Below are 122,185 nucleotides of genomic sequence, written 5' to 3'. Positions count from 1 at the left end.
GGGTGCAGAACAAAGCAGCACAGCATCAGAGAAGAGTACAAAAGAGATAAATAAGACAGGGAACATCTAGGGCACCTTAACTATCTGACTTCCAAACTATTGTCCCTGTAGACTGTTTTGGTTTTTATATAAGGCATTGTTGCATTATTCTCTATTTCCTAAATGTTTTTGGCCCTATAATTTAGGCAGGTTCTAGATTAGATTATATATGACCAATGATACTTTTCCTCCAGGCTATTCCAAAATGATTTCAGTCACATGAACGGTATCTACATATCTTTGCTCTCCAGTTATAGCAATTCTGCAGTTCATTTGAATGCTCTAGCAGAGAATTGTAAGTACCTGATCAAACTACAGGTCCCAGGATTCCTTGGATAGAATCATAACAAAGTTCATTATCTGTGGTTTGAGGGTATACCTTTTCTGTGCTATATAATAGGACTTAAGAACCAAACCCCAGTGGATACCAAGGACTCGCTGTACTGCCAGTCTGATAAGGACGTGCCTTCTAGATTAGTGGTGCTTAAGCTAGCTGATGTGGGAGACCAGAAGGGATTTTTCCCACCTAACATGTCAGAAACCCTGTTGTAGTGTTCATCAGTGGGTACCCTATTTCTAGTAGTTGTCAATGGGCAACACTTTAAGGAGAAGTGATCCAGACAGTGTGATACTTTCATCTGAGCTGTGGCACCAGAAATATGTATGGAATAGACAGCATAAGGGGAGAAAAATAGAAAAAGTACAATTGTACCAAATATCAAAGACAAAACTGCAACTTACAGAGGAAATCCTTCTTGACTGAGCAATGGCTATCTGCCACCATCCTTTGCAACATGGACCAGTCGTAGGGCAGAGCCAGGACTTGTGGACAAGGCAATGGGAACACGGCACAGCATTTTTCACGTCAGTCCAGGAGCTGGCCAGCAACAAACGGATCAGCACTTCAATTAAGAATGCTAGGAAGGGAAAGGCAGTCTTGGCCTGAATTCACCCACTGATTTCCCAACTGTATGAGGGGAATTAGAGCAAGGAAATGCTGCATATAACTTGTAGGACAGCTGGCCACTTTGCAAGCTTTTCTGGCTCCCAAACTGAAGATTTGGCACTGTAAAATAGCAGGAGTGTCAAGTGAACTCAGCTGTGCCCACTTGAAACAGCTAGAGATTTCTTTCATAGTGACCTTCTCTTTCAGTTTTCCAGGATAATTTCTAGTTAGGATTTAGCTCAGGAATATATGGCCCTTCAGAATTTGTTAGACTGTGGCTTTCATCAGCCCCATAACCCCTGGCAAAGTATATAGTTGGAATTGCAGTCCAACAGCAGGAGAGACCATGTGTTTCTTATCATTCTGTTAGGCAATCTTTTTATTCCTTTCAGTGTGAAAGTGATTGATTGCAGATTTATTGTCAGCTTATTGCAACAAGAGCTACTATAAGCTTTTTGGGGCACCCTAAAGCAAGGATTTGAAACACATGCTTCTTCAGCTGTGTGGGAATACAGCTCTGTGATGACCCTTTTTCAGGGATAGGATTCTACCCCAAGTTAAAATCTACTAACATGTCAACTTCCTAGGTCCAGAAAGCTTTTGAAAGGAGAGATTATTCAGAAATACAGTATGAGCCCATTTTCCATGGACTCAGTATTGATGGTTTCACTAATCCATACTCTTAAAATCCTCCCTGGAAGTTTCCTTGGGCTTCTTTAAGTGCTTCAGTGCACTTCTGAGGTATACTTCTAGCCCAAGTATAGTTGAAATATAGTGTTCACTGCTGTCAATGGGGTGTCCTGGAACATATTCCCATGGATATGTTTGTATGTTGCCTTATTTTTCAGATAAAAAATAGGAATTTGCCTGTATTATTGAACAAATGCATTTTGAAAGAAAAAAGAAACATTGTCCTTAACCCTATTCAACAGACTTCCTTTTCAATAAGAATGCAAAGTAGTGTTTCACATAAAAAGACCTAAGCTGAAAAGATTGCACCAGGAGTCACACTGCATTTGTTCAACTTTAAAAAAACTTCAATGAGTTGTCACTTAGGAAGTGGGACAGAGGGTTGGGCAGGATATGAGGAGCTGCCATTTGGCCTGAATCTCTGTCAAAAGAGAGAGAAAGGACTTGGCAAAAATAACTCAAGGTCTTCCTCATTGAGACTACTGTTTTATGGGGTCATTATGAAGATCTTTTCACAATTGAACCCCAGAATAGTTAACACTGTAGGTATTTCATTGGGGAGCTATTTGAAAGACACATTCTTAGGAAAACGCTAGAATACAAAAATAGTGGTAAAGTCAACTATTACAACCATCATCTTCCCAAATGAACTCAATAAATATTCCTGTAGTACAGTGCATTGTCGAATGTTTTCATGGCTGGAATCACTGGGTTGCTGTGAGTTTTCTAAGATGTATGGCCAGGAGAAAATGTTTCTGGAACACGACCATACAGCCTGGAAAACTCACAGCAACCCATTCTTGTAGTACCTTTTAAAAATAAATCCAATTATTCATCCCAATCAGGAAAAAGACATTGAATCAGCAAGTAGAACTTACATATATGTTAGTGTGCCAAGTTCTCACTGAGCCAACAGTTCTTATCTAGTTGGGATTAATAATTGTATTTATCCCTAACAACGGGATTTTGTGTATTATTGTTTATTGATACATGGGCTACAGTCTATGAAGACTCATGGCTGGCATGCTATTAATGACTTGCATGAATGTAAATCCAAGTTACAGTGGCATAAGTAATTTTTTGGTCATTGTGGAAGTCAGAAGTCGCTATTAATATTGTACAATAACCAAACTCTCCCCAATCCCCCTTTTAAGTCCTGCGACTTCCCTCCCATATACTGGTGGTAGGGATCAGGGGAATAGTAGAAACATGTCCATCTATAACTAGATGTGCCGCACTAGCCTTTGAGGACTCCTAGGAGGCCTAAGAGAAAGGTATATAGCTATCCAAGGGGGCAAAATAAGGATATTGTCTATAAAATTTCATCTTCCAATGAAATTTCCCTCCTATTCCCAAATTTCTAGCATTGCAGAGAGTTAAGACATTGCAGATCATTTATACCTTGAACTTGCATATTTATTTTACTTGCCCCTTCTCTTTGAATGCCAAAATTCTTCTTTTATTTATTAGTTATTATACATCAGGTATATCAATATATGTTGTAACTCTAGTGCTGAAAGCTGCAGGTACCCCCATGGCTCTGGGATGCAACAGAAGTTTGAAAGACATGAAGGAGGATGCCTGCTAACAGGACTAGTGCTTCAAACAGAAATGTTTGTTTCTTTTTCAAACTTCTTTTTCCACCAAATGGTTCTCAGAGAGTCATTATTCTCAATGAAATTTGAACAGACTTGCTATTCTGTACATTTCCAATATATCAGTGGCCCTGCATAGAAAAAAAGAGTCCCTGCTCTTTGTGTATAACTCTTCAAGGATGGTATAGGTTAAGAAGAGCCACTTGAGTTAAGCATCTGATTGCTACAGAAAGTTAATCCAGATCTGCCATATTTATGTTTCTTGCAACATTTGAGTAACAAAATGCTGGTATAGGAAAATAGGCATTGCCTTTATTTGGAGCATCTACAGTTGCCTCAATTCCAATGGCAATATTTCACAATGATTTTGCCACTGCTGTTTTGTAGAAAACACAAATGTGCCTGAAATCAGAAGGGACAGAGCGTATGTAGCATCACATCTAAGATTTAAAAGATACCATTATTTCTTGACTGTTGCATCTTCTCATTTTTAAGATGCATGGCCCCTTTCTTGTCTCAGAAATGTTTTATGGACCATGTTTCCCTGTTTCTCTTTTTGCTGTTTCCAGGTACTTCATTTCTCATAAACCAAACAAGACCTGGCAACAAGTTTTCTGGTTTGCCATCAGCATTGCCATCAACAATGCCTACATCTTGTACAAAATGTCCGATGCCTACCATGTGAGAAAATACAGCCGAGTGCAGTTCGGCGAGAGACTTGTAAAAGAGCTGCTAGGCTTGGAGGATACTTCACCTTGTCATTGATGGATCGTTCCTGATGGCTTAGGTTAGGATGGGAGAGTGGAAGAGAAGGAGACTGAGGAGAAGAAGATTCTGAAATGCCAAAATAAGGAGCATCACAAAATGACCAGGGAAGCCATTCGAGTGTTTGGGGTTTTTGACAAAAGCCCACTTGATATTCAGAGGGCTCTGGTGCGAGCACCATCTGAAAGCTGCACATATGAACGCACCGTGGGCACTTGTGCATTAGAAGTGAATTTATGTTCGTAGCTATTTCTTAATACTATTTGTCAAACAGGGTGTTAGTTGTTGTGTGAGCCCCCTTTCCTCCCCCATTCCCCCCTACACTAACACAGCTTGACAGTTGAGACTGGGCAGTGCATATTCGAATTTGGATAGTGTGATCAACACACATTATCAAGTGAGATGTGCTGTCTTGTGGCTGTGAATGTTCAGCACCTGGGGAGGGGGGTCACCAAGTCGTCTTTGGCAGAAAAAATATTGAAAAATGTATAAATCTATTTTGCAAGCCTATTGTTAGGCAACGGCAACAAAGTCTTAGTGGGTTGATGAAGATTTTATTTTCTTGCAGTGCTTTTGGATCATAGTGGTAAATGAAAGCAATTTTTTTATATAAATGAGTGGTCAGAAGCTGGAGGAGCTTACCAATCCAAACTAAAGTCATGTTGCCACCTCTGAAGTCAATGCAAGCTTTGGGGTTGACTTCAGTGATGTCATATTAGGAACATGAGATTATAATTTAATTGTAACAACATGCCCCATTACTTTCTCAAATATGAATCCTATGACATAGTGTGAGAACTACAAAAGTTAATCTGAGTTTCGATTATTTTTTTAATGTCAGCTGAATGTTCGTTTCTCCTGAGGGTTGTATAAACACAGATGCCCCAATCCAATGATCCCCCTATAGCTTGTGTGCTGTATTCTCTGTGCAAACCTAATCAGGAGTTTCACAACACAAGCAAGCAGATTCAGAGTCCTATTTGCCTTATTGCAGAATATTGTTGTATGTAAGCAAGCAAGCAAGCAAAGTCACCATAGAATGTGGGTATACTAGACAGTAAAGTGGTTTTCCTACTGCTTTTTCTCAGCACCAATAAGAATATACTGCCCATTTATTTATTTTCCATTCATGTAGTACTTGTAGGACATTATGTCATTATCATGTGACAGCATCTGTGGGTTGCGTTCATAATAACAATGTGCAATTTCTCCCATTTTCTCTTTCTTCCTCAACCCTGACACTTTCTAAAGTTAGGACCAATTTGCTGGGCATTTTTAATTTAATGCTTTAATTTACAGGAAATAATAGTCCACCAATAGAAACATGTTTTGTATCTGCACACCTGGGATATTCTATAGGACTGGTTAGAAGGTATGTCTACTCATAATACTAAAATGTGTTATCATAGGTTAGGTTGGTTTTGTTTTTAAGGCTAAGTTGGCAATATGAAAGAAGCAATATTAAAAGTGTTCTTCTTCTAAGTAAACACTGTAATAGGGCATGTTCATAGGTCATGAGAACCACCGCCCAATGGCAGACTATTTTCAGGGAGAAGACAGGCAAAGGAAAAAAGGAAACCTGCACATTGAATGAAGTGTTCTTCTATCACTACGTCATAAATGACAGCTTAGATTCACAACTCAATCAAAGAGCTTAATGTGAGGATATCCATTTATGTGCTCCCCTCACTTTTCTGTGGCATTCAGTTGAACGTGTAAAGCAGCTATCATGAATGTTGCTTGTTAGTGAGAAATGCTGTTCCTTCTCTAACTGTACATTTGGGCTGATCTTTAGAACATTAAACTAAAACAGAAAGGGCTACATCATGGAACTTTATTGATAACCGAGTAGTATTCTATTAAAAACATCCCTGTAATGTTTTTGACTACAACTCACAGAATCTTGCTGCTGACTTTCCCAGTTAAGGTTGGTGGAAGGTGTATGTCAGAAGCATGTGGAGGGCTACTACTGAGAGCTGAGCCAAGGACCAAAACTAGATGCATACTCAGGCCCACTCCTTGAATTTAGCAACCAGCATTATAGCCACTTTCTGGACTGTTGTGATACCAACATTTGTTTTCTAATGTATAGTTTGTTTTTTCATTGTTCAAGCACCCCCCCCCCCCCAGTAAACACACCCTTCAGAGGTCCAGACCTTGAGAATTTCATTCCTCCTGTCCCATTTCCTCAACCATGATCGCAGCCTCTGACACTAGAGAGAAATCAAAGACTTGTCTAGTTAAATCTGAGCCATATTAACATATTGACAAACACAGTTTTCTATTGGAACAGAACACATATAGAAGCTGAAAAGGTGTTATGGCAGGTTCTTTTTTTTTTGGTTCTTTTTTTAATGTCAACACTTTCTGAAGGAAATTTAGCATTTCTAGAGCTGCTTAAGAACACATTTTCAGTGTGTCTTACATTGTTATCATTTAGTCATACTGTATGTGAACAATGGATTTGATCTTGCTGGTGAATACAGGAACATAGTGACAGATGGAAGAAATGAAGGCATTGCTCCCCATACAGATTCTGTCCCACCAGTGAAGTGTTCCTCTAATCATCCAATTTCTAGCATTGCAGTAATTTAAAGCCTCAATGAAACATTTAGAAATAGGGTGTAGACATCTGAAAGAATTTAATTTATATATAATTTAATTAAGAAAGGGGCTAGGAAAGTTATCAAGGGAAAGTAAACACAGCAAATGTAAGAATTTTAGGTATGAATGAATTGCAGTGTTCATTTTCTGCAGTGATGGATACCTTGAGTCTGATGGCTATCTTAAAATTGTGCTGCAGCCTCCGCATTGATGCTACTTTTCCAAATGGCTCTTTTGCCCCATTCTGGCCTATTGTTTTGGAAATCCTGCTAATTTTTTTGCAGCAAACATTTTGTAGCCACAGCATGTGTGGCAAACATTTTACCACAGCATGGACCAAAAAGCAAACAAAATATAACCAATACAATTAAATCATTATCTATTGATATACTGATGCTTGATGAACCGTCTCTGAAGTTTTCCTCAGAGATCACACATCACATTCAAAATATTGTAACATCCATATCACCACACAGCCTGGAACCATATTCTTGTATGAAGTATTTGTGCACAATGAAAATTATGCAACTTGGCAGGAACTTTTAATGGGAGATGATGCTTACTTATATATAAGGTTGTTGTACGTAGGAAGCCTTATTAGCTGATCTCAGTACAAACATGTCATTGACTCTAGACAAAGGAAATACAGGCTGGCATCCTTTTTGGAATGTAGAACATTGTAAGCCCACTTAGGTTTGCATACTTTAGAACTGTGGTATTGCACAAGGGTTGCATTCCCAGGAGGGGAGCATCTTCCAGACCATTGTGAAGTGGAGCAGGCAGCATGGTTGCTGTACAGTGGTCATGAAGAGCAACAGTACAACACTTTGCAGAACATTTTACTCATGTTGATGACAGCATAAGGAGAGGGGAATTGAATGGGTTCAACAAAGCTCATGAGGCAGTGGTAGTCCAGAACAGTATGCAGTAGAAACCTGGGGATGCTCTGTGTCTGGCCAAAAAAATATCCCCAGCTTTTGCACTGCCCCCATTGCATTGCAAGCATATTGCATGGTGTTCTGTTGACTATCATTGCAAACTGTTGTGTCAGCAAGATAGCTACGTCATCTTATTCCTGGCTTTTGGATTGGCACCCAAGTCTTCATATACCCGCAAAACATAGTGCCAGGAATAATAGCATGTGGCACATAAACCTGATGTCCCTTTAGTTATTTGCCAATTCCCCTGCTCCCAATTAGCCATTGGTGCTATCGCTGTGTTGTTGAAGGCTTTCATGGCCGGGATCACAGGGTTGTTGTGTGTTTTCCGGGCTGTATGGCCATGTTCCAGAAGTATTCTCTCCTGATGTTTCGCCCACATCTATGCCAGGCAGCCCGGTGCTATTGCTGTTGCCAGATCTGTACTATCAAAATTTGACAATGCCCTCCCACCCTGAATCTTAATTCAGGCTCTACTGATGTGGTTTGAAGTATCTTGAGATGCAGCTTGGCAACATCTTTCCCCACCAATCACTCCGTGCAACCTGATGCCCATGACTAGTGCTGGACCCAGGCCTTTGTGTATTATAATCTGCCACACTGCCTGCAAGACCTTTAAGGACCATGTTCTATAAGCGTCACACCCAGTGTCAGCCTTCATCAACGTGGCACCTTCCAATGTGATGGACTACAATTTCATTTCAGATACAATAATATCATGAGCGTGTTGGTCCAATAAAATCCAGGTTAAGAGAGCGGTCCATGCTGTCCATGCAGTGTACCTTATTTTCCCAAATGTTGTGCTGCAGTATATTGTTAAGCAGGCCATAAAGTGGCTTATTTTAGAGTATAACATTAGGCACTACTCACTAGAGCTAAGCATCTGTGAAAAATATTTATACTGTTGTTCTTTTAATTTTAGGAAATAACTACAAATATTCACTGGGGACTCCTATACCTTTTTATGTCTCCCTGTTTACTTGCTTGACAATTCTGTTAACATAGAACTCTCTTATTTTCTTTTCCTGGGATCATCTCTGTAGCTATACTCCCTAGTTACTGTTCTTTTCTTTTGTTAATATGTGCCATTTTAGAAGCCCCAGTTCCTTTGTGCAGTTTTCCTGCACTGTTTAATTTTTTTGGGGAGATCATTATTTCACTTTCATATATGACTGATCTATGCAGTTAGATATTTCAAAAGTTCTGTTGAAAGACAGTGACTTAAAAGTGTGCATTTTATAGGGCCTTTAACTGATGTTCCCATGTTGGCCTCTGATCGCCATTGACCTGTCAACTACTGAGAAGCTATTCTATATTCTATATATGCTTCCCTAGGTACAAGTTTCAGTAGGTTTCAGTTGCAAATCAAGATCAAAGGCACCACCATTTCTGCATTTTGAGCTTCTATAATGCCTGCCAGTCAGAGCTTGAACAAATTCCTTTTTTTTTCCACTTTAGGAGCCAAGCTGGCTGAGGAGTTCGGGAAGTTGTAGTCCCATGACATAACTTCTCCTGGCACTAAATTATTGTAAAAGCTATACTTTTAAGATTATTTAATTCATTACCCATAAAGTACAATACCTCTTCCTCAGATAACTTCCAAAATCAGGGATGAATCAGAAGGATGGGATCACCATTAAGGAAAGAGAGGGCAAAGCCAGCAGCAGATACTGAGCTTCACAGTCTATTCTGAGGGATATAGCATGCCATCTTGATGAACCCAGAATACAGAAAGGCTAACCTAAAACATTGATCAATCAGCTGGAGAGCATGCCCAGCAATGAAGCATTTCTGAAATGTCAACTACCTTCAGCAAGAGAGCAATTCACTGCATTGAGGGAAATGGATGGGAACTGGGCTGTAATATATGCACTTACTGAGGCATACAGGCCACGTGTCTTGCATATTAAAGGCCACCTTACACCTGCGGAGCCTCCAACTACCGAGAAGCAAAGATCAGCTCTCTAAAATATGGGGCGCCCAGTGGATCTGTTGTTGGGGGCTGATGGACAGCGAATCCAAACTCAGTTTTACATCTACTCACAACATTTATCCAAAATTGTACAATAGATCTGTGCTGCCAAAGCTTAATTAGGATATAGTCCAGCCCTTATACAACTTGGAGCAACTATAAGAGGATCAGCTGTAAAATCAAAAAGAGATAAACTAGCCTTGCAGCCATAGATGAAGCAGCTGTTCTGCTAGAAGCATAAGGACAGGAGGTGGCTGCCCTAATACCAACATCAGGCAGGAAAACATGCAAAAACTATTGCAGAAACACTCTGAAAAATGTGCACATCTTTATCTCTGTGTGCTACCCTGGTATCATTCTGGCTTTAAAGGGAATTGACTTAATTTAAATGGTCTAGCAGATTGACAGTTCCTATGCAGAGCTGAACAAAATATAGTGATTTCAAAGAGTTTAGCATCAAAAGGCTACATAACCAGCAAACACATAGTATTTTCATTAATAGTTAAGAGTTCCATGCTATTTTTGTTTATTTAGAATTGGGTTTTATGGAGCTTCTAAGCAAGAGTGTTAAATGTTCCCAACTCCACTCTCAATGTAGTTTTCATAATTCAACGGCTAATTCCGTTTAGACCCAGGGCTGGAGGGGGCTTCCAGGGAATGCACTGCATCTTCTCTCCTGCCTTGTGTTCTCATTCCTTGCCATGCCATGCCTTTTCAGATTACAACAAAAACAAAAAGCTAAAACAAAAGTTGTGAGACATTCCCACTCAGGTTTTTTTTTAAAGGACTGACAATATGCAATTTTGCCTATCAAACTAACTTACATCTTGTTTGTAGGAATGGAACACAGTTTTCTTCAGTTACCCTGGTGCAAAATGCATTTTCCTGGGGAATCAGTGCCATTTTGTTGTACAAAGGGATATTTCCTTTCCAAATAATGGCACAAATTCTGTTGGAGCAGTGCACATTTGTAAGCAAGATTGATCCTGCAAGAATAGAAATGAGAGGGTGTGCAACATACATATCCAGTAAAAGTTACAGTTACGTAACTCCATAGCAGAAGCAGAAAAAGGACTGGGGTGAATTGGAACTAATATACCATGGTGCACATTAGAGTGACAGTGTGAGTTTATAGTCCACCTTGAGTAGTCATGTATAGGTTGACCTTATATATAAGTTAAAAGCAGGTTTTGAGGCCAAAATAATGAATTTTGCAAAAGCTTAATGGCATATGATACACAGTTTCCCACCGAACCTTTTAAAATGTATAGAGGGAACATTCTTAGGAAGTGCTGAAGAGAAAGAGAGGATTTGTTTATTTGAGGGGTTGCATTGTGTAAATTGTACCACTGATCTTAAAATGCAGACAGAAAGACAAATGCAGAAAAGGAAAGAAATACATATGGGAAAAAAGAATGAGACGGTGAAGAAGAGGAAAGAAAACAACATGCCTCTATTAGAGACCCAGCATGAAGGCAATGATAAGCGGCAGAGGGAGGAATATTTTTTCCTTGCTTGCCCAAACCAGTGAAAGAAATGCAGCCATTCCTCCTTCTCTGTTTCATCGCCTCCTTTTTTTGGCCCAAGCAGCATTTAGCAGTAACCCGTTTGGGGCACCTGAAGCAGAGCTGAATGGCAAAGGACATTTTTAATATAAGATTCTGGTAGTCTCTGCAAATCTCATGGGATTTATACACGAAGTCCCTATTCAAAATGACCACCACCATTCTGCCCTGCTTCAGACACCCACAGTGGCTGAGAACATCAATTTCTAGCACTGACCCATGAATATGTCATCTACATTTTTGGGGTTTATTAGTTGTCAAAAATATTTGACGTATACATTAGTATATATGGTGCTTAATCCTGACTGCTTGTGTCCTTCCATAAATATGGATAGGGGACCTTTTGACCCACAGCTTTCCTAGGGCATGCACGGCATGGCCTATGGCAAGGGGGCATGGGAACTGTAGTTCATAAAAGCTAGAAGGCCAAAGGCCCTCAAGTCAGCCTCGTTGTTTAGCATGCCTCTTTCTCTCTACTTATGACCAGTCCAAGTGTTCAAAAATACCAGGCATTTTAAAACATTGGACTTGGAGCATTATGGCTACCCAGGCAGGTATGAAGAATGAGCAGCTTTATGGCAGGTGCTGTGGCAGCAAACCCTCAGTGAGACTCCTCAGTGGCATGTAGCCCCACAGTAAAGATACCAGACTCAGTAGACACTGGCATAGTTCTATGGCAATCTGCATTTTTCAGAGCATCTGTTGTTGCTCAAGGGGGTTTGGTATGCTCTTTTTAGAGGCATGTGGCATCAGCCATTCTGCTGAACTAGATGAAAAATCAGTTATCCCAGCACTGAGTATGTTTGCATATCACTCTTCATGAAGTAGAACTTCAATTACTATTGAAGTAGCTGGTGCAACTTTTATGTATAAAGAAACATCACTCTCCTCAGTCTGTTACTGCAAACATTTGCAGTCATGTCTATTTAGGCTAGAGTGGATTAACCTCATCTAAGTGAATGATGCAGTGCTTTCGCATCATGTTGACTAGGCTGGGCTGTTTCAAGTATTTAGCAAACCAGCATTATTCAGAATAGATACAGAGCTACCACACTCGTTTCCTTCAAGAAAATGACAGCAGAAAGTTGCAAGAACTACAAAGCAGTTTTTGATCTTCCAGTAGTAGTCTCTCCAAGATTTTCATGCTAGGAAAGGGGAGATGTTACAGGTGGGATGCAGAACCGAAGACAACACTCGCAAATATCTAATAGCAGCTCAGGGAATGGCTGCGGAGAGAGCCAGTCTTTCATGCCTCTGGGTACTGAGTGCCATTTCCCTAGAATGCCAAGGAGAGGCATCCTGAAGACACCAGTCATTCAGAGAATGATCAAACTCAACTACTATGCACTTGTTCTCAGAATGATCTTTCAGGGACATTTCCAAATGAGTCTTTGTTAAGGCATTAAGTTAACAAAGACCTCACCCTTCATGATAGAATTACACAGTTTATATGATTGATGTAGTGGTGAAGCTACTAGCAATTGGATGACTTGTCAACCACTCTAGATGTTGGTAACCTACAAATCTGCAATATTTGGAGGACCACATGATTCCCACACCTGGTCTACTATGACCACTTATATGTGATGTTTCCCAGACGCATAGGATTGCAACTCTACCACCCTTGATCATTGGCTGGGGCTAATGGGAGGTGTTGTGCAACAAGCTACTCTGATCTACAGCTTAGTGTGTTTATTGCTTTTGTGGTGCCCATTTTTAATCTGAAACAGCTAGAACATTTGAAAAAAATCAGTTTGTAAACTTGGTAGCAAAAATTGAATTTACCATACCAAGAAGAATTAATTGGCATATTTTGCACAACTCTATATATGACATATTAATAAAAATGGAGTCTTAAAATGAACAAATGCAGAAATTTGAATAGTGGCTTCCTTTAAATCTGAAAAAAATATGAAATCCTATCTTGTTATGGTTTTGAAACTGCTCCATTTTCCTGGTTGTTGAAGCTTCAGATTGGGGAGAAAGTCCCCAGTGTTTAGTAAAATGAGTCGTATCTAAACAAATCTTAGAAAAATTACTTGGTTTGACTATAGCCCCCAGTCCCTACCCAAACTGTCCATAGGAGATCCTGGGCAACAGAGTCTCAAAAAGTAGTTTTTCCAAAGCAAATGACACAGGCCCATCTCAATCCATCCCATCTCTGTATTCCAGAAAGTCAAGGCTGCTACACCATCAGTTGATGCATTGCAGCAAGAACTCAGGAGTCAACCTTACATGAACAGGCAACACCACCATAGAGGGGAGAAACCCTGCATACTCTGAAAGGAAGGTCTGCCAAGTCCAATTATATATTACCTGCTACAAACCTGTTGGACCTTCCATTTTCTGCAACTGACATTCCATCAAATGAAATGACTGTACAGAACACTATTGTAGTGGTGGTGGTGTTAAAAATGTGTATTCAACTACCTGTGTGTTTTCCAGCTATGCTCACAACAGACACACACAAATGATTGCTGTTCGGTTGCAAGCTTCCATTTCCTTGCCCAGAGTGTATTAAAAACAAAGACATTCTGTTCAGCAATGTCAATGTAGGTTAAACGTGCAGTGCTGTTTTACCATTTGGTTTTTAAGATCAATTTTATACATATGTACTCATTCAGGAAATGCATGTGTGGACTTCGACACGCGAATGAAGTTCCCACCTGTATTTCTGACTCCTTGGTTCAAGTGAAGACCTATCTTTGTGACTACGATTTTTGTTCTACACAAAGGCACGCTTGCAATAAATTTTTACAAGTTTTTCTACACCATGAGCTAAATTCTGAGTTCCAAAATGTGAAATGTGGTAACCAAACAACTAAATGGATTTATAATATCACTCTGATTTCTTGTCATGTGATTCTTTTCTTTCCCCTTCAACAAAGTTTGTTTACAATCGGCAACTTTGAAATACAATCAAATATAGATTACTTGCTTCTTTGGGTATTATTTTTATGGGAATTATAAGGAAGATGTTGTGGTGATGGTGGTGTTTGGGTGTGTGTGTGTGTGTGTGTGCATTAGAGGGAGGGATGGTCTGATGCTACCCTGTAGAATCAATTCAATTTGATACCACTTTAACGGATATGGCTCAATGCTATGAGGCTCCAACTTTCTCTTTTGGCAGAGAAAGTTAAAGACCTTGTAAAACTGCAGCTCGCATGAGTATGGCAGTGGTTCTCAACCTGGGGTCCCCAGATGTTTTTGGCCTACAACTCCCAGAAATCCCAACCAGTTTACCAGCTGTTAGGATTTCTGGGAATTGAAGGCCAAAACATCTGGGGACTCACAGGTTGAGAACCACCGGTCTATGGTATTCAGCCAGGGAAGTTCAAACATTACTTCTGCTTGGTAAACATACCCAGAGGGAGAGAGACATGGGAGATGGAATAAAAATGTTCAAAATTATCTGTAAAATACATGGAATCAAGGCCCATAGGATCTGGAGGCCTGAGCTACTCAGGTCATGCTCAACTTAGTCCAAAGGCATGGATAAATCTCGGGGAGTACAATGTACAACTGTATCACTGACAAATCTTCTTTCTCCCACCCTGGACCTTCCACAGTGATATAAACCTCCCTTGCTTAGTTTCCAATTTACCTCACAACCTTTGAGGATGCCTGCCTTAGATGTGGGTGAAACGTCTGGAGAGAATGCTTCTGGAACATAGCCATACAGCCCAGAAAACTCACAACAACCCAGTGTTCCGGCCATGAAAGCCTTTGACAACATAATGAAAAATGCTGGGTATGAAATCAGTTTTAAAATTCTGGCCTATGCTCAGCAAAAAAATTCATTTTATACTCAGCAATATTTATACCTGATATCGAATGCATTCCCTGATGGTGAAGAGTATTTGATTGCTCACTGGCAATGATTTACCATGTCATTTAACATTTTGATGATATTTGACAGTTGACGTACTGTGGAATTTGCTCACTTGCTGATTTGGCACTATTAGAAAGCTTTAATGAGAGGAAGAAAAACAACCCATGCTCCAAAACTTCAAGTTTTGAATTCAAAGATTTGACATTTCATCATATTATAAAAATACCTAGAATTTTACATAACCTTTTAAATGTTAGGTGAATACATGAAGTCTGGAATAAATGTCCATCCTCGGTACGCTATTAAAATAATAAATATATACATTATACAAATGGTGAATGAAGATTTAAAATCTGAAACATATGGAAAGATGCCGTGAATAGCTGTGCTAAAATGTGGAACTTGAAATGAGGAATTGGTGGCTTCTCCTGCTTGCCAGGAAGGCCATGACATGTTATGATTTATGCCATTATGCTGCAGATATGGCTGAAAATCAACATTCACACTGTGTTCTCACGTCATTGGCAACGGCAAAAGAAGTATGCATTAGGTCTGAGAGTTCAGTATTCATTTAAATGGAGAAAAAGCAGATAATTTTCCAGGCATCTCCAACAGTCCTCCAATTAAGCATTATTTATGGCAACTGTGAAACACGGGGTTGCATCCAAATGGTGTGAGTGGAAAGCAATATAGCTTATGCAATTGTGGGTCACCAGAGAGCCTACTGAGAGCTTCAGCATTCCCTAGACCAGGGATCCCCAAACTTTTTTTAACAAGGGGCCTGTTCAATGTCCCTCAGACCATTGGAGGTCCAGACTATAGTTTTTAAAAAAACTATGAACAAATTCCTATGCACTCTGCACATATCTTATTTTGAAGTTAATAAAAAAACAGGAACAAATATAGCCTCAATGTTAATAATCATAATCATAAAGAGGGTTGGAGGGGACCCATTGGGCCATCTAGTCCAACCCCCTTCTGCCTTTGTGCACCAAAAGCACAAGAAAAGCACCCCTCAATAAATAATAATTAAAATACAGTAATAAACACAAGCAAAGCTTTGGAAGGAGCACACTGGGTGAGGGAGGAGGCAGGAAAGATGCACGCTATTCCCTCTCCCTCGTGCCGCATGCACCCTCCTCGATGGTGGCGGTGGCGAGAAAAGTCCCTCCTTCTCCTTGGCACCGCACGCGCCTTCCTTGGCAGAGGAGGAGGGAGCCGCCACCGCGGGGACAAACCCACAGGACAGGTAGCAATGGCAAATACACTGGGGGGCGGATAAATATTTTCGGGGTGGGGGGGCACATGTGGCCCACGGGCCGTAGTTTGATCTAGACACTGCTGCCAATGGAGCTGAAGTATACTCACTGTGGAATTTGCTTCAGTATAGTTGGGGGACCTATGAAAACCAAATATAGGCAGTTCCCAAGTTACAAACAAGATAGGTTCTGTAGGTTTGTTCTTAAGTTGAATTTGTGTGTAAGTTGGGACAGGTACATTTTTTTCAGTGTAACTCCAGCCATATATATATGTACTTTGGATAGCATAGGGGAGGGTTAACACCCCTGTGGTGTTTGTTTGGCTGCCTGTGCCCCTGTTCAGAAGATTTCACCTCACTTTCTGTCCCTGTGATCATTGCATTTTGAAAAAAAAGCTCATTGTAGTAACAAGGATTGGTGATAAAGCTTCAGTTCAGACCACTTTTCTCCATGAAAAGTGAATTTCCCTTCTGAGGGATAGATTTCTCTCACTTCCTGTTGTCTCACCCCTATTCTTAACTATGAGTTGTTGCAAATTGTAGATGAAAGATGGAAGCTGTTACGTGTGCCCGTGAGCCCAGAGTCAACCTGCAGAATGATGCACCACTCAGCTTTTGCAGTACAAATAACAAGAGGACTTTTTACTGATTCCAAGTGATCAACAGAACAATGGTATTTACAATAGTCCCTCTGATTGCTTACAGAAATCAGCAGTCATAAGCAGTTCTTTCTTAGTCCAAAAATCTGCTCCAGTGAAGATCAGCAGCAAACAAGGCCTCAGAAATAGTCAGGCCTCTCTGAGTACAGAGCCATCTTCCTTCCAGCCAGTACTCCGTAGACTCTCACACACACCCTGAACATAAACCTATTCAAACTGGTTCTCCAGCAGCAGGATAGCAACAGTTACAAATCAGTTCCCCAGGTCTCTGCAAGCTTAGCTAATAGATTTCATGCATTTGATTTTCCAGTTAACACACATATAGTATCTTTGCAAACCATAGCATGAGTCACTTGTAAGCCAGATGTTTATAACTCAGGGACTGCATGCGTTCTGCATTTCAAGTTGGCTCTCCATAGCTGTGGATTTGACTTTTGATGATTAGATTATTTGTGGGTTCAATTAAAATGTTCACTCTATGAAGCTCCAGGTCCTCCCTATCGTCAACTTCTTCAAGTTGATCATAAAGTCATGCTGGAGGACCTTACAATTCCTAGAGACCATCTCTAGTTCTTCCAGTGCAATTTTATGATCAACTTTCAACACAAGTTGACCATAGAATTGTGCTGGAAAACCTAAATATTCCAAGAAATATGTTCTCTAAGATTAAAAAGGAAAGACCAAGGGTAAATAATCTCCTGTGTTTTGACCATGAGATAAATTGTGGAATTTTGATGAGAGACATGCAAGGGATGAGCAGCTGTGAGTGATCTTGGACCAATTTTTGTCCATGTTCCCCTTGCATGCTAGGCCAACATAATCCAGATGCATTAAAAGGGATATCATAGGACTTCTGCTGTTTTCAACTAAATTCTTACTTTTAAAAAGGATGAAAGATTTTATGATATGGAAAGACAAAGTTCCATGTTTGTGCACATTTTTGCATTGGGGGAAACACTTGAAAGTTCTTTGGGGGGAAATTGGGGAGGGCTCAGGCCACTCCAGGGGTTGCCAAGGGGGCAGCATGCAGGCCATGGGTTTTCCCCACAAGAGGCAGTCACCTCACATTCCCCACAACTGAACTATTGAAATCAAGACCAGATTCCCAGGCTTTTCCATAGTCTTTCATGCTTCCATGTCCCATAAGAGAACTTGGAATAAAGCCAACCAATCAAAACAGGATCCATATTATTATTTTAAACATTACCTGTATAAACTATTTTGGTATACAATTGACAACTGCAGGGATATGTGAGGCATATGCCACGCTGCAAGGCAAACAAGAGGGAACAATCTCTAATTGGATTGTCACACAGTGCCATGGGCCTGGATCCAGACTTGGAGTCTGAGGACAAGGGGAGCCCTGAAGCCCTCCTTGTTGAAGCACAGCTGACCTACCAGAAGCAGTAGCTGAGGAAGCAGCACAGCTGAGTCCAACAACCTGGCAAATGAAGAAAGCAGATCAGAAAAAGGCAAGAGGAGAGCTCCTAATTAAGAGTAGCTGGCTGCAGCTGTTTAAGGGCCTGCCTTGGCTGCTTGACAATGGCCTGCTTTCTGGCTAGTGTAGAGGAGGACCTGTTTGTGACTCATGTGGCTCGTTGACCTTGCTTGATTCTTGACTCCAGCTTTATTTCAGAGCCCAGAATGGCTTGACCTACTATGCTAATATATTTGATCACTCGTGGCTGAGTATGATTGTCTCCTCAATTGGACTCTCACAGGCAAGGATGCTCTTTAAGCTTTAGTGATTTATGGGCCCTGACTTAACTGCAGTTGTCTTCTAAATGAAGAGCTATTTGCCTCCTCCTTTCAATGTGTGATAGCTGAGCCAGGACATTCAAGGAACCCATAGACTGCTAGGAGGAGTGAATTGTAAAGCAAGGGGTGGCATCTTATTGTCCTCCAAATATTGATGAATTGCAACCTTCATCAGGCAGCATGACTAGTGATACAGGTTGACAGGAAGTGCAATGAAAACACCTAAAGGGCCACAAGTTGTCAACTTCTGTTTTAACCACGCAGGATTTCCATTGTTAGGAAGTGATGATTCAGTGCTGGCCTCTTTGCTTCTTCCAAGTGACCACCCTAGCTTGACCTAGAAGAGCCAAAGAGCTACAACTATCTTTGAAAAGATACTTCAACATCAACTGGGTCCCTAAATTGTATGTATGTATGTATGTATGTATGTATGTATGTATGTATGTAGATAGACACACACACACACACACACATGAAACCACTGGAAGAGATTATCCAGAGTTTTCGAGTGCAGTGCCACATGTATGCAGATGACCCCCAGCTCTACTACTCCTTTCCACCTAATGCCAAGGAAGCTGTCCTGACCCTAAACCACCGCATGTTATTAGTAATAGACTGGATGAGGGCAAACAAATGGAAACTTAATCCAAACAAGACAAAGGTGCTCCTGGTCAGTCGGAAAGCAGAACAGGGAATAGAGATTCAGCCTGTGCTGGATGGGGTTACACATCCCCTGAAGACACAGGTCTGCGGTTTGGAGGTCTTCCTGTACTCGGCATTGAACCTGGAGGCCCCGGTATCTGCGGTGATCAGAAGGGCCTTTGCACAATTAAAACCTGTCTGCCAACTGCACTCGTTCCTTGAGAAGCCAGATCTGGCCACAGTGGCACATGCCCTAGTTACATCCCATCTCGATTACTGTAACATACTCTATATGTGGCTGCCTCTGAAGAGTGCTCAGAAACTTCAGCTGGTCCAAAGAGCTGCTCACTGGAGCTGGCTACAGGAAACAGACAACCTTCCTGTTGCAGCACCTCCACTGGCTGCCAGTCTGTTTCCAGGCACAATTCAAAGTACTGGTTGTGACCTTTTAAAACCCTAGATAGATTATTTTGCTGACCACGTCCTCTTGTACAGACCTGCCTGGGTCCTGAGATCTTGAGGAGAGACCCTTCTCTCAGTCCCACCTCCACCTAAAGAACGATTGGTGAGAATGAGAGCAGGCCTTTTCTGTGACTCTGGAACTCCCTGCCCAGGGAAACAGGAATGGCCCTCTCCTTGCTGTCCTTCCGGCGGCAGGCTAAAGCCTTTTTATTTAGACAGCCTTTTAAAGATGGAAGGGTCTTAAGAGCAATTCAGGGGATGCTGTGGTTTCTAACTTTTTAACTTTGAATTTGTTTACATGATTTTTAACTGGGAATTTTTAAATTCTGTTTATATTTAATCCTATTTTAATGTTCAATACCATTTAATGTTTTAGTGTTCGTATATTTGTATATTACTACTACTACTACTACTACTAATAATAATAATAAAAATTATGAACTATCCTGAGCAGTAAATGACCAAATGACCCCTTTATTTCTCTTTTTGTTCCATAAAAGACAACCAAATAACATTTTTTAGAAGTAAGCAAGAGGTGCTTTACATGGGAAATAAAAAATGGATATTTTAGGAAACAGAACTGTTGGACCTTCAAGAGGAGAAATGTCCTTGAAGGACTAAGTAGATTATTTAGGAGAGACTTTTATAACACCAGCGAGATAAATTCTTTTCACTAAATACCTTGATATTAAACCTCAAGCCAGAAAGGTGTTGGCACTAAACATTACACAGCAAAGTGAAAATCCTTTGACATCCATGCTAGAAATGCAGAGAAAGAACCAATGGACTGTTTAAATAAGAAAAGAGTGTGGAAGAGCAGATGGTGACAAACTATTGATGTAAATTGATGAACTCTTAACCTAAGTTTTTCATCAGTGTTTGTCCAAGGAACAAACAGCTAAGAACTGCAGGAATTTAAAACCAGAAATAAGAATTCCAGTTATACACACACAACAGATGATCTGCATATTTGAAGGTATATTGAATTAAATATTGAGAGTATTATTTACTAAGATGGAGCATTTTAAGAGACAGATCTTTGGAGAATACCAAAGTAACTTCATCCATATGTACTGTCCCTTATTTATTGTGCTATTTGATGAAAATGGATTTCATCCAACAGTGAAAATGTATGAATGCACTTTAGGAAATTAATAAAAGAAAAGAATGTTCTTCCTGTTCATTGCAATATTTTCAGGTCAGAGTTTGTGTAGCATCTAGTGAATTAATCCTCAGAAAAATGCTTCATTTACTTCCATTTGCAAACTATGAACTGTAAGTAAAAGAGCCACAATCTACAGATAGGCTTAAAAACAATTATTCATCACACAACCCCGCAGCTTCTCAGAAGGAGAGCAAAGCTTTGTAATTTACGTGCCTAGCATTTTAATTTCCTGTTTGTGTGAAAAAATTCGATCTACTACTACAAGTTATTTGAGGAAAATGGAACACTGGGAACTTACTGTGAAGGTCCAGCCTGTCCAAGGAGAAGGCACCATCGAAGAAATGTTCATTCCAGCCACAGCATAGACAAGGCATAGGATCATGCGGTATTTTAGAAAAGTATACCTAGGTCCTCTCCAGTTCCTTTCCAACCCGCCCCGCCCCCCATCACCACCACACACACACACACACACACACACAAAGGAAAAAAGAGAACAGAACTGATGCATCGAAAAGGAAAATAAGTCTTACTGCAAACAGGGTGAGGCTGCATGTTTTCTTCTCCTTCGCGACATTTGACAAATGTTCTATTAGCCAAGGGAGAAAAAGCACCCAAGTCCCATCCTGCTCCTAAACTGGTGCCTGTCATCAGTGATGAACTGGATGAGGGCTAATAAATTGAAGGTAAATTTAGCCAAGGCAGAGGTACTCCTGGTCAGTTGGAAGGCGGATCAGGGTGTGGGATTGCAGCCTGTGCTGGACAGGGTCACACTCCTCCTGAAGACACAGGCTTGCAGTCTGGGGATGATCCTGGATTCATCACTGACCCTGGAACCCCAGGTGTCAGTGGTGGCCAGGAGCGCCTTCGCATTATTAAAACTTGTGTGCTAGCTGCGCCCATAATTTGAGACACCAGATCTGGCTATGGTAGTCCACGACTTAGTTGCTTCCCGTTTGGACTACTGCAATGCTCTCTATATGGGACTGCCTTTGGAGATAGTTTAGAAGCTGCAACTAGTTCAAAGATCGGCGGCCAGGTTACTAACTGGAGCATCGTATCATGAGAGGACGACTCCACTGACTGCTGAGCCCTATGAGGAGCGGCTTAAAGAGCTTGGCATGTTTAGCCTGCAGAAGAGAAGGCTGAGAGGAGACATGATAGCCATGTACAAATACGTGAGGGGAAGTCATAGGGAGGAGGGAGCAAGCTTGTTTTCTGCTGCCCTGCAGACTAGGACACGGAACAATGGCTTCAAACTACAGGAAAGGAGATTCCACCTGAACATCAGGAAGAACTTCCTCACTGTGAGGGCTGTTTGACAGTGGAACTCTCTCCCCCGGGCTGTGGTGGAGGCTCCTTCCTTGGAGGCTTTTAAGCAGAGGCTGGATGGCCATCTGTCGAGGGTGCTTTGAATGTGATTTCCTGCTTCTTGGCAGGGGGTTGGACTGGATGGCCCATGAGGTCTCTTCCAACTCTACTATTCTATGATTCTATGATCTGCTTCTGAGCTAAATACAAAGTGCTGGTTATTACCTATAAAGCCCTAAACAGTTTGGGCAGAACTGCTTCTCCGTAAACAAATCAGCTCTAGCATTGCAATCTGGGGAGGAGACCTTCCTCTCGGTCCCAACCTCATCTCAAGCACTGCTGGTTGAAACGAGAAAGGGGGCCTTCTCTGTGATCGCTCCCCATCTCTGGAACTCCCTCCCAAAAGAACTAAAAACTGCCCCTCTCTCCTTGTCTTCAAAAAATTGCTAAAAACCCATCTATGCATTCTGCCATATGGAGAAGAGGAAGACAAACACGTCTTGACTTACACCCTCGCATAGCTATGTTAAATCTTGTCTAGATCAGGCATGGGCAATCTAAGGCCAGGGGGCTTAGTTTGCCCATCATTTTCGCTTTGAAAAAGCTAAGGTTAGAACAAAGACAACATTGCATTGCAATTTGTGGTCCTCCCAGCCAGGCCCACAATGTGACCCCAAGGCCCATGCCTGAACTACGTGCATCCAACCGTTTGAGCAAGACTAAAATAGAGTTCACATTAGAGCTTGACGAGTAACTATCTGAGATTACAATTCATAAAGCATCCAAGCTCATATACCACCTTGAGTCCCCTTGGGGAGATAGGGTGGGATAAAAGTTTACACACACACACACACACACACACACACACACACATATAGGCAATTTGGAGTTTCACTGCCAGATAACATCAAAATGTTCTGATTTATAGATGTGTTACATAAAAGCAGACTGGTCAAACAGATCAGAAGTCTTAACTGAAATTCATGTATTGAGATTTAAGGTCTGAAGTCTACAGCACACACACACACACCAGAATCACAGAAAATGGCGCCATCTTATCTATAAAGTATTTATTTCCTTAAGTTAAACAAACAGGTTTTTTCAAGGATGGTTTCCATCTATAAAATGAACAAAATACAAGCTTTGTACAGCAGATTTTAAAGAACCAACTGAAACAACAGTTCCCAAACTGGATTTAATTTGCAAAATGAAATTCACATGTACCACCATCATTTTCGCTTTGAAAAAGCTAAGGTTAGAACAAAGACGACATTGCATTGCAATTTGTTTGGGGGAAGGGGAGGGGAGAGGAGGGGAGGGGAAAGGAAAGTATTTGGCTATTTTAAATGTCTAAAGTTATTCTCCACCATTGGCTGCCATTTCATACCCACAGTTCACTTCAAAGGTTTCTGAACAGGACTCCTTAGAAAACCCCACTACTCAGAGGTTGTGTGTGACAGTCTTGGTGCACTGCACCTGAAATCCATACACTTTTTATTTTTAAAGAATGAAATTACAGTAAATAACTTTGGCACACTGTGTCATGTAAACATATCTAACATCATATCACCGTTTGTGTTCTGACCAAGGGACCACCCAACAATATCAACCACAGCGTAGTCTCAAGATGGAGATCATTTCTGTCTAACATCTCTAGAACCTGGGGAAAAACCTTTCCCATTTACAATACACAGCTGGCATTTAAACTCTTTAGGAATAGGGAGACATTACAAAATTTACTAATGAATCTGGTTAGGTAACAACTTCCAGAACTCCAGCAAACAACAGCTGGTATGACTGTCAGGCTTTTGAATCACAAGAGGGAGAACTTAAACATATAGCTTAATTTTTCTCCCAGAAACATTGGATTATATAGCTATATTGCTATCTAGCTAAAAGTCCAGTGCTAATTCCAAAGTAATGACTTCACTTCAATTGCCATCTTCATCTCAAGTCTTGAGATGCTAAAGAAGAAGAAAAATAGAATTTCTTTTTCTGCTGCCAAGATCATATTTGAACAGAACATATGTGAGAGTTTTCAATACGGAGAGGAAAAATTAAAAGGAAAGAGGATAAATTTCACACTCTTCATCCAAAGAAAAAAGTGCTATAGGGCCATACCATGTTATGTTCATACAACATCTCAAAACAGTACCTGCAGAGATCACAAGCATGCCATATAAATCCAAATGTATACCTGCCTATTTGAGACGGGACTAACATTTTAAGTCCTTCTTTGCATGGAGAGATGCTCATGTTTATGTTGCAAACACTGCAGCTGTCAGGGAAAATGCAGCTTATAAAATACTCTCAGACCCACACAGTCCAAGGAGAATACTGTCAAGACATGATTGCATAATCATTTGTCTTTGTCCTTTTGTAATCACCAGAGGGCATCTTAGGGATGCTACTTTCATTTTCTATTTTAAAATCTTACATAAAGACATTTTTCAGAAGCATAGGCCTAGCCAGAGGGGTGGGAAGAAAACAGCCAAAAGTGGCAGCCACCTCTGACATTATGTTGATATAAAAATAGCACTGGACTGAAATGACTGCTTTCAATGTACTACTTGCGCCCACACTGCAGTCCTACAGCCCATTCTGAAGCACTAGTTAGGAGACTGACAAAAGAGAAACCCTAAATCATGATAAAACCAAGAGCAGGTGCATCAACAGCTTCAAGGCTGATATTTAGTAGCTAGCTGCTCATGCTTCCACAAGAAGGCTACTATGGTCTTGTGCTATCTGTCATTCTGATGACGTTTTAAGAAGAAAAGAAAGGAGAAAAGAAAATCATACTGTGAATACCTTCTAAGGACTAAACCCTCACAGCTGCATTATTCCCGTATTATTATTTTTTAAAAAGCGAACTATTCCTGTAAGACAAAGTAGTCTGGAATTGCCCAACACAAAGACCAAGTTTACAGAGACCCAGAGCGCACGGAATGAATTCCTCAACTGGAGGTGACAATGCTGGTGAGATGAAGCGTGCAAGCCCCTTCTGGCCATTCGATCGCCCCTTCTACAGAGGCCTGGTGTTTCTCAGGAGGATGAAGCACAACGTAGGCATACTTTACAAAGCAAAAGCATCCAGTGTTTGCATGAACCCAACTCAGCAGCACAGACCTGATTCTTCACAGAGCTTTGTTCCTCTATTACAACATGTCCCATCCACTTTCCGGTAAAGTGTTAAAATGCTTTGTTGATAAATTACAGGATGATGGAAAAATTGATAGAAAGTTGTAAAGTTTGACAATATATATATATTTATATATAATGTTTATATTTAGAGTCCTGTCATAGAAAAGTCCATGGTCAAATATACAAAGTACACGTGGTAAAACCTTCAAAATGATTCTTTGATTTCTGGAAACCACAAACACCGATTTCTATGTAAATGGAAACTGCCAATAATCTTCTCCAAGCAATTTACTTCCCTCCCAATGATTCCCTCCCCTCCCTCCCTGTGTGTGTGGAAGCAGTTTCCTACTGTACACCTGCGGTTCCTAGGGATGTTAACCATTTGCTGTGTAAGTACTAGCTTGAAGCTGGAAAGGAACTGGTCAGCCTTTGTGGTGGAAGGGAGTGAGAGAGCTGTGCTGCAGCTACATCTGGTCAGACAATGGCAGGGTCCCCAGTTCACTTGCTTCCCTTTTGTTCACTTTGCTTTCAGACAAAGATGGAATACTGAGGTATATAAAGTTATCAGTAATGCAATCAAAATGTTGCCCAAGGTTTAGGAAATGAGACAGTATTTCTGTGCAAGCCCTTCTACTGCTGTAGATTAAGTGTGAATTTCCACTGCTGTGATAGCGAAGGATTGCAAACTTCAACAGTCAGGCCACCATTTTTGGCATTTCGGCTGTCTAAACACAGGTTACTGCCCACGTGCCTCAGTTTGGCATTGCTTTCAATTTGTTCCCATTTCTAGGAGAGAAAAAGAAAGCAAAAAGTTATTCGGATTCAATGAATTAGGATAAAGGAAAAAAGTCCTACTCTGCTACCAATGTTCTCTTTAGCATTACAGTATAGACTCCTGGAAGCTCCATGTTGTATTTTAAAAAGCTTCAGGCTATGAGATTTTGAAAGATAACTAATAATGTGGTGCCTGCAAATCAAATGACATTCAAAGTTACATGCTGACATGTCGCAGAAATAAAATCCATTCCTTCCCCTCTAAGCCACCATCCATTCACTTTCTCATACAAGACATTCTAGAATCTCTAATACAATCTTCTGGAATAACAAAACTTCACAACTTTATATGAAGATACAATGGGAAGAGTGCTGGGGAGGAATGAATTCCAGAGCCATCCTTATTACCAAAGCCAGCCAATCTGAGAGTATAGCAGAAAAAAAAGTTGAAACTGGACTGTTTGTTATAAGAATCATGAAGGAGGCTAATGTTCTATAAATACAAAAATGAGGACACAAACAGTAACTGGGAATATAGAATTATGGTATAAAGTTTAAATAATTTTATAATGCTTGTGAAAACATGTCACCTTGGGATTACTATTGATTAAATGAAGGAAATGAACGATATATGGTAAGAACTGGCAGGCAGGAAGAATGTGAAAGCCAGGGATTAAATTGCAAACGTAGTAACCTATGTAGCTAGGGTTTCTAGTTTCTCAGTGGACTCAGAATCACAGAATCCTAGAGTTGGAAGAGGCCACAAGGGACATCCAGTTCATCCCCCTGCTATGCAGGAAAATCTCTAGAGCAGATAGACTGTACCACACTCCAAGGCAGCATTTTTCATTGCTGATCAGCTCTTACCCTCAGGATAATGTTACCTTTGTTCAAAAAAATCACAAGATATAATCTATCAAAGATGTCTATACATAAAAATTTGTCAAAGGTCTGCAGGATGTTGAGTAGGAGAAGGTGACTAGATTTGCACTCAGCTTTGGGATATGAGGATACACGTAAAAGGGTAACTGATCAAATGAAACTGTCACTGGATTTATGTGTTTCTGGCTCCTCCACTCCTCACTGCCAGAAACAGAGCCTACTGGGATTGTAAGAAAGAAAATTGGCTAATTTGCAGGGCAGAGAGACCCCCCCCCCCTTTCCAAATGAACTATGCTATTAATGTCTATATTCTAGTCTGGCTACAGCTGAGTGTACCCAGAGTCTGGAAAGAAGAATAAACATCTAAAGGAAATGTCAACTACATTTATACCCAGATACTGACCTGTCTACCATCGTTTTCTCTACAGCCCTGAAGTTTTATGAGTGAGCCAGGAGCTCGGTCTACAACAGTAAGGCACAAATCCATGTGTTTCACTGACTTGTCCTTTGTTAAGGCCCATTCCTGAAATACAGAAACAATTCACAATTACATCGATATGGCATAATGCTTTAAAAATTCATCAGTTTGAGTCCCTTCGGGGAGATAAAGGGGTATACAAATAAAGTGTTGTTGTTATTTTTATTATTAGTTTTCATTTTCCTGACTGCTATACCGGAAAAGCCACAAAAATAGAAACATTTTTAGAAACAAATATCTGAGCCACAATGAAAGCTACTGGTATTTCTTGTACTTTCTACATAGCAAGAAACATTTAACTAATTTACCACAGAGATTTGGTGTGATCCTTTGCAAGCTCAATGTTAACTTGGGATTTTTTTCCAAATAATTCGGTGCTACATCCGTTTCAGCATTGGCCAATACTACCCTCTGCTGGTTCTACAGCACAACAACATTTAACCAACTCAAACCAGCTTTCAGCAAGCATCACAGGAACATATTATGATTAGAAAATACAATATAGATCTGTTCACACTTTGCTCCACCCATAATAAATTAGGGAACAGAACAGACAAGGAGACAACTTTTGATCTGTCTATGGCATTTTATACCTGTCCTTGCAAAACCTGTAATATATGGTATTAGGGACATATATCAAGCCACTGCTGATTCAGGATTCCCTCTGAATATATACTGAGAGTTTCTTCCCATTTCTGCCTTATCATGATGTAGCCCTTTCTTACATTGGATAATAGCAATATCATGCCCTTTTCCCTCTTGTTTCCTATGAATATGTCAATTTTGTTTTACTTTCAGTATGATTCCTGTCTAACTGAGGTATTCTCATCCAAATAACCACAAAGCTACTGATATATTACTAACAGTTGTATCCAGAAGATTCAATTCACATGACTCAAAATATATAGGCATGCTTTTGCAATCTACATATGGTAGATGCCATCACATGGAATCTGGTTGTATTGTGAATAAGAACAGGCCAAAGAAATCCAGTAAGTGACAGAGCTAATAGGGTTATGTCAAGAAGTTTCTTAGTGACAGTGGCAATTGCATGAAGCCTAACAAGTTGAAAACTTATACTAGCCAGGATCTATTTCCAAAATATGATTTCTTTTCATTTCACTGATATACTCTTCTCAGTATAATCTTCTGTTTCCAAGTTGAGCCTTTTGTTCCAACAATGAGTAGAGCTAAACTCATTTTTCAGCATTTTATTGCACTCTGAATGCCGCAGTAATAAATAGGTCGGCATAATTGCATTTGATTAACTACACGCTCTTTAAAATAACCATTCATCAATTTTTGCTAGGCAACTTTCCAATGCTATGGGAAAGTATCACTTTTGGAGCCTTAATTATAGACAATACATTTGAGATTGCTTAATCTTTCCGAAAAGTTTTTTTTAAAGAAACCTAATGGCCCACATTCCTTTTTTCCAGCCAATGACAATTGGAAACCAAAATAGTCACCCTTTCTCATGGCTGAAAAATATGTTCTTCAGCAACGTATTTTAAAGATACAAGACCAAGGAGATAAAATGCTAACCAAGAAGGTGCAATAAACATTTGGTACATTTGTGATGCCTGAAAATCATTGTGGCACTTGGAAAAGCCAACTAGAGGTTCAGCTTCTTTTATGAGTCATATTGGATTCTAAAATACAGGAACAAACTATCCTAAATCCAATTAATCCTCAAATAGAGTAAACTCACTAAACAAATGGGAACATTCTAAGTCAACGCTTATGCAAATTCCATTGATTCAGTTGATCTACTTTAACTGGGACATAATTGAATTTAAGCATTCGACAGCACTTCTGCTACAAGTGAAAACTGCACAGACAAACATGGCTATTTTAACACTGCATTACTTGCAGACTATTATACACCAGAATCTGTAATATTCAATCTGAAAACATTTTCCCTCTGAGCTGTGAAATTTGTGCTTCAGTATTCACATCAGAAATTTCATTGATTTTTGTTTAGCCAGATCATTTTCATATGCTGTGTCACCAAAATGGATATAGAAATAGAAAAAGCCCTACAATAACTCACTGAGAAATGATAATTACTATACAGGCAATCCCCAGGTTACATACAAGATAGGTTCTGTAAGTTTGCTTAAGTTGAATTGTATGTAAGTTCGAACAAGCCCAGTGTGCACTGTTGGCTGTCAAGGACTTAGTGATTGCTTCACTCTGGCACTTTGGATTGATACTTGAAGACAATTATTTTTATCTGCAGGTACTGCTGTGCTTTATGGAATTTTAAATCTTATTATGTGACGTTTTTAGGAGAAAGTGTGGGTAAAATGTATGTTGTCATCGTTTTATATGCTTATGTAGTGTGTCTTTTATGTGTGTGGCACTTTGGAGTGCTTTTGTGAGCCGCCCCTTCAGGGAGATTATTATTGCGCAAGGGGAGAACCACAGTGATAAAAAGTGGACTCGAAGTAATTTGGCCAAAAAAGATGTGAAATGCAGTTGCTTCTTTGCTTAGAATTCCTTCTTTAAAAACAAAAATGTTGGAGAAATATTGATAGAAAGAAAGAGGAAAGGGCTTGGGAAAAATATTGATATGGAGAAAAGTGTACACCAATAGAGCAACACTGAACTAAGAAAACATGAATTAGTAACTTGAGCTAGGTAAGCTCTTTAAAATACGTAATTTGTCCTTCTTGTCTCAAATAGATTGTGAGATAATTTCCTGCGTCTCAATTAATCTTAATATCCAGAGGCTGACAATGGAAATCTGCTGAAATTTCAGGTTCTCTCCCACATACAGTAGTCTCTCGCTTATCCAACCATCACTCATCCAATGTTCTGTTTTATCCAATACAGTCTGTATTTAAATAGTCAATGTTTTTGTAGTCCATGTTTTCAATACATTGCCATGTTTTGGTGCTAAATTCGTAAATACAGTAATTATTACATAACGTTAGCATACACTGAACTGCTCTTTCTGTTGATTTATTGTAAAACATGTTTTAGTGCTTAATTTGTAAAATCATAAAGCAATTTGTTATTTAATAGGCTTTTCCTTAATCCCTCCTTATTATCCAACATTTTCGCTTATCCAAAGTTCTGCTGGCCTGTTCATGTTGGCTAAGCGAGACTCTACTGTATGTGCACAGAGACAATATCTGTCCCCAGCAACAGAATTCTCTAGAATTGCATGCCATGTCTTAATAACATTAAGCAATATTGTACAGTACTTCCAAAATCTTTATGTTAAGATTAATCTTTGGGATGTACCCAATTGGTGTTCCCTTTTACTAATAAACTGGTTCTTTGATGCAGCTGGTTCTTCCATCAATGGATCTGAGATGATTCCCATTCTCTCTCTGTACAGTTATTACCCCAAATTCTCCTTTTATACTACAGCACTTTTATCTACCTCATCAGACTTTAATTATGCACTCCTCGCACCACTGTCCAGCCTTTTACTATTTTAATAGCTATATTGTTCTTATTTGGTGGTTTTATTTACCATTACATTATTGTTTAAAATGGTGGTTTAATCTGTGTAATTTTAAATGTCAATGATGTTTGTTTTGTTGTAAATGTATTTTATCTTGTTTATTGTGGAAATTTGGGCTTGGCCTCATGTTAGCCACCCTGAGTCCCTGTGGGGAGATGTAGGTGGAGTACAAAAATAAAGTTGCTGCTGCTACTGCTGTTGTTGTTATTATTATTACATTTTCACAGAACTGCTCCAGACATCTGGAGACTCCTTGGGAAAGTGTTATTCGGGATGCAGCTTACAGAAGCCTCTTTTAGGTCAAAGGGCTTCCATTAGAAAATGGCCACTAACTGATATGACACTTTATATTATCAGTAATAAAAGAATTGTTACAGATTGCTGAGACATCTGCAGATATAAATCACTGTATCCCAGAACAGATTCTTAAAAGTAATTCCTGCTTTGGTAAATCCTAGAAAGTAGACAAAAATCCTCTGAAAAATAAAGGTCTGTACCATGAAATATATTTTCACTAAGGTACAGTAAAAAAATAGAAATCAAGTTGATTTCTCACAGCCATTTACACACTACTAATTGCTATACCAACCTGGTTGCCCCCAGCATTATGACATTCATAGACGCCAACAACGCCATCTGCAAAATGGCCTAAAGTGTCAAGGCAATTAGTTCCTTGCTGCAAAGCCCCAAAAGCTATATCTTGGTGATCAGGTACCCTGAAAAACAAAACAAAAGAACAAAACAAAAACCTTTAATTCTGATGTCATGTCAACAAATGTCAAAATTAAAAACCCACTATGCCTTGATAGCAACCCAGATGGTATGCCTATATTTAATTTTAGCATACACGTTTTTCTTATATAAGTTCCACCTTCTCCCCTTAACTTACATTCAGACTGAACTAAAAGAAAGTTATGTTTGTCAATATCTTGTATATAGAATAAGATATTGACAATCTAAAAGTATGATGCTATGTTGGTCTGATTATAAAGTATCCTATTTCTCTACATGTATGGACAGCCTACATTCATGCAACCCTCCATGTCACTCAGTTCACTGTACCATCTCTTTTGAATTACTTCCATGCATGGAATTAAATGGGACAAATAAATAGCAAGGCAAGCCCCATCCACTATCAGCTTCTTCCATCACTGGTTGCCAAACAGACTTTCTGACTGGGAGAATATTCCTTCATACGGAAAACTCTTCCTGCCTAGGAATAGGAAAAGGTCTTTCTATACCATGCTAGCTAAGGATGCATTCGTGTGTGCATGTATATGTGTATATTATATACATACATTATATATCTGTGTGTGTGTGTGTGTGTGTGTGTGTGTGTGTGTGTGTGTGTGTGTGATCCTGTTTAATGAGAATACAAAACATCAGCATTTCTGACTGCTAGTCAGCATCAGATCTGTCACTAAAATGGCTAGGCTTGGCCAAAAGTAAAGAAATGTCTACCTGTTGTACTCCAAAACCTTTGATCTTATCTTAGCAATTAACTGTAGTTTACCATGCAACTTTTTCACAACTCCATTTGGTATTGTTGGCCACTACCTCTACTTGGCATTGATATTAAATAAGTAGCTTACTCTAAGCAACACCATTTTTACTTGTTGCACATACCAAATATTAGAGATCTTGAGAGTATACTGAAAAAAGTCAATAAAATACAGTTGGTTCTCATCCACAGATTCAACAAACCACAGCTTAAAAATTTATTTTTAAAATCCTTAAATCAGATTTTGATTTTGCCATTTTATAAGGGATACATTTTACTACCCCTGTATATATAATGGGGATTTTGTATTCATGGATTTTGGTATCCACGCCATGCACTGGAACCAAATCCTGGCAGGTATCAAGGGCCCACTATAGTCTCAAATGACAAGGAGAGATAAATACAAGTTTCCAGATCTCACATGGATTGGAAATCTTAAATTGAACACACAGCAAGTACACACCTTAACTCAGGGTACACATTTTCAAGATACCACTTGAATGGTTTGCAGTTAAGTCTCTTTTTCAACTCCAATCGGCTTTGAATACTATTGAGAGAAGAAAAACATTATTTATTTGTTTTTTTAAACAGCAATTTTTGAAAACTGACACAATCTGTTATTGTATTGAAATGTTTTCAATGTAAGCCATTTTGAGTCTCCTTGTGGAGAGAAAAAGTGGGTATAAATAAACATAAACATAATAATAATAATAATAATCTGTGTACTGTTATTTTTGTAGTTAAAAGTATCTTAACTAATTAAAGAAGAGATTTAAGAGAATTGGTTAAGAATTAATAGATTATCTTTTATATGTCATTTCCAAAATCAAGTGGCCCAAAATTGTCTTGAGCAATACAAAATCAACAACTTACTTGCCATAAGGTACATTTCTGGCTGAAGGCACTGCTGCATAATAGAAGTTTTTGTATTCATCCATCCAGACTTCTGCTGCTCTACGTGTATTTCTGGAAGCATTTCAAAACATGGAATTTATTTGTGCACTTATTCTTTTCACCACAGGTCACAAGTGCCATCAAGGTCATTTTTGCGACCCTTGGAGCAAAATCATTTTTTTTTTCATAATAAAATAATCCCCCTCCTACAACTGGTAACAGTAGTCACTGATACACTAGTTTTAATTATGAAAATATATTTCTGGTCACCACAGAATCCTTGGGAAAGCCTTTCCCAACCTTTCTTTACTAATCTGAGTACTACATATCTTTTGACATTTAGACTACTGTAAGAACAGAATTGTGTGTGGACATGCTGCATGCTAGTGGTTCTTATACTTTTCTTTACCCTTTAAGTATCTTTTGTCAGCATGTAACCCCTCCAAGATTAACTCAGGATTTAAAATTCTAAAGTACATCAAATGCTTTTTTAAATTTGCTTATCAAGGCTCTTAAAATTATACTTCTAATATAATATGTTTATTGGAATGATCCAATAAGGCAACTTTAAACCAACATAACTGCTTAACTTGCATTCTCTAGGGCTGAAATGTTTCTGATGCAAGCCTGAATTGTTGTCGGTTGGAAAGTAAGGACTGAGAGGAAGAGAGAAGAGCAAAGGCTGGCTTGCTGTACTATTGTTCAGTCTGACCCTTTCCCATGTGGCTCTATATTTGTGCTGAATTTTTAACTTGTATTACTGAGTTTTAAAAATGATTTTTTAAAAATGTAATGGTGTTATGATTGTTTAATTGCATTTTAACTTTTTATTATCGAGTTTTTAAGCTTGCCCTGCATTCCATGCTGATAGAAGCATGGCATATAAAAGCAAAGAATCACAGTTATGTGACCTTCCTTTTTTGTGTGTGTCAGGAGTGACTTGAGGAAGTGCAAATCACTTCTGAGGTGAGAGAATTGGCCACCTGCAAGGACATTGCCTGAGGACGCCCGGATTTTTGATGTTTTACCATCCTTGTGGGAGGCTTCTCTTATGTGCCCACACGGGGAGCTGGAGCTGACAAAGGGAGCTCACCCACTCTCCTGGATTTGAACCACTGACCTGTCGGTCAGCAGTTATGCCAGCACAAGGGTTTAACCCATTGCAACACCAGAGGCTCTAGTTATGTGATCTGAAAAAGTTTCAATGCACTTGAGTCCCACTTGGCATTTCTTTGGGTAAGGACTGAATCCTAGCTTTCACAACTTAACTTGAAGCCAAATTACCTTGCAAAAACAGTACCGCTTCCTCCTGGGAAGGTATAAGGATGTTGCTTGCGAAACACATGGCCAACCCTGCTGCATGGGATTATTTCAAGGCTTCCACCACACTGCCACACACGGAATGAAATTTCTGTCATCAGGGGAAAAGCAATAAAATTATACACAAGAAGAACACATTTCGTCATTTCCTTTTTCTCCTCATATGATGCTTTTTGGTCTCTAATTACACAATACTCCTAAAAGCAATCTCTAGAAATTTTACTGGATTTCACTGTTTCCAATAAAGAAGAGTTCAGATCAATCTCAGTTTTGTCTGCCTTTTTAAAAAAGAAACAATCTGATAACCTTATGCCATCTATATAGTTACGTCCTTTCAGAAAGAATAAGCATTTTTTACCCTTGTGGTTCAAATGACTAAAAATGCTTAAATGTTTAATAGCCAACCATGATTTTATAGATGTATGTAATTGCTTGGCTCTTATGCGAACACCTGGAAATAAGGACCAATAATGAAAGTGTCAGCATAAAAAGAACGATCTTAGAAGTGATAATAAGATATATAAAATCACAATCCATCTTGAAACAAGGTGCCAAGTATCTACTAGGGCTGATAATAAAAATTAATTAGTTCAGCCCTCAGGTAACTACGTTCTAATAGATTTCTTAAAATATACGCACAAGATGATTAGGCCTATGAGCTATGTGCCTTTCTTAAGCGTTTTAAAATTCTCTTCAGTGAGACACTTTGGCAGTAATATTTAATTAGTTAAAAAGAATGAATTTTGAAGTTATCTACAACTTTTGAAAAAGATCCCTTAATTCTTTTTTAAAAATTAATTTTGAGGACAATGTCTATTTAAGGCATAATCTCCCCATTCAGGTTTTCCCCCCCAACAAAGCTCTGGTTTTAGAATAGAGACTTGATGTGGTTGACTCTTTGCCAATAATCCACTTAAAGTATTAACTATCATTTTAATCCAGTCCAGACAGAGATCTAAAGGCCATGAACTCAAAAAAAATTAGGTTACCTTTCAATTTACTTTTCTTCAAAAAATAATTCTCAGGAAAGAATCATACCTAGATTTTCTCCACCCCATACGTCCATCATCATATCGTATTTTCCCAGTTCTTCGAAGTAAAGCTTATCCATCACAAAAAGCCCGCCAGCAATCATTGGTGTTCTAAGGAAATAAGAGTAGAAATACACATTGTCTATTACCACAGGATAATCAGATTTATTAAAACCTCAAACTGAATATTTCTGTTTGTATTACAAACGAAACCTTTTTGTTATGTTCTGGTTATCTATATTAGAGGAGTCTGTCTCTAAAGTCCTTGAGCAGTGATTCTCAACCTCTGGGTCCCCAGATGTTTTGGTTTTCAACTCCCAAAAATCCTAACAACTGGTAAAGTGTCTGGGATTTCAGGGTGTTGTAGGCCAAAACACCTGGGGACTCACAGGTTGAGAACCACTGCCTTAGAAGCTGTAGTTATTCCCTGAAATTTGCAAATGTGAAGCTCATATGACACCATTATGGCACCAGATACTAGTCTCTTTCCAAGATCTTTAGGGCCTCTCCAGTTTGCAGATGATTTGAATTTAGGCCATACAGGGACTAGATCCAGTCTGCAATGTCGATCTACTCTCCCTCTGTGATAACAGAAAAAAAATAGAAACACCGTCACCTAGAGATATATACAAATTGGAAATAGTGCAAATTTCTTCTCTTACTGTCAGCCAATAATTCCAAGAGGTGGCTGAGTCCTAGTATACATTTCTGTTCCTTTATCCCTAGAACAAATACATTTAATGCCTTTTAATAACTATGCACATCTATAAAAGAAACAGGATTTGAATTCTCCAACATTCTCTGCGAGTTTAGTGTTTCATGGTGTACAGGCTAATTAATTCAAGAGCAGTCTGCCACGAATAACTTGGGAGATGGTAACTCAAAGTTGCACTTACTAAGAACAACAACATTGTTTAGTGAGGGGAAGGGTGATGGCAGAAACATACTTTATGGGAGCGACTGGGTTTCCTTGCCGTGCTCTTCTTTGTTCTGGTGTCATGTAATCCCACTTGAATACCAAATTCCAATCAAAGCCTAAAAGATTGCATGGAGAGGAGAAAAGCACAGGTCAAATATTACATACACAAGTCAGATACTATAATAATTAATTTCCCTTACCCTTTATCTATTTGCTATTCCAATATTACACTGGAAGGAAGCAGTAAGCAAGATACAAGGGGGAACTAACAATTTGTGAGACCCAAATGCACATAATTCCAGTCTCTTGTCTTTGTTGCGATAGTTCACTTTTATGTACTTAAAAGGACAGCATCACTATTTTGCTGATCGTTAAAGTGCTACAATGATGTCTCCTTAAATAAGGGAAAGCTCTGATAACCATTCCTGTGCTCGCTTAATGCCCCCCAGATGTTCTGAATTACACCTCCCATCATGCCTGACCCACTAGTCAAGCTATCTAGGGGAATAGAGTTGTACTCAAAAATATCTTCCATGTGATAGACTGGGGAGGGTTCATCAATCCATATTTCTATGCTTCTAGTCTATACTGAATGTATCTAGTTTATCTTTTTTTTTTTTTGTATTTCAGATTCACTTAACAATGTACTGACTGCATTGTAATTAATGTGAGATGGCGAGAAGGCCCATATATGTTTTTCTAGTTAAATTGCGCAAAAAAGGCACTGGAAACTACTCTCAATAATTAGATGTGTGAAAATAATTTGAGAAAATGAAACTTAATGGTTAAAAAATCCTATGGAAGAATACTGTGTACATAATATGCTTCGAATTATTCTGACAGCAGAAAATAAATTTGTTTTACTACTTTTTCCACATGTACACACAGGGATTTCTTTATTTTTATTAACTGTACACCCCATTTCCCCAATAAAAATAATGGCAATGAGGGCTAAGCTGTCCCCTACTTAGCAGATCTTCATGGTTGTAGAAAGAAAATATGACTTCGACTTTGCACTGTAGATTTTTCATCTCAAAAGAATGTTGTAGAATAATATTACACTGCATTAGAAATGAGAGCAAAATATCATGATCACTCCTAAAACTTCTGAAAAAATAGAATGTGTGTATTTCATGGCAAACTATGAGGAAATAAAAGCTACTACTGAAGGCATTACTGAACCAAAAGGAGTATGCCATACATTGGACTAGAGTAATCATCAGGGAGGTCTTTTGTAGCAAAGATCAACAACAGAATGTGAGGATGTCCTGAAGGACTCAGAGGAATTAGACAATAATCCAATGCGAACACATCAGACAAATTTGATCAGACAAGTTCCCCATACTGTGAAGTTAATTCTAAAGTTAATTCAAAAATCATTTATGCAGCTCAGAAATAACCAGAGTAAGATTATATTTTCCTTCTTTCATAAATTAATCAAATCATTGTCATCTGCGTATAAAAGTTATCTGAAATTTAAAATCTGACTTCAGGTTCTCTTTTTGCAGTCAGCTAACAAGATATTTGATTCCAAATATGATCTTACATGTAATTATGGGGAAAAATATACTATATGAGCTGATGGCACTTTCAAACACAGTATTCGTATATCATGTTGCCTCAAATGAGTTGTTTTGTAATCAAAGAATTCACCGCAGATGAGTGAAGCAAATATGCACTGCTGGTTCTCACCAAAATAACTTTTGTCATGGAACAGGCTAGCCAGAAATGGTTGCTGCTAGTAACAATACTCAGAAGAATGTATGTGTTTCCTAACCTATAATCTTTGCTATCATAGATCTCAGCAGCAAAGCCTTTTGTTTTCTTCAGAAAAAAACAAGATTTCTATTCTGGAGTATTTTGTTTTCTCAATTTGCTGTATTTACAATATATTGTTTATGCATTTGAACAAGCAATACTTATCATGCTCCCTGAAGATGCATGAACACAAGAGGGATACTTTTCTGACACAGATGAAACTGGAATCAATTTCATCCTGTTGTGGAAGGGGTTACATTTCCCCTCAAAAGAGCAAATTCACAGTTTAAGTCTGTCGCTGGATTGAACTAATTTTCTGAATGTGTGGAGTAATTTATGTTAAGTTGCTAGCTGTATCCCTGCATGATACAGGAACATTTCAAAAGGAATAGGCTAAATCATAATTGGGGTGCATGTGGAACCCTAATTACACTCCAAGGTACAATCAGTCCTTTTGGAGCACTTCGGGGCCAAAATAGGAGGAAGGGATTTAGAGTGGTTCTTTTGAGAAAACAATGATTGATGTGACCTCTAGAAGTTGCCTATCACACTTCAGAATACTCCTCATCTGTTACCTGGTGCTGTTTGTACAGCTGGGAAGCAGCAAGAAAAGAAAATCTGTCTGTTATTTTTGCTCCCCCCCCCCCCCCCTATGTAATACATCCCTCCTCCTGCCTTGCTTCTATACACAAGGCCCAACCAGGTTTACAAGGTTCTGGCTTTAGGCTGGCTTTAGACCTGAATAGGAGCACTCCTCATAGAGAAATGGCGACACAGAAATATAATCTCTGTATGCCTAGGTGTGGGTTTAAAAATGCTTAAATTCTAAACCAGAGAGAGCGGTTAATACTTAACATTCAAAAGCCAACTTCCTTCTGAACAAATCTCACCAAGAAAACCCCATATGTTCACCTTAAGGTCAACATAAGTTAAAAATGACTTGAAGGCAAACAACAACAAATGGCTGTTTGCTAAGTTTTTACGTACTGTCTGTAAGTTATACACTGCATTTTCAGTCTCAATTAGGTTATACAATGTCTCTAATTTCTATTTCATTATCATAAATCCAATTTTGATTTCATTTCAAAAGTGTTATTTAAAGCCTCCTGAGCTACTGAAGGTACATACCGCCTTTTAAATCAGCTGAAGCCCCCACATACTGGAAGTTGTCCATATTAATCACATCAATTATAGGAGATACCACTCGGGTCCTGTCCTGTGGGCAGAAACATTGAAACAAAGGTCAATGCATGAAGGATTCAGGCATAGAAAACTGAAAAATTTGTGATATGATGAGAAGTAGGCCATATAATCCAAGCAAAGGCATTTTGTTTACCCAGATCTCAATAGTGGCAGTCAGGTTAGAATGGTGCATTCTGGCAACCTCTCAAGCAAAATAATATAATTTGTTTAGAAAACAAATTATAGGTGCTTCACTTGTGCAAAACAAGTGATATTCTATTGAATCTGAAGGAGCTCACCATCTATCAATCTGCTGCTGAACAAAATGCAAGATGCTCTGAACTCAAATGAATGTCTCTTCCTCTTGACATGCCAAGAAAAGACATATGATTGGGCATGGTCTCTGGTAAGTGCTTCAACTACATTTGCATTCAGAGTCCTGAACGCAGGATGCTATTATTGCAAGGCAGCTGGGATGCTTTAACATCGACATTCTGAAGCACTTCAGAAGACCAGAAGAGCAGGAGAGGGACAGCTGAAGGAAGAAAAAGGAGGCTACACTTCTTTCTGAAAGGTACTGCCTGAAGAAGGAAGAATAGACGGAGTCAACTTTGCTATCAGAAATGACCTGGTGAAGCATTTGTCTGAAGCACCCATTGGCATTAACAAATGAGTCTCAACCCTCCAAATTAACCTTGCCAAAAACCAACAGGAAACCATTGTAAGTGCCTATGCACCAACACTAGATGCTGATGATGACATCAAAAGAAATGTTTACTGTCAACTGGACAACATCCTGTCAGAGATACCTAAGGAGGACAAAATCATCCTCCTGGGTGGTTTTAATGTGAAACTTGGATAAGACTTCAACCTGTGGCCAGGTACCCTAGGAAAAGATGGGGTTAGAAAAAGCAACTGAATGTCTCACCAAATGTGCGGAACACAACCTTGTTATCACAAACACACCCTTTTGCCAGAAAAACAAGCTTAAGACAACATGGAAGCACCTCCGGTCAAAGCACTGGCTCCTCTTAGACTATGTAATTATACATGTCAGAGACCGCAATGATGTGCTCCTCACAAGAGCCATGACAAATGCTGATGATTGCTGGACAGGCCACAGGTTAGTCACATCCACGATGGCTATCAAGATCACCCCCAAATGCAGACTCCAAGGAAGAAAGATAAGGCGTAAAATAAACACCCAAGCTCTTCAAAAGCCCTCTAAACGAGCCCTTTCCCAAACAACACTCAAGGATCATCTACCCATAGAACACTCTGAAAATGTTGAGGGACATTGGAATGAACTGAAGACCTCCATCACCACAGCCTGTGAAGAAACCATTAGATACCAAACTAAGAAACATCAAGACTGGTTTGATGAAAATGATAACGAGATTAAACAGTTAATTGAAAAGAAAAGGAAAGTCTTCCAAATATGGCAGAGAGAAACCAACTGTGCTGCTAAGAAAAAGATCTACGCCAGTGCAAAAGCTGAGTTCCAGAAAAGGACCAGAGAACTCAAGAACATCTGGTGAACAAAAAAGGCTCAAGAAATCCAATACTTTGCAGATGTCCATGATGCACAGGAATTCTTTAACACCACAAAGGTCATCTATGGACCAGGAAATCATGGCATACACCCTCTACACTCATCAGATGGAACCAAAATTCTGAAGGATAAAAAAATCAATCGCACTACATTGGAAAGAACGCTACCACAACGTCCTTAACCACAGCTCCAAGGTGGCCGACTCTCACAAAACTCTCTCACAAATCCTGCAACAACAAGCCATTTGGAGGAAAAAAATGCTTATCCCAAGAACATTTTAAAATAAATAAAAAGAGGAGTAAGAAAGACAAAGAAGAAAGGAAGGAAGTTGCGGTTTTGGTGGAAGTTGTAACCCTCATTTTGTTCAGAGGACACCTTTAAGCACTGCACAACTGTGTTTATGTGTCGGGAATGGGAGTCATGCATGGTACAAGTTACAGCCTTTGGGACAGAAAATTCTTTTCTTTAGAGTATAATTAAAAACGGACCACATATCACAATTATGTTGCCAAGATAACCCCTTCTCTCATTATAGGCCTGGAAAATGAATACAATCACTTTCTATGGAAAATGTTACCTAGGACAGAGTAAAAATAATTGTGGATAATACCTGAAAGACTAACAGACTGGAATTTTTTATGGAAGTATTTTTTCTGAAATTAGATTAAGATTGATTTCAGCCATTACAGTTCTTCAATGCACCACAGAATTCTAATAAAACAGATTATGGTTCAGTAATCTCTGCCACTCATAACTAACCTCAGCAACCCTCTCCAGAAGAGGCTCCAGCCAGCGCTCATTGCATTCACAATGACTATCCAAGAATGTCAGTACTTTAGCCTGTGCTGCATCTGCCCCACGAACACGAGAGCGCATCAAACCTGAAAATCAAGATCGCACATTAGCCTTTTAAAATGTGATTCAGCCCAAGACTAGTCCACTTACAAAGGTAAAACAATTTACCAATCAGCTCACTGGACACTAATAATGCCTTAAATGGAATGTCACAATGTTTTTGAGGCCTTGGAATCTGTTACAGGAGCAATTCAACTCCCACAAACAAGTTTTCTTATATATAAAAAGAGAATAACTCCCTCCCTGTCATTTTCTAGCTGCTGCAACAAGTGCCATAGCTACCACATCAACAGGCTTGGAGGGGCACAAGATCAGTAAGAGAACAAATGGAGCTCAAATTGGATTCCAAATTAACAGAACTACATTCTGAAGTGGTTTTTTATGGACAGCAAACAACTCTACTTGCCAGACCCAATCTTGAAGCAATCTCAGATAACAGGCTGGCCCACTACTATATTCCTAGATGGTACTGGTACTGGAAGTGTGAAATCTTTTTATTTTCTTATAATGCTTCTTTGAATATCTGATGATGAGACTTAATAATTGCCATCCTACTACACTGCTGAAAAATAATAGCATGATTTATATGTGTTGGGTGGACTGTTTTTAAACCATTTTGCACATATTTATCACCTAGAACTAAAGCTGCACTGGAGGGTTTACAAACCCAAGCCAGATATTGTAGTTTAAAGGAGGCAAGATGGCAGTGGTAGGATCAACTCCTTCCTATTTCTTCTGATAGAAAGAAATATAAAAGAAGAAGCACCCTCTGGATTGTGGCCTACAATGTTAATATTTATACTTGCTTCAAAGAAAGAGTAACAATTTAGGCAATACCTTTTTCATAAAAGCTACTTATCAGAGAGTTCACTATAATAAGAACAACTGTTGAGCTCTCTAACTTATGGCAGTCCTAACTTTCTACGTTCAACTTCTTAAGCCTTTGTACCCAGGATGGTGTTGGCTTAAGAAGGCTTCTGCCACCTAAAAATGAGTATATTTAGAAAATGAATCAGAAGACGGATAAAGGCTACTGACTGATAGCTTCTTTTGTGCAATTTGTTACAGTTCCTATCTTCCAGACACAATACTTGAAGCAAAAGTAGATTGCTGCTATTGTTAACAGAAGTATCTCTCTCTGGGATGCATGTCTTCAGGGGTTTTCCCCCCAATCTGAACAGAATGCTCACCTTCCCTGCGATCATTTCTCAGTATCCGTACTTTTTCAATTTTACCCAAGAGAGCACCGTCCTCAGCTAGGAAAAAAGAGGCAACACTAAAGTTAATTGTTTATTCATCTGAGCTCAGGTAAAAATGTGTAAAGTTATTCTTCCTTGTCAAGCCACCTACACATTCCAGGTGTTTAAGCTATCTAATACCCAACTCCTTTGTCAAGGCAAATCTACTTTACAAACATTAAATTAGTTAACAACAGAGCTAGATTTTAGAGTATTTTTGTTTGTAAAAAACAGTTCTATCACTAAACAAATACCTTTTTACGTTGATAAGATTTTCAGCTCAATAGACAAACTAAGCAGCTCAAGATCAATTGTCTATTGTTATTTGTTGTCATGGACTATTTTATGCACATCACAAAGCAAACATTTGCCAACTACATGTTGATAAGGGCTGCAACCAAAGAACAGAAATCAGACAAAACTACAATGATATATCAATATACATACAATCATAAGTCATTTTGTGTACATTAAAACAAATCTACAAGAACAGAATCCTGTGCAAATACTTACGATCATTACTGTAGTCATCAACCAAAATGATCTCTTTGATAAGATGAGGTGGACTTTTTTTGAGAACACTTTAAGAGAGATAGAAAGATTGACAAATAAACACAATCCTTTAATGTATATAATATTACACTTCAATTGATTGTTTTAGGCAAAACAGGAATTTCCTCAAATACCTGACAACTGTTCGAAGCAAAGCCGACCGTGCCTCATTATGAAAAGTGATTACCACACTGGTTGCTGGCAGGTCTATCCTCCACTGTTTTCTCTGGCACCTTAGATGTAAAATAAAATATATTTTAAACATTAGCCTTTACCTTTAAACAATGCCATTTATGCACCTATTAAACATTCACTTTCACAGCTTGCTTTCATATCCAATTTTCTAGGAGATAAAAAAAACAGAATATCTGAAGAATAAACAACTGAAAATTTTAAAAATAAATCTGAATCTTCACACAAACATAACAATGATTGCTGATATTTTGATCAAGAAAAGACTGGTCACTACTTACTGGGAGGAAGGGTCTATTTTGGAAAGGTCTGGGGCCAGGCTGTGGCACAGCTGGTTAGTAGCCAGCTGCAATAAATCACTACTGACAAGAGGTCATGAGTTTGAGCCAGCCCGGGTAGAATTGAGCTCCCGACCATTAAATAGCCTAGCTCGCTGTTGACCTATGCAGCTTAAAAGACAGTTGCATCTGTCAAGTAGAAAATTTAGGTACTGCTTTATGCAGGGAGGCTATTTTAACTAATTTATGACACCATAAAAATTTCCAGCAGCATGTGGAAGAATGAAGAAGTACTCCATGTCACAAGTGGATGGTGAAGCGGCAGCTCCCCCTAATGGCTGGAATCGAGCATATCCTCATGAAGCTGGAAAATGTTAAATTGCCTCTGTGTCTGTCTATATGTCGCATGTCTAATGACATTGAATGTTTGTCATGTATATGTGTATTGTGATCTGCCCTGAGTCCCCTTTGGGGTGAGATGGTTGGAATATAAATACTGTAAATAAATAAATACCTTGCGAGGTATTCATTTTAATAGGCGACCTTTACAAATAATCACAAAGTATTTGTAGTTTAAAGAGCAGTGAATGTACCATTCAGTTATGTTTTAGTCTAATCCTACCAATAATAACGTAATATTCCATCTAAAGCTGATAAAAATAAACAGCTATAATGGAGAAAGTTGAATCTAGAACCACTAAAGTGAATCAAATCCCCAAATATTTATCCTCATATAAAAATTAAGCCGCTTAATAGTTTTACTGGCAATAGGACTAAAAGGCTCTGTTAATCTTTTGTTTATTCCTATCCAGAATTAATCAACACAGGTAAAAGCTTCATGCTTATATGGATATCTTCTAAATAAATGCCATAAGAGCAAGAGAACTTACAATTATTTTTCTTTTATGTATATCAATTCAGGGACTTCTGTCATCAGTCTACTGTAGATATTTTAGATAGGTCCTTAGACCAAGGAAATCCTAGCAAATAAGATAAAACCTGGCATATCAAACTCACATCTAGGCCATATCTTGGCTTCAGCTCTTTCAAGAATTAAAAACAACTACTAAAGTGAAAGGCAACAGGAAAATATATATCTTGCAAGGTAACTACCTTGAAAATTTCTGTATAAACAAATATTTGTAAGATGCAATTTTTAACTTTTACAAAGGGTCTCAAGCCAGTATAGAAATAGAAGGTCCCAGATTCAAATCCTGGGAGCGAAATGAGCGCTCCATGCAGTCATGCCAGCCACATGACCTTGGAGGTGTCTACGGACAACACCGGCTCTTCGGCTTAGAAATGGAGATGAGCACCAACCCTCAGATTTGGTCACAACTGGACTTAACATCAGGGGAAAACCTTTACCTTTTTATTTAAAACAACAATTCTCATAAGTGGCATGGCAAAAATCGGATGAAGCTTTTAAGCAAAGGCTGGATAGCCATCTGTCGGGGGTGCTTTGAATGCGATTTTCCTGCTTCTTGGCAGGGGGTTGGACTGGATGGCTCATAAGATCTCTTCCAACTCTATGATTCTGTGATTCTATGAAACCATGTAGAGTATTTTCCCTTTTTTCTGACCAAAGAGGAGGAGTATAAAGGTTTTTGTTTTTTTTAATTGCTGTGATACACAATGCTTTTATGTTAGATGGGAACTCTTTCCCATATGTATTAACACTGTGCCTGTTTGATTTCAGGCTGCAGTGGAGGTTCCAGATGAACAAATGTATGTCTTCAGCTCCTTCTGAGAAGTTAAATGGCTAAATGAGAAGAGAGATAAAGGGATTCATATCATTTTAATGTGATCTATTTCCATTTTTTTCACGTATCAATGCAACTTGTAACATAAGTGGGCTTTCAGCCACACAGAAGAATTTGTGGAAGAATCTGCTCAGTGGATAACATGCAGAAATTGTGGCAAGAAAGAAGAAAGGATAGAACCTGGAGACTGAGATTGTCTCAAGGTTCAGTCATGATGGAAACTGCAAGGGTGCCTCTACCTTCACATCAATATTATATATGGGATATTTCAAATTGTTCCTTTTAAATATTTACATTTATATCTTTTTTCTATTTAGTCTCATTATTTGTATTGTTTTAAAGCAGTGGTTCTCAACCTGTCGGTCCCCAGTTGTTTTGGCCTATAACTCCCAAAAGTCCCAGCCAGTTTACCAGCTGTTAAGATTTCTGGGATTTGAAGGCCAAAACATCTAGGGACCCATAGGTTGAGAATCACTGTTTTAAAGCAAAAATAAATTAAGAAACGTATGCTCCTTGCACATATGCAAGGTGTGTTTTAATTCTGGAAAGGGATTCAACCTAGTTATTTGATCATGCCCTATTAATGTATTAGAACAGCATTTTTTTTTTAAAAAAAAAACCTTACCTCTTTCTTTCAAGAAGAACAAATGCAAAGCACTTTACACACAGAGAGAACTATTTGTGACTCTGCTACACAGACTGAAATATGATAAAATTACAGTAGAGTCTCACTGATCCAACACTCGCTTATCCAACGTTCTGGATTATCCAATGCATTTTTGTAGTCAATGTTTTCAATACATCGTGCTATTTTGGTGCTAAATTCGTAAATACAGTAATTACTACGTAGCATTACTGCATATTGAACTACTTTTTCTGTCAAATTTGTTGTATAACATGATGTTTTGGTGCTTAATTTGTAAAATCATAACCTAATTTGATGTGCAATAGGCTTTTCCTTAATCCCTCCTTATTATCCAACATATTCACTTATCCAATGTTCTGCCAGCCCATTTATGTTGGATAAATGGGACTCTACTGTAATTCCACCAGCTAACACTTTTGCTTCTGCACCTTTTGGATTTGAACAACCATACTATCAAATGCATGAATACCATCAGACCAATAATATATTCTTAGGCAAAAGAACTTAAATGCTGATACCCTGTTTCCCCTAAAATAAGACATCCCCAGAAAATAAGACCTAGTAGAGGTTTTGCTGAATTGCTAAATATAAGGCCTCCCCTGAAAGTAAGACCTAGCAAAGTTTTTGTTTGGAAGCATGCCCGCCAAACAGAAAACCAGAGCATACAGGATCGGTAAATGTACGTAGCATAGAGTGTTGTACATGAAAATATTGGTAGTAACAAGAAATTTTTGATAGGATTCACAATTTGTCTGGTTATGCTGGTTTGTGATGACAACTACTGTACAGTATATAATAAATGTTCATTTTTTTGTTCAACAATAAATGTGAATACTTCTTCATGGAAAAATAAGACATCCCCTGAAAATAAGACCTAGCGCATCTCTGGGTGCAAAAATAAATATAAGACACTGTCTTATTTTCGGGGAAACACGGTAGTACTAACATGAAATCACCCTAATCTAGAAATATTAGTCAAAATATCAGCCCAATAATATTGGTCAACTTATCAAAAGGTCAATGTGAGTACTGTATCTTAACTCTTACCTTAAAAGTCACCCTTCTCTAAGTATTGTGGCAAAAGGCAAAATCTTAGCCCCAGGAGAACTTTTAAAAAGCATTCTACTCTCTGTGTTGTGGTCTTTTTTAATGTCTGGAGGGGAAATGGTTGTGATGTCCAGGGTGACTGCACCCCCTGAGGCTGCATTCAAACTATTCCCTCTCCTTGAAATGACCACCTCATATGTGAGCTGACTTATACTTGAACATATACAGTAGATTAAAGTCACACTGATTCACTTACAGTAGAGTTCTTTCAGAAAAAAATATTTTAGTTTAATGAAAAAACATTAAATACAAATAAATACAGCAAAAAGTGTTACATGATAAATTTGGGGGCCATGCGTCACTATTGTACATCTCTCTCCCAAATTCTCAGTTTTATTCTTGGCTCTACGGCATGGATAGGCAATTGCTACAGAACCAGTTTTCAGTTCATCCAAATGCTCAAGTTATATTTTGTTTTTGGGTTAACAAGGTTAGTTAAAACTACCCAACCATTGGTGATATATCTATGAAACAGATAAAATAGCTGAAATTAAAAATTGGTTCAATAAATATTAAATCAAAATGTTTTCACTCATCCTTGATTATCATTAATTTTATATTAATGGGGCCGGGCTGTGGTGCAGCTGTTGAGCAGCTGCCTTAAATCACTCTGACCATGAGGTCATGAGTTCGAGGCCAGCCCGTGGCGGGGTGAGCACCCGTCAATTAAAAATAAAAAATAGCCCCTGCTCGTTGCTGACCTAGCAACCCGAAAGATAGTTGCATCTATCAAGTAGGAGATAAGGTACCACTTATAAAAAGTGGGGAGGCAAGATTAACTAATTTACGACCTGGTATGAGGAAGTGCCGTCAGTGTGGATGATGAAGCAGCTGCTCCCCCCTGTGGCCAGAATCGAACATCCCCTCAGAAGAAGGTTAACTTGCCTCTGCGTGTCTCTCTCTGTCTCTGTTTGATGTGTTTATGGGCATTGAATGTTTGCCTTATGTGTGTTATAATGTGATCCGCCCTGAGTCCCCTTCGGGGTGAGAAGGGCGGAATATAAATACTGTAAATAAATAAATAAATAAATATATTTATTTATGAACAAACTGTTAACATACTTAAATGGATATTAATATGTCGGAAGTATAAATAGAGTCCAAATACTGAACTGAAGCTGAACTATTACTTATCTGCATTTTTTCAATACAGCCTATACTTTTTAGTTTAGAGACAACATGCTACAGGAAATCAATTCACATAATTTTCTATCTAAATTCTAAGTACTTACTGATCATGTCTAGTATCTTGTACGTTTCTGTCCATGCGCAGTTTATCACTCTCCACTTGATTAAACTTATTACGGGCATATGGGTCTTGGCCAGCTTTGACCATGGTAACTCCAACATAGGCTTCCTGATCAAAGTCTTGCCACCTAACTTTTCCTAAGAAAAAGAAATACCAGTGTTAACAAATTTAAACACAAAAAAATCTGTTTTATACAATCAACACTTTACAAAAAAAAAAAGGTATAGCAAAGTCTCCCAATGCTAAACAGGCAGAGTTCCTTCCTTCCAGTTCACTCAAGTGGTATCTTCTCCTGCTAACAATTGAGTATTCAATAGCAGCACTCTTCAGCTCTGCATAAAATTTCCATCCATGATTCAACCTGCCCTCTGAGCTTCATTGTAAAGTTCTCAGCTCACACAGAGCAGCTGGAACACAGATCCAAATCTTAATATATTTGCTTGTGAAAAACAAACAAGGATAAGCTATTATTGAATTTAATGTGATTCAGTCTGTAAACTAATAGAGCTGCTGCAGTGACGCTCAATTGGGATCAGCACCATGGCACTTGGGGAGAGAAGTTTAATTCTTCTGCCACCATGGTCCTAATGAGATCACGTATTCCCATGTGACTTTTTATACTAGAGCAGGGATGGGAATCATGTGTCTCTCTAAATGTTGTTGGGCTTCAAATTCAAGCAGCCAAAGCCTGAACTGCTAATGGTGGTGGCGATCTGCAGCTGCATTCCAACAAACTGTGGAGGATCATATGATTCCCATCCCTGCACCAGAGTCAACTACATTTTAATTATTTTATTTTATTTATAGACCGCCCTATCTCCCCAAAGAGACTCAGGGCGGTTTCCAATATGGCAACCATTCAATGCCCAAAGAAAACCATACATAACAGTTTACATTAAGACAAAGCACATTAGACAATATAAACAACCTAACCGTAAATTATTAAACAAAATGACGACCAATAGAATAAGACTAAAAATGAAAAGGAAATAAAAATGAAATAAAACATCATACAACACAAACACCGGTTTGAAAAACATTAAAATATATACAGTGTTCCCCACCTACTTTGCGGTTTGCTTTTCGCTCCCTCACTGCTTTGCAGTTTTTTCTGAGCGGTGGCGCATGTGCAAAAGGTGCCAGTTTCCCTTTTGTGCCCTCCCACTCATCGGCATCCAGCCGGGCTACTCTTAATGCCGATGAGAGGGAGGCGCATGCCCAAAAGGGAAACTGCCAGGTGCCGGAGAGGAGGCCGCCAAGAAGAAGCGCAGGAAGAAGGCTTGCAAAGGGGAGAAAGGCCACCTAACTACTAATACAATGTGTAAATATTAAAATAAATATAGCACCCCTACTTTGTGGATTTTCACTTATTGTGGGTGGTCCTGGAATGTAAGTGAGGGATCCCTGTATATAAAACTATCCATCTGTATCTATCTACCTCTCTGTCTTTCTTCCTGCCAAATAGTTTAGGAGATTTTCACTGGCACTATGGCAGAGATGGTCCCCTACCTGTGGCAGTTCTAATCCAGATTCCAGATAACTGTTTTATTTTATACATACCAGTTATATTAAAACGCATAAACACATTTGCCTTAACACACATTTTAGCCCTTAAAGCAGTGGTTCTCAACCTGTGAGTCCCCAGATGTTTTGGCCTTCAACTCCCAGAAATCCTAACAGCTGGTAAACTGGCTGGGATTTCTGGGAGTTGTAGGCCAAAACACTTGGGGGACCCACAGGTTGAGAACCACTACCTTAAAGGAAACTATACAGTGTTTCAAAAAGATGGGTCTGATTTGTGTATACATACTATAGCTTTTTTTGCTCAATACTGACATCTTTATTAACCACTACAAATGAAATACAAGTTAAGCATCCCTTATTCAGAAGTCTAAAATTCCAAATACTCCAAAAATACTCCAAAATTGTCCACACAGGTGGCTGAGAAAGTAACAACTTCATTTATTTCATGCACAATCTTAATAAAAGCATTGTGATCAAAACTATTTTCAAGCCATGTGTTGTAAGGTTCATATGAAACATAAATGAATCTTGTGTTTAGTCTTGTGTCCCATCTTCAGTCTATCTCATTATGTATGCAAATCAAGATATTTTAAAATAAAAAACCCAACTCAGAACACTTCTGGCCCCAAGCAATCTGGAAAGGAGGTATTAAATCAACACTTTGTTATAAATCCAGGTGACCTTTTGTGAGACTTAATCTACTTAAAGTCACCTACTAGCTTTACAAGTTAATGAACTGAATCGAAGCAAGTGTAGCAAAGAATTCTGATAAGACCTATGCCAGATCCATTGCTCACTTGAGCTTGAAAATGCATTCTCATCAAAAATGAATCAACATAAATGACTATAAAGCATGAGTAAGATTAAACTGTTTAATATTTAATTTTGGCTCAGGCGCATCTGAACTGCTGAATTCAAAATTCTACAAGTCACATTTAGAAGCTAACTGACCTCAGCAACTGCTTAAGAATGTTAAAAAGAAACCTGTTTTTCATTTTTGCTTGAACAAAACTGTAGATCATTTTGGATTGTAAATGATGTTTGCAATGAAATTCTATCAATTGAAAAGAGAGCTGTATAAAATTACTTCCCAAATTCTTAAAACAGTCTCAGCTCCATTACCTCATTCTTCCTCCCAACAGGAAAGCCAAATAAATAAGTAGTGTTCAAAACAAACAAACATCAGAAATGTACAAGAACAAATGTTACAACTCATTTCACTATCTAAAAATGGAAATCCTGTTCAGTTAACAATATACACCTAACTTTTCATGTCTCGGGCAGTCAATATTTGAAGCTCTTGCTGCCTACATACTTTTGCCAGAGAATGGGAACTTGATATAAATCCTTCCCATGAAATAAAAAAATCCCTATCTCTTTAAAAATCTTGACATTTCATTGATTAATTTAATTCATTATTTGGAATAATACGACTAAATTTCTGGGAAAAAGTGAATAAAAATGTCAGAAACAAAGGGCATAACTACAGATCTGTAGAAGTAAATAACCAATATTGCATGATGTAATTGGAAAACCTCTGCAACAGTATGGCATCCAATTGTTAGAGGGAAAAAACAAAGAACTCAATTTTGCCCAGCTTTCTGTTATTCTTTGCCTTACTATTTCTCTCTCTCTCTCAAAAAAGAAAAGAAAAAGGCAAGTTTCAAAAATATATTTTAGGTTGCACTGGTGCATTCACAAAGTGTACAATTAAAACAAAGACAGATGTTAGAAGCCCCAAAGAAAAAGAAGAATATTAGTGGTTCCATGCATAAGTAAATATCACCCTACAGCAATCTTGGTGCCTTCCTGGGAATAGACAGACCTGGAGGGAAATGTACACAGGTGGGAAGAGGAACAGCTAGGAATGCATTTCTCACTACAGGCAGTGCTGGGCCATGAAAAAGATAACAAGAAAAAACCAATAGAAAACAGCTGGATAATTGTATACAGTATTTGCATAAAGGAACTTTGTGAATCAAAGACTATACTAATAATACCAGATTTCTTCAATTTTAAGATGCCATCAATTGTAAGATGCACCCTAATTTCAGCACCACCAACAAAAATACAGAAGATACATCTAAGATATTCTAAGATGCATCCTATTTTTAGAAATGTTTCTATAGGAAAAATGAGTCTTAGAACTGAAGAAATAAAATATAACAAAAATGTTTAAAACAAGGATTTTCAGGGAAGTATGATTTTATAAGCAACAGGTCAATTTTTAAAAAAGAAATACTGTATTTCATCGCATAATAGTCACACTTTTCAGGAGTGTGTGACTATATTGTAGTGAATTTTTTGAGCTATGGGGCAGTAGCTAAGGGAAGCCCCATAGCTTTTATGCTTTCACCCTTGGCTGGAAAGCCCCGTAGCTCTAAGGGCCAGGCGCGTGGGCAGGGTTGAAGCTATTGTGCTAGAAATCCTAAAACACTGAAACTGGGACCCCAACAAAGGGGGTGCAACTATTATGCAATGGCAAGTACTATGCAATTAAATGGGGTACTTGCAGTAAATTGACTTAGGTGATAGAGAAGCAGAACAAACAAGTGTCACGGGATTTCATCCAGCATTGCCTATTAATCTGAAACTCTTTTGCAGGAGAATTCTATTTTACCCATGACTTCAGGTTTCCAATTATGGTCCCATGCTTCCAAAAACGAATTATGGTATGACATTCACTGATGTTTCATGGAGTTTTGGCTGGGGTTACTATGCATCAGTATATCCTATATCACAATTCAAAGCCACTGATGCAAAATGGATGTGAATTAGAAGCATCTGCATCGCTACAATGCCATAAACATTTTATCCTAAGTCATGCAACAGTAAGTAACTATTGCATTCATATTTGTTGCACACCTCATATGCCTCAGGTTCCAACAACAATCTGTAGCAAAGTGAGCTGTTTTAAACAACAGAGAAGATTTAGAAGAGCTTCTCTTTGTAAATGTATTATTAGAATATTCTTTTGACATACTATGATATTTGTAGTGAGTGTGGATTTTTAAAAAATAATATAACCAAATCAGGAGCATTTGTTGCCTACATGTCTTGTCTGGGAATTAAAATATTGGCCCTGTGAAAGTATGGGTAGCTAGAAGCAAATGCTGTCTGCATTCTGATCAGCCTTATTCACTACATGAATTTTCTACAAAAACAGACAATATTTTTAAGTGTGGTTGCCTTTTTAATGCTACTGAAACCCCATAGTTGTTGACTTCTAGTCTCAGGAAACGCACCAAGAAAATTACAAAATACACTATGGAATATGTCCATCCATTCCAAAATGAACTAAAAAGCTGGCACTTGTTTTCTGCTCATCTAATGGGCTGTCATTCAAAGGTTACAGAAATGCAGACATGCTCTACAGAGCATAATATAATTTGAAATACTGTATTCTGCTTAATAACAAAATTCCTTCAATACAAGAAAATTGCAAAAGCTAGGGAAAACTAAATATGAAATATATGTTCTGCTTGTAGAACATATCTTTTGGGAGCAATGTGACATTTACATTTCAAGGTTTAATGTGATTTAAGAAGTGTTTATCCTTCTACAGCCTCACAGCAATTATTCAGCAAAACCTTCCTCAAGGAAATATTACAGTAACAATTAAAATAACCAAATATTCATCCTCTGTTCACACCACTTCACTGAACTGTGTTGTTGCCCTAAGAATGAACACATACCTGATTTTTTAGACACCTAAAAGTTCCAATTATTAATTTGACTTAAAAACACAAAGTATCAATGTAGTGTTTTGGGAACAAGATGAAGCTTTATTTAAAATTAAATATACGTATTTAATCTCACTGACTGCTTTCATATGTGGTATTTGAACACAGTGTTGTCAGTTTATATAAACTCTCCATTTTGATTTCATCGACTATTGTTACATTTGAATCTGGAATTCATTTTGCAAATGGAAGATACCAAGAGTGAGACTGTAATAGCAGTTTTAGCACTGGATGCAAAGCCCAGTGACACTACTTTAGACATAAGGCATGAGTTTATATGCGACTTTAAAACTTTGATTTACCCTGAATCTAGGTTTTCAAGTTTTGAAAATAATGTGATAGTTTGTTATATCAGCAAGATGGCACTGTAAACATCTGGAAGAAAAGAAAACCTTTCTGCCTACATGATCTTCAGTATAAGCAAGCCAGTAGCCAAGGGGGGGGAGTTTAACCTCTCTCCTTCTAAAATTCAAGTTTAAAAAAACTCGGTTTTACTCATTTAACTGGTAAACCCAATCCCCATGAAGCCCCCTCCACATAGCTGAATAAAATCCCACATTTTATGCTTTGAACTAGAATATATGGCAGTGTGGACTCAGATAAACCAGTTCAAAGCAGATATTGTGGAATTTTCTGTGTTATATAGCTGTATAGAAAGGCACTGAGAAACAAAAATTAAGAGTCCCTCCATAACTGCAAGCATTATCTCAAACAATTATTGACAATTTATTCACACAGCCATCACCTACCTTTCTACCAATTTACATAGCAATAGCAGCAATACCCGATAGAGTGGAGGCAACCAAGTTGGCCCACCTGCAACTGGCAGACAAAGCCTAAGGTGCAGGGAGGGATTTACAACTATTTTAATTTGTGCTTGCTTATAATTTATACTAGCTATGCCTGGCCATGCGTTGCTGTGGCGAAGTATGGTGGTATGGGAAATAAAGTATTGAGGTATTGGTGGTAGTTAAAGTAAAGGGTAAAGGTTTTCCCCTGACGGAGCTTAGCCTTCTAACTGGCAGCAATTGGATAAAAACAATTACAGTAGAGTCTCACTTATCCAACATAAACGGGCCAGCAGAATGTTGGATAAGCGAATATGTTGGATAATAAGGAGGGGTTAAGGAAAAGCCTATTAAACTTCAAATTAGGTTATGATTTTACAAATTAGGCACCAAAACATCATGTTATACAACACATTTGACAGAAAAAGTAGTTCAATACATAGTAATGCTATGTAGTATTTACTGTATTTACGAATTTAGGACCAAAATATCACAACATATTGAAAACATTGACTACAAAAATGCGTTGGATAATCCAGAACGTTGGATAAGCGAGTGTTGGATAAGTGAGACTCTACTGTATTCCTTTCCCTCTAATTAGGACTTTATTTTTCTTTTCTTTTTGTTGTATGAACGTAGAGGCATGGATGAGGGGTTGTGCTGCCAAGTTTAGTGTTTCTGGGATGTGTAGTTTTGTTGTTTTGTCCTAGGCCGAAATTTCATTACCCTTTTATATATATAAATTTTAATTTCTCCTAAACTATCAAACATTTTTTGAACAATTAGGTACCAAATTAAAGGTATTTTATGTAGTTTCTAAAAATGTGGCAATATGAATGGGTCATTGATCTTGACTTTTAGATATGCCAATTTAAAGTGTGTGTGTGTGTGTGTGTGTGTGTGTGTGTGTGTGTGTGTGTAAAAGCAATATTTCAAAATGCTGTTTCTCTTATTCTAATCAACATTTTTGTGAAATTTGAACAGTTATAGATTTTATTATGTAGTTTCATTTATTTGTAATAGTTTTTGAAATATTATTAAAAAAATACATGAAACTAGTCATGTCCCTGTTCTCTTACTCTTCCCCCTTTCTATGCTCTTAGGTCTACTTTCTTCAAAGCAGCTGTAGGTCATTCCTTACTGTGCAATTTGTCTGCTAGCTTGAGTTGCTGTTCTGAAACTTAAAGTCCTGTTAGCTGCTATTAGTATTTCCAGTCATCCACCTGACTCAAGAAGATGCCTAAACGTCTGTCAAAACAAATGAACGTTTTTGAGTTCATGGCAAAAAAAAAAGCCAAATATTTTGTGCTGTTTTGAAGGATCTCTACAGACTGCTAGAACTGACTTTTCAAGTGACACAAAAGCCTGTAGTGGGGAGGGATGGTAAGAAAAAGGAATTCCCTATTGCTAAAGCCGAGTTCTTTTTTACCTATCTCTGAAATGAAAGCATATGACTCTTTTATCTATTCTAAAAGCTCAGGTCTTGTAATTATTTTCCCTAATGCTTTGATACTAGGATTCCAATGTTCTCAGTCTTCTGTTGCCTATAAGATGTCTGTTAGCAGCCACACCTGATAGCTGCACAGGTCCATTTGCATCCCAATCAAAAGACTAGAATTGAGTTTATGGAACATCATTTATATAAAATGCAACATTTTTAGGCAGAGTCCTTAAATAAAACTGTGATACATGACGTGCTCTTTCTCCTGCTAACTTGGTGTGTTTGCTACTCAGACAAGGCTCTCAAGTTTCAACCACTATACATTTTTGTACGCTTTCCCTCCCCTCTTACCCTTTTGTGGGTGAACTGGGGCAGCCACTCTGAAAGGCTTTACAACCTGACTGAAAGTTTTGGGCACTACACAATTAAAGCCTGACATTATTTCTGAAGACCATAAAAAGTGATAAAGTATATAAGTTTTAGCAAAGCTATTAACTTCTAAAGAGTAAACACTTCCTTTCAAAACTGTAAACAGCATTTTTGATGATCTCACTGCTGTTAATAAAACTCCCAACTTCATTCTCAGGTGGTTTATTATACCAAAATGTATTCTATCCTTGCTACAATTGTGGGTTTAGTAATTTATAATGCCCATCCATATTTTAATCTTCAAACAACAAACACTGTTTCATTACACAAAATAGGCCCTTCCCCATGGCTGTTGCCTGAATCTGGAACCTGCTTCCCATGAAGGCTAAAATGTACTTCCATAGTCTTTTTTAAAATTCAGATAGGCTTTTATAATCAAAGGCTTTTAAAGAAAAGCGTGTATAAGCGGATGCTTTATTGTACAGTAACTGTACAGTTTTAACTGGTTTCTACCCCTTTTGATTGTGTGGTGGAGTACAAGGAGCAGCAATTACAATAATAATTATAATAATAACAATAATTATAATACCTGGAGGTAGGGTCTCCATGCTTTGTGACTTCTCATCTCCATTATTATTACGTTGATCTTTTTTGTTTAATGAAATACTATTTGGGTCCTCCTGGGAAAAACAAACAAATCAACACAGATATATCATTAAATCAATACTTCTACAATATTTTTTACAAAGAAAGAAATTTTTAGCTTTAGGTTTTTAGACCACTGTGATGATAATATGAATTGAAATGACAACCTCAAACAAGTTATTGAAAATTAAGCATGTGCTTGCTCACTGCAGCTAGAGATACAAGTGGTACCTTCTTCCACTTACATACCACAGATTTTTCCAAGATCATAAAAAGATATTGCGAAGATGTCCGGATTACACAGATGTAAAGACTAGGACATCTATACTACAAAACAAAGTGATTAAGTCACATTGCACCCACATATCAAATTCTGAATTTTAGTTTATTTTGTTTTACGCAATATAGACGTTAGTCAGCATGTCTTGTTAACTTGTCCTAATCACACATCTGTTAGTTGTTCTGACCTCCAAAACCAAAAAAATTCCTATGAGTCACCATTCCCTTCCAGCAAGAAAGAAATAAGTAAACAATTTTACTATTTGAGCAATTCTAAGATGGAGAGTTTATAACACAAGCTGGTTGTTTTCTGTTTCATGGTACTTTAATTTTTCCATAGATATCCTGTTAGAAGTTACAAGACAGGCATTAAAAACTTACAAATACACAGGGCTGAAAAGAATGTATGGGGACCCTCTCCATATTTGTGACAGATCTCTTTCAAATTGCTGCCAATTGTCCATCAACCAGAAGGACATCGCACAAAATCATATTGAAGTCTAGTTCCCTCATGCATGATGATCCTCTTTATTCTGAGTGCTCAAGAGGGTTAAAATCCACAGATATATCATTTCTTCCCTACCAGTATGGTGCAGTGTACTATTATATTGATTCTACTAGCACAGGATTAAAGCTAATATTTCCATATCTTTTGTTTGAACACCATTATCAGTCCAACTCATTTTATTAATTTAACCTAAAGAACTTCCAACAAAAAGAAGTATATACTTTTGCTCCATATATTTACAAGCTTGATATTCATCCCATAATGAACTTTAAGTCAGGCCTTAAAGTTTTTATTGTTATAAACACTTACCACAATTATAAAGTTTTGGTTAAATTCTGTTGACCCTTGAGATATTAAAGTTTCTAAAATAAGATCTTGTATAAACTAAAGAATTTGAGAAACTGGAACTTGCTTTGACATTCTGGACTGGAATATTCAGAAGTGCTCTCTGGTCCTAGCTAAATATGGCAATTGGGACTTTCTGGATGCATATGCTCTCCAGTAACTACACTTTGTGGCCAATGGAGAAAAGAACAAGAAACAGAATTATCTTTCTATTATCCAAGCCTTGCAATTCTATGATATAAAATTTGTTCACCTTAAATGAAAGCTATAATGTTGGGGCATAAATTTTGACAAGGAAATAGCAAGCTTCTATGTAAAGAAATAAAGCATAAGATAGAAAAAAAAAACAATTTATCTGAAGTAATTTGCACATAGAGATGTGATGAACTATTAGTGCAGGATGTTGTTAATTTTACAAATTGTTAATGCATATTTCATGTAAGCACAAAAGCCAGCATGGCATAGTGGTCTGAGTGTTGGACTAGGATTCTGAGTACTGGACTATGAAAATCTACTGGGTAACGATGTATAAGGTATGTTTTCTCTGGAAGAAATGAATGGCAAACCTCTGAATAAATCTTGTTGAGTAAACTCTAAGATAATCTATATATATAAAAGGATAAAAAAAATTCGGCCTAGGACAAAACAACAAAACTACGCATCCCAGAAACACTAAACTTGGCAACACAACCCCTCATCCATGCCTGTACGTTCATACAACAAAAATAAAATAAAAATAAAGTCCTAATTAGAGGGAAAGGAATAATTGTTTTTTATCCAATTGCTGCCAGTTACAAGGTTAAACTCTAGCCACTTGGTCTCCTAGCAACCTACTCAGCCCAGGGGACAGGCATAGTTAGGCCTCAGGCGTCTTCCACACTGCCTATAAAATACAGATTATCTGATTTTAACTGGATTATATGGCAGTGTAGACTCAAGGCCCTTCCACACAGCTATATTACCCATTTATAATCTTATATTATCTGCTCTGAACTGGATTATCTTGAGTCCACACTGCCAGATAATTCACTTCAGTGTGCATTTTATACAGCTGTGTAGAAGGGGCCTCATATAATCCAGTTCTAAGCAGATAATATAAAATTATAAATATACAGTTTAGTCTCGCTTATCCAACATAAACAAGCCGGCAGAACATTGGATAAGTGAATATGTTGGATAATAAGAAGGGATTCAGGAAAAGCCGATTAAACATCAAATTAGGTAATGATTATACAAATTAAGCACCAAACATCATGTTATACAACAAATTTGACAGAAAAAGTAGTTCAATGCTCAGTAATGCTATGTTGTAATTACTGCATTTACAAATTTAGCACCAAAATATCACAATGAATTTAAAACATTGACTACAAAAACATTGACTACTAAAAGGCAGACTGCGTTGGATAATCCAGAACACTGGATAAGCGAATGTTGGATAAGTGAGATTCTGCTGTAATATGAAATAATTACTGTGGTAATCCAGTCCAACCCAATTCTGCCATGGAGGACACAATCCAGGCAAGCCCAACAGATGGCCACCCAGCCTCTCAATAATAAGAATAATAGGAAGAATAAGAATAAGAATAATAAGAATATCATACAATCATAAGGTTAGGAGACACCCCTAAGGATCATCCAGTTTAACTTCCTTTTACCATGCAGGACAACACAAACCAAGCACTCCTGACAGATGGCCATCCAAGATCTGCACAGTAATAATACAAATTGAATCATAGAATCAGACAGTTAGGAGAGACCCCTAAAGGCCATCCAGTCCAACCCAACTCTGCCATTGGACGATATAATCCAAGCACTCCCAACAGATGGCCAGCCAGCCTCTCAATAATAATAATAATAATAATAATAATAATAATAATAATAATAATAATAATAATAATAATATCATACAATCCTAAGGTTAGCAGATACCCCTAAGGATCATCCAGTTCAACTTCCTTATATCATGCAGGAGGACACAATCCAACCACTCCTGACAGATGGCCATCCAATATCTGCACAATAATAATACACATTGAATCATAGCATCAGAGCAGTTAGGAGACACCCCTAAAGGCCATCCAGTCCAACCCAATTCTGCCATGCAGGACACAATCCAAGCACTCCCAACAGATGGCCACCAAGCTTCTCAATACTACTACTACTAATAATAATATTAATAATAACATCATCATACAATCCTAAGGTTTGGAGTGACCCCTAAGGATCATCCAGATCAACTTCCTTCTACCATGCAGGAGGACACAACCAAGCACTCCTGACAGATGGCCATCCAGCCTCTACATAATAATGATGATGAAGATGATGATGATGATGATAATAATAATAATAACAGCATAGAATCCAAGAGTTTGGAGAGACCCCTAAGGGCCATCCAGCCCAACCCTTTCTACTATGCAGCAGGACACAATCCAAGCATTCACAACACATGGACAACGTATAAATACTATACAATACTACACAGGGACATAGACCCCCTCTACCCTCACCACTTTCACAGTACACAAACAACCAAATGCATACTAAACATAAAGACAACCATACAACAGACATTCAATACCACCACTACCTCAACAAGTTCACCACCAGACAACGCCACAGCAACTTGTGGCCGGACACAGCTAGTACTTATATATAATAATAACTTTATTTCTATATGCTGCCACCATCTCCCCTATGGGACTCAGGGTGGCTTACATGAGGACCAAGCCCAGCATAAACAAAGATTACAAGCTAAAACACAATTAACAGCATAATAACACATAAACAATCTAATTAAAATAAATAAAAACAGCAGAGTAAAAACATCATACATATACATAACCCAACATAACCAGTAAACCAGGACATGGTGGGCATGATCAGATTTGAGAGGGCAGGGCAAGGGCTGTTGCGAAGTGGAAAAGACCTGAAGACACACAAGAAACACCTTATTTATTTCATTAGTTTTAACCACATTGTTTGTTTTGATTCAGCTTCATCAGACACCTTACCATAATATACATTAGATGAAAATTTACCTACTACTGGCCAGGTTAAGGTCAATGGTTTTATGAAGTGAATGCAATCAAAAATTGGTAGTGCTAAAATTTGCTAGTCTGTCAGGAACTTGAATGAAAATGTCTGAGATGTCAACATATCCAATATACTTATGAATAAGTCTAGAAATGTTGGTGGAAAAAAAATAAAACCCTAAAAAACTCTTGAACAGACTTATCCATGAGTCAAAGGATAGAACCCAACTGCTTCCCTGAGTGGTCTGGCAAAAGCTTAGTCCATCCTGTAAGAACCTAAAAGAAACACTAAATCCCATTATTGTTTGCTGTGGTACTGTTTCTGGCCTTTTTGAAAGCTTGGTAGGGAAATGACAGCAGCAACTGCCAGCTGACCCCTGATGTGGCAGTGGTGCTTCCGCTCTCTGTGAAGGTTTCTCAACGTATCCATGGATCACAGCAACATTCAAATTTTAGTCCTCAAACCTGCCCTCAACTTATACACGAAGTTGACTTATGTATGCATATAGTAAGTGAAAACAACACCTTTGGTCAAAATTAGGTTATCAGTGTAAATTTTAAGCCAAAATCTACAGAAAACTCACATATTTATTTGGGAGGTGACTTAGGATGCACCCACTCTGAAGAAATAATGTAGTTTGACACAACTTTAACTGCAATAGCTTAATGCTATGGAATCATAGATGTTATATAGTCTTATAAGATCTTTAGCGTTCCCTACCAAAGAGTGCTCTTGCCTCACCAAATTACAAACCATAACTCCCTGGATTCCATATCATAGAGCCATGGTAGTTTAAATACAGTAGAGTCTCACTTATCCAAGCTAAACGGGCCGGCAGAAGCTTGGATAAGCGGATATCTTGGATAATAAGGAGGGATTAAGGAAAAGCCTATTAAACATCAAATTAGGTTATGATTTTACAAATTAAGCACCAAAACATCATGTTATACAACAAATTTGACAGAAAACGTAGTTCAATACGCCGTAATGTTATGTTGTAATTACTGTATTTACAAATTTAGCACCAAAATATCACGATATATTGAAAATATTGACTAAAAAAATGGCTTGGATAATCCAGAGGCTTGGATAAGCGAGGCTTGGATAAGTGAGACTCTACTGTAGTGTCAAATTGCATTAATTCTACTTTGTCAATTCACCCTGAATTAGGCTCTTTAGATTTCCCAATTTTGGGGAATTTGTGGTGCCCTCTTTGGAGGGAAAAAATCAGATCAACAAATCTGGGGTGGACAGACAAGGGAACCACAAAAGCATAAAAACTATATTATCTACATGTAATTAGTATTTGTTGCTGTTATTTTCTATGAACCATACACATGGAAAAGCGAAGAATGAAAGTAAGTAGACATGTTTCTGCTACCATGATCACAATGGACTGTTCTAGTAGGAAGAAAGAAACTCAAGGACACCAGGTATGAGTTTTCAAGGTCACGAAATAAAAAAGAAACTATTTTAAAAAGAAACAAAAATGGGTTTTGTCTTTTAAGAGGTAGAGCAATTAGAGCTCTAGAAATGGGAACTATTTTGAAATATTAAAGGGAGTAAGTGTAGCAATGGTTTCTCAAGAACAGTTTTAGGAAACAAAGTAGAGATGCCAATTTCTACAAATTCAAGCCTGAAACAGAAATATAACGGAAGTTATAAGTATTTAGATTAACTGAGAGAGACAGCATGATGCACAAGTCTCACAAATTAGAATAATCCTTCTCATCTTGTATGGCACATACATTTACATCAGCCAACGTACATAATGACTGGTGTTAATGCGTCAAACATTTTATTTCGAGGCAATCACTTGTTCAGGAACTTATGCTTTTCAGTTAATGATTCAAAAAGCTATTTGCAAATTTTCTTTCCTCTTCTATGTTGTGGCCATGCTAATAGATATTCTTTGTTTCAAAACAAAGTAGTGTAGTTCAATAACTTGTCTTAGCACAGTGCATTCAAAGGCAAGAAAGCAATCTGTTTTATGGCAGATTATAGTTTATTATGCCACTTCATCACAATATAAACAGCTGAGAGTAACATGATATGCCACATCCTAAGTCAAGCTAGATTCTAGAACATCTGATGATGGCAGATTCTGGAACTATTACTCATATTGGCCTGCAGATAAATTGACCCAGGTTTTGGGAGGTTGTTTTTCTTACCAAAATTTCTAGACTTATACATGAATTAATAGTTTTATTCTAAAGAAAAGCCAAAGAATCATAGTAGAAAGGGGCCTTATGGGACTGCAGGTTTGCAGCTAAAGCATATCCAACAGGTTGCTGTATATACTCTTTCTGAAGACTTTCAGAGAATGAAACCCCACCACCTCTACTGGCAACTAGGCCCATTGCTGAACTTCTCTCACTGTCAAAAGATTCCTTCCTATCTTCAATACAAAATCTACTTCCCTATGATGTGAAACCATTATACATCTACCTTCTGAGGACAGCAGATAATAGGTCTGCCCCCTCCTCTCTGTAACAATCCTTGAGACATTAAAATTGCTCAGTTATGTCACACATACACATCTTATAACCACAAAACTGATCATGCCCAGCTCCTTCTATTTTCTTATTTTTGTTTCTCCATTTCTCATATCATCCTTTTTGCTCATCTCTGAAGCTGCTTCAATCTGTCCATATCCTTCTTAAACAGAGGCATCCAAATGAGATCTAGCAAATGCAGTATTACTTTTCTCCACCTAGAAACTATACTTCTATTCATACAAGCAAAAAACAAAAACAAAACCCAAACTCTTCCTTGCTGCTTCAGCATCACACTGTTGGCTCATATTTAACTTATGAGCAATATAGTTGGTCCTCCACGTTTGCAGATTTCACTTTTGCAGATTGGATTTATACTGTTTCACTAGGAATATCTTAAGTCCTTCAGTCTGATACAGTCTACTTTCAGCAGAATTAACTACAGAGTTAATTAACTAGATAGTCCCATAGAAATGTTGTTAAACTTTTCTTCCTCAGATTTCCTCCATTTCCTTAAGTTCCCTAGTATATGACTTCCACTATCTCTGCACTTAAGAGGGAAGGAACCTGTACTCCATGTACTTTTTACTTTGGTCCAATGTGCCAGGGATTGGTATTGGATTTTGCCTATGGGTTACAACTGTCTTTTGAAATTATTTTATTGGAAATCCTCAAGTAATAAGTATTGGTCCATGGAATACTACTATTAAGTAGCACTGAGGTATACCACCTGGAAAAGGGGAATGACTGGGCTTTCCCTCATCTCCATAAATTGTTGTTAACAGACTCTTTGGCAGTGGCTTTTAAAAATACCTGTGTTTTTTTCACAAAATGTTTAAAAGGAATTTTTAATATCAATATTTTTATCAAAGGTGGGAACTGAAGGGACTCTTGGGAAGGAGTTTTACATTTCTTGCTTTGTATATACAGAGACATATTTTACTTTGACACATAAGACTCTTTGGAACTTGGCCTCTACTTGTCAATTGCAGCACTTTTACCTGAAGGCAAGTGATGAACCAGATATATACCAAGCCTCATCACCATAAATACAACTAAGCATCTAAAATGTAGCAAAAAAACTTTTTTCTATAGGCAAGCAATACAGAACAGAAGAATATTTTACTTCCCCTAGAGTGCAGGTAAGTCTTAAAAAATACCGAAATTGCATCCCCTGCCTCCAAACAGAAAGAAAAACATTATCCTATGTTTTTCCTCAATAGAAGTATACATATCCTGGTTCATTCTCAACATTTAATCTGTTTCCTGTTTTGGTTTTCAAATGAGGAAGCATTGAAAATCCAGTCTCAAAGAGATATGTAGAAACAAAGAAGAGTAAAACTCAAAACACAAGCATGGTGACATTTGGATATGACAGATACATAGCACATCAGAATTGAGTCAGCAGTTTTTCATCAAACAAGTCGCTGAGGAATCATTCCGCAGATCCAAGAATTCATTTTGTGCTTTATTGGGGATGTTGGTGACATCATGGGAAGCAGAGAACAGATTTCATACCAGCGCGAAAGATTGTTACACGTTTACGCAAACAAACCTCTGTATAAACTTTTCATAGCTCTCACCACTAATTTGCAACCCCACAGAAAAACCTTACTACTCAGCCCACATGTTGCAGCTGCTCCAATATCACATTTGCATAGCATTTCACAGTTTTCAAAAGTAGTTTCAAGTCTTTCAAGAGTTGTAATATGTGAAAGTTATGGCAACATCCTAAGCACAATCTTACATTCCTAAGAATACATATCAATTTCAATAAACAAAGATGAAACCACTGGTCTCTATATGGTGAGAGATACCTCCATAGTAGAGATTTTGTTCTCACTTTCCTTGAACAGATGCTAACAAGAAAACCGCAAACTAAAAAACCTTAGAACATATCATTCCCAGAGACATTTACCTAGTGAAATCAGGGCTAGAGTTTTGCAAGTATCCACTTCTGAGGATTTAGGGTGGAGATTTAAAAGAATTTATGCTTGCAAGGTGAAAGAGCCAGGTTCCTCTTTTCATACCAAGTGACCAGAAAGTCCCTATTTTGCCCTAGTACAGCAATAAAATAACTATGGTTCTGATGGGCAATAATGTGTTCTCATATAATACCCTTCATGGTTTGAAAATATTCTAATAAATTTAAATTATGTCAATATATTGATGCTATATTTACATTATAAGTGAAAGAAAGAAGAGAAATATCTTTTAACTTATTTTCTTCCTTTAATTTTCTGAAAAATGCCTTTTGGCACCATAATGATTCATAAAATTCTTCAGAATGGAAAGGAAGAAGATAGAAGAACAGGAAGCCAATCCTTACAAAAATGGAAGTATAGGTAGTAAGTCAAGTGTGCTGGATGATAAAAAGGGTCCAATTAAGAAAGATAGGATATTTTTGGGGGGAGTGACAAGGAGCGTTTTTTCTACCAAAGCAATTTTATAGCTCCAGAGGAGGAATGTGTTGTCTATCTTATGATGTGAGTGACATAAACATTTTATGCCTTGTGTCCCCCATTCTGGGAATATCTAAGCAATACAGATAGTCCCCAAGTTACGAACAAGATAGGTTATGTAGGTTTTTTTCTTAAATTGAATTTGTATGTAAGTCAGAACATGTACATTTTAAAGTGTAACTCCTGCCATATACTGTATAAGCTTTGGATAGCATTGGAAAGTGTTAATTCCCCTGTGGTGTTACTCTGTTCAGAACATTTCACCTCACTTTCTGTCCCAGTGACAATTGGATTTGAAAAATGTGGCTTGCTGTGGAAACAAGGATTGGTGAGAACGTTTCAGTGGAGACACCTTTTCCCCATGATAACTCTTTCAGGAGTGAATTTGCCTTCTGAGGGGTAGATTTTAGCTGCTCAGTTGTTTATTATCTTGGTAATTGTGTGTAATGTGATACATTATGTTTATGTAAGTTCTTACTTTTTCTTATTATTGGTTGTTATTATAAGTTTATATTGAAGTTGTAATATTTATTGTGTTGACTGATTTGTTTTGTCTGTTTTATTATGGCACTGAATGTTTGCCACTTTGATGGAAACCGCCCTGTGTCCCCTTCGAGAGGTAGGATGGGATAATAATAATAATTATTATTATTATTATTATTATTATTATTATTATTTTCGAATCCAGACTGACAAAGTTCTGGAACACAACACACCAGACCTCACAGTTGTGGAAAAGAAAAAGGTTTGGATTATTGATGTCGCCATACCAGGTGACAGTCAAATTGATGAAAAACAACAGGAAAAACTTAGCCGATATCAGGACCTCAAGATCGAACTGCAAAGGCTCTGGCAGAAACCAGTACAGGTGGTCCCAGTGGTAATTGGTACACTGGGTGCCGTGCCAAAAGATCTCAGCCGGAATTTGGAAACAACTGCAAAAGACCACCTTACTGGGATCTGCGCACATCATCCGAAAATACATCGCACAGTCCTAAACGCTTGGGAAGTGATCAACTTGTGATTTTGTGATACAAAATCCAGCGTATCTATCTTGTTTGCTGTGTCATACTATGTTGTTGTGTCAATAATAATAATTCTCTCACTTCCTGTTGTCTCACCCCCATTCTTCACTATGAGATGTTTGTAAGTCAAATGTTTGTAACTCAGGGACTGTCTGTACTGGATTTGTTTCTGTAGAATAGGAATTTGGTTATGTCTTGTGGGAGAAAACACATGCTTTGGCATTTAGAACTCAGATCCAGTATCTGCTTTGTAGTTGGCTTCTTCCTTGGCTAATAGGAGACCTCTCGCTCTAGCTTCTTTGTAGCAGAGATTTCTGTTTATTTCCAACGAACCTCACTTCACTGCAATGAACAGGAAGGAATAGCTTGGATATGTATTAGAAGAATACCGTGCATCCACACTTTCTTAGAGGCAATGAGATAAGCACATTCTCAGTGCAAATGCTAATGCCATTAGACCTGATCCGGATCTCCGGGTTAAGGGCAATGCTGCTTAGTTTGCTGTCACTACCAGTGTCACATTATAATTGTCACAGTATAACTGGATTGATTTGCTGACATCATCACCTTCATATGCAATCTATAACTGGCTGGTATTATCGGCAATGCTGACAAGAATATGTCATGCTGAAGGAAGGCACTGAAGAAATAGCAGACAGTTCAGTAGCAGTTCAGGGGAGTGAAAAATCATGAGATCCCATGCATCAATCCCCAAGGGCTTTTTCCACATTCACACTGAAAATGGTCCAGAACTAATGTTTGGTTCAGATACTTCTAACTCAGTAGTTCTCAACCTGAGATCACCTGATGTTTTTGGCTTACAACTCCCAGAAATCCCAGCCAGTTTACCAGCTGTTAGGATTTCTAGGAGTTGAAGGCCAAAAGCATCTGGGGACCCCCAAGCTGAGAACCACTGTTCTAACTGATCACAAATATAGGAATCCAATGTACAATGTTCTCCTTGCAAAAAGCTGCATGATGGCTGAGGATTACAGTCCCCTCGGGTGAGAAGGGCGGGGTATAAATGTTGTAAATAAATAAATAAATAAAAACAGGATCTTTCTTTCCAATCCATCTGAAGGATGCCATATTTGAATGTTTCAGAATACATTAGAGTCTCACTTATCCAAGCTAAACGGGCCGGCAGAAGCTTGGATAAGCGAATATCTTGGATAATAAGGAGGGATTAAGGAAAAACCTATTAAACCTCAAATTAGGTTATGATTTTACAAATTAAGCACCAAAACTTCATGTTATACAACAAATTTGACAGTAAAAGTAGTTCAAAACGCAGTAATGTTATGCTGTAATTACTGTATTTACGAATTTAGCACCAAAATATCACGATATATTGAAAACATTGACTACAAAAATGGCTTGGATAATCCAGAGGCTTGGATAAGCGAGGCTTGGATAAGTGAGACTCTACTGTACTTTCTTTTCCTATAATTTCAGTATGCAGTGTACGTAAATACTCAAAAGGAACTTGTCTCCAACATAGAAGCATCAGCGCACAGACCTTGTCATGATCTGCACACTACCAAGAAATTAGATAATGAGTAATTTCAGTCAGGCAATACTAACATCTGCAGCAAAACACTGCAGCCTTTCTTTGGGTAGTAATGAACTGAAAGTAAAAACTCATTCTACAAACAAATCCAACTGCAGATCAATAAACCATTGTTATATTTTCAACAAGCTATACAAGGGCAATAATGTTTGGGAAATTAAACACATCTCCTTTTAAAGCAATGCAGAAGAGTGATAAAATGTTTTAAAAGTTAAATTCCTACCAAATGTGCTTTTAAATATCATTGTAGCGAACTTGCAGCACTGTTCCCTTTTTATGGGAAATTCTATAAAATTTACTCGATTATTGCACTAATCTGAATATTAGCTTGTTTACTAAACTACCTTCAATGGTCACAAAAGAGTAAATTTTAAAGAGAAATTTAAGACACCAGTATTGTTAAATTAAAAGTTCATGGTGTTGTCCTCTAAAAATTCTCAGTGCTTAAGAATGTGGTATTAATTTATGACTTGAGTTTCTTCCTTTAATTTTAGGCATTAGGTCAAGAAAATTCTTTTCTATGCCTTCTAGGAAACTGGTTTTACTTTCTGTTGCTTGTTTTCTTAGGTCTGCAGTTAGTTTGTGAATTCTCTTTAGCTCTTGCATTTCTAAACTGTGCTTGAGTAGCTGTTTCACTGGGTGGAGAGAAGGGGTTTTTTCTTTTCATTTTTATCTGATCTACCTTGCAGATGCATCATATACCGTACATATTTCATATAAATATACTATATGGCTCCTTGAAAAAAATCTACTATAGAGCTGCTGCTCATTTGCTAGTTTATAAAGGCAAATCTTTAGCTGTCCAAAACAAATAGAGACTGCACATTTTAAAATGATGTCTTATCATTTAAAAACGTATTAGCAAAGTGCAGCAGCATTACATTAAATTGAGTAATTTTTCTTGCTTTAAAAATAGACTAACACACAAGATTTAATGAGCTTCCTCGAGGACTGATTTTATTATGTCAGTGAGCTGTTAAATTCCTGAAAAATCTGTAACAGTTGCTTTTTCACAGGATTTAGAAATGGCTAAGTTTCAGTGTGCTTTGCCAAAAAGGCAGGCTAAAGATTTTTGCTGAGTTATATGCTTTACTAAGGAGATATGAGGTTTGCATGAAGACAAAGTACACTTAAATGATAGATGAACATGAAAACCCAATTTTATCAAGGACTTTCTGGGCAGCTGTTGTTTTTTCAAATCATTTCTGACTTAGGGTAACCCTGGTAACCCCTATCATTAGGGGTTTTTGGCAATATATGTTCTGAGTGAGTTTGCCTTTGCCTTCCCTCTGAGACTGAAAAACTGTGACTTGCATAAGGTCACCTATACTAAAAAAAACACGTCCAACTGAGACCAATAGGTCTTACTTCCCAAAGGTATGCAAAGGATGCCAGCTTACAGCCAAAGAAGGCACAGAGTGATTTCACAATATCATACAATTAAAATGGTTGATTCTGTATTTTATAGCAATACCTATTTTTAAAAGTAGTAAGAGAGGGGATATGTTTTAAGTATCAATTATACTTCTCATTATGTAAGGTCCCTTATCCCACCATGATTAGTATTTTTGATATTTTTAGTATTTCACAACTAGATATGTAAGTTATTCAGAGACTGGGAAGAGAGGGCCCTCACTATTCTACAGACAGAAGATGCCACTGAAGCAGAGAGATCCAATAGATGCTTATAGGACGGGCTGCAAAACACCTGGCACCATGGAAGTTGCTTGCAGCCAGTGTTTCACTACTTAAACTGAATATATATTAGTGCAACTGCAAGAGAATCTATATAAATTGAGACCTCTGAGTGGCTGTATTTAAACTATAGAAATATTTGCCCCAAGGCTCTAGGTTTGATTATTAAAATCTTCCTTGGTCATACAGGTATTCTTTAATTTTTAATTTTAATTTGTTTTGTTCTGCATCTGTCTTTGTTCAGAAACTTTAATATATTTTTCTGGTTTGCACTTTTGCTAACTGAGGGGCATGAAGGCATTGTGAGGGTGGAATATAAGGTTTTCTAATTCACCGAGGATTATAGAAAAACGTAGACTGAGCAACTGAGAAATAGTTACAGTAGAAACTAGATGTTACAAAGCTCCAGTGTGGGGTTAAATAGTAACATCAGCTGTATGGTTTGCTTATTTCTACAGATAAATAAACAAACAGAAAAGTGATAGAAAAAGTGAAGTACCATAACTTTTATGAACTGCCTTCAAGGAAATGTTCTGGGGTCACAGAATGGTCTGATGCTAAATGAAGCAGTTCTACAGCAAAGCTAAACACAGCTGACCCTGTAAATTGCCTGTTTTGACCTCCATTCAGGCAGAGTGGTAAGGTATGGGGAAAATATACTTTCTATATATTATTCTCCCATTGTTCTGGCCTTTAGCAAGTCCTTGTTCCAAATGCTATCTTTCATGTGGAGCGTTTGTCATAAAGACTTCTAAAACACAATTAATGCAAGTCTTTGTTGGTTTAATGGCCTTTATTTACTGCTTCAATTACAAACCGATGGGCTACAACCAAGCATCAGAAATAGATAGCAAACCAAATGTTATAGCAAAAGTATTAGTAATATAGATTTCATGAAAGGCACTTGACTGAGTTTCTCAAAGAAAGCTATGCAGTCCACTAGTCATTCATTTAAGACTAAAGAACTGAAAGAAAAGAAAAAGAGACACATACAACCCTGCAAAGGAATTCTCCTATGCCCTGCAGCAGGCAAAAACTAGAAGTGTCTGAAGCCTTACTTGATGGACAAACAACATGATTTAGGGGAAGAGGCAGAACAACAAAAAGATAAAGACTTAGCTAGAAAAAATGAATGATGCACCACATGTTTTATAGGCAGTGTTCACTGCAGAATCTATTCACTCACAGCAAAAATGGGGAACTATGACTTTATATATATCCAGAAATAAAGTAAAATCCTTGCATCCTCAAGTTGAAATGTTTACACGTTAGAAGGAAGTCTAATAGTTCAGGTACACAAAGCTTTCCAAAATTAATTTAAATATGCTTATTACAAGATGTACAGCTTCTACGTCAGTATGCAATTTCAATTAATAAAAGGTCCAGAAATAACTTTAGGTTTGTTTTATATTAAATGTTTGAGGCAACATGGGCACGAAACAAAGAAAGAACCGGCGATTCAAACACTATAGTCCTAAATAAAAACAATTTTAAACTTGTTATGTTCTTCTAGTAAAGCAGTATGTTTTTGAGAAAGCAACAGTTGCCTAAACAATATTGCAGCAAATAAGAGTATGTTTCATACTCTATACTACATTAGAAACCTTTAGCTCTGTCTTAACAGAGTACCTAAATAAATACACTCATATAATAAGCCATTAAAGTCACACTCCAGTCAAGCTGTTTGTAGCAGCCTGCAATGATGTATAGAAAACCTATGCTACATTGTGCTTTAGAATATTTCATTTCTTGAGCATAGCTGTTGGAAAAATCATTTTTGTAAGGACGACCAGAAAGGTTTCCCAATCATCTCCTTAAGGGTTTTAGCAGACTTTATGTGGGATAATCATATATTTGTGAAATGAATTATACACCTGAACAATAATATCTTCACTGAACAAAATGTGAACTCTTCTAGAATTCCCAACATGTGGGAACACCAAGTTTTATCCTTCTGTTCCACAACATAGTTGTGCTGCAAAGTTCAATTTGATCTTTCACATATGTTAATATCTAAAGGAAACACCTGGATGAGATCATTGCCAGGTATCTTCAGTGTCATCAATTGCTTCAGTATTTCCATCTCCTCCCTCTCCTTTGAATTAAATCTACATTGAATGGTGGAGTCCTAAACATGCAGTCCTAATCAATCATAGACTAGGTGGGACATTTAAAGGTCAATTCAAATCAAACACAAATGAAAGTGGTAGAATCTCTGGCCAAAGAAACAAATTTTGCAAACCTGAATTATTAGTGAATAAACAGGGGTATCAGTGGTATTAGGGAAATAATCCATATCCACTTCTGTGTATTCTAAATGCACACCATGGAAATACACGGAGATAACAGAATTTCCAATCAATTAAACTTCCAATCAGTTTCAGTTTTAGGGCAACAATCGTGAGGAATGGAGTGAATTAATTCTATAGTAGAAGGAATACATGAATGTACTTTCTAGTAACATTCAACTTGCTAGAAACAATCACAGAATGAAGAAATAGAATCAATGTAAGCAGGGCAACAAAAAAGCAGAAGAAGATGGCTTCCATTGTCCAATATGGTAATAGAAATTAATATGCTTGGAAAGAACTTGGTTGTGGCAAGCTAAGGTTCAAAGCAGGAAGGATAATTTATATCATCAAAAGAAGATTCATATTTAAATCACTTGGGGCCTTTCTACACTGACCATATAATGCAAACCATATAATGCAATCCAAAGCCAACCCAAGGCTGCAGTGGCCACAAAGTTCACACCACCAGTGCACACTATGGTATACGTCTAAGGGTAAAGAATATTTTTTAAAGTCTTAGGGAAATCCAAGTTCAGCAAAAAAATGCTATGTGGCAGATGCCAGGGCAAAATTGCGTCTGCAAAATACAAAGCATATTGTAGACTCTTATCTTGCTGAAGCACAGTAAAAAATCCAGAAAAGAAGCTGCCAAAAAGCACCCCAAGGATAAGGCTGGGCATCAGGCAGATGGTTAACTGACCATCTAAAAGGGTTAACTGATTACCTCTGCTCCTGATAATCACTTTCCCTTTTTCCACCTTATACACCTCTGGAGCCCTGATGCACATCTCTTCCAGAAATGGAAGGGGGAAATTCAGCAAAAGCATTTTGAGGCCAGGTTCCATGTCCTATGTCAGGGGTACTCAAACTATTTAAGTCGAGGACCACGGTCTCTCAGATTTGGGGGAGGAGACTACAGTTTGAAAAAAAATAATGAATTCTTATGCACGCTTGTCACGACCCAGGCTGCAGAGCACCAATAACCATACACAGAGGCCAGAATCTAACTAATATCTTTATTGAAGGAATATATAAAGTTAATAAAAGCAAGTGTATGAAATAGTCCAGGAATAGACCTTTCAGGAAAGGTCAAAATTAGTCCAAAGAAACAATGTCCAATATGAAATATTAAGGTCCAAAGTTGTAATCCAATAACCGAAACACTCACTTTGCCAGGCAAAGTGAGGGGAGATGACAAGGTCCTTTAGTCCATGAAACTTGAACGTGGCTAGGAAATAACTTGATTCTTGGAAAAACAAGGCTTGATACAAGGCAACAAGGAACGAGGAGCAAGAACAAGATCCGTGGTAATTACTTGGCAAAATCCGGGAAACAAGGCAAGGCTGGGTCCTGGAAAGCAAGGCTAAGTCCTAGGAAACAAGGCAAGATCCGTGGAGGTAAACAAGGCTGGAAACGGGAACGAAGGCTTGGAAACAGGAGCGCGCTGTCCACACACAACTTACTCCCGTAGCTGACGAATTGACTCCGCAAGATCCCTTTGTGGGCAAAACCTCTAAATAGGGTCTAGTTTTCCCACCAAAGAGCAGTTCTCTGGAGAACCAGAAACGAAAGCTAATCTCTGAGTCCAGATGCATGACTCCTTAAAGTTTCCCATGGAAAGCAGGCTTAATCAGTTGAATACTTAGCAGCTATCCTAGCACTCCTGCGAGACGCCGCTTGAACTCCCCTCTGTTGTTTACAAAACTCGTGGCGAGAAAACACAGGAGATTTAGGCTCAGGGCTTGTTTGACAGACTTCTGGAAGACAAATCTCTTGCAGGTGCAAGGTTCCCAAATCTGGCTGGGAAAGTTCCAAATCTGACTGAGACGGTGAAAAACCCAAGTTTTCCTCTTCATCTGGCACTACAGTGCCAGAAACGGGACTACATGGCCCATGACTCATCACAACGCTGCACATATCTTATTTTAGTGCAAAAAAGCGAAAGAACAATACAATATTTAAAATGAAGAACTATTTTAACCAACATAAACATACCAATATTTGAATGGGAAGTGTGGGCCTGCTTTTGTCTGATGAGACAGTCAAGTTAATGAGGACTGTTGTTGTGTTCCTGCAAATCATTTCAGATTTAGGATGACCCTCAGTATAAGGTTTAGGGTGGGTGTCAGGTAAATGACCTTCAAGGGTCACATCCAGAGCCGGCCCTAGGTATTTTTCAAGTGTAGGCGAACAGAATTTTGGCGCCCCCCCAAACCAATCACTGAAAAATAAAAGCGTTGGATAAGCGAAAATGTTGGATAATAAGGAAGTATAAAGGAAAAGCCTATAAAACATCAAATTACATTATTATTTTAAAAATTAAGCACCAAAACATCATGTTTTACAACAAATCAATAGAAAAAGCAGTTCAATACATGGTAATGTAATGTTTTTTATTGGCTAATGTTTTATTTTTATTTTTTTATTTTTTTTATTGTGCAAGTTGTTGTCTATTGCTGTGTTTTATACTGCTACTGTTTTTATTCGGGCTTGGCCCCATGTAAGCCGCCCTGAGTCCCCTTCGGGGAGATAGAGGCGGGGTATAAAAATAAAGTTATTATTATTATTATTATTAATGTAATGTAGGAATTACTATATTTGCAAATTTAGCACTAAACATTGAACAGGGATATAGGGCAGTGTGGACTTAGATAACCCAGATAGCCCTCAGTATTAAAAAAAAAACCTCTAAAATCAGGACAATAAGTAAAGAACAACACTCTGAAAACAGAAGAAATCCAGACAGTAAACAATCAGGGACAGCTAACTCCTCCCAAAAAAAGATTCTCCCAGGCAAGAAGAAGCCAGGCCTTGAAGCCACAGGGCCATTAAATGCTAATCAAGGTGATTGATTACAACATTCACACCTGCTTCAAAGAAAAGTTCTTTCTCCCACCCTGGACCTTCTACAGATATATAAACCCCACATACCTAGCTTCCAAGTTCCTACAGACCTCACAATCTCTGAAGGCCCCAAAGGTGGGCTTGCGTGGTGCGAAGGTGGGTCTGCGCCGGCCGGAAGGCCCAGCACGGTCGCTGGAAGGCCCGAAAGAGAAGGAGGTGGAGAGTGGTGCCCTCCTCCCAGGACGATGGTGCCCCCGGGACGATGGCGCCACAGGCAAATGCCTATTTCGCCTTATGGTTGGACCGCTTCTGGTCACATCCAGTCAGCAGCCTTAGTTTGGGGACCCTTGTCCTATGTAATCGCCTTCCTGGCCATATACCAGCTTCAGAGATGGCAATCTGATCACCCACGCAGCAAAACTGGTTCCTCCCAAACAGGTTCTAAGCTTAATGACAGTGTCAGCGCAGAAGCATCCTTAGTTAAATAAAGTTCTCTAAAAACATCTTGGCATACTTTTCTGAACACATTGCAAATCCAATCATTAAAATGTGGTAACTTACAAATCAAGAGAACAAATATATTTGCTGTAATTTTAAGATAAAGTTTTATTAAAGCTAGAAACAGTAATATTTAATTTATCCATTACCTGTGTCGTGCTGTGGTTGTTATTTCACTATATCAGGAACAAGAAAAAGTAAATAACTCACCTAAACACTTAGGTCTAAATTCAACCTCAGCCATCAAAACAGCAAAACAAAAATCTATCAGTGAGAATTCGATTAAGTCAATATGTATGTATATCATTGCATTTTACTCTGAACCTCAATGTCAGCATTCACAATACAGAAGTGACTGGTTGGAAAAGTAGGAGACCTGCTCTTTTTTCTACAGGAAAAACAAGGTATTTCTTCTGACATTTCACCTCAAAAGAGCTAGAAGCAAGAACTGCACCTGTAAATTTTCCTTTAGGTGGCCAGTAAAAATCCACATGAAAGTGCACATAAGCACTTGTTAGCAATCCACTGCATTACAGATTTTGTTAAATTCCCTCCTCACCTATTGCAATTACTTTGATAGCACAGCAGCAGTGAATCAAACAGGGCAGGGAAAGTAACTTTGTCTAAAAATGTTTCCCCATTAGACAAATCTGCCTGTTCTCACTACTATCCCTCCTCTGATAGCCGCTACCATTTAAGCTATTTGTAGGAAGTGAAGACAACTGGAAAGACTCTTCTCCAAATAAAACAAATCTCATTCAACTGTCATTTCCCCCCTCTTGTAATGATTTCTCTAAAACAGAAGACTTTTCAACACTCAGAAAATGTCCACGTTAACCCCACATAATAATGCAACTAGTTAAAATGCTATTAAATTTGTCCCTTTCATCAAAACTTGGCAAAAGTGTTCCTAACAAACAAGTATATCTCTTTTTCGTCTTAGACGCCTTATAGCAGAGCTTTCCAAATTGTATGTCATGATGTGTTAATATGTTAACAGAAATGTGTGTCGCACAAACATAATGAGAAGGAACAAAAGATCTTGGAAATGTATGTTATCTTACAAATCATACATTTATAAAAATATAAATGACAGGTTTTCATAAGATATATTCTGTCCCCATATATTTTGTTATTACAATTTATGTATGCACCTATTTCTCTTACAAGGGATTGGTTTGCTAGTAAAACTGAATTACTGTGTCACAAAATAATGCATGTCTAAAAAGTGTGTCACCAATATAAAATGTTTGGAAAGCTCTGCCATATAGAGAGCTTGGCCTCTTAGCTTGTCTTTCTTCCTCATATAATATTTGCAAGAAAATAATGAATTCTTCAAAGGCGAAGGTAATGCAATATAATAATTAATTGACAGAACATTTTTAATATGCCTTCAACAGTGCCAAAGAAGACACCAAAGTTAGCCCCCGATGGTGTAGTAGGTTAAAGCCTTGTGACTTGAAGATTGGGTTGATGACCTGAAGGCTGCCGGGTTCGAATCCAACCCGGGGAGAGCATGAATGAGCTCCCTCTATTAGCTTCAGCTCCATGAGGGGACATGAGAGAAGCCTCCCACAAGGATGGTAAAAACATCATAACATCCGGGTGTCCCCTAGGCAACGTCCTTGCAGACGGCCAATTCTCTCACACCAGAAGCGATTCAAGTTGCTCCTGACACAACCCCCCCCCCCAAAAAAAAAACAATTCCTAGAAAGTTCATCTTCTACCTTGCTCATATTATCCTTCATTGAGTTCTACTTGGTCAAAGATGTTCAGCATCAGACAATCAACAACCATCAAGGTGGTTACACAATTTAATCTTTAAAAGATTGTGTTTCAATTTGTAACATCAGGTACAGTGAATCATGTGGGTGAAGTCAATACTATGTTTATCCATTGCCCTACAACAATGAAAGGCCAGATTATTTATCATATCTTTCTACATGACTCGTTGAAATGTTACCAGACCAGCACGGGGACATGACTGAGAAGAATGGCAACTACACCATCCTTCCAATGCCAAAACCCTAACTCTTCAACTTATCCAGTGCAATGATTATGGAAGAGTGTGGCAGGACTCTATAATTATCCACCACATTTCATATTTACAACATTTTTGGCTTCCTTTAAGGGAAAGGAGCCTTTCTAAGACAACTTACATGGTAAAAAAAATCCCATGCAATAAATACCCATGGAATTATAAAACAGGGAAAATTAATAGAACAAAAAGGAAAAACATCCATCCCAAATAATAAAATTTAAATACAACTCCAGATGAAGAAAGGAAAACCAGTTGTAATCCTATAAAATACACTCTGGGATAGGGTGAAAGAAAACAGGTATATTGTAACATTATTTCTAAATATTTCCAATAACATGGTCTAAACATTTCCAGATGGTAACCCTTTCTACTGCATTCATGTGCAGCTACTGTGGAAAGGGCCTTGTTCCCTTAAAGGCCCTTTCTCAATAATCTCCAAAAGGTAACTAAATGAAGAATAGTCCCTTTTGCTGGGAAGAAAACATGCAATACTGTACATAATTTTAGACACTCAAGCAAGACTGAAACCTGACTTATAATGTGCTGGTGCCAGGTATATGATGTCGTCTACAGTTCACGTCTAGTTTCTTAATATTGAGAAAAACTCTTTGCACTGACTTCAATTTCTTTAAGCAAATCTGTCAAAGGAAGAAGGGACCATAATTTTTATCAGCTTAATTGAAGAGACTAGTTTAAATATCTTTTAGCAATTATTAACTAAACTAATTCAATCAATTAAGATTAATATTATTTCAGAATCTTAATTTTCATTAGTCAGGCCATTATCTTGAAAATTTCCAGAAAAAAATCATCACCTTAAACAGAACTTTGTGGCAATAATGCTGGAGCACTTGAATTTCCAAAGGGTAGCCACTAGCCCTATTAGTCTTTTACATCCAAAAGAACAGTGTTTTAAAACTTATTACAGCATGAACTTTAATTGATTATGGCCTATTTGATCTGATACAAGCAGTAAAATATAAATGTGTGAGTATCTATACAATGCACAAAGCTTGGGTGTGATATTGACAGCGAGGTCAACACTTCCTAAATTTAGATGCGAAAGTATTGAAAGTGACAGTAACAATGCTTGAGGTCTGCCTTGCAACTAGGACAGCAGGGTAAATCATGCAAGCCTTTTATCAAGTCAGGAATAAGTGTGTTGGGAACCCATGTCATTCCTATTTCAGTATTACAGAAAAAGGATGAAAAAAGCTTTAATATTTTGGGGGTAGCAATTCTCCCTATATGTCTCTAAAATAAACAGTACAACATAACTTCGTATATGGCTAAGAGCAATTTTTAGAAGTAGAAATTAGTAAATTTACTTCATCTAAATGAAAAAATGGGCCAGCAACAGCAAGCCTTGACAGAGAACCTGTGGGTGAGAATACAGACATCTGCCTACACATGTCACATGAGATTTAAATTGAGTTCATGTTAATTTGCAACTTATTATACTGCATTTGAAACATATCTGATTTTTAAAATTACAGTTCCTGCACAATTATCTCTGGTTCAGGCTTCAAACATCCACAGAACATGATTTATAGTCTGTCATTTCCCAAAGAATCCCAGGTACAACTGGTGCATGTAACCCATCAGTCTGTATAAACAAGCTTAGAAGTGTATTGTCAAAAGCTTTTCTGACCAGAGTCACTGGGTTGCTGTGATTTTTTTCAGGCTGTATGGCCATGTTCTAGTAGAATATTATCCTGATGTTTCACCTGCATCTGTAGCTGGCATCTTTAGAGGTTCTGTTGGCAGTGAAGAAAGGAGAGTGCATATATATATCCAAACAGAAGGTGCCTCCAGGCAACAGAGGGCAGACTACCTGTATGCATATACCCTCACTGATTGACGTGTCAGCTTCATGGCTACTCAGTGGTACTCAAGCTTGCTAACTGCAACATTCACACTTGCTTTAAACAGACAAGGGTTCTTCCTCTCACTCTTGACATTCCACAGATATATACACACTCCACTTGCTTAACTGTCAACAGAACCTCTGAAGATGCCAGCCACAGATGCAGGCAGAATGTCAGGACAGTATTCTACTGGAACATGGCCATACAGAGCCTGAAAAACTCACAGCAACCCAAGCTTAGAAGTCTTTCCAAACTCTATTAACTCTACCACATACAATCTTTTCTCAATTTCTTGTACTTATAGTCCATTTCTACATTCATAATTTATTAATTTGGCAAATTTATGCTCTAGGTGAAGGAATTAGGAGCTTTAGCAACATCACTATTTAGAATACTTCTAAATATGAAACCAAAATATTTGAATACACTTTCAGACCATTTGAATAGTACACAAAGCTGAAGGCAATAAAGATTCAGTAACTAGAAGTGTAATTGCCATGGTTTCTAAACTACAAATATTATCTGGAGCCAAGTAGTATTTTATTCTTCCATTTATTTTGAAATTGCATTCCTGCTTAATTATGGAAGACTACAATTCTCAATTATAAACTACAAGCAGTGCCTTTTGGATAACGTAAGTACGTTGCATAATAGCAAAAAACACATTGAAAGATTGGCAGTCTTCTCTCAATAAAACAAAACAAAACACATAAGCTGAAAACATCACAAAAGCAAAATATACAAGGTTATGGACTTGGATATAAAAAAAATCCTTACAACCATTTCAAATGTTGGAAGAAAAAAAACTCCCTTAGATGACATTGAAGTACTTGTATTTCTGATTCACACAGGCATCATGTTATCATGAAAGATAGTTGCAAAACCAAGGCAAATCAATTACAGAACCCAACAAGCTAATAAAAAAAAGCCGGGGGACAGACAGCCAGGGTGAATAAAGTCCATGGATCTCATGTTACCTAGTCCCAAATTATAGGAACACAAGTGTTCATGTTCTGCAGTTGAGCCTTAGCTCACACATGCACAATACCTCCCACATTTCAATTACATTCCTTTATGATGGAAAAAGGGAAAATGCTTCCACCTGTCCAATAAAACAAATATACACCTCTAACAAAGAAGCTCTTTTTTAAGAAAGTGTTTTTGTGAAAACCCTCCAACCCAACCCTTTCTTCTGGTTTTTGTTTGGGAGGGGTGGGTAGTATTGACATTGGAAGGGTGATGAAAGAGGACTTGAGAAAGACTTCCAATGTATGCAGTAAGCAATACAATACAGTTTGATCTGGGAAAGAATGGGATGCTACTATTGTAGCTGGCTGTGCTTATATACAACAGGTAAGGCATCACTGAGCAGTGGGAAGAGCAAAACAGAAAAAATCGGGTTAGGCAGCAGATTTATCCTATCTGGAAGTTTCATCACCAAAATGAAAATTATTAGGAAAGTGGAGGTTGTTGTAAGAAAAAAATAATCATTCTAGGATGCGTTTTAGAAGAATTTTCAAGTGGTCTCTAGAACACTGGATCTTAAACTGAGAGTCCCAATCCCAAACAGGGTTAATGTTGGGGTAATGAAAACTTTGCCAACAGTAAGAGGTTTCTGAACACAACCTAGCTGTTGTTTTAGACATTGACACAAATCTGTTAGTAACAACATACAGTGTTTACAGTGGATTCTTCAGAAAATGCCTCTATTCTTCATAAAGAAAAATCAGCCTGTTTAGCAAACCTTGCAAATGCTGATTTATTATCAGCAAATGTCTGACTTTATACCAATTTTATATACCCATATCGCGTAAAGATTTCTCAGGTGGAAAGGGGGCGCAAGTGGAAAAAGGTTAAAAAGCTCTACTCTAAAAGACTCAAAATATTTTTATTTACTTATGCAAGGCTTGCCTGGCCTGACTTGTGTACATGTTTTGAATAAACCATTTTCTGAAATATCTTATTTTTTGTAGCTTGGGAACTCATCCTTATTTTTTTGATATTAGTTCTAACTTTTGTAGCAAAGTTTCTGTTAAGGGTGAAAACTCCAGGAATATGTTTACTTCATTAACTGAGATATATACAGTACCTGTGCAACAGATTACTGTGATACAATCTACATGCAGGCAATCCAATATGCTGCAATCAGGCTGGGTAAGCTACAGGGAACATACACCTTACTTGTTACACAACAGTTTCAGTGGTTACTGATCCACATCTGGACACAATTCAAAATGATTAATAAGTTTTATACAACTCAGATCCAAATAATCCAAAAGACTGCATCTCTTTTTATGAATGTACTGACTTTTCAATTCCTAATGGAAAGGCTTTCATTTGTTCCCACTGTCACAGGCACATTTTTTGCGGACACATTAAAGGGCCACCCTGATGATTATTCCCAAAGTCAGAAGCTCCCTTCCATGTGAGGCTACATTGGCCCTTTCTCAGCTTTCCTCCAATGGCAGCAAAGGCATTTTTCACTTACACAGGATTTTGTTTAATAACTGGTTGATGAAAAGGAATCTTTTAATGGACAATGTTACGCATCTATCACAGTTGATGCGTTTTAAACTATTTTATATTAGTGTAATCTAATGTCTAACAGAATAGTTTGCTGTTATTGTTTTACTACAGATCAAGCTGCCCTTGCCCAGATATTCAAAACCCTAAAAAATCTGAAATGTTTTCCTGATAGCCACTTGTTTCCACAATTGTGTCATAAGTGGTCTAGGTCATGAACTAATAAATTCATCCCAACCATAAAGAATACAACAACTATAGTTCTCAGTATTCAACATGAACCAAATCTCTACAATTTGGAAATCCAGTAACTTCAGCATTTCTTTTTTATACTGTGCCTCCTAACTTGCCTATTACAAACTTTTGGCAAAGTTGTTCAAAAGTCTTTCCCAAGTCCATTATTGATCAATGATACAAATCCAAGTTTGAGTTAAGTTCCCCATCAATAAAGAAAAAGTAGTGAACACACCAGAAGTGCCAGCTAATTCTCTAGCTGTACTGTAGACCTACATTTAGCAACATTCTTTTAAAAGCTCTGCCCAGTAAACCATGTAAGAAACTCTGGCATAGATGGACATCAAGACTGCCATATCCATGAAGCCTGTGCCAACTCTTATTTTTATTCAGTTGCTTCTAGCCAGGATTGACTAACTGGCAGTCTATCAAACTAAAAGGTCTTCAAAAAAATTCTCAGGTTTCTCTTATAGTAACACAAACATTAAGGATACATCTTGCAGAATCTAGTTATCATTAATATCTTTCCCGGTAGGCCTAGTTAGAGTAATCCCATTCTTTCTCATTTCAAGATTTTACTGCATGGTTTACTGCAGATGCACTGCTATAACCGAACAGTGAAAAATCTGTTCTTCCCATCCTACTTCACCATTATCCCAATTTTTATTTATTTATTTTATTTTAGGAATTTCTATGCCGCCTTTCTCCGCATGGTCTCAAGGCAGCTGACAACATCGTTAAAACAACAATATTACAAAAACCATTCAATAAAACACCATAAAAACCATGATTAAAAGATACCAATGCTGTTAAAAAAAAACTTCCAGCAAGACAGCATAAAAAGAAAAAAATGGGAACTGAGCAAAGATAAGAAGTTCTAAAGAAAAAGATCTTCGACAGAACCTCTGTTAACAGACATATGTCTGTGTTTTATCTTTGTCAGTCTTCCACAGTGCCAAGCAAACATAAAGCATTAATTCCTGTGAAGTGAGAAAGGCTACCAAGACCAAGAATTGCAGTTATTAGAAACTGTATTGTCAAACTTTAAATCTTCCTGTGATATGATTTTTAGAAATATTTATGGGAATAAGGATAAAAATACCTTGTCCTAAATATTTTTCATTACTCTAGATATTCTATAATCTATTTTTTTTCTGAACTTCTCTTTTTTATATATAGGGGAAAACATTTGGAAAAAATTGGGAGAGGAAGAAAAGTTCATCACATCTCCAGGCAGTTCACATCTCAGCTACAAAAATGTAGCTTGCATGATTTTGAAGTCCTATAGGAGGGAAGTAGTATATGTTCATCGCCTCTCCCAAGAGAGGAAGCAATAGATTGCAATGAACAAGAGATTGCATCCCTTCCAGCACCTTCAGGGAAACGCATATGCTCCTCCAAAGTCTCATGGGGAGACACTCAAAACACAGAATGGAGCCTAAAGTATATTTCAGAAGTAGGCAATGAAGTTATGCCCTTCATTTCAAAGTTACAAATTGGAAAGAGAATATACAATAACACTGCTTAAGATTTCTGTGCATGAGCAGTAGACAAATCTCAGGACGGAACACATAGAAATAAAATTGTGTAAGCAGCAAGCCTTTGGCTATCTTTGGATATTTCTAATAGGAATACAGGGTGCTTTAATATCTCGTTTTGAAGCAAAGACGCTATTAAAACAATATATTCTATATTAAACACCGTTCTTATCTTTCACAGCAGTTTATTATGGTATTTTTTAAACAATTATTTTGTCATTCAGCTGTCACCTAGAGAACACATCAGAAGAATGCCAGATGTTTTACTAACGGAACTGAAGAAAACATTTAGTAATTAAAGCTTCTTTTAAAAACATAATTAACCACCAGACTACATACATAACACTAACAGCTGCCCCTCAAACCAGTTGCCAACTTGTTGGAATAATTATTTAAACACAATATCCACAGGGAAGGGAGGCCATGAGCAACTAAATTTTTGTTGTGGCCATGAAGAATTTTAAGGTCTATGCTGATAGTAGTTCTTATTAGCAATCACTGTGGACAGCCACTTCTTATACAACATGCTTTTTACCACATGTGACAAAGGTTTTACTCTTGCCTGCAAGTTACTTAATTACAGAAAAAATTCAAATAGTGGCCTCATTAGCCATACAGCCCAAACTCTCACTACGTGTTAAACTAGCAGTTTGCCAATTTACAAGTAGGATAGTTGAAAGCTCCTTAAAATCACGCTATGGCAAACACCCAACAAGCATGAAATATAAATAGTATCTATTAAAAGGAACTGCTTTTATGCAATTTCCAAAACAGCAATGACAAAACTTGCAACTGTTTTTAATATTCAAAACCAAATGTGTATTAAAATGGTATTTGTTGTTTGCAAAAGAACTCTTTTGCCAGAACAAAGTTCTACACAAATATTGTACAATTATTTCAGCATCTAAAGGTTCATCAAATTTGGCACTAAATCTTTACTTCAAACAAGAATGTGGTCATTTTAGATTAAATCTTCAAGCCATAAAAAGGAAGAACTCATACTGATCCAAAAGAAAGATTCCAAAGTCCAAGTGGAGAGCAACAAAATCAATTAAATGCCATATAAATGTGAACAGTATTTTGCATCTTTCATTTCTCTTCATCATGATAAATGTTAAAAATAAAAAGGGATGGGTAGGGGAAAAGGCAAATGCTAGCTTGTTAAATCTACAACATTAAGGAGGAATCACAGATTTGGTTAGATAGCTCAGGGTAGCACAGAAACAGCACAGTCACACCTTCCCTCTTGCAAGTAATATGAAGGTTAAGTGGTTGCTTCTTTTATCTTCACCTTCCAATAAGTGCGCATCCTCGGCATCATTTCTGTCTTGGCTCTCTATCAGAGTTATTAGCTGAATGTCCTGCTCATTGTTTTCTTGATCATTCTTCTCTACTACCAACAACCTTCATTGCCAACCATGACCTTCACAAGCTGAAGGTCAGCAAGCTTTCTGCCTCTGAGGCACTTCACCAGCCTATTTTTCCTCCAAGTCCCCAACTAGCTAATCTATCACCCATCAGGGGAACAGAGGAGGCAACTGCCATGTCAGTGCCCACGTATTTGTTGGGGAACCCACCTGGGGTTAGGGAGCACTGCACTGGGCTGCCACCTACATTTGTGGCCACATAGAGTGGGACACTCAGAAAATCAGCAACTGCAGTTATTCTCCTCCACCCTTTTCTGGCTGTCCTTCCCGTTGCCACACTCCATGACCTTCTTCTGTTGTTGTCACTCCCTCCATCTTTCTTTTCTCTTCCCTTTAAAATCCCATCTTTTTCTCAGCCTCCATGTACCTCATTCCATTCTTCTCATACTGCAGCTGAGTCCTGAGCACTGCCACTTTCACCAGCCTGGTGCTTGTCTGTACTTTCCAATGTCTTCTGCTGCTCAGTCGTTTAGTCGTCCCCGACTCTTCGTGACCTCATGGACCAGTCCACGCCAGAGCTCCCTGTCAGCCGTCACCGCCCCCGCCCCCTGGTTCCTTCAAGGTCAAGCCAGTCACTTCCAGGATACCATCCATCCATCTTGCCCTTGGTTGGCCTCTCTTCCTATTTCCTTCCATTTCCCCCAGCATCGTGATCTTTTCCAAGCTTTCCTGTTTCCTCATGATGTGGCCAAAATACTTCAGCTTTGCCTCTAATATCCTTCCCTCCAGTGTCTACATTACTTAATTCAACTTTTAATAATTTTTTAAAAATCTATCACCTAAAATTAATTCCCAGCTTTGCTAATACACAAACTGCAATTTTTTAGTTTATTTACAGCTTTGTGTCCTGTTTGTGATCTTCTCATAGATATCTGGCTGCCACATGGAACAACACTGCACAAAATAGGGCTCGAAGCTGATTAAATATATTGCTTATATTTCTTCGGTTCCTTGATCTATAACTGAGAATGAGGAAACCGTGTGTTTTGTTTAAGGCTGGAGAGTACTACAGGTTATTGCTGAATTTAATACATTCAAAGATGGAAGACCATTTGATCCCGTACTTCTTGGCCTTAGCAGTCCAATGAATACAAAACCTACATTGATAAGCTCCTAAAACTGAGACTAAACACAAGTTCTGTTGCTACAATAGCAACCCAGATTTTCTCTTCCCTTCTGCTTCTTCACTTCATAACCAGCCTGATTAAGGATCCTATGTACTTGCTCATTACATTTTGCAAAGTTTGGGTTGATTCTCATAAGGGTGTTGCCCAACCTTAAATCATAAAATATTCAAGATATGTTTTCTATTACCAGCATTCGTTTGATAATAATTATTTCAAACTGTGATAATTTAACCACAAAACATTTATCTGTAATATTCCTTGGAATATGGACCATGCCTACACATACGGTTTAGATTAACTATCACTTCTGATCCTATCAAAGTTCTCCTTTACAGACTAGCAAAACAGCAAGGAAAAAAACCTCATTTTTCTATTTCTTAATGAGTAACAGTCTATGAATAAATGGCAGATTACTTTGAAATCATTTTAATGAATAAAAACTCCAGATTAAATCTCTAAGTAAAACAATTGTTTTCCCACTTTTTTAAAAAAGTATTTAAAACTTTTTCAATAAAGTTTTCCAATTGTTCACAGGCATACAAACTACCTGAAGAACAGCTTCTGCAAGCTATATGCCACCAAGAACAAGAGCGATCCTACTCAAAAAGGGCACTGCTGAACACTCATTTATGTACATGTGATAAGACAGGTGAATAAAGAACTGAAGGAACATTGCGCAAGTATAAATGTAACAAAGAAATTAAATGGAATGTTTTATAACAACAAAACTATTGATGGAAAATAACATATAAAACGTCACCAAGTTGTTAAGAAAGCCTAACCTATAAATTAACACAAAATGCAAGTTGAGTTTTTCATCCTTAAACTGTGGTCTGTTTGACATTCTTCTGGAAGAGAGTCTTTAAAAACTGGAAAATATTCAGCCACTTTTTCAGGTCACTGGGAAAAATGCCAGAACTGCCTCATTCAGTAATCCTCTGTTCACCTGCCTGGCAAACATCCATATACGAAAGCTACATAAGTCACCTGCACACTGCAGTGGGGACAATTAATCATCATTGGAAAGTTAAATAATCCAAGTTTTACATACACATATATAAAAAGTACACCAAACAACAACTTGATCACCTATTTTTAGCATCACGTTGACTGACAGCAGTCTGTTGAGTTTCATGACATGACTCAATTTTGTGGGAAGATCAACACTAATATACTACAGTGCATACAGTACTTCGTGCCCTTCAAAAGGGGGAATACCTAACATCTCATTAATTTGGTGAAGTATCCACAATGTGTGGATAGCTTGGGGCTTCATTTAGAAGATGTCATCGGTTAAGATAGACTATTACCCATGCAGGACTCAGGCAGATGGCTGGGAACTTCAGTGAATCAATCGTGATCTTAATTTTTACAAGGTAAGTAACATTCAAAGAAGAACTAATACAATGATTTTCCCTTTCTCCAAAGAAAAGAAAGAATGATAACCTATTGTGTGTGTGTTTTGAAGAAAATGCAAGTCATTATACTATTTCCTCTTCAAAACCTCAGTTCCACAAACAGAAGGATTTCTTCCTTTAATGCTGAAGGCACCTTATTATAAATATGAAAAATCAACTTTTATAACGTCTCTTATTTTCCAAACCTTTCAAAAGTGTATTCTGGAGAGATCCTCAAACATTTGCTGAGAGCACAAGTGAAAACATATAAGAGGAGGCAAGGCTATCAGACAAAATACCGTAATTGTTCTTTACTTCCACCAGTTAAAAGCATTCCCTGAGCTGGATCCTATTTAAGGAATGTTTCTACTGGAAGAAGCAAAATCAGAATGGAACCCAGTGTCATATATGAACACTTGGTTCATAACTCTGGCTTCTTCAAATATAGATATGTGGCTGTCATTCTAACTGAAGGATATATCTTGTTTGTTTTAGAATGCGTAAGCAATCTTGCTTTTGGCAATAAGCAAGTTGCTTACTAGGACTTCAAGCAAAAATAAACAGGATTGCACTGTAAGTGTGCATACAGAGCCTGGGAAAATTGGGGGGGGGGATAATTTCAGGGTAATGACATACAAAGTGTTTAAAACGAGGTATTCAAATATCTCTATTTCTCAAAAGATTTTTCTGTATGACCTAAAACATTTTATGGACAGAACCTTTCTCAATTGTTTTGGTTGTGTTGTTTGTTTGTTTGTTTTACAATAAATGCTTGATATGTGGCACTACAAAAATTAAGGAAATAAATTAATTTTTACTGACCATGGAGCTTCATTTATAGCAACAAAACTGTACTGATTTTATTAATAAATTGGGTGGGGGGACATTTGATATAGCTTCAGAATTTTCACAAATGTTACATTTGTAATATTGTATTTCGAAATAGGCATATCTGTAAAATCAATGTTTACGTAGTATATAAACATTCAACTAAATAATATTTTCATTTAAACAACTTGACTTTACACTTGACCTCACTTTCTTACTGTTTTACTTATTGCATTAGAAGCCCCCGGTGGCGCAATGGGTTAAACCCTTGTGCTGGCAGGACTGCTGACCAAAACATCGGTGGTACGAATCCGGGGAGTGGGGCGAGCCTCCATCTGTCAGCTCCTGCTTCCCATGTGGGGACATGAGTGAAGCCTCCCACAGGATGGTAAAACACCCGTGTTTCCCCTAGGTAACGTCCTTGCAGACAGACAGTTCTCTCACACCAAAAGCAACTTGCAGTTTCTCAAGTCCCTCCTGACACATAAAAAAAAACCTTATAGCATTTTCACATTATTTTCCCCATTAAAGGAAACTATTTCTTCAGGGATTTATTCATGTATAGAGTACTTACAGCAAACAATCCCATGGTTCTGAAAAATCTCTCTCTCTCAATACACAATGCCAAGAACAAATTTAAATGACTGGTTAACGGACCTGTAACAGGACACCATTCAAGCAAACTATAAAAATAAGGAATACACTTACGGCAATAAACAACAAAACTAAATTGGAAACCTCTAAGTTGTTAAACTATATGAAGGTTGCCAACAGTGCAATATAAACTAGGATAGGGACAATCCATTTACTACCTATGAGATAAAACTAGACCTGAGACAAATTTATTTATCCCCTGGTGGTCCTATTAAGCTCTTAAACAAAATCTGATAAATATTTTGTCCATACATTTAGTAATAATTAAAAGTATTTTTTAGAAGTTGACATGCATCTCTGTAACATTTCTTTGGCTTTTCTGTCTAATGGTCAAGCTGTAGGAGAATCCATGTTTTCCTTAATTATAAAGCTGCTGGTTTCAAGTGAGAGACTTTTATTACATAAAACCTGTTGATATATGCTATATGTAGATTTGACAAAGGTCATACATTTATAGATATAATTTGGTGTGAGCCAAAGATAGCCACAGGCTGCATGGGGATCTCACTGTACCCATGATTTCTCACAAACACAGAAGCTCAGAGGCATAATTCACAAGTTTAGCTAACGGAAGCCTAAACTTCACAGAAATTAAAAATTGGCCACCAGGCTTCCAGAGGTTGCCTTTCCCTAACATATGTTACATTGTAGATACCATAAAATGAATCTGACAGCAAAGTTGACTTCATGCCTCAAGGCTATTACTTGAAAGATGGAATAGCCACCAAGAATGCAAAGGTTGCCCATCCCTAATCTTAAGAGAGCTAATGAATTGATAGAAAAGACTGTTTCAGGAAATTCCTAGTTCTGAACGCACCTCTGCCAGGAACTCACTAGACAAGCTGTTCTCAATCACAATAGCTTCATTTGCACTAGGAGGTATATTATTTTACTTTATATAATTGTAAGAATACATATAATGTCTTTTGAATGCTTGAAACATTTTTACTCAGACAAGACAAGATGTAGAATACAATTGTAGTTAATATCCACAAGCTATGCCTCTAGAAAAACACAGGCATTAGTTAGCCTTCATTAATACAATTACATTGTTTTCACTGGGGAAACTTAAATTTTGGTAAGTAGTTGAGAATCAGTGTTAAGACCAGGACCCGAGGGACTAGTTTTCAAATTCCATCCTTCAGACATAAAGTTTGTTTGTGATCCAATTCCATCCTTCAGACATAAAGTTTGTTTGTGATCCAATTCCATCCTTCAGACATAAAGTTTGTTTGTGATCCTATGCCAGCTGTGGACAAGTCCACAGGTGCTAAGAGCTAATTCTGCTCTCGCTGGCACCTTCTGGAGCACCAGAGGCAACACTGTGTCACTTAACTGTTGCAATTTTCAGTCAAAACCAGGGGGAAAGGCGATGGGGAAATTTGGTAGATGACGCAGACTCCCATGCCTGTGTGAATTTGCATTACAAATCATCCAAAAACAGTCACTCTAAAAATAAACATATGTATTCAGTTTTGTGCAGCTCATACTTAACTAGAGTCCAGCAAGCCTATCCCTTTCTATGTTCTTTACCACTTGCAGGGACAGCCATCTGGCGGTCTACTCAGACCCAAAGGATATTTTGCATGTATGCATAATACTGTAAGAAATTAAAAGCTAAAAATGAGGTACTAGTGAGGTGAAGTGACACCACATGAAAGAAGAGGGAGAAGCAGCAGCAAACAGACTGGATTTTACAATGCAGTGGTCCATAACTATAAAGGCATTCTGTGATTAAAGAGACATTTGCATCCTTAGCCTTCATCAAAATGCTAATCTATTTTCACGCCCTGTCATAAGGTCCAAACTTCAAGCAACTAAATCTGAAATGTCAGTGCTGTAATCATTTACCTTATAGATATAAGAGTAACATGAATATTCAGTTAGCTTCCTGATTTCTTGCAGAAAGATTCCTATTCACAAAATAAACAGTGCCCATTTTTCTTTCAAGGTCTGACAACGCCCCATGTTAATGAGGCTTTTACAACAATTTCAAAAGCTATTATATTTATACACCTTTCCCTCTCTTTGCAGTTACTAAACCATTCTAGAATGCTGGGATTAAATGTTATGCTTCGCTGACAGAAAATAGAAACCTACACCATGAATCCATGTGTAATTGTTAATCTCCCCACTTGTAGTCAGAGTCCTTCAACCCCACAGAGCCATTATTTTACAATTTCTTCACTTTTGATGCCCCTGTCCATCTTGCCAACATTGTCTTTTAGTTTTCACATTTTCAAGCCCTAAAAAGGAGGTTTTATCCTAAACAAGACATCTCTCTTAAGAATACAAATGTCAATAGCAATCTTCATACAGATAATAAACTATTAATCTGTAAAACTCTGGACCCTACTTTAATGTTGTTTGTCAAAGACACTGAAGAGAACTATATCCACTTTGCAGGCACATAATGAAAGGAATGTTTACAAGTGCTACTAATTTATTTATAATCAAAATCATTGTCTAAATTCATATTATTAAAATAAATGGTTGAGTAACTGATCTGAATTTAAATGTAAACTTATTTTGTATTACATGTTAATAAAGCAGTTTTGTAATGTCTTGTTTGTACTCATTATCAGACCATGCTAACTCTGCTGCTGAGTATGCATATCCAGTGTGGAACACATCTCACCACGTTAAAACAGTGGATGTGGCTCTTAATGTGACATGCCGCATTTATCACAGGATGTCTATGCCCAACACCACTGGAGAAATTATACTGTTTGCCATCAATGCATCACCTGACATCCGCCGGGAAGTAGCAGCCTGTAATGAAAGAACCAAGGCATTGACATCTCTGGCCCATCCTCTGCTCTGACATCAGCCGGCAAGTCAATGCCCTAAATGAAGAAATAGCTTCCTAAGATCTACAGAGATACTCACAGGAACACCACAGCAAGCGAGAGCCCAAAGGTGGCAGGCAAAAACGTGGAACCTCAATCATTGAGAGACTCCTTCCTGGGCCCACAGAAGATTGGGTGACCTGGAAAGTGCTGAACAGGCTGTACTCTGGCACCAAGAGATGCAGAGCCAATCTTAAGAAATGGGACTACAAAGTGGAGTCCACGACATGCAGGTGTGGACAAGAGCAAACCACAGACCACCAACTACAACGCAACCTGAGCCCTGCCACATGCACAATGGAGGACCTTCTCACTGAGAGATCAGAGGCACTCCAAGTGGCCAGCTTCTGGTCAAAGGACATTTAGCATAATGCCAAGTTGTTAACTTTGTTTACGTTTTTAAATACATTGTAACTGTACCCAATTCACTTCTGACGTGATAAAGAAAAAAATCAGACCATGGATAAACCTAACTCAAGGAAGGCCACCATCAAACACCACTTACTGCCAGAATTCTTACCTGACCAATGAATTATCATAATGTGCACAGATGTCTATGAATCTGTGGAGGGTCAAGTGGTGTAATATGGTATACTAGATCATAAAGGTCTACAGTATAAAGTATACAGTGTGTTAAAATGCTGAGCTGCTGAACTTGCGGACCAAAAGGTGCCAGGTTCAAATCCCGGGAGCAGAATGAGCACCCGCTGTTAGCCCCAGCTCCTGCCAACCTAGCAGTTCGAAAACATGCAAATGTGAGTAGATCAATAGCTACCGCTCCGGCAGGAAGGTAATGGCGCTCCATGCAGTCATGCCGGCCACATGACCTTGGAGGTGTCTACGGACAGTGCCGGCTCTTCGGCTTAGAAATGGAGATGAGCACCAACCCCCAGAGTTGGTCACGACTGGACTTAACGTCAGGGGAAAACCTTTAGCTTTAGCTTCACACTACCATGTGTCTTAAAAGTATTTATGGTTCTCTCATTGTGTGACTTATATCCATTTGTATTTGTTATAATTGATGTCTGTACAAAAGTGAGTACCGTGTCAGGACACTTTATAAACAGGATACCCAATTTTTTGTTTTGCATTGAGAACCATAAATACTTATAAGACACATGGTAGTGTGAAGTTAAATCCAGGCTCCCTTTCCGGCCTACCAGTTTATCCATACCTCACAACCTCTGAGAATGCCTGCCATAGATGTGGGCGAAATGTCAGGAGAGAATACCTCTGGAACATGGCCACACAGCCCGAAAGACATACAACAACCCTATGATCCCGGCCATGAAAGCCTTCAACAACATATATTAAGATTATTTTCCTTAAAAACCTTTATTGTCTAGTACACCATATTACACCACTTGACCCTCCAATAAATTATCATAGCCAGACACAGAAAAGATCAAACTGTTCACTCACAGGTAGTGAAACCACTTTTAGTGTTGAAAATCGTTCAACCATATTTAAACACTGAGAAATTCAAGCTAAAGGAGCCGAATGTATGGATACAAGTCTTCCCATTCCATAAATCATTGATTTATCCAGAGAAGTAAGGCCCCAGAGCAATTCCTCCCAACCTCCCCCATCCTGCTCAGAGCCCCCCCCCCCCCCGCGCTGCGACGTGGCTTGCTCTCGTTGGCTTGGAAGCGAGACGAGTTGGAAACCCAGCTGAAGTCCACAAAGAAACCATCTGCCTCGTGAAAAGAATGCCCTGCTTGCAAGGAAAGGGGAGGCGACCAAAACCTCTCCTCTCTTGAAGAGCCAGCCACTGAGGGAGGAACACACAGAGAGAGACACACACGCACAAAGCCCCTTCTCGTGTTTGGAGAAGCCGCCTCCTCGCCTGGGAGAGCGACCAGGGCAGCGCCTCCCCTTGTGTCCGGGTCTGGATGGGGAGGAAGGAGGCGGAAAGCGGAAGCAGGAGGGAAGGGCACACACTCCGGAGATCCATAGATTCGTAAGAAGAGACCTCCAGACCGGCTGCTATTTAGGAACAGGATAAGGCTCATTTGGCCAGGAGGTGCATGGTGAGCAATTTCCATAGCACCTCAAATCGAAGGGGGAAGCTAGCTATGTTGCTGTGAGTTTTCCGGACTGTATAGCCATGTACCAGAAGCATTCTCTCCTGATGTTTCACCCACATCTATGGCAGGCATCCTCAGAGGTTGTGCGGTCTGTTGGAAACTAGGCAAGAGGGAAATTTATCTATCTAGCTATCTTCTTTCTATCTATCTGTGGAATGATGTCCAGGGTGAGAGAAAGAACTCTTGTCTGTTTGAAGCAAGTGAGAATTTTGCAGTTGGCCAGCTTGAATAGCATTGAATAGCCTTGCAGCTTCCAAGTTTCTTAAATACTGGTAGCCAGATTTTGTTCAATGGAAATCAAGCGTGCCAAAAATCTGGCTACCAGTATTTAAAAACTCTAAAATCTTGACAGTAAATAAAGAACAACACTCAGAAGACAGGGGAATTCCAAACAAGAAACAATCAGGGCCAGCTAACACCTCCCAACAAAGGATTCCCCCGGCAGGAATCAGCCAGGCCTTAGAAGCTGCCAGGCTATTGAATATTAATCAAGATAGCCAACTGCAACATTCACATTTGACTCAGGCAGACAAGAGCTCTTTCTTCCACCCTGAATATTCCATATATATAAATCCCAGAAATGCTTGACCACTCCAACAACTATCATGTCAGACTACACAGAGAAGCCATTGAAATCCACAAGCATGTGGATAACTTCAACAGAAAGGAGGAAACCGTGAAAATGAAAAAAATGTGACTACCAGTATTAAAAAAAACTCAAAAATCAGAATAGTAAATAAGAAGCAACACTTTGAAAACAGAGGAGTTCTAGACATGGGAGCCAGTGGCAGGTAACGTCTCTGAACAAAGGATGCCCCCAGGCAGGAAGAAGCCAGGAGATGAAGCTATTCAATGCTAATTAAGGTGATTAACTACACATTCACACTGGCCTCCAACTGGCAAAGAGTTCTTCTCTCACCCTGGACTTTCCACAGATATATTTAAATCTTCCTTGCTTAGTTTCTCCATACCTCATAACCTCTGAGGATGCCTACCATAGATGTGGGCAAAACATCAGGAGAGAATACTTCTAGAACATGGCCACACAACCCAGAAACCATACAACAACCCATACACACACACAGTAGAGTCTCACTTATCCAACATAAACGGGCTGGTAGAACGTTGGATAAGCGAATATGTTGGATAATAAGGAGAAATTAAGGAGAAGCCTATTAAACATCAAATTAGGTTATGATTTTACAAACTAAGCACCAAAACATCATGTTATACAACAAATTTGACAGAAAAAGTAGTTCAATAGGCAGTAATGCTACGTAGTAATTACTGTATTTACAAATTTAGCACCAAAATATCACAATGTATTGAAAACATTGACTACAAAAATGCATTGGATAATTCAGAATGTTGGATAAGAGAATGTTGGATAAGTGAGACTCTACACACACACACACACACACACACAAATGAAAGGTTTTCGTGAGATATCTTGTGCCTCATCCATTTTGTTATTGTAGTTATGCGCCTGTATCTCTTATAAGGGGTTGAGTTTAATCTCCCCTTTGCTAGTAAAACTGAAAGACTATCGTGAAATGATGCATGTCTAAAAAGTGTGTCACAATGTTTGGAAAGCTCCAATTTAGTCACAAGATGGCTGCACGAACATAGCAGGGGGTAAAAGCCCTGGCAACACAACTTGAAGGGAACAAGAAAGATACAACCCCCATGTGGTCTTTCCAAGAAATCACAGAGTCAGAATAGACCCCAAGGGTCACCTCATCCCACCCTCTGTCATGTAGGAAGGGGATAAGGAATATCTGGCCAGAAGGGGGGAGCCGAGTACAGCAAGGGGTGAACCCTGGCAGCAGAACTTGAAGGGAGGGAGAAAGCTAACAATGATTGCAAGATGTAAGTGTGGGGTTGAAAGAGACCCCAAGGGGCAGTCCAACCCCATACTGACATGCAGGAATGGAGTAAGGAACACGTAAGCAGGAGGTGAGCACAGAGTATCGCATGAGATGAACCCAGGCACCATACTTTGAAGGGAAGGAGACATCTGTGTTCATAAATCTTTGCAAATCATGGTAGAGACTACCAGGGCCATCCAGTCCAACCTAAGTCTGTCATGCAGGAACACACAATCAAAGGGTTGCTGTGAGTTTTCCAGGCTGTATGGTCATGTTACAGAAGCATTCTTTCCTGACGTTTCGCGTGCATCTATGGCAGGCATCCACAGAGGTTGTGAGGTCTGTTGGAAACTAGTCAAGTGGGTTTATATATCTGTGGAAAGTCCAGGTTGGGAGAAAGAACTCATGTCTGTTTGAGGAAGGTGTTAATGTTTCAATTGGTCACCTTGCTTAGTATTGTATAGCCGTTCAGCTTCAAGGCCTGACTGCTTACTGCCTGGGGGAATCCTTTGTTGGGAGGTGTTAGCAGGATTCTCCCACACTGAACAATTCACAGATATATAAACCCCACGTGACCTCTGACGATGCCTGCCATAGATGCAGGCGAAAAGTCAGGAGAGAATATTTCTGGAACATAGCCATACAGCCCGAAAAACTCACAGCAAGCCAGTGATTCTGGCCGTGAAAGCTTTTGACAACACACAATCAAAACTCTCTGAACCATATCACACTGTGGAAAAGCTCTTGCCACGAGGAAGTTCTTCCTAAGGGGTAGGTAAAATGTTTCCCTGACTTTTGACTCCACAGACCTTCAGAGGCAGAAGAGCACAAGCCCGCTGCCTCCTCATGGAAAGAGACCTCCTTTCGGGTGTTTAAACATGGAAGCAGCATGCAGCACTTCCTCCCCGCGAGGGAGGGAGGCAGGCAGACCCTGGTGCGCCCAAGGCCAAGAAGGCGCAACAGCCTGGCTGGGTTTCAGCCGGAAAGGAGCTCCTCGTGGCGCCCCCCCCCCCCCCATTCCTCAATGCACATACACACACAGGGACCCTGTTCCCATGGAAGAAACCACGAGGCACCCCAGTTTCCCCAGAGAGAAGCCTGCGTGGAAAGGAAGGAAGGAAGGAAGGAAGGAAGGAAGGAAGGAAGGAAGGAAGGAAGGAAGGAAGGAAGGGGGAGAGGGAAAGAAGGAGGAAGAGCGGAAGGAAGGGAGGAGTGGAGGAAGAGAGACAGGAAGGAGGAGAGGCAAGGAAGGAGGAGAGGAAGAGAGAAAAGGAGGCAGAGAGGAAGGAGCAGAGGCAAGGAGGAAGAGAAGAAGGGAAGTAGAGATGCAGGTTGGGAGGTAGAGGGAAAAAGGATGAGAGGAAAGGAGGAAGAAACAGGCAGGGAGGAAGGGAGGATGAGAGGGAGGGAGGGAGGGAGGAAGTAAGAAATGGAGGGAGAGAGGAAAGAAGGAAGTCAGGAAGGAAAAGAGGAGGGGAGGGAGAAAGGAAGGGAGGAAGAGAGTGAGGAAGGGAGTCCTCCATGGGAGGAGAAAGGCGAAGGAGGAGGGAGGGGAAGGAGCGAGGAGCCTGAGGTAAATGAAGGAGCCTCGGCAGGAAGGAAGGAAAGCAGGCAGGCAGGCAGGCGGGGAAGCCTTGAGGAGAAGGTCCAGCGAGGCTTCCTTGTCGCCAAGCGAGGGGTCTGGGGGAGAAGAGCGTGAGGCGGAAGCTCCGGCTGAGGTGAAGGGAAGGGGTCGGGGTTTGACGGGGAGGCTGCGTGGGGGGGAGGCGCCACCCTGCCTCCTCGCTCTCTCCCTCCCTCTTCTCCTCTCCTCTCCTCGTCCTCACCTTCCTGGCTCCGCCGGCGAGCGCGGCGCTGCCCCCGGAGTACATGTAGTAGGCGATGCCGAGCACCCAGAGGAAGGCGAAGCAGAGCAGCAGCCGAGACTTGCGCCGCATCCTCCCGCCCGCCCAGTGCTGCAGCCGCGGCACCAGCCGCCGCCAGGCCAGCAGGAAAGGGGCGGCAGGCGCTGCCGCTGCCGCCTCCTCCTCCCTCCCTCCTCCCTCCCTCTCTCTGCCGCCGCGCAGGGGTCAAAGCGCAGAGGGCGCGCCCCCACCCTCTGGCCAATCGCCGGCCGCCATGCGCCGCGCGGGGCGGAGCTCAGCCGCCTCGTCGCCATGGTTGCAGCACGCGGGGCCTCCTGGGGTCCCTCATTTCCCCCTGCCGCGGCCAGGCCCGGCGCCCCTCTCGCTCCTTTAACGCCGCTTCAGCCATAGCCTGGCCTCCTGTGTGAGCAGGGAACTCGGGTGGCAACCAAGGCCCTGCCTCGGGGACGCGGCCGCGGCCTACCTTCCGAGGCTTCCCGCTCCATAGAACCCTGCCCGCCAGACTTGAGGATTTCGCTCCCGCGTGAGCCTGGCCTTCCCCGAGGAGAAACTCCACCAGAACGGACTTGCCTCCAAGTAAGGGTGTATGGAGCCTCGGGAGGTTGAGAGACCTCTCCTTTCTTTGTGCCACGCGTGGGGAAGGTATGTCTGGCTGCAGGAGGATGAGCTGGCGTTCAATCTGACCCATCGGCAGCCCGACTCATTGTAGAGTTTTATTTTGAATGTATTTCATTATTAGAGTGGATTTCCAAAGACCTTTGCATATCCGAACAGTCATAAAGCGGGAAATAATAATAATAATAATTTGATTTCGTAGTATCTTACAAAATCAGACATCTTACCTGACATATTGGACTTGCTTATAAAATAATGGAGTTGGAAAAGATCACTTGGACCATCTAGTCCAGTGGTTCTCAACCTGTGGTCCCCATATGTTTTTGGCCTTCAACTCCCAGAAATCCTAACATCTGGTAAACTGACTGGGATTTCTGGAAGTTGTAGGCCAAAAACATCTGGGAACCCCAGGTTGAGAACCACTTATTTAGCCCAACCCCCTGCCATACAAAAGTACAATCAAAGTATCCTTGACACGTGGCCATCCAGCCTCTGTTTAAAAGTTTCCAACGAAGGACCATCACACTCTGAGGCAGAATGTTCTACTTTTGGACAGCTCTTACTGTAAGGAAGTTCTTCCTAATGTTCAGATGGAATCTCCTTTGAACCCATTGCTCCAAGTTCTAGTTTCAAGGGCAGCAGAAAACAAACCTGTTTCCTCTTCCTTATGACACCCTTTCACATATTTATACATGACTATCATGTCTCCTCTCAACCTTCTCTTCTGCAGGCTAAACATACCCAGTTCTTAAAGATGCTCCTCATAGGGCATGGTCTCCAGACTTTTGATAATCTTAGTTGTCCGCTGGACACTTTCCAGCTTGTCAATATCTCTTTTGAACGGTGTTCCCCAGAATTGGACTTTATCCCACATGATATTATGTGGTTATTTGATTTACATTTAATTGCTACTTTAGGCAGGTTCTGTATCTCTGTTTGGTGCAAGCTTTAAAAAAATATTTTTGTGTTTTATCTATGTAAATTATTGTATATATTATATCTTCATATGTTTTTGACTTCGTTGTACCCCGCCTCAAGCCATCAGGAGAGGCAGGTAATAAATAAATAAAAATATTATTGCTGTTCATATTTTGTGATTGCTGATGTTTCTGGTTGTTTAATTAACTTTGTTAACATATAGATTTTCAACTACTAAGTATCCATGTTTACCCAAAAATTATAAAATAATAACATTAATAATAACAACATAAACAAACCCCACGTTTCCCTATATCTATGATGTTCAACTAAATTAAACAATGCCTCTTCCAATTTGCCAGACCCCAATTGTTGTTCCATAACTGATTCTACCTCCTTTATTATAAAATCAAAAAATCATAATTTATATCAAAATTAAAAGCTACTTTATATAGAATTTTAGTACCAAATTGGTCATATAATTTAATTGTATGTCTTTTTTAAATCATGCAATTAATTCTAACCCCCATTTTAATCTCAGTCACTAAACTCAATTTTTCCTTAAACATTTTTGCAGTCTTCTCTTGAATCAAAATTGTTAATTTGTAAATTTATGTGGGATTTTAGGTTTCCATAATACACTCTGTCTACATTGGTGCCCTTTCCCAAATTTTTGTGCATATAGCACCCTAGCTGCTGTGAGTTGATTAGTTATATTTCTTTGGGCTTCATGACAAACAGAAATCATTTAATAGATGCAACAAAACTTGAAAACCTGGTCCCACCATTCAGCACACTGAGGAGACTGCTCATTCCTTGCTCTTGAAAGAGAGAGCTGTGACGACCACAGAATAAATCCATCCGTCGATGGCCTTGAGGTGTGCCTTGCTATCTTGTCTCATTGCCAGTATTGAACTAAGCTAGTCTAATCAGCTTCTGTTTGTGTACTGGAGGGGACATTGTTTTGTTCTTTGCCTCAGACAATAAAATACATTTGGGTTGATCTTCTTAGACTCTGTCTATAAGGAGCATAGCTGGAGGTTGGGGGTGACACATTTGAAGTGTCATTCATTCATTCCTTGCTTTAAAAAAAGACAGAACCTAATGACATTACATTTAAATGTTACAACAACAATTTTGGTTTTAAGGCATTTTACATACGAAGAATGCCTACCAGTCAATGCAGTATTATTAATCTTGGTTAGATTTGGGAGCAACTTGATTATTTTTAACGGGGGGGCTATATTTTTTAAAAATAATAATACAGTCAGCAATAATACATTCGCAGCATACTGTTTGTAAGAATTAACGTCATGTGAATAATGTATTGCACTTTCAATAATGTTTCCCATTTCTGATTTAGGTTTGGTTTTTTGGTTTTTGGTTTTTACTTTCAAATATTTCTCTAAAATTTAGAACACAGCAATCCTATTCTGATGGGCAGGGAAACCAGCACTCTTAAATTCTTCTATGACAATCGAGCATGATATGATAAAGAAATATATATACTAACGATGCCCTTGTACTAACAGTAGGCAATACACCAAAACAAAAATGTTCACTATCCACAAATCACATAAACAATACATGAGGCTTTCTAGTGCCAATGGATGACATGGATCCATAGTTAGCAAGAAATAGTATACAGCTAGATGGGTGAATGGGCTGGACAGCAGCATGGGTTTCCTGTGGGATGTGTGACAGCTATGCACTTTGGAAATGAACAGAAAAAGAAATAAATGAGCATAATTACGAGCATTTGTTACAAACAGGAAGTATGAAAACAGAACAAAGAAACAGACAAATCTCATGTGTTGATGTCTGTAAAATGAAACCCTTTGTCCTCTCCAAATGTTGGTGAAACTGATTGTTTTGAAGGAGATGGAGCCATGATAGATTTGAATGCTGGACTAGATCTCTGGTAGACCAGCGTTCACATTTCCACTTAGTCATAGAAACCCAGTCGATGACATTGGACAAATCACATCATGACAGAGGAAGATAATGTTAAACCTCCTCCAAACAATCTTGGAAAGAAAACACCACAATGAATTCACTTTAGAGCCACCATAAGCCAGAAACAATTTGAAAGCAAACAATAACAACAAATATATGAAGTGTCCAAACTTATTTAAATCAGTGTGAAACAGAATGGTGTACACTTTTTCTATTAGCCATTGATTTCAACAGACAATCCCAGCTAGTATTCTGCTATTTGTAACTTTGTGGTTTTACTTCTAAATTGGCTATACAATTGCAACTTTTTGTTCCACCTGACTGGAATTGTAGTCAGAGCCTGAAAGGAGCAGCAGAATGCCACAAAATGCCTCCCCATCTAAAAGCAACAATGTTGCAGCAGGGGAAGAGGGGTAGCTGGTTTCATTGAAAGGGAAAACCAGGGACAGGAGAAGAGACAAGGGTCATTCAAACAAGCAATGAAAGGAAACACATTAAACTTTCAAAATGATATACAAGTGGAGAAGCAGGCCATTTTTCTCCCTCTTCTACACTCCTGTTACCCAACTCAAATTAGTGATCTGTATAGCCATCCTACCCCATCACTTTTGCATATTAACCATCATACTGTTCTCTCATGCTTTTCATTCACCATACTGCACTACCTTAAATTCGTGTGTTTCTCTGTGCCTCTTCACAGAGAGATCGTGGCTAGAACTTCCAACACAGGTCATCCGCTTTTACTCTTCCACAGAGCCAATTTCTACAGACTGTGTATGTCCCACATAGGCAAGAAGGTGGCATGCAGTGGGAGAAATCACTGAGAGATTATAAAGGCTCCATGAACCATCTGTATGTGGTGAGGGATTTATTTTTTTGAGCAAGGAACCTGAGCTTGGATCCCATTGGAGAGTAGAAACAGCCATCTTTCTTTAGAGAACAACCTTGGGAATAAGCTTATACCATCACAGGACATTCTTGATGAGTAACAGTGCTGACTTGCTGGTACTGTTTATTATTACTACTCAGCCAACCCCAGTAGTTGTCATCAGGACCAGCCCAGGACACTTGGCTGCCTGAACGAGAGCTGACATGGCCCAACCTACTTCCAGACACTCAGGCAAAAACAAAGTACTTTTAACATTTTAAGGGGAGGAACACCACAAGCACCTCACCTTAATCCCTGACAACTTGAATGACTAAATAATCAGTTTCCATTTCATAACATACCAAATGTGTTACCTGAGGCAGCTGCCTCATTGTGGCTAATGGGAAGGCCAGCACCCATGACCACAAAGCTTTTTTCTAGTTGAAAAAAGCTAGAACCCTCCACAGCCTTATACGGCAAGACACCCTTGGCCACAGGAAATATAAGAATGTCTTACTCCCTAACTTCCAACCATCTACTAAATCTTTTTTGGGGAAAAAACTCAGACCATGAATGCCCTCTTGAAAGGGGCCCAGCACTAAATATAGTGAACATGCTGTGTACCGTGTTATGGAAATTAACTGCATAGAGCCCTTATTCTCACAAGACTCAAAGTTCTCCCCAGAAGTGTTTATATTTTCCATGCAGGCTTCCTACTTTTTCATGGTATAATATAATAATAATAATAATAATAATAATAATAATAATAATAATAATAATAATAACAATTTCTTACCTGCCTCTCCCTGTGGCTTGAGGCAGGTTACAACACAATAAAAAAACACGAACATTGCAAAAAAAATTCAACAAATATACATATTTCTATTAAAGATCCACATTAAAACAGGTATCAAGTAGAAAGAGAGCTATTACACTTTTCCTCTGGATTTCTGGATCTGTTTTGTGCATAAAGGGGAGGAGATTGGGTGACCCAGAATCATTTGTCATTGTTGTGCATTGACTGGTACATGGATGTTATAGAGGCGCTTGTATACACAATGGCTGCCCTGTTTGGTGAATGAAGAGAGTCTCACATGCCTTGCATGGAGCTATAGCTGATTGCATATTTTCCAGAAAATACAGGGGAATAGGAACATTTTGGGAGATGAGTGTATTCTAGCCGAGTAGGATAACAGCCAACATTTTGAATAAAGATATGTTATTCTACACTTCAATCTCCGCTTGTGATTCTTCCAGGGTCTGTGTTCCCTAATCATTTGACTATGTCTTTCTAGTCTCAGGCAACTTTCCACAGATCATGTCATTAAGGGAGATCTCTCTTGTTTATTTGGTAGTATTATTTTAAAATCATGAGCTCTTGTTCTTCATGGCATGATGCCAATCAATTGCAAGTCATGTTGTGAGTGAGATGATATCATCACCTAGACATATCATAGCTATGATGTTTTTAAAATATATTACATTCGTGTTATGGTAAATAAGAAGAGGGAGTGAGAGAAACAGACATGGAGTGTAGGATTTTTCTATATCAAGCCAATGGCTATATTTTATATTTTCTGTCCAGTCTAAGCTTACCATTAAAAAACCCCTCTGGCTTTAAACATTTAGAAGATACTGGTTAGATCACCCAGTCACCGAATGATGAATAACAAATATTTTTATTTCTAGTTTTGGAATACAAGTCTTTGTGCTACAATAAAAGTGCATTGGATCAAACTACATTGACCATCAGTTAAAATTTAGCTAGGTGGTGACATCACCTAAAGCAAGCAAGAAATTATCATTGTCTTCATACTGAAAAGAGTAACAGAACACTGCTCTGTTGTCAGCTGACTGATACTCCCTTTTGTCATTTCACTGTTCTTATCAGTAACCCAACCCATGTGTGTGCCAGCAATTCAGAGACATTTCTCAATTGCTTAGGCAGAACAAAAAAAATTCAAGAGCTTCCTGTCCAATGCATTACGCTGCCCTGGCTTATTTTAGTACAAAACATTCCTGTTGAAGGAGTGCAAATGAGAAAAAGACTTGAACATCAGGAACAGTGCTGTGTAAAAGGAACAACACATTGCCTGTCTGTCTTATCTGTCTCACCGACTGACATACACACACACTCAAAAGTGGAAAAAGGAGAAGTAGACATGTTTTTCTTGTTGCCACAGTGTGCTGTAGACTAGTCCTCTAGCAGGAGGTAAACTTGGCTGTCAAAATTAGTGTGTCATGTGGAAAGTCTAAACAGTACTTAGCAGGAATCTAGTCTAGATTTTTCCCCTTTAAATCAACATTGGGCTTAAAGAAGTAACTGTACACATCCCCAGACTACTTAATTATGGGACACAGGAGCTATCATGTTAGTGAACCTTCCTCACTGTTTCCTGACCTAGGAACTTAACTTTTCTAACTTGAAAATCTTATATGGGTTTGAACATACGTTAGGGATCAAACCAGATGTGATAAAAGCAGTATCTGCATTTGAAGCCCAAATCTTTGCCCATTATATAAAAATGGGGGGGGGGGGGGGGGGTAGCAAACAAAATGGATGAACAGACCCCTCAGTCATGCCTCACCTTCCTGCTTTCTGTCTTGGAGGGTTATTATTTTTCCAGCTTCACTTCCAGTATTAGAGAGCAGATGGAGAAAATTTGTTTGGGGGATATGTGCAGGGAAGTAAAGGACAGTAGCCAAATGGGAAATAAAGACGTCCAGACTTTATTGTGATAGATTGTGTAGTCAATGCCCCCAATGAGAGTCCCAAAATGTTCACTAGTCTGTTGGTGATGCACGTGTAAACATTTGACATCTTTCTTAACCAAAACAAAAAAGACTGAAGGTGTCTTGTAGAAAATTAGGTGTATCCGGTTCCATGAGACAAAATGGTATAATGGCTTGAGTGCTAGACTAGGATTTTGAGGGACTGGAGTTCGAACCCTTCTCAATGATGGAAATCTACTGGGTAAACAAGGGCAAGCCACACTCCCTCAGCATTAGAGGGAGGCAATGACAACACTCTGAATTAATCATGCCAAGAAAACTATAAAAAGTCCAGTTTGACAACACATAACATTTCTGTATAAATAGAATTACATGTATACACAAAATCATACAAAGTATATGTACGTATATTGCGTCCAAATTCTACTACTTCAGAAGCATAGACCCCTTCTACACTACCATATCATCCAATTCAAAGCAGATAATCTGGATTTTATATGGTTGTGTGGAAGGGGCCATAGAGTGCATCAACACTGTATGCTGTTCAACCCAACTTTAAATGCCATGGCTCAATACTTTGGAATCCTAGTTTTAGCCTTCTCTGCCAAACAATGTTGGTGCTTCACCAAGCTACAACTCTCAGGATTTCATAGCACTGAGCTATGTCAAACAGCCTTAATTCTACAGCGTGGATGCACCCCTAGTATTAAATTTATTACAATTAGCAGAAAATCACAGAATACCCATTTAATAGACAGCAGCACAGAGGACAGTTTGCTGGATTTTGGGTAGAGAGACTGTAGATTGTACATGAAACGTAAAAGACAGAAACAGCAAATGTATTTTCCCAGCTGTCAGGAGAAACAATTTACCTCAAAGTAAGCAAACCAATTAAAGTTGCTCTTGTTGAGATGCAGGTATTTTGTAATGTTAATGAATCTTAATGATCTTTTTGAGAAGAAGCTGTCCCACAGTACTTTGCATTGTAATATGAATAGCTCATGGGGCAACCCACCACCTGTCCCACATCATTTGTGAACTGTGAGAGCTCCAGCTACGTTCCCAATGAACAAGCAAATTTTAGTGGGTTTCAGATCCTATGATTACTCCTACTCACTTAAAAATCCTGTTGTTTCCAATCTACAAGACCTTGTTCCACTTCACCATTGCAGTGCAGGGTTGAGGTTCAATACATACTGTATGCTACCTTGAGTTGGGGTGGAGTCTCCTCTGGAGGTTTTTAAAGCAGAGGTGGGATTATTGTCTGTTGGAGTTGCTTTGCTTGTGTGTTCCTGCATTGCAGAATGGGATTTGATTGGATGTTCCTTGTGGTCTCTCCCAACTCTAGAATTCTATGATCTGAACTTTAAACTTCTTTTGTTATTTAAATCAGGCCCCAGCCCAGCCTAGTTTTCTGCATGGTTAGGTCAGATTTTGGCTTCAATATTACACATTTTCCAGCTGTCACGCCCTCTGTTGATTTGGCTAGCACCTAAGACAGCGTAGTGTTTACAAAAGGATGAGCCATTTGCTGTGATTAGCTGACCTCCTTTTCCATGTTTTCATAAGAAGAGTCCATGCCTGGAGTGATGCATCTGTAAGTCAACTGCCAGGTTCTGAATAAGTACATCAAGCTGTTACTGTTTTCTCTTGCCAGTCATTTGGAGTTTTTAACTCATGGAACTTAAGTGTGGAAGAGTCCAGGACTAGCCAGAATGCTAAAATGTATCTGTATAAAACAAGATGTTAATAATAATAATAATAATAATAATAATAATAATAATAATAATAATAATAATAATAATAATAAAACATTTTAGCTGGACTGGAGGTTTTGAGAGTGAGATCACTGTACTTATTCCTGGATCAGTGCAGTGTTTCTGTAGTTTCTGTTGTGTCTTTTTTTTTCTTGGTAAGGTCTACCATGTTCTTTATTTACAATCACAAACATGCAAGAGGTCTACAAAAGTGAAGCACAATGCAATCCAGATAGGCAGCTTCTACTAGCAGTATTCTGTTATAAGCTAAACATAATAATATTAATAATATATTAATAGTTCCATGTTTAATTCTGTGTGTGCATATTTTAAGAGAGCAGCTGTAGAACTAGCCATGAAGAAATTGCACCCATACTTCTGAGTTAACAGTACTAACATGATATACCAAATCCTGACTCCTGATGGGTGTTAAAACTCCCCTGCTTGCTCTGAGTAATGTGCATACATCCATACTACATGATTCTAATACTTTGATCCCTCTATCATGAAAAAAGGTGTTTAGAATTCACTGTTAGAGAGTGCAGTCAGCCCTCCATATGCATAGATTCTGCATTCAGGAATCCAATCATCCACAGCTTGAAAGTATTCAAACTTAAAGACAAACTTTGACTTTATATAAGCAACACCATTTAACTACCCCATTGTATAGAATGGGACTTGAAGATCCACAGAACCAAAACACAGCAGATTCCAAGGGGCACGAGCACTACAGAAACTTTCTAGCAAACAACTGTAAATCTTCCATCAAAGGCTATACATCCCAGTGCTTCTATAGGAAGGAGCCATGGAAGTTGAAGTGCGATTGAGCAGTTATAATTGTGCAATGTAGATGTTTGCTTAAAACCCACCCTTCAATTTTTTGGACACTTTAACACCTCTAAGAAACTTGCCTCCTTGATTTTTCCAGTTAATTGCAAACCCAAACCACCCCTTTTTCTGAGCAGTTTCACTACCAGGATGGAAAATCAAAACATTTCTTCATATCCTCAAACCTCTGATTAATTGTTTCCACAAAGCTGTTTCTTCAAAGAGAAATGGAGGCCTGAGGTTGAAATTGACCAGGCCAGCTGAGTGTCAGTTTTGCTTGCATTCTGGATACTATGGAGCCAACTGAAATTGCATATTACAAACACAGTAATACTTTAAGTCTGTGTTTGTGTCTGTGTATATACACAGACCCATACATCACCACATGTAGCAACAATTCAACAAATTGTATATTAAATTTACCAAATATGTACCTTCCCAAAAATTCCATGCATTCAATGAGATGTCAATACAAAACCTTCTGAACTCTTCTGCCTGTGCTTCCCAATCATTTCAAAATATTTGGATGCAATTTTAGAGCTCTTATTTAAGGCTACCCTCCACCCCAATGCCTTAACTCTGGCAGTGACAACCCCTCTCCAGCTTCTGTAATCAATCTCTTTCTGAACTCAAATAGCAAGTACAGTCTCTTTCCTAGGGTTTCCCCATCCAATGTGCCAAACTAAGAATCGACAGGGTTTACACTTGCTCGATTGCTTGATTTATTTATCTGTTTTTAATGTGGCTCTTGCATGAATTCAGTCCCGCTTTTCCAGAAGAAGGGGGAGGAAGAGAGTCAGCAGTAGCAGCAAAAAGATTACAGCCTTTACAGGCAGATCCTACAAGAGGTAATCAGAAGTAACCATTGTTGTGTTCAGTGGCATTTTTCTATGCTTTGCAAGCTGGAACAAGCCTGTGAAGAATGGAAACCACTTATTTCCCAGCCTATGAAATGATTCAGTAGACAGAGACCCAAGGGAAGCACAAGGTGAAAAAAGGAATACCCGCAACATGTTACATACTTTCCTCTGCTATAAATTTCTATATTATGTTGTATAAATCAAACATACCATAAACCTATCAGTGGATCATGTGCTGTCATTCATCTCATAATCTCTAGAGTGCTCTTTATTATTATTTTTCTTTCTTTTTTCTATGATGCTGGGTAGAAAATAACACAAAATAATATGTATTTTTCTTTAAAGTTTTCATAGAAAACTTTAGTAAAAATTATATACATAAAATGTATTTTTTCCTTTATTGATTATTTTGCATCATATTTGAAAGCAATATTTTTCAGGTGCCTGTAAGTAAACCTTTTTGTAAATTTTAGGAGCAACAAATCCTGCCTGCCTGGCTACAATTTCTGATGAGACAAGGTAGTCAGGCATCATAAGGGTGCTTCCCCTTTGGAATAGGAAAAATCCAGTTACCAGCCAATTCTTCAGCACATTTCACTAGGCATTAAACTATAAAATATGCTCCTTGGTGGTCAGGCTACATAAATTGGATGGCTTTAATGTGGGTTTGGTTTCCATTTGTGCAGGACAGGGCTAAGAATAGTTACTCTTCACAATGACCAATGCATATGAACAAAAGCTTCCAGGTCACTCTTAAGTACTTATTTCATCTCTAGTATTTGTGGGCTTTAACAGAGGAAAGTGCCATCTGGACAGCTCTTTAAAGGCATGGTCTTGCAACCTAGCACTTGAGCCAGACCAGATGCACAATTCTTTATTAAACATCCACTCACTGCTTTGTCTATGAAATAGTGAAAGAGAGTTAACTTTTAACACTAAAAGGGGTGAGTAGGGTTGGTTGTTATTTTATTTTCCTGTTAATGTGTTTATTTACCCTTAAATTAAAAGACTTCATCATAGAATACAAACAGCAAAACAACAATTTAAAGTAGTCTCAATCATGCTATCTGATACATCAGAGGCTAATGCTATATTTGACACAACTTTTTTCTTCTTTCACAGAAACTATTTGTTCACAGACCACCATTTTGAATAGTGCTGATCTGAACATTTGGAACAGCAGAAGAGGAATGGAATGGGAATGGAAGTAAACCTGTCCCTTTTCTCCTCTGCTCCCATGTTGAAGACTTTTTCTCATCCAGATAATTTCCAGCAAATCCTTCAGTTATCCTGATTTGACAAGGATAGTCTCAATTTACTTTCTGGCATCTCTCTTTTTAATCTGCTTTAAAAAATTGCAATGTTTTCTCCTCCTTACACTTTTTCCATGAATTATGTTAGTTACTGCAAACTGAGTTTGAAGTTCAGAAGGATTATTTTATTTATTTATATATTTCACTTAAATGCCACCTTCTCCTTGAGTGAGACCCAATATGGATCACAAAAATTAAATAAACTAAAACCCAACAATTAAAATGTAAAAACAATTTAAAATAATCACATTGAAGAAATATAAAATCATTCAAAATGCATACAAAATAAAAAAAATAAGGCACACCCATAAGCAATCTTTTTGTGATATCAAACATCATTACATACATAATTTTCTAAGGAGACTTAGCAAAATTTGAATAATATTTTAGGCTAGTGCATTATAATGCAGAACACTAGTAGAGTACCATGTTGGAGAAAGCTGTTTTAAATAAAGAATTAATGAAAGTAATTTGAGCTTTCAATGACACATATCAGTTAATAGTGTTTATTAACTTTATAGCCCTTAGTTCAGAACCCCTTAGTTTTCTTTGTGTTCCTTTTTAGAGTATGTGGCAAGTCTTTTGTTGTGCTGTATGCCGAGTATCTGCAATTATCTGATTTAATTTGTCAGTTCTAGAACAAATTAACCTTTGGGTCTATTTGGAGGACTGTTTTTCTACCAAAACATGAAGCATGATATAATTTTCATGTTTTTAGTTTCTTCCCTGCTCTTGCTAGCTCACAAAAGGTGCAGCATTGTTCTTAATGCCATCTATTGAGTGAACCCCTTAATGTTTTAAAGTTCTCCAGCAAATATGTCTGCAAAGCATGAGGGACAGTACTTTCCAAGGGTCTCCTGGGAGAATTCAGCTTGTTTATCTGTGCATTTGTAATGGCTCCACCTCTTAAATAATTGCATAACTCAAGCACTGAGATGTGACATCTGTAGTTCCAGCCTTGTTAAGTATAAACATGATTACAATGTATAAAAACTCAAATATGTTATTGCCCTGGGACTGCAGAACAGAAGGGATGTGCATAAGTGAATGAGGGGCTCTGCACTTCCTGCTTCTCATAGCAAGGGGAGGAAATTTAGTGAAGTGCAAATTCAAAGTGATAATTATATTTTCATCTGAGCATCAGACCAATGAAGTCGAATTCCAATTTCTACTGGAATTTGAAAAGAGTGAAACTGGAGAGCCAAAGAAAAGCAAACTCTAGTTTCTATTAACAGGTCTGAGGGGCAGATGTTCTTCCCAAAATAGGTGTTATGTTATATGGCAAGTTGCCTTATTCCAGTCCCTCAAATCAGACATCTAGTTTACATATCATGCAAATTTTATAATTATGCATATTATTAATTTGCATTCTAATTGTTCAAATTCAGCACATTGATAGTTATCTTTTTTCTATCACTATGTTTTAGCCTAGATGTGATATTTAACAAAGAAATTGCTCTTTTGAGAGAATACAGAATAATGTTTGAAGTGCTGTATTTGGAACAGAGATGTTCAAGTTCAAATGTCTTGGCCTTATAATGTACCCTTGTAACTTCTCAGTAGATCTACCTTTACAGGGTTTTTGTGAGGATCAGAATCAAGATAAGAATAATGCTAAGTGGCTGTCAGCTGATGTGGTGTTGACGATAACATTTGTCATGAACACACACTTCCCTTTTAATTTGACACACCTTGTACCTACTGCTCCGATCTTTGAACACTTGCCCTGCATCTGTCTTCTCTCCTTTTCTATATTTGGTTTCTCCTTGTGCCTTCACAATATCTCCCTCTCTTACTCCACAGTTTACCTCTTTTCCTCCTTGCTTCATCTTTACCATGCACCCCCTCATGCTTCTTGTGGCCCATTCATGACTCTACCCCAACTCCCTTCCCTTCATGCCTTTCCTTGGGGCATCATGCTTGTACTTTCTGTTACCTTTTGTCTATCTTCCTCACTTCTTACCACCTGCTACTACACTTCTCATCCATCTTTGCCTCTTCCCCCCTCTCTTACCTACATCGTTGGCAAGCCTCCCTCCCATGCTTTCTGCAGTTTGCCACTTCAGTGTCACACCTTATCTATGCTCCTTTCCTTCCTTTCTCCTCACCTTGCTTCTCCTGCACCTCTCTTCTCTGCTACCTCCTACCCTTCCCCCTTTTGCCTGGTTGCTTCACCTTGCCTTTGTGCCATTTCTCCTTACCTTGCAGACATAAATGCACCTCCAACCTTCCTCCAATTATAGTGATGTAGATAGTAGGTAGAAACGCTGGCAGTACTATAAACAGAGGACTAGCAAGGACATATGTGGGTGCTGCAAAACAGGAGCAGGTGAAAGAGAAAAGGCAAGGCAAGGAAAAATGCCAGTGATGGTGGGTAGGCAGTGTGGGGTAGAGAGACAGTGGCAACAATGCAGATCCTCTTTTCTTTCCACATTAGACGTTGCTAGAACCCTGACTACCCTTCAGACAATGGAACTTGATGTTTTTCCAAATAAACATTGCAACATTGAACAAATCTTGAAAACAACTGGTTCCATGGAAACTGAAATACTAATCACAGAACTGCAGCTTTACCCTATTTTATTGCATTATCTCCCTCCTTCATTCCAAAGGCTTCATTGCTTGCTGGGCAGTCCTTGTGAGGAACTCTTCAAAACAGGCATCCTTTCTCTCCACAGGTATCTTTTTGCACCTGGACAATCTGGCCCTTTCATCCCTATGCCTTTTTTCCTCAATTAAGTACAGTGTGGCCCATGGAATAGATGTGGATACTTGAAACAATGGGTAAACCCTATTTAAATGAAGGGCTTATGGCCCAAGAATACCATAGAGTCACACTGAAGGATCGAAACATTCCTAAAAAGGAGTATTTTAGTGGACTGGAATAAGTGATCATGATATTTCTATTATGTGGTTTGCACTGTATTCTTCCCTCTTAATGGTTATGATCCATATTATAGATGAATTTGGTGATTTTAATTATCTCAAAGCAGGGCCGGCCCTAGGTATTTTTCAAGTGTAAGCGAACAGAATTTTGGCGTCCCCCCAAAAGTGCTGGATAAGCAAAAATGTTGGCTAATGAGGGATTAAGGAAAAGCCTATTAAACATCAATTTACATTATGATTTTACAAATTAAGCACCAAAAATCATGTTTTGCAACAAATCAACAGAAAAAGCAGTTCAATACATGGTAATGTTATGTAGGAATTACTATATTTGCGAATTGAGCACCAAACATTGAACTGGGATATTAGTTAGTTAGTTAGGCGATCCCTCGTCGTTCGAGGACGATAGTCTTCCAACCTTGGTATCTTGGGCGTGTGTTCTTAGGTGACTGAAGAGACCGATTCTTGACCCGCATATTCTCCCGCAGTGAAGACATCGGTTTCCAGGTGGAAGGCGGTCCCGGTCGGGGTTAGCTTGACGCTCCTTCCTCTTGGCACGTTTCTCCCTTAAGCCCTCCGTTCGTGCCTCTTCGAACTCCGCAGCACTGCTGGTCACAGCTGACCTCCAATTAGAGTGCTCAAGGGCCAGGGCTTCCCAGTTCTCAGTGTCTATGCCACAGTTTTTAAGGTTGGCTTTGAGCCCATCTTTAAATCTCTTTTCCTGCCCTCCAACATTCCGTTTCCCATTCTTGAGTTCAGAGTAGAGGAGCTGCTTTGGGAGACGGTGATCGGGCATTCGGACAACGTGGCCAGTCCAGCGGAGTTGATGGCGTAAGAGCATCGCTTCAATGCTGGTGGTCTTTGCTTCCTCAAGCACGCTGACATTTGTCCGCCTGTCTTCCCAAGAGATTTGCAGGATTTTCCTGAGGCAACGCTGATGGAAACGCTCCAGGAGTTTGGTGTGACGTCTGTACACAGTCCACGTTTCGCAGGCGTAGAGCAGGGTTGGGAGGACAATGGCTTTATAAACAAGCACCTTGGTCTCTCTACGGATGTCCCGGTCATCAAACACTCTCTGCTTCATACGGAAAAATGCTGCACTCGCAGAGCTCAGGCGGTGTTGTATTTCAGTGTCGATGTTGACTTTTGTGGAGAGGTGGCTACCAAGGTAGCGGAAATGGTCAACATTTTCTAATGTTACACCGTTAAGCTGTATTCCTGGCTTTGCAGAGGGATTAGCTGGTGCCTGTTGGAAGAGCACTTTGGTTTTCTCGATGTTCAGTGAGAGGCCAAGCTTCTCGTATGCTTCTGCGAAGGTGTTTAGAGTGGCTTGTAGGTCTTCTTCTGAATGCGCACAGACTACGTTGTCATCAGCATATTGGAGTTCTATAACAGATTTTGTGGTGACCTTGGTTTTGGCTCTCAGTCTGCTGAGGTTAAATAGCTTGCCATCTGTCTGATAGATGATTTCCACTCCGGTGGGAAGCTTCCCATCAACAAGGTGAAGTATCATAGCGATGAAGATGGAAAATAAGGTGGGGGCAATAACACATCCCTGCTTGACACCTGATTCCACCTTAAATGGGTCACTTTGCCATCATGTCATCATGGAGGAGCCGCAGGATGTTCACAAATTTGTCAGGGCACCCGATTTTTTGGAGGATGGTCCAGAGAGCGCTGCGATTCACTGTGTCGAATGCCTTTGCAAGGTCAATGAATGCCATGTACAGAGGTTGGTTTTGTTCCCTGCATTTTTCTTGGAGCTGTCGAGCAGTGAAGATCATGTCCACTGTTCCTCTGGAGGGGCGGAAGCCATTCTGGGATTCTGGGAGGGTGTCTTCTGAGACAGGGAGAAGGCGGTTTGCAAGGATTCTTGAGAGGATTTTCCCGGCGGAGGTTAGAAGGGAGATACCACGATAGTTCCCGCAGTCTGTTCTGTCCCTTTTCTTGAAAAGGGTGATGATGGTGGCATCCTTGAAGTCAGCTGGGATTTTCTCGGTCATCCACACCTTTTCAATGAGCTGGTGGAGTTGTTGTATCAGCTCAGGTCCACCCTCTTTGAAGATTTCAGCGGGAATCCCATCAGGTCCGCTAGCTTTGTTGTTTTTTTGTTGGCTGATGGCATTGCTGACTTCCAAACTAGGCAGTGCTGCAAGCTCATCCCTGGTTTGTTGTTGCGGGATTTGTGAGAGGATCTCTTCGGCCACGTTGGAGCTGCGATTCAGCAGGTTCTGGTAGTGCTCTTTCCAACGTAGTGCAATTGATGTTTTGTCCTTCAGAATTTTGGTTCCATCTGATGAGCGTAGGGGCTGTATGCCATGGTTTCTTGGTCCATAAATGATCTTTGTGGCTTTGAAAAATCCCTGAGCGTCATGGGTATCTGCAAGGTGTTGGATTTCTTCAGCCTTCTTTGTCCACCAGATGTTCTTGAGTTCTCTGGTCCTTCTTTGGACCTCAGCTTTTGCACTGGCATAGATCTTTTTCTTGGCAGCACAGTTGGTGTCTCTCTGCCATGTTTGGAAGGCTTTCCTTTTGTTATCAATCAGCTGTTGGATCTCTTTGTCGTTATCATCAAACCAGTCTTGATGTTTCTTAGTTAGGTATCCAATGCTTTCTTCGCAGGCTGTGATGATGGAGGTCTTCAGTTTGTTCCAATGTTCCTCAACATTTTCGGGGTGTTCTGTGGGTAGATGATCTTTGAGTGTTGTTTGGAGAAGGGCTCGTTTGGAGGGCTCCTGAAGGGCTTGGGTGTTCATTTTTCGCCTTGTTTTTCTTCCTTGGAGTCTGCGTTTGGGGACGATCTTGATAGCCATCGTGGATCGGATTAGCCTGTGGTCTGTCCAGCAGTCATCAGTACCTGTCATGGCTCTTGTGAGAAGCACATCGCGGCGGTCTCTGGCACGTGTAATAACATAGTCCAGGAGGTGCCAATGCTTTGACCGAGGGTGCTTCCATGATGTCTTGAGCTTGTTTTTCTGGCGGAAGAGCGTGTTGGTGATGACAAGGTTGTGCTCTCCGCATTTGGTGAGAAGCAAGATGCCATTTGAGTTGCTGTTTCCGACCCCGTCTTTTCCTATGATCCCTGGCCACAGGTCAGAGTCCCTTCCGACTCTTGCATTAAAGTCCCCCAGGAGGATTATTTTGTCCTCCTTAGGTATCTCCGATAGGATGGTATCCAGCTGACAGTAAAAAATTTCCTTGATGTCTTCGTCAGCATCTAGAGTTGGTGCATAGGCGCATATGATGGTTGCCTGTTGGTTTTTGGCAAGGTTAATTCGCAGGGTTGAAAGTCGTTCGTTGATGCCAGTGGGTGCTTCAGTCAGGTGCTTCACCAGGTCGTTTCTGATAGCAAAGCCAACTCCGTGTATTCTTCGCTCCTCTTCAGGCAGTCCCTTCCAGAAGAAGGTGTAGCCTCCCTTTTCTTCCTTCAGCTGCCCCTCTCCTGCTCTCCGGGTCTCCTGAAGGGCTGCTATGTCGATCTTGAAGCGTCCCAGCTCCCTTGCAATGAGAGCAGTCCTGCGTTCGGGGCGTTCGCTGTCAGTGTTATCTAACAATGTCCGTACGTTCCATGTTCCAAAGTTCATTTTTCTTTTTTGGCCGCAGAGTGGTGACCCCTCTGGACGCGGCAGTCCAGTCAGGGTAGGAGAGGCAGACTATGTTTAGGGCACCTTTTCTAGCCCCTTCCCCGTGTGGGGTGAGCAGAGCGGATCCTAAAAAGGGCTGCTCAGTCATGGATACAGCTGCCGGACTACTCAACTGCCTTGGTCCTTGAGGTAGAACGACTGAGTCCATATCCACCGCCCATGTGCCAGTCTGTGACTAGGGGCTTCCAGATTTCACAGTCCTGCCCCCGTCGCCACTCGCTGATCGCCATGGGACTTTTGTAGGTTTGTTTTTATTTTTGTTGGACGACGCCTGTGCGTGATTTTTTTTAATGTGTGGAGGTCGGTGCACGGCCGGTCAACACACAGTCTTCACAGAGTGAGGTTCCAGCAGTGGTGTGGTTAACACAACGACAGTGGCTTCACAGTCTGTTGCAGCCTTCTTCCGCCTTCACAGCCGTTGTAACATGTACCATGTTATCCTCCGCCTGCTCCGCCGTTGAGGTCTTTGGGTCTTCGGATTGTGCTTGGTCTGGAACCTCCCCTGCGGCCACTCCTGGGAGTGCATCACTCCAGTGCCCACAGGTTCATCGGAACACGCAAGCCCCCTCACCACGGCAAGGTGACAATCCATCGAGGGGGAACTGGGATATAGGGCAGTGTGGACTCAGATAACCCAGTTCAAAGCAGATATTGTGGGTTATTGTGCCTTGATGTTCTGGGTTATATGGCTGTGTGGAAGGACCTTCAGGGCACTTCCACACAGCCATATAAACCAGAATATCAAAGCAGATAATCCACATTTGAACTGGATTATATATAAATTGGAAGAGATCTAATTTTTACATACCTGGAAGAGGCCAGGCGAGGCAGGCAGGGAAGGCAAGCAGGAGAGTGGCTGACTGTAGTGTCTCAGAGACCCCCGAGTCATGACCCCGTCGCTATTACGGAGCAGACCGAAGAAGAGATGGGGTTTCCGCCATTTCCGCTTGATTCCATCCCTTTCCAGGTGCCCACCGTGGACAGTTCTAGCCCACAGTTCACAAGAAAGGGCCTTGGCTCTCAGCCCGGTTCTCCAGAGAATGTTAGTTTTGACCGCGATTATCTTGGGAGGCTTTGCGCGCGGAAAAACAGTTTTTGAGAAGGAGCGCTCATTTAGCAGAAAAAGCCAGTGTTAATTAGGCTGGTTCCCTTGAGAGTTTTCAGGGAGGACTGCATCTGGCAAAGTTGTTGTCTTTGGTCATTTTCCCTTGGGAAAGAGCTCAGACACCTGGCTGAGGAGAGCAAAGTCCCGTAAAAGTTCTGGGCACCAAATAAATCTTGCGGTGTTCAACATGTTTAGTTGAGGGATTCACATCGACTCTAGTTCTGCAGCGCGCTACTCTCGAGTAGACCGGCTGCCTCTCGTCTTCCTGTCAAGCCTGGACAGCGATTCAGCTTTACCACGACTAACTTTGCCTTGCTTTGCTTTCTAGCCTCGGATGAGCCCTGGAACTCTGGACAGATCTTGCCTTAATTCCCCACTCAAACAGCCTACAGGTTTGAGTGTGTTTCGGTTAATGGATTTAAAACTTTGAACTCTAATACTGGACATCTGCTTACATATTACTGGACTATATTTGACCTTTCCTGAAAGGTCTACTGCTGGACTATATACTCTGCTTATTTTTTATTGCCTCCTTTATTTCCTTAATAAAGATATTAGATTGTTTATTGGCCTTCGTGTCTGATTCCCAGTGCTCATGCTGCCTGAAGTGTCACACTGACAGAGGAGAAGGGAAAGGGGGGGGGGAGGGAGCATACGCCACCACCACTGCTACCACTCCTCCTCTTCTTCTCTGGCCGAGAAAATGGTTGGGCTAAATGGCCCATGAGGTCTCTTTCAACTCTTTTAATATTGATATTAAGAGTTGGAGGATACCTCATGGACCATCTAGCCCAACCCCTTTCTGCCTCCATGCAGTCAAAGCACCCCAACAGATGGCCATCCAGACTTAATATCCATATTTAAAGAGTTGGTTTCTTTCTTAGTTGCTTTCTAATAGCTATTGCAGAATGAACCAGGTGCAATGAAATAAGGGTCCAGAATGAATATAATACCATGTACTGGGCTTTACAAAATTAACCAGTTGCAATGAAATAAGGGTTCACAATGAACACAATGCTATCTACTGGGATTTGCAGAATCAACCATGTGAAATGAACTAAGGGTCCACAATGAACCCAATGCTATTTCCTGGGCTTTGCAGAGTGAACCAGGTTGGATGAAATAAGGGTCCACAATGAATCCAATGCTATGTAAGAGGATTTGCAGAATGGAGCAAGTGCGATGAATAAGGGGCCACAATGAACCCAATGTACTGGGCTTTGCAGAATGAACCAGGTACCTGGAAGAGGACAGGTGAGGTAGGCAGGGGAGGCAAGCAGGAGAGCGGCTGATGGAGGAGAAGGGAAAGGGGGAGGAGGGAGAAAACGCCGCCACCACTGCTTCCCCTCCTTCTCTTCTTTTCTGGCCGAGGAGGAGTCAGAGTCAAATAGGAATTGTGAGAGCTGAAGTCCTGGAGGGCTGAAGTTTGTCCATGGCTGGGCCATACATACAAAGTGAATGCCTCTGAGGGGGAAAGTGGGAGGCGGGGCCAGGGCGCGTGGCGTGGCCTGGCCTAGTCACCAGCCGGCCCAGCCAGCAGCCGCAGCGGGAAAGTCCTTCCAGGCCGCTGGACATTCCTGCCCTGGGCCAGGCCAGCTGGGCCGGCTGGTGGCTGGGCCAGGCCGTGCCGTGCGCCCTGGCCCCGCCCCCCACGCCACGTACCCTGGCCTCACCTCTCGGGGACTCGACAGCGCCCAACATGGAGGCGTAATCAGCTTCCGTGTTGGACCGGTTGTGAGTTTTTAAGTTTCTGGCTATATACATAGCCAATGGTTGTGAGTTTTTAAGTTTCTGGCTATATACATAGCCAAGTAACACATTCATCAAGGTCAGAATAGAAAGCTCCTGAGAGTTTGCACTCCTGTTCCCCAGGAAGAACATTATAAAGGTACAAAAAAGATAACTAGGGGAATTTAGTTGAACCTGGAAACAAATGACATTTCTCTTCCATGGATCTTTAAGTCCCTTTCACGGAGCTCCCCTCTACTATCTTTCTTATTGATATCCCACAGTTTTTTTGCAAATTCAACTCTGTGCCAAATCCAGATTTGGACCAGAACTATAGCCACTTCACACCCTACAGCAATATCTCTCAGGTTTTGGATCCCATGGATACATACAAAGTTTGCTTCTTCATTCCCATCTTGAAGCAGTTGTTTTGTTCACTTACTATATGCCATTTATGCATTGGAGACTATCATTTGCTAGTATCCAATGCAATCATTATTTTGATTCTTAGGCGTTCAGCATAATTACCCTTTGAAATAGTTCTGTGTGAATCTGGATTGCGCTGATCAGTCTGCCTACATCAGCTTTTGCAAAATGTCAAAAGTTTCTTACATGACTCGATTGTGGAAACATGAATTCAGATATGTGCCCGAAGAGCACACTCTCTAACAAGGGAAGATTGGTAGATGTGGTCTTTCTGTGACTGAGCAATTACTGGAGATTTATTACCATGTTCAAATTTCTGTCTCAAAATTTCATGTATTTGTTCACACGTTGCATACCACCTTTAAGGTTCAAAACAGCCACCGAAATGTGCTCATCAACACAGAATAATCACAGAACATATTAAAAGGCAAATAGAAAATTAACAAGAATATAACCTATTCATTTCAAAACCAGCAGACTGATAGAAATAAGTTGATAGTTCTTTTTCATACTACACAATTGATTATTCCCTCTGTCACCTCAGCCTCTTAAAAGGCACAGTTTTAAAACCAAGACAGCAATAATCAGGCATTTTTGATCTCAAGAGAAAGGTTTTGTATTGAAAAAACAAGTATGTAAAATGAGAAGAAAAAATAGAAAAGAAAATCACTGGCCAGTGGGTGCTAGGAAAGCTGGAATAATTAATAATGCAGTTGCATTTACTTTTATAGTTAGATCAATGTAAAGATGCCCCCTGGGACGTCTGTTAAGTTAATGTCCAGTAGGAATTACATTAAAGCAAGTATCAGGGCATCTGACAAATAGGCAGCAGGTTAATATTTTCTGTGGTGCCCAGAACTGGGCTTTGTGCTATTCTGGGTGCAGTCTGCCCAAAGAATGAGACTATTAATTCCCTCAATTCAGACACCATACTTCTATTGATGCCACCTAGAACTTTGTAGCTGCCTCAACTCACTGTTGACATGAGTCATGAGCTTATGGTCTACTTAGACTTAGCATCCTATTTAGCAGGTACAGGGCAGCATTGCTTGACAACTGAACCCAGGTCTTTTGTTAGTTATTTTTAATACAGAACATATATGTATGGGTCCCAAAAGGGTTATAAACATGTGACTATTATAAATGATGTTTTAAGAAAAAACAGAGATGCCACTTCTTATTTCTATGCATTTTCTCATATCTTACTTGTTTTCTTTCTGTTGTTCTTTCATTCATTTCATTTTTATAATGTCTTAAAATATTTTCAGTATTCCAGGTATTTTCAAAGTTCTCAATAAAAATTACAAAAGAAAAACCAGAGATGTTTACTTTTGAAGCACGGAACAAAGTTCCATTTGTTAGGGGATTTGGAGATAGGTTCTTTGTTCTGGATTTTGTGGGCATGTATTTCTTCTTCACTTCCTTTCAGAGATTCTGTTGGTGAAAGGCACAATAATTCCCTTTGGAATGTGTAGTTTTGGAATGAAGTCTACTACAAACCTGTGAAAAAGAGCTGCTTCAATATTGTAAAATCTCATCATATGTATAAGAATAAAATTCATATTTGGCTTTAGCACTTCTGTTGAGTTTATCTTTTGGGAGTGGGGTCATTTTTTCAACAACAAAGGCCTAAGGCATTTAAAGGAAATCTCAGGGCGTGAATCCCTCCCCTACAGGCTATAAGCCTTTATAAATG

The 122,185-nt window shown here is 39.1% G+C and overlaps 2 protein-coding genes across 2 annotated transcripts; one reads left to right on the top strand and one right to left on the bottom strand.

Moving 5' to 3' along the window:
* Positions 1 to 3,839: 3,839 nt before the first annotated feature.
* Positions 3,840 to 5,857, top strand: LOC134294929 (piggyBac transposable element-derived protein 5-like; the record flags this gene model as incomplete). The annotated part of the gene is given in 1 exon segment (XM_062966818.1): positions 3,840 to 5,857. A coding segment is annotated over 1 exon segment (196 nt), but the record flags the coding sequence as incomplete, so codon positions are not given.
* Positions 5,858 to 23,253: 17,396 nt separating this feature from the next.
* galnt2 (polypeptide N-acetylgalactosaminyltransferase 2) lies at positions 23,254 to 99,023 on the bottom strand. The gene is made up of 16 exons (XM_008124424.3): positions 98,814 to 99,023; positions 57,443 to 57,533; positions 48,972 to 49,125; positions 43,888 to 43,986; positions 43,715 to 43,782; positions 43,154 to 43,219; positions 41,868 to 41,989; positions 39,503 to 39,590; positions 36,645 to 36,732; positions 35,705 to 35,808; positions 34,631 to 34,757; positions 33,326 to 33,418; positions 32,916 to 32,999; positions 31,541 to 31,667; positions 27,399 to 27,518; positions 23,254 to 26,125 (listed from the first exon to the last, which is right to left on the bottom strand). The coding sequence occupies exons 1-16, from the start codon at positions 98,922 to 98,924 to the stop codon at positions 25,970 to 25,972; spliced, it is 1,698 nt and encodes a 565-aa protein (XP_008122631.1). The 5' UTR covers positions 98,925 to 99,023; the 3' UTR covers positions 23,254 to 25,969.
* Between the last annotated feature and the right edge of the window lie 23,162 nt (positions 99,024 to 122,185).

The sequence above is a fragment of the Anolis carolinensis genome, unplaced genomic scaffold (assembly GCF_035594765.1).
Source record: "Anolis carolinensis isolate JA03-04 unplaced genomic scaffold, rAnoCar3.1.pri scaffold_32, whole genome shotgun sequence".
In the NCBI taxonomy this organism is placed as follows: domain Eukaryota; kingdom Metazoa; phylum Chordata; class Lepidosauria; order Squamata; family Dactyloidae; genus Anolis; species Anolis carolinensis.
This window is presented reverse-complemented; position numbering and strand designations above follow the sequence as displayed.

Bases quoted from the DNA above. Each gene is read 5' to 3' on its own strand.
- galnt2 (XM_008124424.3), bottom strand. From the start codon at position 98,924: ATGCGGCGCAAGTCTCGGCTGCTGCTCTGCTTCGCCTTCCTCTGGGTG. The intron at 57,534-98,813 runs GTGAGGACGAGG...TGTTTTTCCCAG, and splicing joins TCGCCGGCGGAGCCAGGAAG to GAGGACCCAAATAGTATTTC. The intron at 35,809-36,644 runs GTATGTTTCTGC...TTATTTCCTTAG, and splicing joins AACCCAGTCGCTCCCATAAA to AACACCAATGATTGCTGGCG.